The following is a 121,709-nucleotide window of genomic DNA, read 5'->3' on the forward strand; positions in this document are numbered from 1 at the left end:
CAGGATCACCTATATATGGTTCTCTCCTGTTTAATAGCAGTGCGGAAATTATTATTATTTTTATTAAAGAATTTATTAATGTTGATTTTTACATCATATTTTAAATGACAAGTTTAACAAACAAGTGTTCAAGGAGGGAATCTCTATTTACAATCACTGGGACTTAGTATTTAGAACTTAATCACAATTAGGCTAAGGGTTTGTATGTCATAGAAACATATTAATTTAAGAAAAAACATATCTATAGAGTCATAGGTTTTTATGTCTATATAGTTATGTTTGTATTTCCATTACCATGTCCATAGCTTTGGGTATGCAGTTATTGAGTCCTCGCTCTTGTACTCTTTCAATTTAATAGCCACATATTAAGGATACCATGTGCCTTTTGTTCCTTAGGTCTTGACTTGTCTCACTCAGCATGATTCGCTCTAGATTCATCCATTTCCCTGCGAATGCCATTATTTTATCTTGTCTGTTGGCTATGTAGAATTCCATTGTGTACATATGTCACATTTTCTGTATCCATTCATCTGCAGTAGGGCAGCTGGATTGTTTCCATTGCCTGGCTATTGTGAATAGTGCAGAGATGAACATAGCTGAGCAGGTGTCCTTGTAATATCTTGGGTCATGATGTTTAGGATAGATGCCCAGAAGTGGTATGGCGGGATCATAGGGAAGGTCAATTTTCAGTTCTTTAAGGAGCCTCCACACTGCTTTCCAGAGTGGCTGAACTAGTCTGCATTCCCACCAGCAGTAGGGTTCCTTTTTCTCCACAACCCCACCAGCAACTGTCATTGTCTGAGTTCAAAATCTTGTCCATTCTTGTTGGGGTAAGGTGGTATCTTAGGGTTGTTTTTATTTGCATTTCCTTTATGACCATGGATGATGAACATTTTCTCATATGCTTTTCTGCCATTTTAATCTCTTCTTCTGATAAGTCTCTCTTTAGTTCCCTTGCCCATTTAGTGAATGGTTTATTGGGTTTTGGGGGGATTAGTTTCTTGAGTTCCCTGTAGATACTAGATATTAAGCATTTGTCAGATGTATTGTTGGTGAATATCTTTTCTCAGTTGGTTGGCTGTCTCTCTACTTTTGCGACTATGTTTTTATCTGTACAGAAACTTTTTATTTTTAGGTAGTTCCATTTATCGAGTCTCTCTCTAATCTGTTGTGACTCTGGGATTCTGTTCAGGAATCTTTTGCCTGTGCCTGTGAGTTCCAGTGTCTCTCCTACTTTATCATGTAGCAGTTTCACATTTCTGGTCTGACATTGAGGTCTTTGATCCACTTTGAGTTAATGCTTGTGCATGGTGAAAGGCTAGGGTCAATTTTTAGTTTTCTGCATGTGACTGCCCAGTTTTGCCAGCACCAATAATTGAATAGGCTGTGTTTGTTCCACTGCATATCTTTGGCTCCTTTGTCAAATACAAGTTGCCTATAGGTATGTGGTTCTATTTCTGGGTCTTCTATTCTGTTCCACTGATCTTCCGGTCTATTTTTGTGCCAATACCAAGCAGTTTTTGTTACTATGGCTCTATAGTAGAGTTTGAAGTCTGGTATTGTAATACCACCTGCATTGCTCTTTTTGCCTAGAATTGTTTTGGCTATTCTAGGTCTTTTCTTGTTCCATATGAATCTTTGGATTATATCTTCAATTTCCATAAAGAATGTCTTTGGGGCTTTGATGGGGATTGCATTGAATTTGTATATCAATATTGGCAGTATAGCCATTTTCACTATGTTGGTTCTCCCTAGGCCTGAGCATGGGATGTCTTTCCATTTCCTAGTGTCCTCTTTAATTTCTTTTGTTAGGCTTTTATAGTTTTCATTAAATAATTCCTTTACATCTTTGGTTAAGTATATTCCTAAGTATTTTATTCTTTTGGGGGCTATTGCGAATGGGATCATTTTCTTGATTTGGCCTTCTGTTTGTGTATTGTTGGTGTACAAGAAGGCTACTGACTTCTGAAGGTTGATTTTGTATCCTGCCACTTTGCTAAAGTGGTTTATTAATTCTAGGAGTTTGGGAGTGGAGTTTGTTGGGTCACTTAGGTAGAGGATCATGTTGTCTGCGAATAAGGATAGTTTAATTTCTTCTTTCCCTATGTGGATCCCTTTGATGTCCTTTTCTTGCCTTATTGCTCTGGCTAAGGGTTCCAGCAGTATATTGAAGAGAAGTGGAGAGAGTGGGCATCCCTGTCTAGTTCCTGATTTTAAGGTGAATGGTTCCAGTCTTTCACCATTTAGTATAGTACTGGCTGTAGGTTTTTCATATATGGCTGTAACTATTTTGAGGAATGTACCTCTTATTCCTATTTTTTCTATTGCTTTTAACATGAATGGATGTTGTATTTTGTCAAAGGCCTTCTGGATGTTGTATTTTGTCAAATGCCTTCTCCACATCCAGAAATATTATTATATGACTCTTATCCTTAGCTCTATTGATGTGATGTATTACATTGATTGATTTGCGAATGTTAAACCAGCCTTGCGTCTGTGGGATGAAGCCTACTTGATCATAGTGTATGATTTTTTAAAGTTGTTTCTGGATTCTGTTGGCCTATATTTTATTGAGGAGTTTTGCGTCTGTGTTCATTAGAGAGATAGGCCTGTAGTTTTTGTTGGGTCTTTCCCTGGTTTGGGGATGAGAGTAATATTAGCTTCATAAAATGAGTTTGACATTGCTCCTTCTGTTTCTATTTCTTGGAAGAGTTTCAAGACTATAGGTGTTATTTCATCTTGAAATGTCTTGTAGAATTCTGCAGTGAATCCATCTGGACCTGGGCTCTTTTTGTTTGGCATTTCCCTGATTGCTTCCACAATTTCATTGTAAGAGATTGGTTTGTTCAATTTGTTTACCTCATCATTGTTCAGTGTGGGTAGCCTATATTTATTTAAGAAATCATCCATTTCTACTAGATTTTCTTGTTTCTTTGAATTATAGGCCCTGGTAGTACCTATTCATTATGGACTGGATTTCTTGGGAATCAGTTGTGATTGTTCCCGTGGGGTCTCTATTCTTGTTTCCTTTTTTTGATTAACCTTGCCAGGGGTCTGTCTATTTTGTTGACTCTTTCAAAGAACCAACTTTTTGATTTATCAATTTTGTGTATAGTAGATCTTATTTCAATCTCTGATATTTCTGATTTTATTTTTGTTATATCTGTCCTTCTAGTTGTTTTAGAATTAACTTTTTCTTGCTCCTCTAGGTGTTTCAGGTTTTTTTTTTTAGGTTATTTACGTGCTCTTTTTCTGTCTTTTTAATATGCACTCCTAGTGCGATAAATTTGCCTCTTGTAACTGCCTTTGCTGTGTCCCATAAGTTCCTTTGTGATGTTTCTTGATTGTCATTACATTCAAGGAAGTTTTTAATTTCATTTCTGATCTGATCTGTTACCCAGGGGTTATTCAGAAGTGTGTTGTTCAGTTTCTAAGTGATTGAATGTTTTTTGACTTTGACTGCATTGTTCAGAATTAGTTTGACTCCACTGTGGTCTGATAGGATGCATGGGATTATATCAGTCCTCTTGTATCTGCTTCAGTTTTCTGTATGAACTATTATATGATCTATTTTGGAGTGGGTTCCATGTGTCTTTGAGAAAGTTGGATGTGAGCTTTATCTGGATTTCTTTTCCAGTTTGAATCCTTCGCCGTTGCTTCTTGAGTTTGTTGTTGTGGATTTCTTAAGGTAGTTGGCTCGTAGGATTCCCTGGTTCTCTCTTTTTGTGGGAGAGAGCTAGGCAGCGTCCCTATTGTCTCGGCGCCATCTTCTTCTCTATTATTTTTTAAAATAAAATAATGAAACCAACATTAACTTATTTGCATTTATTTTATGCTGAATTTATTCTCATGCCGTTAAGTTTTTGTTTCTTCAGTTTCTTTTGGGATCCCTTTTTCTTTTTCTTTTTTTTTTCTTTTTTTTTTGCCAGTCCTGCTCTCGAACTCAGGGTCTGAGCACTGTCCTTGGACTTTCTCAAGGCTAGAGCTCTACCACTTGAGCCTCAGCACCACTTCTGGCTTTTTTTTTTCTATGTATGTGGTACCGAGGAATTGATCCCGGGTCTTCATGCGTGCTAGGCAAGCACTTTAACCACTAGGCCAAACTCCCGGCCCCAAGGGATCCCTTTTTCTTCTGTGCAACTTTCTCTTCTGGTTTAGGAACAATTTGCTCCTTTTCAGTAAGGATCATCTCAATGTGACAGGGGCAGCTCATGTATGGGTTCATCCTACCATGGGCTCTGTAAGTTTGGCGGTGCATCTTGGGTGCTTTGTTCTCCTGGACGTGTTCAATGACCAGGGAGTCTACATCTAAGCCCTTCAGTTCAGCATTGCTCTCTGCATTCCTAAGCATGTGCAGCAGAAACTCAGCACTCTTTTTGGGCCACCGACCCTGTGTCCAATCCCACTGTCTGGCCTGGGCACACCTGCCAACTCTACCATTGTAACCCCGAAATGGCACACACTGCTTCTTTAAAGTGATGTCTTTCAGATACTTTGTAGCTTTCCGGATATGCGTACCCTTGATGGCCTGGGCTGCTTCTCTGGTGTTCTTAAAATGAACGTGAATATTTGAGCCTCTTGATTTGCATGATTTTGTGGGGTTTTCTGGGTCTAGAGTAGCGAACCATTTTCACAGGTCACCTCAGGCTGTTACAGGAAGAGCGCAGAAATATTTTTAATTTTATTTTTTCTGCCAGTCCTGGGTTTGGTTGTAATTCTTGCATTACTGAAAAATGGTTATTTTGATTCAAAGGTTCTCTAAGAGTTAAACTGGGACTGGAAAAAGTTGCCTATTTTAAAATAGGTGACCCAAGGCAACGGGCTGTTACTAGTGCTTCAAGGTTTCAAATGAAAATAAAAGCTCAAGGAGAAAATGTTAAAGCAATGATTAGCAAAAATAGGCTAAGGGGCCTGAGAGTTGTCCCTGAGCTCTTCAGCTCAAGGCTACCACCCTGCCCTTGAGCCAAGCCCCACTTCCCATTTTTCTGGAGGTTAACTGGAGATAACAGTCTCAAGTCTTTTTTGTGCCTGGGCTGGCTTTGAACCTTGATCCTCAGATCTCAGCCTCCAGAGTAGCTAGGATTACAGGCGTGAACCACCACACCCGGTGAATACTCAAAAGATCTTAAGGCGTGCAAAATTAATATTGGTTGTACAGTTTCCAGAAGTTTTAGTGCCAAGAGAATTTTTTTTCACCAATATTACTCTTGCATGTGATAACCAAGTTTTAAAACAAAACTTTCTAACAAGGCAAGTTAGCTGAAATTTATTATTTGGTGGGAGTCTTCTGGCACCGAATTTAGCCTACCTAGAGCTTGACTCTAGTCATTTTCCCAATTTTAACTAGACCCTCTCACATACCAGTTTACACCAGGGCCAAATTTAAACCTGGGGGAACCAAGACTAATGTCTACATCCTGCCACCAATTGTCTCTAGATTGTCACTTCAGCCAGGTTATTAGGAAAAAGGAAACTAGTTTAGGCCTGAAACTGCCTTGCCTGACCTCTGCTGCCTGAACTGCAGCCAAGTGGGAGGAGCCAGACCAGGCCAGAGACCTACCCCAGGTGGGGCTGAATCTTTTATCCCCAGGAATGTCTAGCATAGTGACAAAGACACAGACAACAAGAATCCATAATTAGGACTGGTACAGATTTCAAAAACAACACAGGACCAGACAAATCACCTCAGGGAAGCATAAACAGGGCAGAGAAACAAGGCCCCATGTCCACTGGAAGTAGCCAGTAATACAACCATCGACCCCTTTCCCTTATTTCCCTTCTTGGTCTGCCCTCTCAGCCCAACCTTTTTATGCATCTAAAGATGGAATATGAAGGATGGAGTCCTGTTTTAGTCCCCAAGGTCAAACAAAGCATCAGGTGCATGCTCACCTGCTTGTCTGTGAACAACTTTGGTCCCCAAGGGACAACGGCCCCCACACCCAAGGTGGACCATTCCACTGTGGGCCTGGCCAAAGACACCCCATTGGGTCCCCATTCATTTTTCATGTTTGCTTCCTTGTTAAGCCATATATAAACCTACCCCCAAATCCAGTCCCTAGCACAACCTCCAACCCGCCAGAAGGTCTGTTCCTCAATAAACAGTCCTCGCCTGTTGAGGACCGAGTCCAGCCTATTTCTTTTCCATTCTCCTCCATTTTCCTTACACTGGTGACTGACTCTGTTGCTAGGAGGTTTGGAAACCCCAACCTTGCTGGGATATTACAATCTGCAGCCATTCTCCCTGCCCCACAGAGCCTGTGTAGGGCACCCACAGCTGTTGGGGGCTGTTTCCTCTTCAGACTGTGGGCCCGATTTCGGGTTTGGAGTGAGCTGCTGGAAGATTCTGTGGAATCCCCTGGGATATCCGTGAGCGTGGCTTCCTTTCTGGATTCCTCTGTGGAGAAGCTTTCCAGTGGTAGTGTGGCTGGTGTGAAGGTACTGTGTTGACTGCTTCTCGGGATCCCTCAGAGAATGGTGGTGACTTTCTGTGCCACCTTTTCTGTTGTTTTCCAAGTCTCCAATCCTCCAGACTTGGGGATGCAGTTTTGTTTCCCTCCTCTGGTATGGTGGTCAGGTGTGTCCAAGGAGCTAAAAAGAAGAAAAGCCCGGCTACAGGATGCCTACAGGATGCAGTGGCAGCTCAGCATTTCTGCCAAGCTGCAGATCCCTTTGTTTGGTTATTGATTGGTACCGAACTCTTGGCTGCTTATAACCCGTCCTCTCGAGCTGGATTCCTCTGCCCAAGCCCCGTGCCTATCAGTGAGGAGGGGAACTCTTTTTCCTGTCTCCACTGAGTTTTTGTAGTACTCTGCCAATTTGAGCCACAGCTCCACTCTGGCTTTTAGGTGGTTAATTGGAGATTAAGAGTCTTACGAACTTTGCTTCACAAACTGGCTTTGAGCCATGATCCTCCATTCTTAGCCTCCTGAGCAATTAGGATTATGGGCTTGAGCCACCAGTGCCTGGTTGCAAGGTCTTTTTAATAACCCATTAGCCAGAGGCTGAGCAAGAGCTAAAAACAGCTGAAGTTAATTATCCCGTGAACAGAAACAGCTCATCAATGCAAAATCCAGTACCAGACTCTTGTGGAGAAGAGGAGACATTCACAGCAGATTGCAGGGGACTCGGAGATGATGGAGGAGGAAGAAACTGCAGTGAGAAGTAAAATGGAAGTAACTAGCCCAGAAGACCACACTGGACAGTTGCCTAGATCACAGGGAGTGTATTGACAGTGGGGCTGACAAGGCCAATTCTCTCACGTGACAAGGAGCAATGGTGCCTGTCTTTGTTCAGGGCATTTTTATACAGTCATGGGACTAGAGGGGGGAAGTACTAATCCATGCATCTGGATGCTGAAGACTGTGCACAGACAGGGCAGAGGTGGAAGACTGGCAAGATGACTTGTCTTGGAGAAGCCAGCAGGAGGCCTCTTTTCTTTGTGACAGGCAGGGTGGAGTTCAGGTGGGGTGGAGGGCATTGCCCTGATGCAGCTGGGGGATAGAGATATAGGCTGAGGGCCTCTGATGGAAGGGGCTGGGAGAATGGACGGAGGGCATTTCTTCTGCAGCCACTTCCTGCTGTAAAGGAGTCGCAGAGTTGACTGGGCACCCTCCTGGCAGAATTTGGTTGACAGTCTGATTGGTGACGAGTCTCATGTTTCCTATTAAGAATGTTTAGCAGACACCTGAGTAGGCAATGCACAATTACTAAAAGGCAAAAAATTGCTGCTAGCTTGGCAGTTCCTCAAAAGACTAAACGGAGAGCTCCCCTGTGACTCAACAGTTCCACTACTCGGCATTTACCCAATGGTCCAGAAACAAGGACATACTAAATCCACCAGCACAACGATGTTCATTGCAGCACTATTCACCATAGCAAAGATATGGCACCAACCCAGATGCCCCTCAGTTGATGAGTGGATCAACAAGTTGTGGTATTTATACACAATGGAATTCTATGCTGCTGTCAGCATTGCCCCATTTGTAAGGAAATGGAAAGACTTAGAAAAAATCATATTAAATAAGTAAGCCAGACTCAAAGGAACATAGGCTCAATGGTTTCCCTCATTTGTCATAACCAGTAGAAACCGTGGGCTCTACTAGCAGAGATTTACAATAGAACAAATCCTAGATACATAAGGCCATATAGTATGATGCTAAATGAAAGGACCTCCAGGATATAGAAACAAAAGCCATATAATGAGTGATTGTTGTCCTTAATGTACTATGTTATCTCTCATCTCTTTTGCTGTCCCTTGGTTATTTCATATTGTTACAGTATTTCACCTGGTTATCTGATATATTGGATATATTTGTATTTGGTTATTTCCAATAGGGAAAGGGGGAAAACAAGATGAGGGGCGGGAGTGGGAGGAGGGAAATGGGGACCAAAACATGAGAAAGGGGATCAATGTTTGTGAAGTAATGCACCTTCTATGTGGGGAATATAATGTAACCCTTCTATTAATTACAATAAAAAATATATGAAAACAATTGCTTCTAGTGGGCCCAGGGGAGGTACAGCCAGGGAGTAATCCATCCATCCAAGTAGACTCCATCCTCCTTATCTTGTTGGATCTTTTCTGCAAACTCTCTATGGTGTTTATTTTTTTCCTCTCTTGGATGGTATAGCTGCTAGGGGTCAGATTAACAGCCCGTTACTTGCTAGCATCCGATGGTGGAGTAAATAATTGCTGGCAGTGTGATTGCCCAGAATGGCTAATCGACACTCCTGCTGTTCTGTTTAACAGCATGACGGCAGAAGACGTACAAGGAATACCTTTGCCACTGTAGACGCCAGGAGCATGGCAGCTTGACAGGCTCCAACCGCCAATCCTGGTACCCTAACCAGAGAAAAAGTGAGGACATTTTATTTTGCCTTGGATAACAAGTATAGTTCAACAATGTAGGATTCCTCTAATGCCAGACCTCTTGTCTCCAGAGTATAATGAGGCTCAGAAATTCCCCTGTGGGATAGTACAATGGCTATGTGAGTTAAACAGCAGTGGGAATTATGGGGCAGATTGGTGGGAATGTAATTAAACCTTTCACAAGTGAAGAACCAGCTGGTAAGGGGATGTGGCTTATTGTGCATAAAAATGGGATCATAATTAGCACAAGTATAGTCGCCCCTTTTTAGTCACTTTTATAAGTGCAACTTCGAGCACAGGTGATGTTTTGGGGGTTTACAACTCAGGGGGCATTTAGCATCAGTGCATCAGGGCCTTTTTTATGAGGGTGTTCCCCCACTGTAAGAATCAGCATAAGTAATAGGTTTATTTGGCTGGAGGAGGAAATAGTTGAATTTTGTAAATCTTTTTTTTTGGGGGGGGATCTGTCATGGGATTTGAACTCTGGGCCTGTGCATAACTCCTGAGGTCTTCAGCTAAAGCCTGGTGCTCTACCACTTTGAGCCACAGTGCTCTTTCTGGTTTTCTGGTAGTTAATTGGAGGTTAAGCATCTCAAGGACTTTTGTGCCTGGGCTGGCTTTGAACTGCAATCCTCAGTCTCAGCCTTCTGGGTAGCTAGGACTGCAAGAGTGAACCACCAGTGCCTGGTAAATTTTGTCTATCTATGGTGGGTATTGTTTTAGACAAAAGTTGGAGCTGTTAGTGACTTGGCTAAGTGCAGCCAGATAATGTAATGCACTGTAGTCCTGTAAGGATCCCGGGGAAGATTCTTCATGTTATACTACACAAGTGCTTAGGGGAAGCACACAAAAAAGTACAGCCCGGTATGGTAAAGAATGTATAGCCATTGTAGGAAACTCCCTTGTAGAAAGCACAAGAAGAGGTAGAAGGAGATATAGAAGATATGGCACCCTAGGTATATCAATATCCATCGAGACTGGTGGGCTGCCATTCCTAGAGCCACACCCAGGGAAAACGGACTATTCCTGTACCAGAGTTAACCAGGGTGTGACTGTTCTGAAGATGCTGCTTGTCCAGAGTGGGGTCCTCCAGTTCCCCAGTGACTCGGGGAAGATTGGGTCCAATCGATGTTTTATCTGTAGAGACAGGTGTCCAGGTGGCTCAGAGGTATGTGAGGTTGATCAGGCAGGTAGCTTCAAAAAGACATAGTATAAAAAGCTATTTAGGTAAAACCTGCAGACAGAAAAGAGCCAAAGGTAAAAGCTTTAACCAATCTCAATGTAACTCAAGGGACAGTTTGGTCAAAATATGAGGTAGCAATTGTTCTCCTCTCCCTGAGGACTGAGGATGAGAAGGAAAATGAAAGTGCCAAGAAATGTTTAGGGACTTGGCCAAGAGCAGGGTTGCAGAGGAAATGAATTCTGTTTGTCTGGATGGAAGTTGGCAGGCCAAAGCAGGAATTAGTTTCTGTAATAGAAACTGGGACTCAGAGGAGGCTCTCCTATTGGTGGTGGGAAATGCCTCTATCCACCCCGTAGAGGTATCTATGAGAAACAGTAGGTACCTTTCAGACTGTTGGCATGTGAGTAAAATCATTTGCCAGTCCACAGGATACAAAATTAACCATCAAAAGTTGGTAGCCTTCTTGTACACCAACAATACACAAACAGAAGGCCAAATCAAGAAAATGATCCCATTCGCAATAGCCCCCAAAAGAATAAAATACTTAGGAATTAACTTAACCAAAGATGTAAAGGAATTATTTAATGACAACTATAAAAGCCTAACAAAAGAAATTAAAGAGGACACCAGGAAATGGAACGACATCCCATGCTCATGGGTAGGGAGAACCAACATAGTGAAAATGACCATACTGCCAAAATTGATATACAAATTCAATGCAATCCCCATCAAAACCCCAAAGACATTCTTTATGGAAATTGAAGATATAATCCAAAGATTCATATGGAACAAGAAAAGACCTAGAACAGCCAAAACAATTCTAGGCAAAAAGAGCAATGCAGGTGGTATTACAATACCAGACCTCAAACTCTACTATAGAGCCATAATAACAAAAACTGCTTGGTATTGGCACAAAAACAGACCAGAAGATCAGTGGAACAGACTAGAAGACCCAGAAATAGAACCACATACCTATAGGCAACTTGTATTTGACAAAGGAGCCAACGATATACAGTGGAACAAACACAGCCTATTCAATTACTGGTGCTGGCAAAACTGGGCAGCCACATGCAAAAAACTAAAAACTGACCCTAGCCTTTCACCATGCACAAGCATTAACTCAAAATGGATCAAAGACCTCAATGTCAGACCGGAAACCATGAAACTGCTACATGATAAAGTAAGAGGGACACTGGAACTCATAAGATTCCTGAACAGAATCCTAGGCTCACAACAGATTGGAGAAAGACTCGATACATGGGACTACCTAAAAATAAACGTTTCTGTACAGATAAAAACATAGTTGCAAAAGTAGAGAGACAGCCAAGCAAATGGGAAAAGATATTCACCAACAATACATCTGACAAATGCTTAATATCCAGTATATACAGGGAACTCAAGAAACGAATCCCCCCAAAACCCAATAAACCATTCACTAAATGGGCAAGGGAACTAAAGAGAGACTTGTCAAAAGAAGAGATTAAAATGGCAGAAAAGCATATGAGAAAATGTTCATCATCTATGGTCATAAAGGAAATGCAAATAAAAACAATCCTAAGATACCACCTTACCTAACAAGAATGGCCAAGATTTTGAACTCAGGTAATGACAGATGCTGGTGGGGTTATGGAGAAAAAGGAACCTTACTGCACTGCTGGTGGGATTGTAAGCAAGTTCAAAACCAGCCTGGGTAAGAAAGTCCATAAGACGGGATCTGGAGTTTGGCCTAGTAGTGGAGTGCTTACCTAGTACTTACCTAGACCAGGGTTCAATTCCTCAGTACTACATATATAGAAAAAAACCAGAAGTGGTGCTGAGGCCCAAGTGGTAGAGCTCTAGCCCTAAGAAAGTCCAAAGACGGAGCTCAGGCCCTGAGCTCAAGCCCAGGATTCGCAAAAAAAGAAAAAGGAAGAAAGAAAGAAAGAAAGAAAGAAAGAAAGAAAGAAAGAAAGAAAGAAAGAAAGAAAGAAGCAAACTAAAGAGGATATAAGCCACAGAAACAGTGTAAGTAACAGCAATTAATATCCTTCTACATATTAGTACTATAAAGATAAACAGGATTTTTTTTCTGGTCCTGAGGCTTGAACCCAGAGTCTGGGCACTATCCCTGAGCTCTAGTGTACTATCATTTCTGATTTTCTAGTGGTTCTTTGGGGATAGAAATCTCATATATAGCCAGGTGCAGAGGCTCACACCTGTAATCTTGGCTACTCAGGAAGCTGAGATCTGAGGATTAAGGTTCAAAGCCAGCCTGGGCACAAAAGGACCTGAGACTTATCTCCAATTTATCTCTAGAAAATGGGAAGTGGGGCTTGGCTCAAGGGTAGGGTGGTAGCCTTGAGCTGAAGAGCTCAGGGACAGCGCCCAGGCCAAGTTTCAGCCCCATGACCTACCAAAAAAAAAACCCCAAAAAACCAAAACCCTCAGATAGTCCTACGTGGTGTGACTTTGAATTGTGATCTTCAGATCTCAGATTCTTGAGTAGCTAGGATTACAGGCGTGAGCCATCTCACCTTGCCCGGGTTTCTTTTTATATCCTTTCTGTCCCCTCCTGGCTCTTCACCCATGCAGAACCCTGCCTATTCCTTGAGCTTGCTGAGGGAGGACTTTGGTAAACAAAGTCACCCTAAGGGGATCCCTGCCCCACAGGGTCCTCCACCAGGCATGGGGTCCACACAGGAAGGCTGAGAGGAGCCTAGCAGCACGTTCCTCTGAGGTTACCCTTTTCCCACCTCACCTGTCACTGTTTCCTGGGACCACTTCACCAACCACGTTTTTGTGTCTAAGGGAAGATATGACAGCTACCTGCTGTTGCTCCATAAGGCTACAGAGATGAGAAAGGTGGGATGAGAAAGGCATCATTTGGAGGGTGTAAATGAGCACCCCGCCACTGTGATGAGCTCAGCCAGCTGGACACTGGTATTAGGGGCCAGCGGTGTAGCTGACAGGGTTTGAGACTTAGTCACGCCTGCATATCCTGCCTTTCTAATGCCATCTTTAAAGGTGGGGGCATGGGCTAGGAGTTTGGCCTAGTGGTAGAGTGCTTGCGTAGCATGCATGAAGTCCTGGGTTTGATTCCTCCATACCACATACACAGAAAACGCTGGATGTGGTGCTGTGGCTCAAGTGGTAGAGCGCTAGCCTTGACAAGGCCCAAGGACAGTGTTCAGGCCCTGAGTTCAAACCCTAGGCCATGCAAAATAAAAATATTTGCCATTCAATGCCTGGCATTTCTAGGCACATTGGGTGATGCCTGGTTGCCTTTTTTCTTTTCATGTCAGATCTGTTATCCAGTCATGAAGGTTTATGACTGTGTCTCTTCTCATGGTTGTACTTATTACAGGTGGCTGTTACATTGTGACATCAAGTTAAGGTGGTATTATTCTTCTATGAATTCCCCTTAGTTGAACCAGCACCAATTTTGTTGAAAAGATTTTTCTCCTTGTAACTGTTTTGTCACACTCATGGATAATGATAATCAACTGACCCTGCAGGTGTGAGCAATGTTTGATTCTGTCTGGGAAAATGTCCTGTGTGTCCTCTTCTGGCCAGGAGCAAGCCAGCTCAGCGCAGATGGAAACAAGAGTGCCTTCCAGGCCCGCTGCATTTCCAAATGTCTTGTGTAATAACAGAGCGCCTTCGGCTTCTGCCGTGGCTTCTGGCTGGAGCCTATGGCTGGCATATGATTTCTGGATGCAGTGGGAAGCCAGGCTTGGTAAGACAGAGTCTGCATGAGGCTCAGTGCTCCATCCTGTGGCTTAGGTAGTCACAAGGCTGAGATTCAATGGAACAAGATTCCAAGCTGGCCAGGCACCGAAGTTTGAGATTCGATCTTCAATTAGCCAACAAAAAGCTGCACTCCAGCCATAGCTCAAGCGGCTTCATGTCCTATCCAAAAAAATCACCCCCCTCCAAAAAAAAGGAATCTAGGGCTGGGGTGGCAAATGAGTGAGTCTGGCTGCAGCCACCACTGCTAGATCTGACAGTGCTGGTATCACAGGGGCACAGAGCCCCCGCAGCTGGTGCCATTTGAGTCTGGCCTTCCCTTGGGGCAGACTGGGGGTGGGCCATCTACACTGGATGCTGCCACGAATTGTCTCTGCCCAGGCCGCTGCCACAGCACCCACACCACCCACTGCCGTGCTGCCACTCAGATGGCTGAGCAAAAGAAGTCCTTTGATGTTCCTTACTGACCTCACCATCCAGGGCCATTGGAGCAGGCGCTGTTGTCTCCAGGCCACAGCTGCCGCCCTGAGGTCAGGAAGGACTCACTGGCCATCCTGTACCCGCATGTCCACTGGGAGGGGAAGAAACTAGATGGAGTTCATGACGGTGGGAGTGGAGACCACCAGGAAAGAAGAGCTGCCAGGAAAACAGCTGCTCCTCCATGTGGCTGGGATGAGCTGGTCACAGTACAGTGCAGGGCAATCGGTAGTGTCACCTGCACCTGTCACCTGCCACAAACACACCTCCCACCTTGCCCAGCTTGTGTCAGATGGGTGATGCTGGAAACGCAGGAAACCTTGTGGAAAATTCCTTCATTCCAGTGCTCCTCCCTCCCCCCGCCCAGTTATCTTCATGCATGGAGCACCAGTATGAATTCACCCAGACCAGACCACAAAAGGTACCCGTGTGGCCAGCCCAGCATGCACCTGCACCCCCACGCACCCCAGACAGCACCGAGCCGTGGTGGGTTGGGTCACGTGATGGTGTGACTCTGGTCTGCACTCTGCTCTCCATAATGGCAGCATGTCATCAGTGGTTCTGGGGTGCCACCCAGTTGGTTGTAGGTCAGAACAGCCTGGCCCCAGTGAAGACAGCTGTATAAGAGCCAGGTGAATGCCCTGGGCAGTGGCTGCAAGGGCTGTGGCAAGATGGTCTCCTCTGCTAGAAGAAACTCTATTGTGTGTGTGTGTGTGTGTGTGTGTGTGTGTGTGTGTGTGTGTGTGTGTACTGGGCTTTGAACTTGACCCTCTCCTCTCATTTGGCTTTTTCACTCAAGGTTGGTGCTCTACCACTTGAACCACAGCTCCATTTCTGGCTTTTTTTTCTGTTGGTGAATTAGTGACCAGAGTCTCAGCTCTATCTTCTCTAGGCTGGCTTCAAACCGCAGTCCTCAGATCTCAGCTGAGGGTATAGGCATGAGCCCAACTTCCCACATGGTGTGGATGGCTTTTTGAGGGGAGCAGTGGAACTGGGGCATGGAGCCCCAACATGTAGGACAATCCTGTGGATGGAGGTACCGTGTATTTTATCGTGGACAGGCACTGCCCCACCACAGCTTCTCAGTGAGCTTTCACTTCACATTGTACAGCAGGAACCACAAGCAACTGTTAGATGTCTCTTGCCCTTTCCTCTTCATTTTCTGGGCGTAAAGACCGTCCTTTCCCTGGCTGCCAAGTCTGAGGGAAGGGAAAGACACGTTGGGGAGACCATATTTGTGCTCATTACAAGCCACACCCGCCACACCACCAGACTGTAGAAAAGGCCTTACAGGTGCTGTCAGGCTCGGCACAGGAGCAGTCAATCCAGAATAGTATTTGTGCCCGGCTTTGGTTCTGTTTTCACTCTCTGTGCAATGCTGAGAGGGCGGCCTGCCTGGCTATGGTAAACTCTGGTTTGCACTACCTGCGCTGTGCAGAATGGTGGGTCACAAAGAGCTGGCATTGCCATTCTGTGCCTCCCTGGGTGGCTGTGGACCTTTCCACGTTGCCAAAGGATTCCAGAGAACCAAGGGGTCTGGTGCAGAGCTGCTGAACTAACAGACTTGTCAGACCTGGGGAGGGAGCACAGCCCTGTCATCAATGTACCTGTCTCATCTGTTTTTCTAATTGCATTATTTGTTAATTTGTACAAACAAATTAACAGATGGTTCTCATTTCCAGATAAATATTTGATGTTATCATTGGGACTTAAGATCATTTCCCCGCTAGTAGTGAACTGTAATTTTTATTTTGTTTTGCCAGTGCTTGAACTCAGAGCCTAGGCACTGTCCTTGGACTTTCTCAAGGCTAGAGCACTACCACTTGAGCCATACCACCACTTCCAGCTTTTTTCTATGTATGTGATACCAAAGAATAAGACCCAGGTCTATGTGCATGCTAGGAAAGCACTCTACTAGGCCAGACTCCCAGCTCACTGTAATGTTTATTAAAACTAGAGTTTACTTGAGCCAGGTGCCATGGCTCATGCCTGTAATCCTAGCTACTCAGGTGGCTGAGATCTGAGGGCTGTGGTTCAAAGGTAGCTCAGGCAGGAAAGTCTGCAAGATTCCAGTTACCAAAAAAGCTAGTAAAGGTGTGGCTCAAGTGGTAAAGTACCAGCCTTAAGCAAAAACAGCTAAGAGCCTATGCCCTAAGTTCAAGCCCTAGTACAAGTGTGTGTACATGTGTGGAAGTACCACAGTGATTGCCCCCAATGTTACATGTTAACTCAAAAGATCCTTTTGAAAGTAGAGGCACTCTATGATGCAGCCACACCACCACTGGATATTTTCTAAAAGAAATTCTATAGTCTATAAGGAAGACATGTTTATTTACAGCACTCATAATGCTTGAGCCTTCAGCGGGCAAGTGGGCCAGGACAAGGGTATGTACATAAGGGAGTATTTTTCAGCCATGAAGAAAGTGACATCCTGCCACTTCCGGCTAAACGCATTAAACTGGATGGCATTATTTTTAGAGAAATATAACAGATAACTACCACAGATGATCTCTTTCATATGCATAATTAAAAAAAAAACCAAGATGCATTTGACCTAAAAGATTTGTAGGGTTGGAGAAGGTCACTGGGAGGAGGAAAGGAGAAAACCTGGTGTGTGTGTAGGGGGAATAAAGGGACAGGAGGTTTGATCAAAGCATGACACGTAAAAGCGAATGCAGAGAAACTCAATACGTACAGTAAAACACAGTGAGAATGGTGATTCGAATGGTTTTCCAGACTGCGTCTTGAAGTCTGGGCAGTTGGTGGGAAAGGCATTAGCACAACCCAGGTAGGAACACAGAGAGGAGCCATCTGCACACGTGTCTGGCTGGGAGGCGGGGTCAGAGGCGGGGCTCGGGGGCGTGGCCGGCGTCAGGGGCGTGACCGAGGGCGGTGTCGGGGGCGTGGCCGGGGCGGTGTCGGGGGCGTGTCGGAGGCGGCCTCTGGACTGATCACAAATGGACTCCTGACAACTTCCCAGGTCCCGCTACTTAAGGAGAAAGAGAAAACAAACACCTGGAGGATGAAGCGGAATTCTGCCTTCCTTGGAGATGAAGGCCCAAAGTTTAGGAAAGACAATTGGCCGCAACCTCTTTATGGAGTTAATGAGTTAGCCGGGTGCCGGTGGCTCACACCTGTCATCCCAGCTACTCAGGAGGCTGAGTTCTGAGGATCGTGGTTCAAAGCCAGCCTGGGCAGGAAAGTCCGTAAGACTGATCTCCAATGAACCACCGGGAAACCAGAAGTGACGCTGTGACTCAAAGTTATAGAGTGCCAGCCTTGATAGAAAGAGCTTGGGGACAGCACCTGGGCCCCAAGTTCAAGCCCTGTGACTTACAAAAAAGAAAAAGTTGTGTGCTTGTATACGGGTGTGAGTACTGGGCTTGAACGTGGGACCTGGATGCTTTTCCCTTCGAGGCGGGTGCTCTAACACTTGAGCCACAGCTCTACTTCTGGCCAACTTCTAGTTAATTGGGGATGAGAGACTCATGGACTTCCTTTCCCAGGCTGACTTCAACCTGTGAGCCTCAGATCTCGGCCTCCTGAGTAGCCAGGATTACAGGTGTGAGCCACTAACACTTGGCAAGGCTCAGGTTTTCTTTTTTCTGCCAGTCCTGGGCTTGAACTCAGGGCCTGAGCACTGTCCTTGGACTTTCTCAAGGCTAGAGCTCTACCACTTGAGCCACAGCACCACTTCCGGCTTTTTTCTATGTATGTGGTACTGAGGAATCGAACCCGGGTCTTTGTGCATGCTAGGCAAGCCCTCTACCACTAGGCCAAACTCCCGGCCCCAGGCTCAGTTTTAAATAAGGTTCCTTAATAAGCTATCATGAGAGGTCTATTTGGGAAAGACTTGTGGGGTATGTGTGATAAAGCCCTCCCCACCTCCTATCATTACTGGAGGACTCCAGACAGACTTGAAGCCATAGATTCCTGTGCCCAGGGACCTACTCCATAGCTTCTCTTGGAACCAGGTGCTGGTGGCTCACGCCTGTAATCCCAACTACTCAGGAGGCTGAGATCTGAGGATCACAGTTCAAAGCCAGCCCAGGCACGAAAGTCTGTGAGACTCTTATCTCCAATTATCTACCCTAAAACCAGAAGTGGTGCTGTGGCTCAAGGGGTAAGGGCGGTAACCTTGAGCTGAAGAGCTTCAGGGACAGTGCTCAGGCCCAGAGTTCAAGTTCCACGATGGACCAAAAAAAAAAGAAAAAGAAAAAAAATTTCAGTCAGGTGCCAGTGGCTCGTTGGTGTAACCAATGAGTTAATGATTATAATTAACAATAAAGCTGAGCCTCCACCCCAGGGACTCCTGACTTCTTGTGCTTGCTGTATTTTTTCTGTTACACCAATTTCTGGCAGACTGTGAGACTCAGGTATTGTGGCTTCCTACCTGCACATCCACTCAGCCTGGATATGGACTGTGTGAAGAAAGGGTGGCCGATGTGTCCCAAGCTGCTCCCCTACAGCCAGTCAGCACACGCAGAGTGGCTAATGGATGTGTGGTTGTGTAAACGGACAGAGTACGTTTTCTTCTTTTTTGTTGGTCACGGGGCTTGAACTCTGGGCCTGGCTATTGTCCCTAGTTCTTCAGCTCAAAGCTACTACCCTACCCCTTGAGCCACAGCGCCACTTCCAGTTTTCCGGTGGCTAATTGGAGATAAGAGTCTCATGGTCTTTCGTGCCTGGGCTGTCTTTGAGCTGTGATCCTCAGATCTCAGCCTCCTGAGTAGCTAGGATTACAGGTGTGAGCCACCATGCCTGGCTTGAGATACATGATCTTTTAAATGTTTGTGGAAGCAAGAAGAAAGAAAAGCCAGGCCTCTGGGTGGTAGAGCTCTAACCTTGAGAAAGCCCAAGGATGTGCCCAGGCCCTGAGTTCAAGCCCCAGGACTGGCAAAAAAAGAAAGGAAGGAAGGAAAGAAGGAGGGAAGAGGCAAAGGGAAAGAAGAAGCAAGAAGATGTGGAAAGTTGAAGAAACAGGACAGGAAGGAGACAGTATTCTGTGCTTTTGTTTGGAGGTTTTGTCCAGGTCTCTGGAGGGCAGGTGGGGAAGCTCGTGGGCGCATGTGCCAGGGGGCGGGGAGGAGAGCCTGGGTGTGGAGGAGGCGTGGGGGCTGCTCTTACCGTTGGTGTGGATGGTGGAATAGGACATCTCCGAGCTCTCAGCCTCAGCCCCCTTCCGCAGTCCACACATTCTGCTCAACCACTTCCTGTATTCCTTGCGCACCTCAAGTTTGAAGGGAGAAGCTGGGGTTACAGCCTGACCACTCCATGATGTGGTACCCACTAGCATGCTTTGCCACTTCCTCCTGTCCTCTTGGCCAGACTCAAGTGGACTCATTTTGGTGAAACTTACTCTCCATGGTGAAAAGGTGTTTGTGTTGGACACCATAAAGAACTTGATGGGTGGTGGGGCAGAAGGGGAGAACAGTGGTGATGGTGGTGGTGATGGTGATGATGGTGGTAGAGGTGATGGTGGTGTGATGGTGAGGGTGAGGGTGATGATGGTGGTAGTGGTAATGGTGGTGGTGATGATGGTGATGGTGGTGGTGGTGGTAGTGATGTGGTGATAGTGGTGATGGTGATGATGATGGTAATGGTGGTGGTGGTAGTGATGGTGATGATGGTGGTAATGGTGATGGTGGTTGGTGGTGATGGTGATGATGATGGTACTGCTGATGGTGGTGATGGTGGCGGTGGTGATGGTGATGATGATGGTAATGGTGGTGGTGATGGTGGTGGTGGCGGTGGTGATGATGATGGTAATGGTGGTGGTGGTAGTGGTGGTGGTGATGGTGGTGGTGGTAGTGACGATGGTGATGGTGGTGGTGATGATGATGGTAATGATGGTAATGGTGGTGGTGGTGGTGATGGTGGTGGTGGTGGTGGTGGTGGTGGTGGTGGTGGTGATGGTGGTGGTAGTGGTGATGGTGGTGATGGTAATGGTGGTGGTGATGGTGGTGGTGATGATGATGGTAATGATGGTAATGGTGGTGGTGGTGGTGGTGGTGGTGGTGGTGGTGGTGGTGATGGTGGTGGTGGTGGTAGTGGTGATGGTGGTGATGGTAATGGTGGTGGTGATGGTGGTGGTGGTGGTTGTGATGTGATAGTGGTGGTGGTGGTGGTGGCGGTGATGATGATGGTAATGGTGATAGTGGTTGGTGGTGATGGTGATGATGATGGTAATGGTGGTGGTGATGGTGGTGGTGGCAGTGGTGATGGTGATGATGATGGTAATGGTGGTGGTGGTAATGACGATGGTGATGGTGGTGGTGATGATGATGGTAATGATGGTAATGGTGGTGGTGGTGGTGGTGGTGATGGTGGTGGTGGTGATGGTGATGATGATGGTAATGGTGGTGGTGGTGGTGGTGGTAGTGATGGTGGTGGTGATGGTGGTAGTGATGATGGTGATGGTGGTGGTGGTGGTGGTGATGGTGGTGGTGGTGGTGGTGATGGTGGTGGTGGTGGTGGTAGTGATGGTGGTGGTGGTGGTGGTAGTGATGATGGTGGTGGTGATGGTGATGATGATGGTAATGGTGGTGGTGGTGGTGGTGGTAGTGATGGTGGTGGTGATGGTGGTAGTGATGATGGTGATGGTAGTGATGGTGGTGGTGATGGTGGTGGTGGTGGTGGTAGTGATGATGGTGATGGTGGTGGTAGTGACGATGATAATGGTGGTGGTGGTGGTGGTAGTGGTGGTGGTGCTGATGGTGTCATCCCAGCTGCTCAGGAGGCTGACAGCTGAGGATCCTGGTTCAAAGCCAGCCCAGGCAGGAAAATCTATGAGACTCTTCTCTCCAGTGAACCATCAGAATGTTGGAAGTCGAAGTGTGGTGCAAGTGGTAGATCACTAGCCTTGAGTGGAAAAGGCTGAGAGAGCATGATGCCCTGAGTTCAAGCCCCACCATGGGCAGCCAAACAAGACAAAACAAAGCAGCTCCCCATGGTTGATTCATGGGTAAACCCCGGGGACTAGCAGAGCCAGCAGCTCTCCCAAGTGGAAGACAGATCCGCGGGACCCAACCCCGAGGGGGAGTACCTGAGAGTGCCATGGGGCAGGGCTCACCTTGCCGTTCAGCAGGCAGCACACCACAAAGAGCCACACCCCCTGCAGGACGTTGATGGTGGTGAACAAGTAGGCCAGGACCGAGCCAACCACCTCTCCGACTTGCTCCACCATGAACAAGCCAAGTCCCCAGGAGCAGCCCAGGATGAAGAGCTGTGAAATGGCTTTGAACGTCATGGCTCTGGGGGTGGGGGAAGGGCAATGTGAACGATGATCTAGAAGCATAGTTATTTTTGTCAGTTGTAGGACTTGAACTCAGAGCCCTGGGCACTGTCTCTGAGCTCTTTTGCTCAAGGCTAGCATTTTACCACTTTGAGCCACAGCTTCACTTCTAGTAGTTTTTTTTTTCCCAGTAGTTTATTGGAGGTAAGAGTCTCATGGACCTTCTTGCCCAGACTGGCTTTGAACTGTGATCCTCAGATTCCAGGTGTGAGCAACCAGTGCCCAGCAGGTGAGTCACAACCACAGTACTTGAAGATGAGGCTGAGCCCAGCCCAGGCTTTTAATCACCACTGCTGACGATAATGCTTCTGAGCATTCTTTTCTTTCTTTTTTTTTTTTTTGGCCAGTCCTGGTCTTGAACTCAGGGCCTGAGCACTGTCCTTGGGCTTTTCCAAGGCTAGCACTCTACCACTTGAGCCTCAGCACCACTTCCGGCTTTTCTATGTATGTGATACCAAGGAATTAAACCCGGGTCTTCGTGCATGCTAGGCAAGCACTCTACCACTAGGCCAAACTCCCGGCCCCACTTCTGAGCATTCTTGGGGAAAATTTTCCTCTCCTTGGAATCACTGTGAGAATTATAGGCAATGTCTTGTAGGATTTGGGGCTGGGTAAATTTGGATGATTTCCTGACTTTACAATATTGTGTCATATTGGATTTTCTCAAACAAAAGTTGTGTTTGCTGTTTAGCAATCGACTGAGACCTTTGCAGCGTGTGTGTGTGTGTGTGTGTGTGTGTGTGTGTGTGTGCATGCGCGTGTGTCCATCAGAATCTTCAGGGTTGGGAAATTCCCTGAAGGTTGCCATTCTTAAGGAGGAAGGAAACTGAGGACAAGAGATGTTAGGTCATCTTGGTAAGCAGATAAGCAGAGGTCTGACAGAAGTGGAGTAGTATAGTTTTTATCTATGTAAGGAGCCAATTCCAGATACTTATCCACACAGTGTCAGAGCAGCTCTTATGGAAATGGAACTCGGAAATGAGGGGCTGGATGGGGCTGGGAGAGACAAGGCGAGAACCTTGGAAGGGGGCTTTGTACATATAAGTTGAAGAATCCCCTTTCATATAACTTTTTACAAAAGAATGAAAGGGCTGTGAATATGGCTTAGTGGTAGACTGCCTAGCACCCATTGGTTTGATTCCCCAGTACCACATGAACAGAAAAAAAAGTAATAAAAACAGCCAGGGGCTGGTGGCTCACATCTGTCATCTTAATACTCAGGAGGCTGAGATCTGAGGATCATGGTTCGAAGCCAGCCGGAAAGTCTGGGAGACTCTTATCTCCAAAGAACTACCAGGAAGCTGGAAGTAGAGTTGTGGCTCAAGTAGTAGAGTGCTAGCCTTGGGCACAAAAGCTCAGAGATAGTGCCCAGGTCCTGGGTTCAAGCTCTGGGATTGGTACAGAAAACAAAAACAAATTTATTATAAAAAGATGAGCATGTATTTGGTTCATGTTAATAATCGAGAAATAATTGGAATAGTTATATCAATCCCATAATTTGTTGTTAAAAGGATTACATAAAATAAAATTAGCAAATGGCCCATATGTGTGTATATCAGGTTCCAAGTAAATAGTTTTTTATTATTATTTGTCTGAAACTTGAAATTGGCATCTGATGCTTTTGTTCATTGGCTGGTACTCTACCACCCGAGCCCTGCCTCTGACCCCTCACTCATTTAGATGATACCTATGAAAAATAAGTTTCTAGGACCAAAGAGAACGGAGGTAGAAGTGAATATACTTTCGAGGGAGATAAAAAGACAATGTTGATACTCTTGATCTTAGTTTCATATACAGCGTGTGCACCAAGGAGAAAAATCAATTAATATTCCTTGAATAAATAAAGTTCATTATCGTGTGAATTCAGCTTCCCTTCTCCTTTTTATTTTTTCCTGGTTCATTGGAAAGAAGAGCCTCAGACTTTTCTGTCCAACCTGGCTTCAAAGCTCAATCTTCAGATCTCAGCCTCCTGAGTAGCTAGGATTACAGATGTGATCCGTAAATCCCTGGCCCCTACCTTGTATTTAATGGGCTTTTGTCTCCCAGGCAGAATGGTCCTCTAAAGCCAAATCCCTGGGTAGCGCTGATCACGGTCCCTTCTTACCTGGTATCCTGAAGGGTAGAAACTTCTTTATTGAGGGAGGAGACTTTGCTTCTCAGAATCCACAGGATTTGGCCGTAGAACACCGAGTTTATCTGTGGATGGAAGGCAGTATGGAAAAAAATGTGGCTTGAAATATTCTCTGGCAGCCCTTTTCATGCAACCTGACTTGCATAGGATCTGAGAATCTTCACCCCCCACCCCGAGATGAGGACCAGTGTGACGTGTGTGTGTGTGTGTGTGTGTGTGTGTGTGTGTGTGTGTGTGTGGTGTCGTGTGCTGCACTCGGAGGCTGTCTGGGTAGATAGAGCCTCCATCCTTGAACACGGACTGAAAGTGGAATTTTGCTATCATTCATCTGCCCAGCAGGTGTATTTCCCAAGTTCCCGCGTGAGACCAGGCACACCCATGACTAATCACCACGTACCAAGATAATAACTGCCACAGGTCCCAGGAAGCTCCAAACGAATCCTTTATCAAGGCTGAGCCAGCAGCTGTGGATGGAATGAGAGGCATCACTGCCTTTTCCTCGAGGGCAGGAAGAAGAGTTTGAATACAGGCTTCTAGAATAAGACCGAGACAAGTGTCTCGATGCATTTAATTCTGAGTTAATTGTAGCTCGGGTGACAAGAAGGAAGCAGGGCCAGTTTAGTGGAAAGACCAAATGGTTACTGTAGCTATAATAGACTAAATCTTTTTTTGGGGGGAGCGGGAGTTCATGAGACTTGAACTCTGGGCCTGGGCACTGTCCCCGAGCTCTTCAGCTCACCGCTGCTGTCCTACCCCTGGAGCCACAGCCCACTTCCCATTTTCTAGTGATTAATTGGAAATAAGAGTCTCATAGACTTAGTGCCTGGGCTGGCTTTGAACCATGATCCTGAGATCTCAGGCTCCTGAGCAGCTAGGATTACAGGCCTGAGCCATCGCACCCAGCTATAACAGACTAAATCTTTAAAAAGCTTCAGGTTCTTGTCAGCCTCCTGAGATTTTTCTTCCCCTTTAATCTGGGACTCTTCTGCATATGAACTTTAGAAGCATTTTCATTAATGAGCACAACATAATTTTTTCCTTTCTTTTTTGCCAGTCCTGGGACTTGAATCAGTGCCTGAGCACTGTCCTTGAGCTTTCTCAAGGCTAGAGCTCTTCCACTTGAGCCACACAGCACCATTTCTGGCTTTTTCTGGGTATGTGGTACTGAGAAATTGAATCCAGGGAGCCATGTATCCTAGGCCAGCACTCTACCACTAGGCCACATTCCTAGCCCCTTAAACTAGTTTTTGGTTGATGTTGTGGTTGTTGTTGTTTTGCCAGTCCTGGGGTTTGAACTCAGGACCTGGGCACTATTCCTGAGCTTCTTTTGCTCAAGGCTAGAACTATATACACTATACCACTTAAGTCACAGCACCACTTCCGGCTTGTTTTTTTGTTTATGTGGTACTGAGGAATTGAACCTATGGCTTCATGCATGCTAGGCAAGCACTCTACCACTAAGCTACATTCCCAACCTGCACAACATCATTTTCTGGGGAATTTTTTTTTTTAAGTTGGAGATGCATCATCAGTTCTGTTGATCAAGTTGGGATCAAGTTTACAGGATTGAATCTGCCTGAGAATACACATGGACTCTTTCTCCACTTGCTTCCATCTTCTTTGAATGATTTCAGTAGACCTGTGTGACTTTTCTGTTACAGAACTGGTAGGGATGACGCAATGACTGGGTTCGGAAGATGGTTAGATCCTGGCAAAGAGGTCAGACATGCTAAATACACCTATGATTGCAATGCTTGCTAGAATGAGAATGTGAAAACACTGGTTTAAACTGGGTTCTAGTGGCTCATGCCCATAATCCTAGCTACTCAGAATGCTGATATCTGAGGATCACAGTTCAAAGCCAGCCTAGGCAGGAAAGATCATAAAACTCTTATTCCCAGTTAACCATACAGCAAAATGGAGGTGTGGCTCAAGTAGTAGAGCACCAACCCTGAGCAGAAAAAGGTAAGGGACAACACCCAGACTCTGAGTTCAAGCCCCAGGATCAGCAGAAACAAAAGAAAACCAACAAGAAGAACAAAAGTCATTTTGGTGTGGTGGCAGGTCAGGGCTATTGAACCCATTTCCACTCCCTCTGCACACCAGGCTTACTGAGTAAAGGTTCCATAATTCTTGGGTCTGATTGCTGCAGACACCGTGACAATGGCAGCTGGGACTCCATAGCCCACAGGGTACATGAACCTCTTCTTGAATCTGCCTGTGGTGGTATAGTTGGCCACCTTAAGGTTTCTGATGGTGAGGAAGAGGTAGAGGCCTTCTAGAAGCATCCACATGAAGGCGGCCAAGTAGAGGTAGTGTAACACCCCTGCTATGATGGCACACAGCATCTAGAATAGGGAGAGAAGAGCTGAGGTGGGGGGGGCATGTGTGGGCTGGACCTGACTATCTTTTTGTTGGTGGTGGTCACGAGGCTTGAACTCAGGGCCTGGGCACTGTCCTTAAGGTCTTCAGCTCAAGGCTAGTGCTCTACCACTTTGAGCCACAGTGCCACTTTCTGGTGGTTAGTTGGAGATAAGAGTCTCATAGACTTCCTTGCCTGGGCTGGCTTTGAACCCTGATCCCCAGATCTCAGCCTCCTGAGTAGCTAGGATGATAAGCGTGAACCACCAGCACCTGGCTCTCAGAATCTTCTTGGCATCGTGCTTAGAGGCCAAGCTTGGACTTGAGCTGGCAGTTTCTAACCTCTGGCAGTATTTGTTGGCCATCAGAATTCACTTTGCTCGTGAACACAGTAGGCCAGAAATGACACGGAACAAATGTTACTGGAGAAATTCACAAATATGAGACAGACAACACGACAGAGAAATAAGAGTCCTTTATCCTATTTCAGAAGTCATTGTAAGGCAGGTGGCCCGTGGCTCATGCCTGTTTTCCTAGCTACTCAGGAGGCAGACATGTGAGGATCCTGATTCGAAGCTAGCTTAGGCAGGAAAACCTGTGAGATTCTTATCTCAAAAGGCCAGAAATTGGCCTGTGGCTCAAGAGGTAGAGCATCAACTTTGATCGAAAAAAGCTAAGGGACAGAACCGGGGCCCTGAGTTCAAGTCTCTGTACTGGCAAAAACAACATACACACACACACGTTGAAATGATATGTGCATCCCATATAAACCTAAGCCTTTCTAACAGCACTCTGTGATGCTCTTTTTGTCCATCATATTGTTTAAAACAGAAAAGGATTTTCCTTACAGGATAACCTTGGGAGAGTCTCCTTCAGGCTGGAAGTAGAGGGTCAATTTGTTTGCCCACCCTTGACTCATCTCCAGGAAATGAAGATTGTGCTAGGCCCTGGATATGCTGGGGGATTGCTTGTTACAACAGCTAATGTTAACCCGAAGTAATTCCACCAGTTGGACACTGAGAAAATGAGGTCTCCTTTTGACAATATCACTGGATCACACCACTCACCTCGGGCTCAGTTCTGTTGATGGCTGTGAGGAAAAGCAGGTGGGCCAGGAAGAGGCAGAGCGAGAGCTGCAGGTGGAGTGTGGTGCCGGTGTTGTGGATGGGCCGGCACAGGACGAAGGTGAGGGCGGCCAGGAAAAGGCACAGCAAGGACAGGCTCAGCCCCACGTAGGTAATGACAGACAGGGCCGCATCCTCCTGCAAACCACCGGAGGAGAGATGGGCACAAAATCCCCCTGCAGCATGGACTCTTCTCTTTCTTTTTTGTGGGTCATGGGGCTTGACTAGGCCTGGGCGCTGTCCCTGAGCTCTTCAGCTCAAGGCTACCGCCTTACCCTTGAGCCAAGTCCCACTTCTCATTTTCTAGAGGTTAATTGGAGGTAAGAGTCTCATGTCCTTTTGTGCCCAGGCTGGCTTTGAACCTTGATCCTCAGATCTCAGCCTCCTGAGTAGCTAGGCGTGAGTCACTGCGCCCCAGCTTGGATTCTTCTCTCAGGGACTGGGCTTCTCTCAGTCCCTGAGCTTTGCTCAAGGTTAGTGCTCTACCACTTGAGCCACAGAGCCACTTCCAGTTTTCCAGAGATTAATGGCAGACAAGAGTCTCACAGACTTTATTGCCAAGGGTGGCTTTGAACCATACTCTCAACCTCCTGAGCTCCCAGTACCCAGCCAAAAAGCACCTTGAATCCTTCATCCTACAGTGCTAGGTGAGCACTCTACCACAGCTATGCTCCCAGCCTGCCTTTTAATTCTTTGATGGGAATGTATCCAGCTTTCGAGGGCATCACTGCGGGAGAGGAGGCGAGGCTCCAGCTTCTGTCCTCAGTAGCTGTCTGGATCACATTCTCCCCCTCACCCCCATCTCTCCTCCCCCCACCCACCACCTCATGTCCCTCATCTTCCAGAGTCTTTTTCTAATCTGGGCATTGGTGGCTATGCCTGTAAGCCACTCAGGAAGGTGAAGAACTGAGGATCACGGTTCAAAGCCAGCCCAGGCAGAAAAGTCTGTGACACTCTTATCTTCACTGAACCAACCCAAAGCTGGAAGTGGAGCTGTGGCTCAAGTGGTAGAGTACTGGCCTTGAGCAAAACAAGCTCAGGGACAACACAACACCCCAGGCCCTGAGTTCAAGCCCCAGGACTGCCCCCCGACACACACAGTGTTTTCCTAAAACGATGAGCTCTGAGACCCATGAATCTTGATACCTTGGGGGCCAGCGCCATGAGAACAGCAAAGCTGGACAGATGGGAGCACTTGCAGGTGGTGTAAGAATCGTTGCTCCTCATTCGAGAGCAGCCCTCGGTGGACCAGCTGCCCCCCTCCTCCGACGCTTCCCAGAGCACACACAAGTGCTTGCTCAGGCCGCCATGCTGGAAAGAGAGGGTGTGAAGGTGAGCTCGTCAGTTTGAGTTTGAGTGCCTGCCATCCTAGCTACTCAGGAGGCTGAGATCTGAGGATCTCAGTTCGAAGCCAGCCTGGGCACTAAAGACGGTGAGACTCTTCTCTCCAATGAACCACCAGGAAACCAGAAGTGGGGCTGTGGCTCAAGAAGTAGGGTGATAGCCTTGAGCTGAAGAGTTCAGGGACAGCGCCCAGGCCCAGAGTTCAAGTCCCATAACTGACAAAAAAATGTTTTTCACCTGAGCTACTGAGTTACTGAGTAAGAGACCAGCTTGGGAGATCACTGCTGGGAAGTTTTACCTTGCCAAACCTGCTTTTGTGGGGGGGGTAAGGAGGAAGTTCTTTATTTCTCACGCCCCCCCTTTTTTGCTGGTTGTGGGGCTTGCAGTCAGGGCCTGGGCACGTCCCTGAGCTTTTTCACTCAAGGCTAGTGCTCTACCACTCTGAGCCACCGTTCTACTAATGGTGCTTCACTGGAGATAAGTCTCATGGACTTCCTGTTCAGGCTGGCTTCAAACAACGATCCTCCGATCTCAGCCTCCTGAGCCGCGAGGAAGACAGGGTGCCCCACCAGCGCCTGGTACCTTCTCAATCCTAATAGTTTCCAAGCATTCTCTCTTGTCCTCAGCCTCCCCAGTGCTGAGGTTTCCAGTGTGTGGCTTTCGTCGGTGGGTGTGTCAGCATTTCTTCCCAGCTCCTTCACCTATGGGTGCTCACAGCTGGATTCTGGTGAAAGCTGATGCCACCTGGCGCCTCTCACTCCCGACCGACCGGGACCCCCCCCTCCTGCTCACCTGGATGTGTTGGAAGGTCAGGAGTGCAGGGTCTGCCAGGCGGACTTTGCCTTCTGAGACGGAGCCTGTCACCACCTGCGAGTTCAGCCTGACACCCCGCATCCCTCTTCTGGGGTGGAAGTAAGATTCGTTCAGAAAGTTCCCGAGAGACTGGTAGGTGAGGAGGGCCACAGCCAAGGTACCTGAGAATGGGCACACGGAGAGGGGAGGCAGTTACCCAGTGGCTCCTCCCCGGTCACGAGGAAATGGGGCTGATGGAGAGAGTCACCCTGGGACGTCCTGAAGTGACTCAGGACAGGCGGTGTGCGGCCAGGCTGTGCTGTGTGCACACTGGATGATCACGAGCAGTGAGCGGGAAAGTTGTGCCCATCAGGAGGTCTTACACACACACATGCACGCACACACAGATTCACACATCCATGCACACATTGGATACTCATGTGTCTAGACACAGACCCATACGGGCACATGTACACACGCGTGTATACATTTGTACAAATATATGTAAACACACATGCATAGATATGAGCACATTCACAGGCCTATCCAGACATGCACATACACACACTTACACACATGTACAGATGCACACAGACCCCCCACATACACATGCATGCACACTCGTGTACACCTACCCAGGCACACCCAGGCACACATGCATTTGCACCCACACATTTGTATTGACAGGCGCACATCTTCACGTATGCGCTCACACACACATTATGAAGGGAATCACATGCTCTCTCCCTTCCGGCTGTGGCTCACTTCAGGATTGATTTGAGTGGGAAGTTGAACCTGTCTTTTTTCTCCTTCTTTCTCTCCCTCCTTTGTCCATCTTCCTCTCCTGGTCCCTCCTTTCTGTCTTGTCATCCTCCTTCTCTCTCCCTCCATGTTCTTGTTGTGAAAACACAGGTATTCGATGAAGCATCCTCTGGGGTGGATTCTTTTAGGGGAGTCCCCCACCACACCCTGCCTTCTCCCCAATGTACAGCAGGAGTGAAAAGGAATCAGTAGCCGGGAATTTTGTTAGAACAGGCATGTTCCTCTCTCATGGCAGCTCCACTCAGCCCTGCCTTTTGCCAAACCAGTGCCACTCGTTGTTTATGTGTTACCATCTAGAAGTAAGGCCCGGATGCAGCTTATAGGATGGACTGCCACTGACCATCTGTCTTTGTAAATAAAGTTTTATTAGCACCGGCACACTCCCTCATTAACATACCGCCCCTGGCTGCTTTGCCCTGCCACACAGAGCTGGTATGACGATGGCATCCTGGCTCTATGAGACTTGTACCATTCCTGGGGCTTGAACCCAAGGTTTGGGAATGGACCCTGAGCTTTTTCATTCAGGGCTACTCTTACCACTTGGGCCACAGCTCCACCATTGGGTTTTTGCTAAGCAGTTGGGAATAAGAGCCATACCTTGCCAAACCACTGTGAGGAAGGCCCTTTGCTACCCTCAGTGGGGGCTGAAAAGAACACACTTTCCCCTCCACCCCCCATCAGTTCCTCTCCCACGACGCATGCGCAGGGGTCAGGAGCAATGCCTCATGTCTTCCTCCATGTCTTGAAGAGTCTGTGAGCCCCACCCACAGGCCCAGTGGCCCCGACAGCCCCCAGGGAATGTGTCTCTGTCCTTACCTCCCCTCACAGGTTCAGGGAAGGCGCTGGTGCAGTCGATATTCATCGTGTTGTTCCCAGCTGCCAGAAACGTCTTCTGGCTGCACCTCTTGGTTTCATAGACTGGGGACAACAGGACAGTGAGTGCCAGCCACTCATAAAACTTGTTAGAGAACTGCCTTCTTGCCAGGCGCTGGGGGCGCATGCCTATCATCCAAGCTATTCAGGAGGCTGAGATCTGAGGACTGAGGTTCAAAGCCAGGCCAGGCAGGAAAATCTCCAAGATTCTTTTTCTTCCTTTCCTTTCCTTTCCTTTCTTTTCCTTTCCCTTTCCTTTCCTTTCCTTTCCTTTTCTTTCCTTTTCTTTCTTTCTCTCTCTTTCTTTCTTTCCTTCTTTCTTGTTGCAAGTCCTGGGCTTAAACTCAGGGCCAGAGCACTGGGCTTTCTCAAGGCTAGAGCTCTATCACTTGAGCCATAGCTCCACTTCTGGCTTTTTCTATGTATGTGGTACTGAGGAATCAAACCTGGGTTTTTGTGCCTGCTAGGCAAGCACTCTACCACTAGGCCAAACTCCTGGCCTGCAAGACTCTTATCTCCAATGAACAACCAGAAAACTGGAAGTTGTGCTGTGGCTCTAAGTGGTAGAGCACTAGCCTTGAGCTGAAAAGCTCAAGGACAACACCCAGACCCAGAGTTCAAGTCCCATATCTGATCAAAAAACAACAAGGCCGTAATCCTAGCTATTCAGGAGGCTGAGATCTGAGGATCTTGGTTCAAAGCTAGCCTAGGCACTTAAAGACTGTGAGTCTCTTATCTCCAATGAACCACTAGAAAACAGGAAGTGGCACTGTGGCTCAAGAGGTAGGGAGGCATCTTTGGGCTCAAGAGCTCAGGGACAGTGCCCAGCCCCAGAGTCCAAGCTCCATGACCAGCAACAACAAAAAATAAACAAACAATAGCAAGGGGCCAGGAGTTTGGCCTAGTGGTAGAATGCATGCCTAGCATGCACAAAGACCCGGGTTCGATTCTTTGGTACCACACATAAAAAAAGCCGGAAGTGGTGCTGTGACTCAAGTGGTAGAGCTCTAGCGTTGAGAAAGCACAAGGACAGTGCTCAGGCCCTGAGTTCAAGCCCCAGGACTGGCAACAAACAAACAAACAACCTAACAACAACAAAAAGGACATTCTGCTGTGGGTTGATGTCCCACTCCTGCAATCCCAGCTACTCAGAGGCTGAGACTGGAGAATCCTAATTCAAAGCCAGCTCGGCAGACAAATCTGTGAAACTCTTAATCTCTAACGAACCAGAAAAAAAACCAAAAGTAGATCTATGGCTCAGCACCAGCCTTGAGTGGGGGAAAAAAAAAAAAAGAAGCTCAGGGATAGTCCCCAGGTACTAACAAGGCAAACAAATAAAACTCTTTTGGGAACACATTCTTGCACCCTAACCAAAGTTGGAAATGAGAGGAGCTGGTTTATTCCAATGTCTCCTTACTGTGTGAAGCTTGGGTGTTGATGATATGGCTCTAGCTTGTGGCACTGCTGAAAGGTGATTGGCTGGGGTCCAGGCTCTGACCTCGCCAGTAGAGAAATCCATGGAGGTTCACAATTCCATGGCGATATTGGGAGGTGGTAAAACAGGAAGGTGAATGGCTGCTTGGAGGAAGTAACAGATTTTTACCTCTGATGGCCTATCATGTGACTGTGAGCTCAAAATTCTGTCCCTATGAACCTTACATTGATTTGCTCAGGTGTGTGTGTGTGTGTGTGTGTGTGTGTGTGTGTGTGTGTGTGTGTGTGTGTGTGTGTGTTAGTCCTGGGGCTTGCTCTCAAAGCCTGGGTACTGTCCCTGAACTTTTGTGCTCAAGGCTATCGCACTCTACTACTTGAGCTGCCCAGCTCCCCTTCCAGTTTTCTGGTGGTTCATTGGAAATAGGAGTCTCATGGATTTTCCTCCCTGAGCTGGCTTCAAACCATGATCCTGAGATCTCAGCCTCCTCAGTAGCTAGGATTACATGCGGGAATAACTAATACCCAACTGCTTATGCATTTTGGCATTTTGCAAGACAAATGCCAGTTGCACTGAGTACTGATAGGGACATATTTTTTATTCGGGAACAGAGAGATCTCATCAAGGCCCCAAGGACACCAGGCCCCCAGACCCCCTCATTGTGGCTGGAAGGAATCTGCTTGGCATTTCTTACCCATACCAAGCTCCGGATCTTCTCCTTTGGTTGGAGAATCAGAACTTCGATTCCAGATGCGAAATTCCACACTCTGAAGCAGTTTGGTGACATTTCTCGCAAAGTCTTGTCTGTTTCCGTTTTCACTCATAGCTCTCTTTCAAAGAAACCAGAACAGCTAGCTGAACTCTCATGTAAATGTAGTAAAGACAGAATAAGATTAGGCACAGTGACTCAAACATGTCACTGAGTAACTCAGGAGGATCATGGTTCAAAGCCCAGATAGGGTGGAAAGAAAAGTCCATGAGACTTTTTTTTTTTAAGTTTTGGCTGTTTGTGGAGCTTCAGGGTGGCCTGGGCACTGTTCTTGAGCTCTTTTGTTCAAGGCTAGCACTCTAGCATAGCTCTACTTCCAATTTTCAGGTGGTTCTTTGGCGATGAGTTTCACAGACTTTGCTGCCTAGGCTGGCTTTGAACTATGATCCTCAGATCTCAGCTTCTTGGGTAGCTAGGATTCCAGGCATAAGCCACCAGCACCAGGCTCCAAGAAAAAGTCAGGCTGGAAGCATGAATCAAGTGGTAGAGCACCAGACTTGAGTAACTAAGTCAAGCAAGAATGTGGGATCCTGACACACAAAAATAAAAATAACAAAGAAAGAAGAAATGCATATCTGTCCGGTTAGGTGAGCCCAAAATGGCTGCAAGATTTATTGATGTGTTAAACCAGACATCAGCTGAAGCATGGTAAACCCACCCGAGTTACCCAGCGTGTCTGGACACTTGGATTATGTAACACTCAGCTGTCCAAGGTCATTAGGGCACAATCAGGGTCAGGCAGTGTCCCTAATTACCAGTAGCTCATTCTCCCTGCTCTCTTATTTGTGCCAGTACTGGGGCATGAACCTAAGGTCCAGAGCAACTACCCTTCACTATTTCTTTTTGTCTATCATGGGGCTTGAATTCTGGGCCTAAGTGCTGTCCCTGAACTCTTCAACTCAAAGCTACCACCCTACCCCTTGAGCCACAGCTACACTTTACCGTTTTCTGGTGGTCAACTGGAGATAAGAGTCTCACAGACTTTCCTGTCCAGGCTGGCTTTGAACCATGCTCCTCAGATCTCAGCCTCCTGAGTAGTTAGGATGACAGGTGTGAGCCCCCAGTGCCCAGCTGCCACCTCCCAGTTTAGACAATAAAACGTAAATATTGCCCACTGCCTGCTGGGACAGAGGCCACCATTTCCTGGAGTGCAAACTAGTCCAAGTGTGAAGATAATTGGCGGGCAATGACTGCTTGAACATGAGTGCGGCAAGGTCAGTCTGACCTCGTCTCTCCCGGAACCCGACTTCACTCCACTCACCCAAATATTCACTCGAGGCATTTCTGTTCCTCCTGTCTCTGCGTCCATGTCTTCTGGGGAAGAAAGCAGCCATTACATGTGGGTAAACACATTCATCTTTCTGATCTCTCTCTGGTCAGAATAATCCCTGAGGTTCTTATAGTTCATGCTGATTCCTTCTAAGTCCAAGATTCCGGGCGTGATGGCTCACGCCTGTCATCCTAGCTACTCAGGAGGCTGAGATCTGAGGATTACAGTTCAAAGCCAGGAAAGTCCATGAGACACTTACCTCCAATTAACCACTCAGAAAAAGCTGGGAATGGCACTGTGGTTCAAGTGGTAGAGGGCTAGCCCTGAGTACAGAGAGACTGAAGGACAATGCCCAGGCCCTGAGTTCAAGTCCCAGGACCAGCAAGAAAAACAAAAGTCTGAAATGAGACAGGAGCTGGTAACTTATGCCTATAATCTCCGCTAGTAAGGCAGCAGAGATCTGAGTATCATGGTTCAAAGACAGTTCCCCAGATCGGGAGTGCGTGGACGAGTCGCGGAAGCAGGGATGTGGAATTGCTTCTGAGGAGCCTGGCTCCGGGTTCTTACCTACCCTGTGATGGGACTGCTTCCCTCTCAGTGTGGACTGAGGGAGCAGTGAATCCACAAAAGGGACAGGATATCCTGTCTGAGACCCAGTCACATAAGCCCACAGCTTCTCCTTCAAGCCCTCTAGCCAGTTGCAGCCCTGTGCTGCACTTGAGCAAAGCACAGAAGCTCAGCTTCCTCGGAAATGGAGGCGGCTCTCTGGAACTGTCAGCCGTGAGCCAAGGGCTTCCATGCACTTGCTTTTAAGAAGCTGAATCCTGAGCTGGCTGCTGACGACTCACATGCCTGTCATGCTAGCTGCTCAGGAGGCTGAGAGCTAGAAGATCACTGTTCAAAGCCAGCCCCAGCAGGAAAGTCTGTGGCATGTTTATTGCCAGTGAACTACGAAAAAGCCAGAAATGGCACTGTGGCTCAAGTGGTAAAGCATCAGCCTTAAGCAAAAAAATTCAGGGACAGTGCCCAAGCCTTGAATTCAAATCCCATGACCAACATGCACACACATTAAAAAAAAAAGTGACTTGTGCAGAAGCCATATGTTGGTGAGGTATCTGCATAGAGCTGGGCATTCTGGGCATGCGGGTGGTTAGTTTGGATGTCGTGACTGGGAAAGACTGAGGACTCTATAGCCATGAAGGCTAGAGACTGGGACAGAGCTTTGCTCTCCTACTTTGCCTTGAAGTTGATGTCACAAGCTATGGCCCCCTACTGTGTGTGTGTGTGTGTGTGTGTGTGTGTGTGTGTGTGTGTGTGTTCATCCTGGGGCTTGAACTCTGGGCCTGGGCACTGTCCCTGAGCTCCTTTGCTCAAGGATAATACTCTACCACCAGTTTTCTGGTGGTTTACTGGAGATAAGAGTCTCAAGGACTTTCTTACCCAGGCTGACTTTGAACTGTGAGCCTCAGATCTCAGCTTCCTGAGTAGCTAGGATGACAGATGTAAGCCACCAACTCCCAGCTTTACCCTATTTGTTGTTGTTGTCGTTGGTGGTGGTGGTGGTGGTCATGGGGTTTGAACTCTGGGCCTGGACCCTGTCCCTGAGCTCTTCAGCCCAAGACTACCACCCTACCCCTGGAACCATAGTGCCACTTTTAGTTTTCTAGTGGTTAATTGGAGATCAGAGTCTCACGGTCTTTAATGCCTGGGCTAGCTTTGAACTAAAACCTTTAGATCTCAGCCTCCTGAGTAGCCAGGATTATAGGTGTGAGCCAGGGTTTTTTTTTTTTTTTAAGGTTTATTCTTATTTTTTAGGAGAATTTAAATTTATGACATCAGTAGACCCAAAGGAGTTTCTACACTACTGCAGCGTGTGCCCCTTCCCCTCACCTTTTGATATAATGGTGGGAAGAGAATTTGAAGATTCCTTAGTTTTTGGCCAGTCGTGGGGCTTGAACTCAGGGCCTGAGCACTGTCCTTGGACTTTTCTCCAGGCTAGAGCTCTACCACGTGAGCCACAGCACCACTTCCGGCTTTTTTTTTTCTATGTATGTGGTACCAAGGAATCGAACCCAGGTCTTTGTGCATGCTAGGGAAGCACTCTACCACTAGCCCAAACTCCTGGCCCCGAGGATTTGGAGATTCTTACTGTAACAATCTGGATGTCTGAGGTCAACAATGCCAGCTATCCAGCTGAGCCATGGAAAAGACACCACGCAGCTGCAGAGGTAGGTCCCCAGCTTGTTCTTGCAGTACGCTTTTTTCTTGCACGGTGACTGCTCCATATTGCATTCATCAATGTCTGACAGACAAGAGGAAATCTACATTTAGTCTTAAAGGACTGTACTATTTCCTCCTCTTCACAGAGTTCTGATGGCCCAACATGGTTTATCAGTGTGCCAGTGGCTTTATGCCTGTCCTAGCCACTCAGGAGTCTGAGATTTGAGGATTATGGTTCAAAGCCAGCCCAGGCAGGAAAGTTCATGAGACTCTCCTCTCCGATAAACCACCAAGAAGTAGGAAGTGGAGCTGTGGCTCAAGTGGTAGAGTGCCAGCCCCAAACAAATAGCTCAGGGACAGTATCTTGGTCCTACGTTCAAGCCCTATGACTGGCAAAGAAACAAAACAAAACAAATAAACATGAACCCCACACCCAGTCGTTGGTGGTGGAACAAAGTGAGAAAACATGTCTTGAGACACAGAAGGTCCATAGTCCTGATGGCCTGGCTTACACAATCTGTGCTCCGAGTGTCTCTGGGTTTAGCAGCTCATGGACAAGAGATTCAAGCAAGTAAACCCACAGACAGAAGATGCTCTGGGCCGATGCTGTACACTTCCTCATTCTGTCCAAATAGTCACACAATATACATGGCCAAGCCAGGTGACAGTGGCTCACGCCTGTAATCCTAGCTACTCAGGAGGCTGAGATTTGAGAATCCTGGTTCAAAGCCAGCCCGGACAGGAAAGTCCCTGAGATTCTTATCTGCAATAAATTATTCAGAAAAAGCCGGAAGTGGCACTATGGCCCAATGATGGCATGCTAGCCTTGAGCACAAAGAAGCTCAGGGATAGTGCCCAGTTCAAAACCAACCCGGGCACTAAAGAACTTAAGACTCTTATCTCCAATTAATCACTAGAAAACAGGAAGTGGCACTGTGGCAAAAGAGGTAGGGCCGTAGCCTTGAGTTGAAGAGCTCAGGGAAAACGCCCAGGCCCAGAGTTCAAGTCCCTTGACCAACCCCACCCCCCCAAAAAAAAATCACCTGGCTAATCGCTGTACTTCTTGAAGTGTCTTCAAAGCCTCTCTGGTCCTCTGGGCGCTGCAGGGGAGGGGTGTCACACACACACACACACACACACACACACACACACACACACACACACGCTGTGATGGTGGCTTCTTCCACTGTGTGGCATCCTTACCTTCACATTTCTCGTGGGGCTGGAGGAAGGGGCCCGGTCCGGATGTGGGCTGGAATCCAAGCTTACAGACGCAGTGGGTGGTGTTGTGGCAGACGGCATACATGTGGCAGGGGGGACAGGAAGCTGCACAGAACATGGGTCTACTCACTCATTCATCCAAGAAATGATCCTTTGAGAGCCGGGCACCTGTGGCTGTGCTGCTCAGGAGGCTGAGCCTGAGGATCTGTGGTCCCAGGCAGGAAAATGCAAAGGCTCTTATCCCCAATGAACCACCAAAAAAAGCCAGAAGTGGAGGTGTGCGGTTCAAGTGGTAGAGCACCAGCCTAACCACTTACAAAGACTGGTGTTGGTGCTGCTGATGAAAATGATGGAGTGAGGATGAAGGACTGGGAACACCATCCAAAGAACAGACAAGGAAGTGCCAGGCTCTGTCCTCTCTCACTTAAAAAGACCTTCTCCCGTCCTTCTCCCTCCCTCAGTCTCCAGGCCTGGATTCCCACTTCCTTTCCCAGTGCACTTGACCTTGGGTAGATAGACTCACCTTCAGAACTGGTCACCTCCCATCTGGACACAGCCAGCAGGACACTGAGGGCTGGGAGAAAAGATGATGAAGAGGAAGTGGTCACGTGGGGTTCTGCTGGGACTCCCCCCTGCCCAGGGCCAGCTATGGGCTTCTCTCCACTCTGCCCCCCCCTCCATACCAAGGTAGGAGCTACCGGCACATTTTCCAGCTTCCTCATAGAGTCTCCAGGCAGGCTATAAACACGAGGAATGCGCTATGTTCTCGTGGTGCATGAGCGATGGATCTGACTGTGGTTGGAGGTTCCCATTTCTGAAACTCCTCCTGCTCATGCAATGGGTGCCCCAAAGCCCCCCCCTGCCCCAAGCCAGGCTGGCACTCTCCTCTTGGTATTCTGTGGTGGCTGTCAGTCCAGGTCTGTAACCTCATAATCACCAGTAGAATAGAATGCAAGCCCCTGGCTCATTTAACATTTGCTAGTAGTCACATTGCAAAACAAAAACAAAAACAAACAAACAAACAAAAAGCAAGTAAGAGCTGGTTGCCTGGGGTTCATGGCTATCATCCTAGCTAGACAGGAGACTGAGATCTGAGGATCACAGTTCAAAACCAACACAGGCAGGAAAATATGTGAGACTCTTATCTCCAATTAACGCCCCCCCCCAAAAAAAAGCCATAAGTGGAGCTGTAGCTCAAGTGACAGAGTGTTAGCTTTGAGTATAAAAGCTGAGGCACAGTGCCTAGGTCCTGAGTTCAAGCCCCAGCACACACACACACACACACACACACACACACACACACACACTCCCGCAAAACTCATTTCAACAATGTATTTTATGTGATACAAAGCGCGCAACATGTTTTCAAGTTTCTGCACAGTGAAGGATGACATAGTTACTAAGCTATAAAGACAGCCCTGCAGAAGAGCAGAAGATAGATATTAATATATCTTCTTTATATATATATTTCATATATATATTCATATGTATATACATATATATATTTGCCAGCTACACATCTGACAAGGGCTTAATATCCAGAATATACCAGGAGCTCAGTAAACTAAACCCTTAAAGAATTAATGACTCGGCCAGGAGTGTAACCTAGTGGTAGAGTGCTTGCCTAGCACCCATGAAGCCCTGGGTTCGATTCCTTCGTACCACGTACACAGAAAAAGCCAGAAGTGGTGCTGTGGCTCAAAAGGTAGAGCACCAATCTTGAGAAAGATCAAGGATAGTGCCTAGGCCCTGAGTTTTAGCCCCAGGACTGGCCAAAAAAACCCAATAAGTCTATTAATAAATGGGAAAATGAACTGAATAGAGAATTCTCACTGCAAGTAAAAACAACCCATAGACACATGAAAAAGTATTCAATGAAATCCCATCAATGAAATGTGAGTCAAAACAACACTGAGATTTTCTCTCACTCTAGTAAGGTTGGCAATCAAGAATATGAGCAAAAACAAATGCTGGTGGGGGCGTGGGGTGAGAGACTCTTGCCTCCAATGAACCACCAGAAAACCAGAAGTGACACTGTGGCTCAAAGTGGTAGAGTGCTAGCCTTGAGCTGAAGAGCTCAAGGACAGTTCCCAGCCTCATAATCGAACAAAAATACAACCGAAAATAAATCTAGAACTACTCAAGGATCCAACAATACCAATATATGCCTCTCTCTCTCTCTCTCTCTCTCTCTCTCTCTCTCTCTCTCTCTCTCTCTCTTTCTTCTCTCTGAGTCATGGGGCTTGAACTCAGGGCCTGGGTACTGTCCCTGAGCTGCTGCTGCTGCTGCTTCTTCTTCTTCTTCCTCTTCTTTTTTGTTTTGCTCAAGGCTAGCACTCTGCCACTTGAGCCACAGCACCACTTCCAGCTTTTTCTATGTATGTGGTACCGAGGAATCAAACCCAGGTCTTTGTGCATGCTAGGCAAGCACTCTACCAATAGGCCAAACTCCTCCCTGCTCCCCAACATTCTCAAATGTAAAGAATGGCCGCCATCAAGAAAATAGTGAAGAAGTCACGTGGGTGAGGTTGTGTGTGGTGGGGAGGGATGGATAATCTAGCTCACAATTGGTGGGAACCGAAGTCCGTCTGCCTAGCATGGAAATTATTGGAGAAGTTCCTCAAAAAATTAAAAATATTTTTTCACACGATCTGACCAGACCACTTTATGGTCATATATTAAAAAAGAAGAGTCGGGCCGGGAGTTTGGCCTAATGGTAGAGTGCTTGCCTAGCATGCACAAAGACCTGGGTTCGATTCCTCAGGGCCACATGCATAGAAAAAAGCCAGAAGTGGTGCTGAGGCTCAAGTGGTAGAGCTCTAGCCTTGAGAAAGTCCAAGAAGAGGGCTCAGGCCCTGAGCTCAAGCCCAGGACTGGCAAAAAAAAAAACAAAAAGAAGAAGAAGAATCAAAGTCAGATTCCTGTACACACATGTTTATTGTGCCCTTATCTACACTAGCCCAATCCCAGGAGGAGATGAGATGCCCACGACCAGGTTAATAAATGTGGTTTATAGGCAAAATTGAATATTATTTAGTCATAAAGAAAAATGAACCCATGTCAGTTGCTAGAAAATTACAGAAGTGGAAATCATCATGTTAAATGACATAAGCCAGTCCCCACTGACAAGCATTGGATATTTTTTTCTCATACATGAACTCTAAAGATGGGAGAGGAAAGGAGAAAAGGGGAAGAGCCAAAAAACAAAACCAAAGAAAACAAAACAGGCCTCATGGAGGTAGGAAAAGAATTTCCAATGAGCCACGTGCTGGTGGCTCACATCCATGATCTAGCCACTCAGGAGGCTGAGATCTGAGGATCACGCTTTGAATCTTTCTTTTGTCCCTGTTGTTGGTCATGGGGCTTGAACTCTGGCCTGGGCGCCGTCCCTGAGCTCCTCAGCTCAAGGCTACCTCCCTACTCTTGAGCCAAGCCCCACTTCTCGTTTTCCAGAGGTTACTTGGAGGTAAGAGTCTCATCTCAGGTCCTTTTGTGCCCGGGCTGGCGTTGCATCTTGATCCTCAGATCTCAGCCTGCTGAGTAGCCAGGATGACAGGCGTGAGCTACCACACCCAGCTTGTGGTTTGAGTCTTTGGTTCCACTTACCTGAAAGTGTGGGCAGGTACCAGCCTGCCATAGCTCAGAGACACTAGACCACCAAGGCGACACACAGTTTCTCTTCAGCAGCCCTGGCAAGATGAAACAAAACACAGTGCTGATAGTGACAACATTTAGATGCCACATGTCTAGTGCAAACCCTTTCATCTCTCTCTTCCTTCCTTTTTCCTTCTCTCTTCTTTCTTTTCCTCCCTCCCTCCCTCCCTGCCTTCCTTTCTTTCCTTCCTTCCTTTCCTCCTTCTACTGGAGTTTGAACTCAGGGCCCTCGTGCTCTCACTTGGCTCGTTCACTCAAGACTGGTACTCTTCCTCCTGAGCCATATCTCCACTTCCAAGAAGTACTTTCCACAGACTAGTTAGCCAAAATTTAACATCCTGATCTCCTGTAATTAGCAAAATCCATCCTGCAGGAAATCCACCCAGGCCTTTTTTCCCCCTGCTCTTATTTATTTGTTTTCCACTTTGTCACTGACCATCCTGTCTGTATTTATGAAATCCAGTGAGATGTTTGTGTTTACATGGGAAGTTTATTAAGACAAAGAACATATCCATATTGTAAATGTATTTTTTTCTGATGAGCTTGTTTGGAAGTTCAAAATTCACAGTTTATTATCATCACCATGGTATGCAATAAGTCTTTTTTTTTTCAGTCCTGGGGCTTGAACTCTAGTCCTGGGCACTGTCCCTGAGCTCTTCAGCTCAAGGCTACTTCCCTACCCCTTGAGTCACAGTGCCACTTCCTGTTTTTTAGTGGTTAACTGGAGATAAGCGTCCATAGACTTTTGTGCCAGGGCTTGGCTTTGAACTGTGATCCTCAGATCTCAGCCTGAGGAGCTAAGATTACAGGCATCAGCCGAGCCTGGCCTGTCACGTCTTTTTTTTTTTTTTTTTTTTTGCCAGTCTTGGAGCTTGAACTCAGGGCCTGAGCATTGTCCTTGGGCTTTCTCAAGGCTAGAGCTCTACCACTTGAGCCACAGCATCACTTCAGGCTTTTTCTGCGGTACCGAGGAATCGAACCCAGGTCTTCATGTATGCTAGGCAAGCACTCTACCACGAGGCCAAACTCCTTGTCCTGCAATAAGTCTTCTAAAACATGTTTGTCTTGTCTCTCAGAAGCTAGAGTGTGGCAAAGGTGAGACCAATCTGGGCAAAATTAGCAAGATAGTATCTTAAAAGTAAAACGAAAAACAACATGATTGAAGCTCTTAATCATTTGGTAGAGGGCTTGCCTAGCGCTTGCCAAGACCTGGGCTTAATCCCTGTTACGAAGAAAGACAGACAGAGAGACAGAGACAGAAATACACAGAGAGAGAGCATGCTGAGCTGTTTGATGGGCTCTTCCCTGGCATCTGGCATGCCTCTTCCGTTCCAGGTTACCACCCTATCCTTGAGCCAAGCCCCACTTCCCATTTTCTAGAGGTTAACTGGAGGTAAGAGTCTCAGGTCCTTTTGTGCCCAGGCTGGCTTTGAACCTTGATCCTCAGATCTCAGCCTCCTAAGTAGCTAAAATTACAGGCATGAGCCACTGCACCTGGCATGAGGTCCTTTATATTAAAAAAAAAAAAAAAAGAAGTTCACGGCCATAAGTTTGGCCTAGTGGTAGAGTGCTTGCCTAGCATACATGAAGCCCTGGGTTCAATTGCTTGGTACCACATATACAAAAAAAAAATCTGGAAGTGGTGCTGTGGCTCAAGTGGTAGAATGCTACCCTTAAGAAAGCCTAAGGACACAGTACCCAGGCCTAGAGTTCACGCCCTGGGACTGACAAAAAAATTTCACATCTGAAGGACAAAATAACAAGTATTCCATGCCCCATGTACCTTTCAAAGAATGTTTTGTGTGTGTCCAAAGCCAGAATTCAAACTCAGTGTCTGATGCTTGTGTTCATTGGCTGGTACTCTTACTACCTGAGCTATGCCTCCAACCCCTCAAAGATTTTAAACAACGACGACCACAACAACACTGTGGCAAGTGTTTGCATTATGGGTACACTTTTACCAATTTTCAAGCACTCTCTCTCTTAAGGTAGTGCCAGTGGAAAACTGGCGTTTACGCTCATATTTCTAAGCTGGACTCTTGAACCTCACATCTGTAATCCTAGCTACTCAGAAGGCTGAAATCTGAGGATTGTGGTTCAAATCTAATCTGGATAGGAGAATCCATGAAACTCTTTCTCTCCAGTTAATCGACAAAAAGCTGGGAGTGGAGCTGTAGTTCAAGTGGTAGAGCACCAGCCTTGAACTTTATCTAAGGAATAGCATTTGGGCCCTGAGTTCAAGCCCCAGGACACTTCCACACACACACACGCACACGCACAATAGCAAATTTTCAGGGTGTATTAAATAAAGATAACGTGCTCTGAAAATCTACTGAATCAGTTCAAGAAGGGCCTGCCTGGTGCTGGCTGGGTACCCTCTGTATGTCCCATGAGCACACGCAGGGAGGCCGCCTTTGAACACTTGCATAGTTCAGGAACAGCCTCTCCTGCCTGGCTGATGCTCTGAAAGGAGCCACCAGTTGCCCCCGCTGTGGAGAAGGATGGTGACAGGTGCCCAGAACACATCAGCACCTCAACACCACCCCCTGTCTACATCTAGCCCAGACCTGACAGAAGCTCTCCCCATCCCCTATCAAAGCCCAGGGTCACTTGGCTTCAACCTGGCACAGATCCACAAACTCCAGGACAGACTTTGCCTTGTAACTGCTTCAAGGCCGTCTCAGCTTACTTAGCTACGATTGGTAGATCTGTGACTTTGCCCCTCATCCCTGACCCAGGGCCCAGATGCACGGGCCCCTGGTACCCAGGAAGAAGCAGGCCAGGCAGGCCTGATGACCTAGTCCCCTGGCCCCAGAAAACTCAGAGCAGTTACAGGGATGGAGGAGAAAGATGGAAGAAGAGAGGGAGGGAAAGAGGAGGGAGGGAGGAAAGGAGGGAGGAAGAGAAGAATTATATGATGATACACAGTCCACCACACTGTGTGTTATAGTCCTGCATTTTCTGTGTGTGTGTGTGTGTGTGTGTGTGTGTGTGTGTGTGCACGCACATGCGTGTGTGCACACTGTAATTTGATTTCTGGGCCTGGACTCTGTCCCTGAGCTTTTTCACTCAAGGCCAGTGCTCTACCACTTGAACCACAATATGACTTCCAGTTTTCTGGTGGTTAACTGGAGATGAGTCTCCCAGATTTTCCTGTCCAGGATGGCTTCAAACCATGATCCTCAGATCTCAGCTTCCCGAGGAGCTTAGGATGATAAGAGTGGGCCACAATGCCAGACACCAAAAGAGAAAAAAAAATTTTAAAAGCTTTTTTGTTGTTGGTGGTGGATCACGGGGCTTGAACTCTGGGCCTGGGCGCTGTCCCTGAGCTCTTCAGCTCAAGGCTACCACCATACCCTTGAGCCAAACCCCACTTCCCATTTAATATAGGTTAATTGGAGATAACAGTGTCAGGTCCTTTTATGCCCCGGCTGGCTTTAAACCTAGATCCTTAGATCTCAGCCTCCTGAGTAGCTGAGATTACAGGTGTACACCGCGCCGGGCTAAACAACCTTTACTTCTTAAAGCCTTATTTTTTTTTAGCGCATGCTTAAAGCAGACCACCATATGTTACCCCTCCACCCCATTTCCACTCACACAGAAATGGAAGATCAAACCCGGGCTAGATGCCCATCCAGCAGACTTTCAAACACAAGAAAGCCACAGGAGCAGGAGAAGGAATGTCTTTAACGCCAAGGTATTTTTCTTAACTCAAGGGCCCAAGCAAAATGACACCGAGTCACTTACCCCAAGGTGCCGGAGCCTGAGCCTCTCCTCAGTCTGCTGCCTCCTCAAGTGCTAATGAAGAGGAAGTACATCTCACTTATCTTGAAATCCAGCTTTTCAGGGCATCTTGGGACTGCGTGAGAAAGCTGAGTTGTTTATTAGGGTGTGTGCCAATAATGCAATGTCCACTACTTCTCTATTTTCTTTTTCCTCGTCTTGGGCCTTGAACCCTAGGCCTGAGTACTGTCCCTTCGCTTTTGGGCTCAAGGCTAGAGCTCTACCACTTCAGCCTCAGCTCCACTTCTGATTTTTTATTTTTATTAAATAATTTATTGACCTTGATTTTTACATCATATTTCAAATGACGTGTTTAACAAGAATTTTTTTTAAATTTTTGTCTGTTGTAGAACTTGAACTTTGGGCCTGGGTGTAAGAGTCTTTGGGCTGGCTTTGAACCAAAATCCTCAGATCTCAGCCTCCTGAGTAGCTAGGATTACAGGTGCGAGCCACTGGGCCCGACATTCTTTTGTTTCTTTTGTAGTTTAGTGGCGATGAATCTCATAGACCTTCCTGTCCAGATGGCTTATGTATGATGACCCTCAGATCTCAGTCTCCTGAGTAGAGTGAGCCACTGGTGCTTTTTTGTTAAGAGCTATTTAAATAGTTCAGGACCCCCAATGAGGTGAATCGCATTGAAACATTAATTTGAAGCTGGGAACCGGTGCTTCAGGCCTGTCATCCTAACTACTCAGGAGGCTGAGATGTGAGGACGGAGGTTGGAAGCCAGCTCCAGCAGGAAAATCTGTGAGATGCTTCAGTGAACCATTAAAAAGCTAGACGTGGAGCTGTGACCCAAGTGGTAGGGTGCAAGCCTTGAGGAAAAAGTTCAGGGATGGTGATTAGGCCCTGAGTTCAAACCCAGTGAACAAGACATACACACAGAAAAAAGAAAAGAAAGTGGGGAGGGAGAGAGAAAGGGGGAGGGAAGGATGGACAGAAAGAAGAAGAGGGAAAGAGGGAGGGAAGGAGGGTTTCCATGCTTGAGGCTGGTGCTTGAACACGTGAGCTATAGCTCCACTTCCAGTGTTTGAAAATTTGTTTGAAGTTGTGTCCTTCATTTTCTGAACCACGCTCCTCCTGTTTCCAGCTCTGGACTCTCTGGGACTATAGGTATGTACTCCCACACCTGGCCTTACACCATCCTTCAACATCTGCATCATGAGACCCCACGCTGCTGTTTTTTTAGCACCATTTCTGGCTAATGGCAACTCCAAAAAAAAAAGAGAGAGAGAGAAAAGGTCTGGAGAAAGAATTTAACTGGGTGCCAGTGGCTCACGCCTGTCATCCTAGCTACTCAGGAGGCTGAGATCTGAGGATCACAGTTCAAAGCCAGCCTGAGCAGGAAAGTCTGTGAGACTCTTATCTCCAATGAACCACTAGGAAACTGGAAGTGGAGCTGTGGCTCTCAGTGGTAAAGGGCTAGCCTTGAACTGAAGAGCTCAGGGACAGCACCCAGGCCTTGAGTTCAAGCTCCATGACCAATAAAGAAAGAAAACATTTTCCTTTTCCCTGTCGAAAATATGCTTATGATCAGAGGCAGGCTTCTACCACTGCTGCAGGCTAAAGCCCCTCCTTCCAGACCCCTGTAACCCTCCCTTCCCGCCTCTCTTTAGCCTCAGGTGTGATAAGACCCTCCCCACAACCCACAGAGTCAGACATCATCCCTTACTGATTTCCTGGACTCTAGCACCCACTTAAACACTCCTCTCATCAAAGCCCTCCTCATCTAATACATTCGACTTGACTCAGCTGCTTCTGCTTTGGTGTCGCTAACACAAACAAGCTGTTGCAAGGAGCTGCCTCCAATTCTAACCGCTGGCAGATCTTTATCAGCTCCCACAGAAGATTGAAAAGAAAAAAGAGGAAAAACTATTCTATTTTGGGTGTAAACCCAAAGCACAACACTCAAATACCGCTTCCCTATTGTCAGTCTTTCTAAAGAAATGTTTCTTGCCACATCTGGCGGCGCACGCCTGGCATCCCAGCAACTCAGCAGGCTGAGATCTGAAGATCAAGATTTGAAGGCAGGAAAGCCTGGGAGACTCTCCAATGAAATCAGCATAAAGCTGGAGGTGGAGCTGTGGCTCAAGTAGTAGAGTGATTTCATGTCATCCTGACTCAGGCCTGCATGGAACATTTGTCTTTGTTCACTTCAGAAACAGCATGCTTGGGTCCCTGCAAGACCCTGGAAAACAGGAATGGTTGTAGATTCAGTGCAGGCTGGAGGGGTAGAGAGCCACTGTCTGGCATACACCTCTGTGCTCAATGCTTGCATGCATGCCCAGATGAGTGATAAACGATGGACCAGTGGATGCTGGATAGGTGGGTGGATGGGTGAGTGGATGGATGATGGATGGGCAGATAGTTGGATTGCTGGTTGATGGGCAACACTCTTAAGAAGAGGAGGTTCTAGAGTGTTTTGGGGGAATGACATTCACATTTAAATCAGGCACCCCCTTGTTCCCTCCCTGGCACTCAAGATTGGAAGGAAGGTGGGCTGAGAACTGCTGCCAAGTCACAAGAGTTTCTGGGTATTTCTGGTCTAGAGTGTAAATCCAGACTTGTGATTTCTGGGTTTCTCAGCTGGGTTCATCTCAGTTGACCTATTTGTTGTGTTTTTTGTTTTGTTTTGGTGCTGGTCCTGGGGCCTGAACTCAGGACGTGGGTACTCTATATCACTTCCAGCTTTCTTGATGGCTACATTGGAGAGATTAAAGTCTTACAGACTTTCCTGCCCGTGCTGGCTTTGGACTGTGATCCTCAGATCTCAGCCTCCAGAGTAGCTAGGATGATAGACATGAACCAGGCGTGAGTTGCTTTATAAAGCAGAAAGAGGTTTCTGTCTTAGTTTCAATCACTCAGACACATGGAAAACCATTTATTGCAAGCTATTCTGTCCCCAACCCATGACACAGCACTCAGAGCAGAGGGCACAAAATGGTAGCCTCCCACGTACCCTCTGCTCTGCCACTGGAAATTCAGAGCATCACTAAGCACAGTGGGTACGAATGGGGCCCAGAGCAGTGCCTGGATCCCTGGGAAATGGCCGCCATCCGTGCTCCACGCTGGCATGTTCCTGAGTTCACACACTATGCCAGGGAGAGGCAATCTCCAAGGAAGTCCCCCAGGCACTTAGCACTCTCCAGTGCTGCTTGCTGAGTGCAGGAAGCAAAGTGTTAGTCCTGGAAACAGAAGAGACTTTCTTCCTCATCTGAATCATCACACGGATAAAACTGTCATTTCGAGTGTCTCATTGACAGAAGCAGAAACACACTGAGAGAAATATAGCACCCAAGATCTAAAAAGTGAAGCATGTTTCTCCACCCTACCCATGAGCCACAGCCCCACTTCCCATTTTCAAGTGATTAACTGGAGATAAAATTCTCACGTTCTTTAGTGCCTGGGCTGGCTTTGAACCAAGATCCTCAGATCTCAGCTTCCTAAGTAGATAGGATTATAGGTGTGAGCCACCATACCCAGCTTTGAGCCTTTTTCACTCAAGGTTGGTATTCTACCACCTGAGCCACAGAGCCACTTCTAGCCTTCAGGTGGTTTACTGGAGAGTCTCGTGGACTTTCCTGCCCAGGATGGCTTTGAACTGCAGTCCTCAGATCTCAGCCTCCTGAGTAGCTAGGATCACAGGCATGAGCCACTAGTGAGCATGAACTAAATTAGAAAAGAAATGTTTAAAAGTAACTGTTCTGGGTATGGCAGGCCCTGCTGGCCAAGCCAGAAGCTGCCCCTGCCTACTTTCCCCTGGCAGCTCTCCTTCCAGACCTACAAAGCCAACATGTCTTTTTTTTTTTTGGTGGGTCGTGAGCCTTGAGCTCTGGGCCTGGGCACTGTCCCTGAACTCTTCAGCTCATGGCTACCGCCCTATCCCTGGAGCCACAGCCTCACTTCCCATTTTCTAGGGGTCAACTGGAGATGAGTTTCACATTCTTTAGTGCCCAGGTTGGCTTTGAACTGCAATCCTCAAATCTCAGCCTCCCGAGTAGTAGCTAGGATTACAGGCATGAGCCACGGCCTCCAGTCAACACGTCCTTCTGTTGTAGTTGTTTAGCTTCCTCTGCAGCTAGGTTTGATCCATGCAAGGCACGTGGTCTCTGTTCCCACCTCATCTTTTCTTTCTTTGTCTGGAACCTAGTGGTGACATCTGGAGCTGTGCAGCCATTTTGCCACCATGCAAATAGCACAACAGAAAGCCCACAGGTTGCTGGCTAAGTTTCAGATGAGGGAGAGGCCAGAGCTTTCTCCCAGTGCTGGGGCTGGGGCGGCACGTAGGCAAAGGGCTCCTTGACCCCTGAGGTACACCCCCGAGCCTCACAGCCCACACGCTGTCCCTGACACACTCCCAGCGTCACAGGGCAGCAGGCCTTCCTTCCAATCAGCACCCAGGAACAGATGCCCGGCCGCTCACCATCTTGGCTGTGGAGGGCGTGGAGGACAGCGCTATCCCTGAGGTCCGGGACTGCGAGCTGGGCTCTACCTTCCTGGTGATCCATCTCTGGTACTCCTCTCGCACCTGGAGACAGAGGCCAGGGAAAAGGGTGTGGGGAGGGGAAGGGCCGGGGGGGAGGGGAGGGGCCGGGGAGGTGGGCCAGTGGCAGTCTTGTACCTGGTGGTTGAGGACACAGTGTATGAGGAAGACGAAGGCGCCCTGCAGGCTGTTGGTGATAGTGAAAAGATACGCCATGACCCTGGCTACGGGGCCCAACTGGAAAACGCCCAGAAGCCAAGAGCAGCCCAAGATGAAGATCTGGGCAAAAGCTTTGAAGGTCAGCAACCTGGAAGATTTACAAAACAAAACAAAAAAGCCCTACTGGTGGGAGCTGGCGTGCACCTGCTGGGCCCTGTCCCCCAAAAGGGCCTCGAGTGCAGTGCACACTCGAAGGAGGAAAGTGGAAGTCTCCCAGCCTGGCGTGGGGAGCTGGCGCTGCAGGGGATGGCTGTGGCACGGGGTAGGGGAGATGGGCAGCCAGGATGGGCACTGTGTGAAATTCTGCCCGTGCAGGGCTGGGGAATGGTGGAGTCCTTGGGAGGGAGCAGCGAGAAAGTCTTTTGTCCCTGAGATGAAATTCACCAGACAGAAACCACCACTATCTTAAATTATGCAAGAGCATACTCATCAGCAGTCTGGAAACGCACACATAATACCCTGCACTCACCCACCGGCAGCAATTCCAAGCGCTTTTTATTTTCATTTTTTTTGTCGGTTGTGGGGCTTGAACTCTGGGCCTGGGTATTATCCCTGAGCTTTTATGTGCTCAAGGCTAGTGCTCTACCACTCTGAGCCAAAGCATTACTTTCAGTTTTCTAGTGGTTAATTGGAGATAAGAGTCCCTTGGACTTCCATGCCCAGGCTGGCTTTGAACCTCGATCCTCAGATCTCAGCCTCCTGAATAGCTAGGATTATAGGCAGGTGTGAGCCACTGGCACCTGAGTTCCTTCCTTCCTTTTTCTTTTCTTTTTCCCTTCCTTGCTTTTCCTTCTTTCTTCCTTCCTTTCTTCCTTTCTTTCTTTCTTTTTCCTTCCTTCCTTCCTTCCTTTTGACATGGTCTTACTACATAGCCAAGGCTGACCTCAAGCTTTAGCTCCTCCTACCTCAGCCCCTTGTGTTCTGAGAATTCAGGCACGCACCCTACTTCCTGGCTTTTGGCATATACTGTCTGTACACAGAGGGGCTGGAGGTATGACTCAGGAGGTAGGGTGCCCTTCAATGAGCAAGAGCATCAGATATCAAGTTCAAGGTCTGCTCTTGGATTTTTTAAAAAATTGCACATATAGAAAGGGATTTCATCAGGGTATTTCCAGATGGACATACAGTAGACTGAATTACAGTCTCTTTTCATTTATTTTCCACACAGACCTGCCAACATTGGTTGTTAGCCAATCTCTGTATACTTTTCTTTTTCCTTTTTCTGTCACATGCAGGAGAGGCTTGTTTCGTTTCTTCTACACATGTATACCAGCCACATCACTCTTATCCATCCTGTTCTCCATTTCCTCCTCAATAGTTCCCACTGGCACCCTCTACAATGTTTTTAGGAGATATATGCTGCTGGTGGCTCACTCCTGTCATCCTAGCTACTCAGGAGGCTGAGATCTGAGGATCGTGGTTCAAAGCCAGCCTGGGCAGAGTAACTGTGGCAGCTGCCATGTCTTCTTAGGGCATTCAGAAATCCATTCCAGGTCTTCCTGGCTTCTGCACAGAGATCTGATGCCAATGTGGATGAGTTTGCCTTGATACACTGGTGCTCCCCCCATGTGCTTTCCCCGTGATGCAGTCGGGCCTTTCAATGATAACATAATGTGGAGTGAACCAGGAACTAGTGGTTCACGCCTGCCATCCCAGCTACTCAGGAAGATGAGCTCTGAGGATCCAAATTCAAAGCCAGACTGAGCAGGAAAGTCCACGAGACTCTTATCTCCAGTTAGTCACTAAAAGGCTGGAAGTGGAGCTGTAAGGCTCAAGTGGTAGCGCACCAGGCTTAAGCAAATACATTATGGGAACAGGGTGGGCCTGGAGTTCAAATCCCAATACTGGAGCAAAAAAAAAGAAAGCAAGAAATCAGGAAGGAAGGAAGGAAAGAAGGAAGGGGACGGGAAGGGAAGGGGCAAAGCGCAGGAGAGGACGCTGGCTGCACCTGGTGTCTTTGAGCGTGGAGACTTCTGCGTTAACGCTGGCCAGTTTCTGCTTCAGGATCCACAGAGTCACCGACAGAAGCACCGAGTTGATCTACAAAGTAGAGCACAGGAGTCAGGGGCTGGACACAGAACCACACAATCCTGGTCCCCCTGTGCAGAAGGAACCCTCCCCCTCATCTCTAGAAACCAAGCCATGAAGCCAGATTGTGACCTGGAAAGGCTGCCACTCTGGAGCCAGCACACCCCGCCACTCACACGGGACACCCCACGTCTAGGAGGCTGGCCTGCAGCACCCCTGTGCCAATGAAGGGCTGCCCAGAGCCCCCTCTTGCTTTTGCTGCAAGGTTCTGCACACCCCTGCCTGGCCTCGAAACTCAGCCACATGCACGAGATAGTGGGACGAGTCCCTTGCTGCCAGACTCCACCCAACCCAAGAGAATCGTCTTTAATGGATCCTCTTTATCTTGTTTCTACAAGATGTTTCCCATAATTTAGAATCAAACTAGGGAAACCCCACACATCAGTGGCTCCCACACCTGTCGTCCTAGCTACTCAAAAGGCTGAGATCTGAGGATCACGGTTCAAAGTAAGCCAGGGCAGAAAAGTCCATGAGACTCTTGTCTTCCATGAACCAGCAAAAAGCTGAAGGTTGGTCTAGTGGTAGAGTGCTTGCCTAGCATGCATGAAGACCCGGGTTCGATTCCTCGGTACCACATACATAGAAAAAAGCTGGAAGTGGTGCTGAGGCTCAAGTGGTAGAGCTCTAGCCTTGAGAAAGTCCAAGGACAGTGCTCAGGCCCTGAGCTCAAGCCCAGGACTGGCAAAAAAAAAAAGCTGAAAGTGAAGCTGTGGCTCCAGTGGAAGGTACTAACTAGCCTTGAGAGGAAAAGCTCAAGGGTAGCATCCAGACCCTGAGCTCAAGCCACAGTTTGGTTCGTTTCTCTCTCTCTCTCTCTCTCTCTCTCTCTCTCTCTCTCTCTCTCTCTCTCTCTCTCTCTCTCTCTATCTATCTATCTATCTATCTATCTCGCACGCACTTCTGCAAGAAAGACAGGAAACTGAATGAGATCAGGATAGTGTGTGCTTGATCTGAACCCTGAAGCTACTCTGATACTGTAACAACTTTACGTCGTTCACAGTTGTGAACACCACAAGGCAACTCATATCTCCTCCCAAACTCCAAATCCTCTCCTGGGCCCCCCTGGAGGAGAGCCCCAGGGTTTACATCACTCAGAAATGAACTTGAGAAGGAAAAGAACAAAGGAAGGAAATACAAAGACACAAGGATAAGTCACCATGAGTGACAGTCAGAAAGAACATCACCGGAGGAGATAAAGGGTAGACGGAGAAGCCACAAGGCGAAGGAATGGCGCCCAGCATTCTCAGGCTTCCCTTTGCCTCTGTCTTCAAGTCCTCAGCTCACCCCAAGTCTCAGGACGTCCACCCACCATTGCTCTTTTTATGTTTCTTTTGTTCTCTCTCTCATTCAACATCTCTGCTGAGAGAGGCTGACAGAACCCATTTTTCCCAAAGCACCAAATAGGAAGAACACGTCAGTTCTTCCCAAAGGCTTCTGCATGTCAGCTTGAAAGCAAAGCCACAAGACGGAGCGCTTCTGCTCTAACTGGGATATCTCAAGACTTCAGGGGGGCCACGGGGCCTTCTGCCTGCTGCAGGCTTGTGCCAGTATCCTCAGCTCTCCTTGCTTCTCCTCCAGACAGGATGCTTACCGCAATGATCACACACACCGGTCCTAAGAAGCTCCAGATGAAGCCTGTCTCTGTGTTCAGCCAGCAGCTGTAGAGAGAGATGGGAGGCGTGAGCACGTGTCTCACGGCCTGAGCTCACAGCTGTCCCGTGTGCACTGACGGGCAAGACAGCAAGGGGAGGGCAGATCTAGATGAAATTCTCAGGACGGGGGTACAGGTGGTACCTCTGTGTCTCATCCTTCACAACCTTCTCCCAGAGGCAAATGTTCCTAGAAAATTCCCCTGCACCATGTCATTCAAATCTCAGCACTAGTGTCATATCCAGCAGAAAGTCATTTTTCTTTTGAGAACTGGGGCTTCACTAAGGGTCTATCTTATCTTTTATTTGCTGATGGCTGGCACTCTACCACTTAAGCCACAGCTCAACTTCTGCCTCTTTCAGTGGTTAAGTGGAATAGGGTCTTACAGACTTTTTCTACCCAGGCTGGATTTAATCTGTGGTCTTCAGACCTCAGTCTCCTAAATAGACAGATTACAGAAATCCTTTCATCCTTGGACACTGGTGTAAAAGTTATGGATCATTACAGTGGTGTTAAATGCAATAAAAATCACTGTTAATGTTGAAGTTTCACTGCAAGCACTGTTTGTGTGTGTGTGTATGTTAATGTTTATAGTTTTCCTTTTATTTATTGAAGATGTTGGAGACGAGGTGTTTACTGAATTTCGAATTCACAGCTGTCAGTCCCTTCCCTAGTGCCATGGCTGCTTTGAGCAAAGGAATATCATCCAAGAAGCCAACCTGGACTGCCCGCAGTCCAACCCAGCTGCCTTGAACACCTCACAGATGCCTTCAAACAGCTTCCACAGGATATTGAACTCTAATGACTCTTCAGCCACCTTCACCAGGGTCAAAAGAGAGTACTTTCACTGATGATCAACCAAAAAGCCTGGAAGTGGTGCAAAACACAGACTTTCGTTTGCATAAGAGACTGTGCTGTGATTGGTGCAAAACAGACCTTCATTTGCATGGGAGACTTGTGATTGGTGCAAACAAGATCCTTCATTTGCATGTTTTTCCCATAATTGGCTGAGCAGGTAACACAAGGAGAAGATTAAGTAGCAGCAGTCACCAGACACCAGTGGTTGTTTCCATCTGCCACTGCCACACACTGCTGCTGGAAGCTGGGGATTATTAAAGCTGTTGAGTTCCCCCACCACTGATGGCTAGAGCTTAGCTCAAGAAGCTCCAAACTGGGAACTGGTGGCTCACAACTGTAATCCTAGCTACTCAGGAGGCTGAGATCTGAGGATCATGATTGGAAGCCAGACCAGGCAGGAAAATCTGGGAGACTCTTATCTCCACTAAAGTACCCTAAGAAAGCCAGAAGTAGAGCTGTGGCTCAAGGACTAGTCTTAAACAAAAAAGTACAGGACAATGCCTAGAGCTTGAGTTCAAGCCCCAGGACAGGAGCACATACATGCGTGAGTATGTGTGTGTGAGCACACACACAGACACACACACCTCCAACCCCAGTGTGCAGATTCATAACTCTCTGTCTTCTGAAGCCTGGAGCATCAGGGTTTGGAGCTGAGCCTTGCTTCTAGGCCTTGGACACCTGAAGGCTTGGGGCTGCCTTCCTTGGAGCAGCTTCTCCCCACCACCCACAGGGTGCCATCTGGGCAGAGTAAAGAGTCCAGCCAGCTGGCTGGCATGGTCCTGTCGCTACTCCTTGTTCACCCCCTTTTCACCCTCCACCCTGGCAGCAGATGGAGGGGGGAGCTGCTCACCGATCGTGCATGCCATAACCCTGTGGCTGCACGCTGGCGGAGACGGCAACCACCAGTCCTGGGAACCCATAGCCAAAGGCGCAGAGATGCAGCATCTGGACATCACGGGAGCTGAAGTAATTCACCACCTTCAGGTTCCTGACGGTGAGGAAGAGCATGGCCGCCTCCACCAGCATCCAGGAGAAGGCCGCCAGGAAAAGGTAGTGCAGAAGCCCCGCGATGATGGCGCAGCCCATCTGTGGAGGAGAAGCATGGCAGGACTTTCCCCAGGGAGAGGGCAGGGGAAGGGACGCTGCAGAGGGACGTCAATGACGGCATTTCCCACATACATGCAGCCCATCCGTTCACTCCACGGATAGTTCTAGAAGCACACAATGGTCGGCAATCAGAGGCAAGGCTATTTCGAGATGGTGACAGCTTTTGTGTTTGTCCATCCTGAAGGTCTCCCAGGACACGTGACTTCCAGTGCCACCCATAATGAGTTTCTACCCTATACTTAAGAATGTTTGAAGCCCAGCGCTGATGGCTCCCTCCTGTCATCCTAGCTACTCAGGAGGCTGAGATCTGAGGATCGCAGTTCAAAGCCAGTATGGGCACAAAAGATCGTGAGACTATTTTTTTTGCCAGTCCTGGGCTTGAGCTCAGGGCCTGAGCACTGTCCTTGGATTTTTCTCAAGGCTAGAGCTCTACCACTTGAGCTTCAGCACCACTTTCAGCTTTTTCTATGTATGTGGTACCAAGGAATCGAACCTGGGTCTTCGTGAATGCTAGGCAAGCACTCTACCACTAGGCCAAACTCCCGGCCAATCGTGAGACTCTTATCTTTAGTTAATCACCAGAAAACAAGAAGTGGCACTGTGGCTCAAATGGTAGAGTGCTAACCTTGAGCTGAAGAGCTCAGGGACAGTGCCCAGGCCCAGAGTTCAAGCCCCATGGTGGTGGTGGGGGGGAAAGAATGTTTGATAACCAGGTGTGCTACTCATGCTTGTAATCTCCAATTAACTACCAAAAGGCTGGAAGTGGAGCTGTGGGCTCAAGTGGTAGAGTGCTTGAATGAAAAAGCTAAGGAACAGCACCCCAGGCCCTGAGTTCAAGCCCTAGGATTGGCGCATGAGTGTGCACATACACACACACACACACACACACACACACACACACACACACACACACACACAGGAAAGGAAAAGGCAGAATGGAGTAGAGAATGGAGTAGAGACTCACCTGTGGCAGCCTGGTGGGGAGTGTGACCTCCCACTCACACACAAGAAACCCAAACAGCTCTCTACATAAAGCCATGTGTCTCTTGCAAAGGCTAAATTACTATAATTTAGAAACAGTGTTTTTTTTTTAATCTAGACAGGATTATCATGATTCCTAGCATGACCGGGGAATATCGGTCTCCACAGATACTAACACCTGTCACAAGAAGTCAGCTAGGGGAGACATGAAGCCCAGCACGTGCAAAGGCCCTGTGGGAGGCGGGCAAGAGGGCAAGGACGAGCAGAGGAAAATGGGGAGGTGACAGAGGGCAGGGAACACTGGCCCCGACTAAGGGATGCTGACCTGGTGGTTGGTCTTGTCTATCCCAATCAGGAACAGCGTCTTGGCCAAGAAGAGACACACGCAGAGATGCAGGTGGAGGTAGGTGTTACGGTTGCGAAGCGTACGGCACAGCAGGAAAGTGGCGATGGCCAAGATGAGGCACAGCAGGGAGATGGCAGTGCCCACATGGCTGATGATGTGCAAGGAGAAGTCCCTCTGTCGCAAAAGAGACCCATTGTCGTTCTTCAGAACAGAGCCTCCTGGCAGGAATCGCCAACATCCCCGGATCCGGAAGAGAGGGCCTCCACTCCCCTCTGGCACTCAGAAGGAACTACATACCACCTATTACCACTCTTCAGAACCCATTGGTATACCTCATTCCCAGTTCTCTCTCTCCTTCCCTCCCCCCTCCCCCGCCATACAGGAGTACTGTGGGGTTTGAACTCAGAGCCATGTACTCTCGCTTGGCTTTTTCTGCTCAAGGCTGGTGTTCTACCACCAGAGTCATTGCTCCACTTCTGATGCTTTCTGGTTTAGAGATAAGACTATCATCGATTTTCTTGCCTGGGATGGCTTTGGACCAAGATCCTCAGATCGCTTCCTGTGTACGACCTTGCACTCTCACTTGGCTTTTTCATTCAAGGCTAGCATTTTACTATTTAAGCCACTGCTTCAACTTCAGTTTTTTAGTGGTTAACTGAAGATAAGAATATCATGGCGCTGGTGGCTTGCACCTGTAATCTTAACTACTCAGAAAACTGAGATCTGTAGATCACAGACCAAAGCCAGTCTGGGCAGGAAAGTCCATGGAGACTCTTGTCTCCAATTAACTACCAGAAAATCAGAAGTGGCACTGTAGCTCCAAGAGCTAGAGCACTAGCCTTGTGCAAAAGACCTCAGGATCAGTGCCCAGGCCCTGAGTTCAAGCCCCACAAAAGACAAATAAATAAAATATTATGGACTTTCCTGGCCTTGGCTGGCTTTGAATCACCATCCTCTGATCTCAGCCTCCAGAGTAGCTAGGATTATAGGCATGAATTATCAATGCCCAGCTCTAATTCTGTTACATACAAATCCACCACTGATGGTGCTAGAGATACCTACAAACTACATTTCCCAGAGTCCCTTAGAGATCCTGAGTGTAATTGAGATTCTCCAGTGAGATGCTCCCATGAGCGTTTGAGAAGGCAGGAAAGAGGAAGACAGCAGCTCTCCGCAGGTAAAATGAGCTGGAAGCTGGGTCTTGGCAGTTCACCTGGTAATAACTACTTGAGAGACTAATATCTGAGGATCAAGCCAGCCTGGGCCATTACGTCTGAAAGACTCTTATCTCCAGTTAACTAACCCAAAGCTGCCCTGGAGACATGGTTCAAGTGGTAGAGCACCACCATGAGCAAAAAAAAAAAAAAGCTGAGCAAGAGTATTGGGCCCTGAGTTGAAGCTTTAGTACTAGCTGGAAAAAAAAAATATCTCTAGCTTTTAAATCAGATGCTTGGAGAACTGACCGTGAGGTCCCCAGAAGCCATGATAACAGCCAAGTTGGCCATCTGACGACAGCTACAGACAGTGTGCAGCTCAGATGCTTCTAGAATCACACAACCAGCTGGCATCCACCTCCCTTCCTCCATGTCTGTGCTCCAGGAAACACAGATGGGCCTCTCAGACTTCTGTTTTGGCTGAAAAGACCAAAGAACAAATCACCTGAGAACTCTCCAATGGAATCAACGGGACCAAACACAGAGCCACTTGGGGCTATGCAATGTGCTGTGCGCTCTCTGGGGACACAGAACTATGGTGTGTGCGGATGGGACCTGCCACAAATCCACTCACTTGCTCCATTATTCTCTGTGTCCATGCGTGTGAGTGGGGGGGGGTCATGAGGCTTGAACTCAAGGCCTGGGCACTGTCCTTAAGTTCTTTTGCCCAAGGCTGATGCGCTACCACTTTGCCACTTTGAGCCACAGCTCCACCTCTGGTTTTCTGTGGTTAATTGGAGATAAAAAGCCTTCTTGCCTGGACTGGCCTTGAACTGTGATCCTCAGATCTCAGCCTCCTGGGTAGCTAGGATGACAGGCGTGAGCCAGCTCACTGTGCTTTCACTGGGCACCTATGGCGTGCCTTCAGGAGATGTCTAGAAGAGGAGTGATCCTGTCATGTGCAAGATTGCTGGATAATGGAAGAATGAATATGAACAAATGTGCAGACATTTTTTTTTCTTGGAGGGGCAGGGAAAGTGTATCAAAATAACAATGTGTTGCTAGGTAACAGTGGCTCACACCTGGCATCCTAGCTACCCAGGAAGCTGAGGAGATCACGGTTCAAAGCCAGGCCAGGCAGGAAAGTCCATGTCACTCTTCTCTCCAAATAACACCAAAAAGCCAAAAGCAGAGCTGTGGCTCGGAGTGGTAGAGTGGCTGGCCTTGAGTGGAAACAGCTAAGGGATAGCGTCCCAGCCTTGAGTGCCACCTCCACAACAATCTATCTGAAGGAGCAGTGATGGATTCAGAATGGAGGAGCTGTCTTTGAAGGATTCTATTCCTTTCTCTCTCTCTCTGCTCCCTGCCTCCCCCAGCCAGAAAGCCCAGAGCCCCGGGGTGGGGGGGACGACTGGGTGCTGGCACTAAATTAGGAAATCTTCCCACTCATGAAGCCAGTCTGTCCTAGCCCAGGCCACAAGTGACTACCGCCCCCAGGGGACCATGCTTGTGGGGACTGACACAGGGCCGTCCTGGACGAGTTTCTGCGGGGAGGTATCCGCTACCAACAGATCTCCTCTTTCTCAAGGGCCTCTGTCAAGTTACAGTGGCGCCAGGCCTGGCGCGCCTGTGTGCGCACGCGTGGCGCGCATGCGCGCTGGCGCACGCGGGCCTGCTGGCCGAGGCGCCTGAGGGCGCGTGCACCTACGTGTGCCAGCGTGCGTGGGTGCTGGGTCTTCTCCAGTAGCTAGGGAGAGAATGGCTTCCATTGTCCCCCCCCTCATTCAGGGGGGGCCCGTGATTCCCGGGGGGCCGGGGCGAGGCGCGCGCGGCAAACCTGGACGTTCTCCAGCGTGTAGGCCACGGCGTCCGTGAAGCCCGCCTTCTTCTCCCAGGTCGCCACGGCCCCCACCACGCGGGAGCCCATCCTCAGCGTCCTCCCGGAAGGGTCGTGGAAAAAGCTCGCGTCCAGAACCGACTCCATGTGTGCGAAGGAGACGAACGCTACGCCCGAGGCGCCTGGGCCGGACCAGCCGGGCGCGGGAAGCGCTTGGTCGACAGGCTGCTCAGGGACGCGCGCGCATGCGCACAGGGATGCACGCATGCGCAGAGACTCACGCTTGGGCCATCATGGGCACGTGGATGCACTCCCGCCTGTGCTTGCACTCAAGCACGCACACGCATGCGCAGAGATTCATACATGCGTGCACACAGGCACATGCAGATACTCATGCATGCACATACAGGCACACACAGGTAGGTCCTCATATATGCGTGCACGCACAGGTACTTCTATGCACACACACACACTGGTATCCACGCATGCACACACACAGGAACTCTCACACATGCGCACACAGGTACATGCACAGGTGTCACATATGCACATGCATATGCACAAGCACACACCTGTCGTCGAGGCAAGAACTTGGAAGCCTGAGGTAGGAGGTGGTGGCTCCCGGGCATCTGATTGGGAAGCCAGATCTCAATCCCACACATAACCAGAAAAGGGCAGGGCTGCAGCGTGGTGCTGGCCTAGCAAGTGTGAGACACTGCGTTCCCTGAAGCAGACTCTTGCCAAGTAATTACACCATGGGTGACTTCACTACATAACCCAGACTGGCTTCAGACTCAGGATCCTTCAGCCTCAACTTCCTGAGTGCTGGGATTAGAGACATGCACCACCATGCCTGGCTTAAAAACATTTGGGGGGGGGGGTTACCAAGACTTTGAATGACAGTACATATCACATTCTGACAAACATGCTTGAGTGTGGTTGAATTTCAGTAGGCAAATAGCCAATCAAGGCAAGATCAAGATATGAAGGTGTTGATTTCCTTAGCAGATAGCAAATTCTCAGAGGGCCTTGGCCTCTTCTGCCCACCCCCATCATGAAATCTCAGCCCCCTGGGCACCTAGATGCCACCCAGAGGTTCTTGGGAACAGCCCCTTACCTGATTCCTCAATGTTGGAGCACCCGATCTCAATCCTGTCACCTTTGGCCTTCAGCTGAATGGACACATTAGCCTTGTTACATTCTTCACGGATAACTCTGCTCTCCAAATCTGAAGAGACAAGGCCACATCTACATGAGGTCACCCACAAAATGGGCCCCACTTTTGCTTTCTGTGTGAGAAAGAGTACATGTAAGCCACAGAGGCAAGAGAGGCCAAGAATGTTGAACCTCCTTAATGATGGGTGGGGGAGACTCTGGCACCAGACAGCAAGAAATGGAGGTGGGGTCAGGGAAGGGGCCCATTGTGTCCTGGAGACCCTGTGCGCCATCCCGGGACACTAGAGGGGGATGGTGAGACTTGCAGGAGGTGGGGCCTCATAGGAGGAAGTTAGCCAAAAAGCTAAGCCTAGACCTTCAGTTCAAGCCCAGTGACTGGCACCGTAAAAGGTGAGGAGTGTCAATCATGCAAATGAACCTGTTTTGTGTGAATGTGGGATTTGTTTATTTATTTTAGTTATTTTTTTTTTTGATGCCAGTCCTTTGTTTTATTTTGTGGGTCGTGGAGCTTGAACTCTGGGCCTGGGCACTGACCCTGAGCTCTTCAGCTCAAGGCTACCTCCCTATCCCTTGAGCCACAGCCCCACTTCCTGTTTTCTAGTGGTTAATTGGAGATAAGAATGTCAGGGTTTATACTGCCCTGAGCCGGCTTTGAACAGCGATTCTCACATCTCAGTCTCCTGAGTAGCTAGGATTCCAGGTGTGAGCCACTGCACTCAGCTTTTCCTTGAGTTTTTTTTTTCCCCCCCTCGAGGCTAGTGTTCTACCACTTGAGCCACAGCTCCACTTCCAGCTTTTTGCTAGTTAATTGGAGATGTGAGTCTCACGGATTTTCCTGCCCAGGCTGGACTTGAACCAGGATCCTCAGATCTCAGCCTCCTGTGTAGCCTGGATTCCAAGCATGAGCCACAGCACCGGGCAGAAGAAAGGGGGGTTTGGAGCAGTGGAGTGAGGTGCGGGGTGGGGGCAGCTATGGGTGGGGGCCACGAATGAGACCAGGCTTCAGAATGGGCCTGCAGGCCCAGCCTCGCCCCACGGTCTTTACCCAGGTGCTCTGTCTGGATGGTCTGACTGGCATTGGCAGAGGGCAGTTGGAGGGCAGCCAGGGTGGTGCTCTCCACACTGGACAGTAGTACGCTGGCCAGGGCCGCCGCTTCTGACTGGCTGAGCTTCCTCCACTCTGAGCTTTGCTGGAGCACCAGGCCGAAGCTCTCCACCTGATTCTGCAGGAAAAGGCCAGGAGGCCCAGCGATGCCTCTCAGAGCAGAGCCACCACGGGCCCAGAAAGGAAAGGGGGAAACACACAGGCAACCCTCCTCCAGCCACCACACCAGGGGTACAGCCGGGGGTGACAGCCTCTGTCCTAGGTATTCATTAGATGCGATTTGCATATTCATCACAATGGATGCTCACGGTCAATTAAGCATACTTAGCATGAATTAACATTAGTGCTTGTTAATCATATTTATTTTATCAGTTGGTCATTGTATCAACCGTTATGCTAATTAACTGCATTATATTTATGATCATATCAATATATTATTCTTTATTATATTTACTACTTGGCTGATAAATATTACATATTATGGTGAAAAATATGAAAATTCCCCATAATGTTGAGAAATATGAAATCTCTCCATAATGTAATAGTAACCAATAGTAACCACACAACACAAACATCTTACTTAAGAAATCTAAAGAGAATAGAAGAATGGTCTTTAGAATAGTGCAAGTAGCTGCAGTTTATACAATGGGCTGAAAAACAGCCAACAGGATGTGCAGTTTGAGTTGGTTCGAGTCAGTGAAACTGTATACCTTATGAACCTGAATAAGAGGGGGAAATTCCAGGAATAAAACAATATAATATGGCCAGAAACAAGACATGCAGTCAACTGCCTGCTTAACCAAGTGAAAATTCAATAAACCCCTAGCTGAGTCTTACCTAATGTGATTATAATCAATCATTAATCAATCATTACCCCTGTAAATATGCTTCGGCTTCTGTAACCTGCTTCAGCCACCCATAAATATCCCCCTCTCCCCAGCCCAGGTGCGCAAGTCTCCTAGGAGATCTTGTTGCCCCCGGGTACCCGGGTTCCCAAATAAACCTCTTGCTGATTGCATCCGACTGCGTGGACTCGTTGTTCCTTGGGAAGGGGGCTCCGTCTGGAAGACGCCCCGCTGAGTCGGGAGTCTAACAATGGATTATACCTAACATCCAGCAGTTAATTGTTCGTTCTTAAATTTTTTTATTTGTTGTAAGATTTTTATCGTTCTTATAAAGGTGATGCACAGATGGGTGCAGTTATATAAGTCAAGAGTACATTTCTTTTTCTTTTTCTTTTTCTTTTTTTTTTTTTGCCAGTCCTAGGGCTTGAACTCAGGGCCTTGGCCCTGTCACTCTACCACTTGAGCCACAGCACCACTCCCAGCCTTTCCTGTGTATGTGGTACTGAGGAATAGAGCCCAGGGCTTCATGCATGCTAGGCAAGCACTCTACCACTGAGCCACCTTCCCAGCCCAAGAGTACATTTCTTTTTTGGACAATGTCACCCCTTTCCTCGCTCTCTCCCAATTTTTCCCTCCCATCTCCACCCACAAGTTGTAGAGTTCATTTTCAACATGGTGTCTGGCGAGTACGTTAATACTGGCTAATTAACAATATGGTTTTAATTAATGTGATCATGATGAATTGTTTGCTATTGATCAAGTAAACCATTATTAATCAATATCAGCACAGAAAGAGCTCAAATTACTGAACCCCAAAAGAACGAATAACCCAACAGATAAGTGAGCAAGTGAATTGGATGGATAGTGCCTGCCCGCCCGCCCCACCAAAGAACCACAAACCATCAACACACACAAGGCGACATTCCATCTCACCCCAGTCAGAACGGCCATCATCAAAACCACACACAATGACCAAGCCTGGCCCAGGCGTGGCCTCAACCTCCCCTGTGCTTTGATCATGGGTGTGAACAACCACACTCGCCTTCCAGTGCTGTGACATTCTTGAAATGACACGATCACATGGAGAGGGCTCGGCTTAGGGGTACACTGGAGCAGGAGAGTAAGTTGGGCTTGGTGTGGCTCGGTGACACAGCATGCGCAGAGCAGTGCTAACACCCTGGGGTCTGTTTCATGATTACGTTGCTTACATTGTGATTCTCTTGGGGTTATAAAACTCCCAGAAATGTGCCCCCCCCAAAAAAAAACTCAAGAAGTAATCTCACTGTTGACTTATTTGGAACTGGGGACTAGTACTGGGGCTTGAACTTAGTGCCTCCCACTTGCTAGGCGGGGGCTCTGGCTCCCTCAACCCTTTTGTGTACTAGGTTTGAACTCAGGGCTTCATTCTCCCACTTGGAAATTTCCAGGCTGGTGCTCTACTACTTGGACCACATCTCCAGTTCCAGCTTTTTATTGGAAAATTGGAGATAAGGGTCTTATAGATTTTTCTGCCCGGGTTGGATTTGAGCCTCGATCCTCAGATCTCAGCCTCCCGAAGTAGCTGGGATGACAGGCGTGAGCCTGACCTCATGCTGGTTATTTTGGAGATCGTACCTCACTCCCTGCCTGCTGAATCCTGGACAGGGATCAGCCTATTTACACTTCCCATGAAGCCAGGATGGCAGGTGGGCACCATCCAGCCCAGCTATGTATCCAGAAAGAGTCTCCTGAGTCAGCCTGCTGCCCAGGCTGGCCTCAAAGCAAAATCCTCCTTACTTCAGCCTCCAAGTAGCTGGGGCTACAGGTGTGAGCCACTGCACCTGGCTTTGATCATTTTCATAGATCTTACAACTGCAGTATGTTACATGCAAACTCACCAGCCAGTCATTATCTGATGAAAACTCTCTGCTCCCCCCCCCCCAAAGCGACACTAAGACATCGCCAGCTTGATCACATGACAACAGAGGCTCTGTGGTTACCTTTAGAGACAACATGCTGGTCTTGTTCACCTCACAGGCCTCATCCAGAATGTCGAAGGTGGCGTTCACAAGTGCACAAAAGGAGACCTGAACTCCAGAAGGAAAAAAACACCTGTGAACTCTCCTCATCTGTCCCCCAGCCCTAGTCTGAGTTCCTGAATCTCTAAAGTCTCAGGGAACAAATACTCACCAGATCAACTGAGGTTTTTGGTTAAATTTCTCTCTCTCTCTCTCTCTCTCCCTCCCACCTCTTTTTGGTTGTACTGGGATTTGAGCTCACCTCTTACCACAGAGCCACACCCACACTGTATGAGCCCCGCCCCTACCACTTAGCCACACCCCCATAGCATGAGCCCCGCCCCCAACTGCTTGAGCCACGCCTCCACAGCTTGAGCCACGCCCCTACTACCCGAACCATGTCTTTTTTCCTTAAACACTCTGCAGCCCTAGACCAACATTTTTCACTAGAGAAGATGGGAAGTTATGGGAGGGCAGAGATGGAGGTCGTTTGGCTAACCAATATTAAGAGAATAATTTCATAGCTGGTCCCAAGGGCTCATGTCTGTCATCTTGGTGGAGGCAAATGGTCTGAGCCCAACCCAGGCAAAGAAGTTCTGAAAAGTCCATCTTGACAGAAGAAGCCAGGCGATGGCAGGAAGCATAAGTCAGAGGACCTCCCTGCCTGGGTTGCCCTTGAGCCCTCCAGATCTCAGCTTCCTGTGTAGCTAGGATGATAAAGTATGAGCTACTGAGGCCCAGCTGGGAGCATGTTCTCCGGAAGAAAGATTGTAACTTTCATGTCCCCTTCTCTGCCCACTCTCTGGGATGTAGCTGCAATGTCATGTGCTGGAGCTGCCATCTTGGGCCACAAAGCGAGACTTGCGTGGATGAGAAGCAACAGGATCTGGTTGAGACCATTACTTTCACTCATCTGTAATTGTCGTCTGTGAAGACCGAAGAAAGCAGCGTCCTGAGTGGTGCTGTGGCTCAAAACTCTAGAGCACTAGTCTTGAGGGAAAACACTGGGACAGCAGTACCCAGGCACTGAGTTCAATCCCCATGACCAACAAAGAAAAAAAAAAGCGTGTCTACAGAAAACGTCAAGAACTAAGAATCCTCCAGAATACTTACATTTGGGGGCTTTGCAGCTGTCCTGGCGTGACACCGCTGGACCTGCTCATTGTCAGAAATCATGTCCTCTCTACACTTAAGGGGAATTCCTAAGGAGAAAGCAAGAGTAGTCACGCCAGTCTCCACCCTCAGCAAGACAAGAGTACAGGGAAGCTGGGCCAGACACCCCCGTGGCTCACGTCTGTAGTGCTAGCTACTCAGGAGGCTGAGATCTGAATATTGTGGTTCAAAGCCAGCTCCAGTTCACCGCCAAAAAAAAAAAAAAAGCCAGAGGTGGAGCTATGGCTCAAGTGGTAGAGTACTAGCCTTGAGTGAAAAAGCCGAATGCATGAGGCCATGACTTCAAGCCCTAATATTGTTACCAAAAGGAAAAGACAAGGCAAAATGGAGTTTGTCACCCTACTGCTTAGATGCGGCAGTACAACCACAGCACAGCAGGGTGAAGCAACAGGTTTTCAAGATGTCACTTAGATGCACATACGCAGACCTGGGTGGGTGGAGGTGGGGGTATTTTGTAAAGGACGGAGGATAATAAATATGAATTCCCAAGTCATTTCTTCCTGAGGAGACAGAAGGGTGAGGTGGGGGCTTGAACTCTGGGCCTGAACCTGAATTTCTTTGCTCAAGGTTAGTGCTCTACCACTTGAGCCACAGTGCCACTACCAGCTTTTTCTGAGTAGTTTGTCGGAGATAAGAGCTTCACAGGCTTTCTGGCCTGGGCTGGCTTCCAACCATGATCCTCAGATCTCAGCCTACTGAGTAGCCAGGATTACAGGTATATACGTGGTACGGAGGAATCGAAGGCAGGGCTTCCTGCATGCTAGGGGAACACTCTATGCTCTCAGCCGATTCTTCTTCTTGAAGAAGCAAAAAGTCTCTAAATGTTTTCACCTGGCACCCAAGGCCCTGGAAAAAAATAATCTTAATTTTGCCCACATTATTGGATCCATCTGTGGCTGCTGGCCTCAGGACCTTTGCACATGCTATCGCTAGAAAAAGCATGGTCTCTCACTCTTTATCTGAATAATTTCCACCCTTCTTCTTTCAAGCTTCAACCTAAAAACCAGTTTCTTGGGCCAAGAGTTTTGCCTAGTGGCGGAGTGCTCGCCTAGCATGCATAAAGACCCGGGTTCAATTCCTCACTTACCACATACATAGAGCTCTAGCTCTAGCCTTGAGAAAGTTCAAGGACAATACTCAGGCCCTAAGTTCAAGGCCCAGGACTGGCAAAAAAAGAAAGAAAGAAACAAAGAAACAGTTTCTCCAAGCACATTTCTCAGCCAATTCTTCAGGTCAGAGTTGCTGTGTGTTATAACCGCTGCTTCTGCAGTGGTGATGGTTAGTGAGTAGGTTGTGCTCCGTGGATCCGTCCATACAAGGCCACCATGGGCCTGTCATATTCAGGATTGGAGGACAGATAGCTGGGCGGGGGGGGGGGGGCTATTAAGTTACTTCATACTTGATATATAGACGGCGGAATAAGCAGAGGGAAGGAAGGAAGGAAGGAGAGAGGAAGGGAAGGGGAAAGAAGGGGGAAGGAAGGAAAGGAAGATAGCGAAGGAAGAGAGAGGAGAGGAGGAAAGGAGGGAAAAGTGAGGGAGGGAGGGAGAAGAGGAGGGTCAGCCAGGGAAGAGAAGGGAGAGGAGGGGAGGGGCCGGGCAGGGGAGCCCAGTCCTGGGGTAGATGGGAAGTTTTAAGCCCCACACACAGAACCTTACTTTTGCAGCTGAAGTTGCCTGGGGCCAGGGACCCTCCTGGATGGGCCCGGAAGCCGGCCTGGCAGCTGCAGCGGTAGGAGCCCAGGGTGTTGGCACAGACAGAATTCGGGCCACACAAGGCAGGGTCCTGTGAGCATTCGTCCACGTCTGCAAAGAATTCCCAAAGAAAAAATGCCCAGAGAGTCTGAGAGGCGAGGCAGAGTCTCCCCGGCCCGGCCGGGGTACACACTGGTGGGCTGCGGCTGGAGGAAGGGTCCCCCTTTCTGCCTTTCTGCGGGCTTCCCAGACCCTGGCTCGAGGTGAATTCTACCCCATGTATGGAAGTCCCCAGATGATCAGGGTGCAAAAGATGACTACAGGAAACCAAGACGAACCACAGAGGCCACCAGGGTCTGGCGCTGGTGGCTGCTTATGAGGCTGAGATCTGAGGCCGGCAGTTCAAAGCCAGCCCTGGCATAAAAGTCCAGGAGACTTATCCCCAACTAACCACCGAAAAAAAAAAAGCAGAAATGGAGCTGTGGCTCAAGTGTAGACCCCCAACCTTGAGCAAGCAGCACAGGTACGCCGTTCAGGCCCTGGGTTCAAGCCCCAGGACTAGACCAAAAAAGAAAAAAATAAAATAAAATAAATAAAATGGCTCCAAGCCTTCCCACTGGTGTCTCGTGGCATGGGCTGGTCTCTCAGCTCTACCACAGGTGGCTCCCCGACTTGTGTCACCAAATGACAGTGGTCCCAGCTCCCTCTCCCACTACCCGTGAGACAGTCAAAACTGCCTGCCCCGTGTCAGCTTCCCTTGGAGGAGTCAACCACTCTGAAGACAAGGCCCTCGTGACTCTCAAGGATGTAGTCCCTGAGTTCAAGCCCCGCTCTCTCCCCTCCTCGCCGTGCACCCTGGGAAAAGTCACTTCCCCTCTCTGAGCTCCGGTTGACCTTGCATTGAGGCCCCAGCTTCCTTGCTCAACTAGGTGGGGACTGAGCTGAGCTTTGTTGAGGAAGTGACTAGTACAGGATGAGTTGGGGGACATAGCTGGGTGACAGGGCACCTCCCGTGTGTGTGTGTGTGTGTGTGTGTGTGTGTGTGTGTGTGTGTGTGTGTGTGTGTGTGTGTGTATGCAAGGCCCTGAGCCCTATGCTTGGAGCCATCAAAACTCAGAAACAAGTGACAAGCACCATGCTGTACCTTCCCAAGCAGAGCCACTGGCAATAAAGCCAGCCTGGCAATTCTGTGGCTGCTCATGGCGTTGGCACAATGCGCATGCTTGGGGAAGACCCTGCTGGCCAGGCACACAGTGTCTGGGAAGAGAAGAAGGGAGCGAGCTGAAGAGGGTGTCTCTGCTGACGTGTCTTCCAGGGCCACCTGTCCCCCGGGATCCCATATGAGAGAGCCCTGAAGCATTACCTGCACAGGCAAATGTGCCTGGATTCCCTGGTGTCCAGCCGTTTCCGGTGGGAGACGAGAAGCCGGGATCACAGCTGCAGCGGTATCTCCCCACAAGGTTGGTACACACAGCGTGAGGGCCGCAGTGAGCTGGGTTTTCCACGCACTCATTGATGTCTGCACAGACGGGCAGTCGGAGCGGGGGTGGAGGGGGAAGAGGGGGGCTCCCACATGCCATCCCAGGCTGGAATCTGAGGATCATGGCTCAAAGCCAGCCCAAGCAGGAAATTCCATCAGAGTCTTAGCTCCAATTAACCACCAAAAAGCTGGGGGTGGAGGGGTGGTTCAAGGTGTAGAGCACCAGCCTTCAGTAAAATAAAAAATCCCAGGGACAGTGCCTGGGCCCTGAGTTCAAGCTCCAAAACTGGCATGCATGAACACACACACACACACACACACACACACACACACACACACACACGCCTGGTGGCAGGTGGGATTTCCAGAGATGGTTAAAACAGCCTTCCCCAGCCATGCGCTCCCCACTCATTGTGATTTCCCATCCTGCAAGCAAGGGGTGGCCTGGGTATGTCTCCCCTTGAATGCCAGCAGGCTTGAAACCATGGTAGAAGTGAGGTGAGGAAATTACCACCACCCACATAGTGACCAGGAATTAGAAAAAGGAAGTGGAGGGAAGAAAAGATTGCATGTAGATGGTGGATGATGGATGAATGGATGATTGATGGGTGGATGGATGACAGAGGGTAAATGATGGATGACTGGATGGTGGGTGGATGAGTGGATAGATGGATAGTGGGTGGGTGGGTGGATGAGTGGATAGATGGATAGTGGGTGGGTGGGTGGATGAGTGGATAGATGGATAGTGGGTGGGTGGATGGATGAGTGGATGGATGATGGGTGGGTGGATGGGGGTTGGGTAAATGATGGATGGATGGATGGGTGGTGAGTGGGTAGATGGATGGATAGATGGATGGCTATCTGGAGGGGTGGGTGGATGGATGGTGGTGGGTGGGTAGATCAGTGGATAGATAGATGAAAATGAAGGAAAGGAGGAATGGGCAATCCCTCCATCCACTATCCAGCTGGCATCATCCAGCCCCCCGTCCAGTGCTGGAGAGCTGAGACGCGGCGAGCTCACCTTCGCACCCCACGGTGGGGCTGTTGAAATGGTACTGCCCGTTACTGGGCCGGAAGCCTCCTTTGCAAGTGCAGAAGTAACTGCCCACAGTGTTGGTGCACGTGGCGTAGGCCGGGCACGAGGTGGTTTTAAAACACTCGTTCACATCTAAGTGGCAGCAGAGGGTGCTCAGATTAGAGGGGTGGAAAGACAGAACCCGGGGAATAGCAGAAATGGCGGGGTAGGGGTGGGGAGACGATAGAAGAGAAATGGAAGTCTTATAACCCTGTGTCCTGGAACAAACTGATTTGGCCATAGGGTCTCCGGTAGGTAATGAAATCGCAGGTTCAGATCCGGGCTCCCTCACCAGAGCACGGGATCTGAAGATCATGGTTCAAATCCAGCCTTGGCAGCAAAGTCTGTGAGGCTCTTTTCTGCAAGTAGCCATCAAAAAGGCAGGAGTGGAGCACCAGATTTGAGACAAAATGCTAACTGAGACCATCAATCCATGAGTTCAAGTGCTAGTACCAGCACAAAAGGAAATTCTCTGGGGTGTCAGGGTGCTGGGGCATTTGGTCAAATGTGGGTGTATCTGTAGGGCTTCTTTAGATGAGATGGACATGGAAATGAGTAAACTGAGGAAGGAGAAAGCTGGCTTCAGCCTGGGCTGCCTCTGTCCTAGCAGTTGCAGGCCTGAGTAGGGATGGAGTACCAGCTCCTCCTGGATGTCACCACTGCCAGTCTTCATGCAGGAACAGCATTCTCTGCTCTCCCAGGCTCGAGTTCAAGAGCAATGTGGTCCAGGGCCTCCATCTTGCAGACTTGCCTGGAGGTCTTGGGATTTATCAAACTGTATAATCATTTTTTTTTTGCCAGTCCTGGGCTTGAGCTCAGGGCCTGAGCACTGTCCTTGGACTTTCTCAAGGCTAGAGCTCTACCACTTGAGCCTCAGCACCACTTCTGGCTTTTTTCTATGTATGTGGTACCGAGGAATCGAACCCGGGTCTTCATGCATGCTAGGCAAGCACTTTAACCACTAGGCCAAACTCCCGGCCCGGACTGTATAGTTTTATGGACTCATTTCTTCTTCTTCCTCCTCCTCTTTTCTTTCTCCTTCTCCCCCATCACGGGGGCTTGAACTGAAGACCGGGGAGACACTGTTCCTGGGCTTTTTCCACTCGGGGTTAGCATCCAACTTGCACTTCTACTTTCAGCTCCACTTCCCGTTTTCTGGTGGTTCATTGGAAATACGAGTCTCCTGGACTTTCCTGCCTGGCCTGGCTTTGAACTGTGATCCTCAGAGCTCAGTCTCCTGAGTACCTAAGGTGACAGGCGTGAGTATCTAGCTGAACTCAATCTTCATTATAGTGTGTGTGTGTTCATCTCCATAGAAACCTGACACATCTGAGTAACTGGTGACACCTCAGGAACTTCCTTATGCACTGTAGATCTGACCATGGAATAAAACATACAACACCCCTCCACCCCGCCGCAGAGCGAGAATGCAGAGGCACAGGAATTGGTGACCATTCCAAAAAGAGTCGAGTCCCTGAGAAGGGATTAAATAAGCAAGAAGCAAAAGAAGGTGAGGGGGGAAGTCTTGTGTATATGTAGGGCTGAAATGCTCCAGTCTTACGGTATCATCCGTGCAAAGGGCCTGGGACAGGTGGAGGAACAGCCAGGAGTCTGTGTGGCTGGAGCAGAGGGAGTGAGGGACAGAGAGGGGGAGGGGGGCAGGAGGGTCTAGAGCTAGAGGGAGGAGTTGGGCTCTGACCCTGAGGTAGGACAGAGCCCTGGAGGGCAGAGGGCAGAGGAGGGGGAACACAGCAATCAGAGGACACAAACCGAGCAGCATAACAGCAGGAATCAGAGGAATTATGTATTGGTTTTACTCCCCCCTCCCCACCCCAACACACACTAACTCCTGGAAAGTGGGCATTGTGGCTTAGCCTCCTGTCCCCTCTCCAGGATAAGCAGGCAGACTGTGCTGTCCCCAGCCAGTTTACCATTTGTCCGGGAAGATAATCCGGTCAGTACCCGGATCTGTGCGCTGCTGCACCCTGTGAAGAGAAGAAAGAAAAGCACCAGCTAAGCTGATGTGTGTGTGTGTGTGTGTGTGTGTGTGTGTGTACTCGCATGTGTGCATGTGCATGTGTGCATGCATGCACACATGTGTCCTGGTGTGTGACTCGAACTCAAGGTCTAGGAACTGTCCCTGACCTACTTTTGTTCAAAGTGCTCTACTCCTTGAGCCACAGCTCCACTTCCAGGCTTTTGCTGGTCCATCGAAGAGTCTCACAGACTTTCTTGCCCAGGCTGGTTTTGAACTGTGATCCTCAGATCTCAGCCTCCTGAGCAGATGGGAAGACAGGCATGAGCCACCAGCACCTGGCCTTACTGTCATTTTTTTTTTCCAGTCCTGGGCCTTGAGCTCAGGGCCTGAGCACTGTCCTTGGACTTTCTCAAGGCTAGAGCTCTACCACTTGAGCCTCAGCACCACTTCCGGCTTTTTTTCTATGTATGTGGCACTGAGGAATCGAACCTGGGTACATACAATCTGATTTACTCAGGAGGCTGAGATCCAGAGGATTGCAATTCAGGGCCAGCCCTGGCAGAAATTCTATGAGACACTCCAATTAGCCACCCAGAAAAGCCAGAAGTGGAGCTGTGGCTCAAGTGGTAGAGTGCTAGCCTTGATTATAAGCTCAGGGACAGCACCCAAGCCCGGAGCTAAAGCCTCAGGACCGGTACCAAAAGACAGAGAGAGAGGGGTGGGGGGAGAGAGAGGAGAGAGATTTATCTCTACTGGTTCTGAAGTCGCATCTGACCTCTTCGAGTGACTTTTCAGGACTGTACAATTGTCCTTTCACTTCTAATTGTAGTTTGATTGAACTCTTCCATTTTCTGCTTATCAGAGAAAAAGAAATGCTTATTTCTCCTTCCCTTCTGCGGGGCAATTTGCTGAGTTCCTTGATTGGAACCAGCCAGGTTTTGCTTCTCTGCACTGAGGGTGCGTCCTCTTCCTGGCCCGTGGCTCTGTGAGCTTCCTGCCTGGGTATATTCACCTACCCCTCTCTCTCTCTCCCAAGAATTGACAGATTTGGGGTGTGGCTCAAGTGCTGGGGGCATGTACAGCAAGAGGGAAGTCCTAAGTGCAAATCGCGGTACTGCCAACAAATAGAAAAAGAAACATGAAAAAAAAAGAACAAAACAGAAGTATCAGCGCTGAAGAATCAATAATAACACAAGGGTGCTACTGTTTGGGCCATGCCTTGCTTACAAAGGCAGCTCCAGCAGATTTTTAAAAAACATACATGTCAGAGGTGGAGAAACCTCCCCCTGGGGAATAAAGAGAAGCAATGAACGATAAATGGGCACTTAAGAAAAATCTCTTCTCAGTTCAGAGCTAGCATCCAGGCCTAGAGTTCAAGCCCCACAACTGACAAAAGAAAGAAAAAGAAAGAAAGGAAGAAAGGAAGGAAGGAAGGAAGCTCTTCGCAGGTAAAAATGGCAAAGAAACAAAAGAGAAAAATGCTCAGCACCCATGGTCATAAAGGAAATGCAAGTAAAAACAACCCTAAGATACCACCTTACCCCAACAAGAATGGCCAATATTCTGAACTCAGAAAATGACGGATGCTGGCGGGGTTGTGGAGAACAAGGAACCCCACTGCACTGCTGGTGGGAATGTAAACTAGAACAACCATTCTGGAAGGTAGTTTGGAGTCTCCTCAAAACTTCAAAATAGACCAGCCTACGACCCAGCCATACCACTCCTGGGCATCTACCCTGAGCATCCTAACCCAGGGTATGATAAGGACACCTGCTCAGCCATGTGCATCTCTGCACTATTCACAATCGCCAAGCCATGGAAACAACTCAGATGCCCTACTGCAGATGAATAGATACAGAAAATGTGATAGATATAGATATAGATATATATACACAATGGAACTCTACATAGCCAATAGATAAGATAAAATAATGGCACTTGCTGGGAAGTAGATGAATCTAGAACGAATCATGTTGAGTGAGATAAGCCAAGACCAAAGGAACAAAAGGTACCTGGTCTCCTTGATATGTGGATATTAGAGCCAAACAGTACAAGAGCGAGGACTCAAGATTCAGATACCCACAGTCACTGACCTGATCCTGGAGATATAAATAAAACTACATAGGCATAAAAATCTATGATGGGATATACACTCTATAGATATAGTTATGTAGAGATCAGTATGTAGCTTTGGCATCTAAATTCTCAGCTTAATTTTAATTACGTTCTTAAATGTACGTTTCTTTACCATTTGACCTCTTCCTCTAGTAAGCCTCTCTTCAGTTCCCTTGCCCATTTAGCTGTTGATTTGTTGGGTTGGGGGGGATATTAAGCGTTTGTCTGATACTAAATATCTTTTCCCAGGTGGTTGGCTGTCTTTCTACTTTAGTAGCTATGTCTTCACCCGTGCAGACACGTTTTATGTGTAGGAAGTTCCATTCATCAGTCTCTCTCCAGTCTGTTGTGACCCTGGGCCTCTGTTCAAGAAGTTTTTGCCTGTGCCTGTGAGCTTCAGTGTCTCTCCTACTCTGTCGTGTACACTCCCTCCATTTAAATGAGTTGTTGTGCCAGGGACAGATGGCTCACACCTATCATCCTTGCCACTCAGGGGGCTGAGATCTGAAGACCGAGGTTCAAAGCCAGCTAGCAGGAAAGTCCATCAGGCTCTAATCTCCAGTGGACCACCAGAAAATAAGCCGCAGTGCCACGGCTCAAAGTGGTAGAGCACTAGCCTAGAGTGAAAAAGCAATGCACAGTGCCCAAACCCGGAGTTTAAGCCCCAGGACCAGCAGTACATAAACACACACACACACACACACACACACACACACACACACACACACACACAGAATGGTAGCCTCTGGCTAGGAGCCTCCCTGCCTCCCTTTTGTCTCTGCAACCCGCCAACAGGCCCTAGCTCCAGCGACTGCCACCCTGTGCACCCCCCTTCAGCCACACTCACCCCAGAAGAGGAACAGAATGAAGCCCCACATCATAGCTGTGGCTGGAGGGGAATGGGGAGTCTCGTGGACATGCAAAGCTTTTCTTCTCTGGGAGGGAGAGGGCGGGGCCAGGGTTACACAACCACCCTGTGAGTGCAAACCCCGACTCCACTACATTCCCCTCCAGCCTGGCTGGGGTGCACTTCCCTCCCTTTTCTCTCCTCCTCCTCCTCCTCCTCCTCCTCCTCCCCATCCATGCAGCCCCAGGACCGGGGCCAGTCAGCGAAATCCAATTCTGTCATCCCATCAACCTTGTAAAGTGGGGTTCCCCTCTTCCTCCCCTTCTCCACACACACAGAAAAAGAAACAAAGGGGGTGGAGGGACCTTAGCCAAGCGCCCAGGGCTCACGCCTGTCATTCCAGCTACTCAGGAGGCTGAGATCTGAGGATGGCGGTTCAAAGCCAGGAAAGTCCGTGAGACTGTGATCTGCAATGAACTACCAGAAAACCATAGCGGTGCTGTGGCTCGAGTGGTGGAGTGCTAGCCTTGAGCTGAAGAGCTCAGCCACCAAGCTCAAGCTCCATGACCGAAAGACAAAGAAGAAGAAAAGGAGAAGGAGGAGTCCTAGGGTCCTAGGATCCAGTCCTGGGCTTGAGCTCAGGGCCTGGGCACTGTCCTTGGACTTTCTCAAGGCTGGAGCTCTACCACTTGAGCCTCAGCACCACTTCCGGCTTTTTTCTATGTATGTGGTACCGAGGAATCGAACCCAGGTCTTCATGCATGCTAGGCAGGCACGCTACCACTAGGCCACACTCCCGGCCCCAGGGGGAGGAGGTTCTTAAGCACCCCAGTATAGTCACGCAGGCATGGCTAAGAACTTGGGATGCTAATGCCTAAGGTTGCCCACGGTGGGGTGGGGGGGAGGGGGGCTGCACTCCAACACCCTTGTAAACCTCTCGGTGACCAAATGCAGGCCCCCAGGTGCCACCCTTGAAGGCCACGTGATTCCTCTTTGCTCAGGTAATGGTGGAACAATACAAGATCTGGTCACAATGATACCCAGATTGTCCAGAGACGGGGTGACCAGGACTCCCCAGGGTCAGCCCCGGAGCCTGGCCCACTGGTTCCTAGCTGGGCTGTGGAAATGTTCTAAAGAATCAAGATGTAGCCAGGCACAGAGGTGCACGCCTGTAATCCCAGCTACTCAGGAGGCTGAGATCTGAGGATCGTGACCTGGACAAAGCCAGGCCCCCACAGGAAGTATGAGACTCAGGCTGGGAGTTGGGCCTAGTGGTAGAGTGCTTGCCTAGCATGCACAAAGACCCGGGTTCGATTCCCCGGTACCACATACACAGAAAAAAAGCTAGCAGTGGTGCTGAGGCTCAAGTGTAGAGCTCTAGCCTTGAGAAAACCCAAGGACAGTGCTCAGGACCTGAGCTCAAGCCCAGGAGTGGCAAAAATAAAAACAAAAACTGCTAGGAAGTACGAGACTCTTATCTCCACTTAGCCACCAAAAAGCAGAAATGGAGCTGTGGCTCAACTAGCTGAGTGATAACCTTGAGCAAAATAGCTCAGCGATAACGACTGACACACTCACTTGTGTGTGTGTACACACACACACACACACACACACACACGTCTTCTGCCAAGCTATCCTTTTTTTTTTCTTCTGTTAGTCGTGGGGCTTAAACTCTGGGCCTGGGCGCTGTCCCTGAGCTCTTCAGCTCAAGGCTAGTGCTCTGCTTCTTGAGCCACAGCACCACTTCCACTTTTCTGGTAGATAATTGGAGATAAGAGTCTCATGGACTTTCCTGCCTAGGCTGGCTTTGAACAGCAATCCTCAGCTCTCAGCCTCCTGAGTAACTAGGATTACAGGTGTGAGCCACCATGCCCGGCTCTGTCAAGCTATGCTTGGGCTATTAAGCATTTCACCTATTTTCCTTGTTTAGTTTTCTTTTTGATGGCTGTATAGTACTTTCCTGTACGTGTGGGATACAGGGCCATAACTCAGCATGCATTGAGGTACTGGATGAGGCAGATACACACAGATACACACGCTCATCTCATTGTGAAATGCTGAGCGCATTTGACATTAGAAAACCAAACCACCCTCTCTCTTACTTCCTCGAAAAAAGTAAAGGTAAAAAGTGCACAGCTGCTGTTTGCTACTTGCACTCGACCTGTTCGGAAACACAAGCTGGAACCCCTTCTCCAGGAGCATCACTCTGCCACGCACCCCACGCTGTGCTTGCCCACGATGCAGGCAGTACTTGCCCACCCGGAATCTGCTCTTTTCTCCCTGTGCCAACTTCTGCAAAGATGGTGATGCGAGCCCCAAGCCCGCTCCCCGAATGCTTTTGTAACCAGCCCTCCAGGAACCGCTGCTGCTGCTGCCCTCGGCCACCTCCGGGTGACCCCAAAAGCAAATTGTGAGGAGGATGTAGAACCACAGACATGGGAAGAAAATAATCACTCAGCAACTTTGCTCCCCAATAATGAGGATCCCCCACACACCCCCTGGCACGGAAGAGCCTGCCGTATTTCCAGCAAGAGCTGTTGTGCCAGGATGGCTGTCACCACACACCACAGGCGGGGTCGCTTTATGGAATGGAAAGGTTCTGTGCCCACTGGCACTCAGCTCTGGGCTGGCAGGCGGTGGCTTCTCCCCAGGCTCCCGTGTGCTCATGTCCTGTGCGTGTGTCCCAAAGCCTTCTAACTGATCCATCAGCACACAGACAAGCCACCAATGGTCTAACAGCATGAGGCTTCCTGCAGACATGAGTGGATGCACATCAGACAGCCACGTCTACGCTCCAGCTCCCAATCAGCAATGAAAAGCCAAAGAGCCAGCATGGTGGCTCACGGCTAGAATCCCAGCCATTCAGGAGGCTGAGAGCTGAGGATCACAGTTCAAAGCCAGCCCAGGCAGGTAAGGCTATGAGATTCTTATCTCCACTGAACCACTAGAAAACCAGAAGTGGTGCACTCACCTACGGTGAAAAGAGCTCAGAGATGGCGCCCCAGCTCTGAGCTCCAGCCCTGGTGTACACACACACACACACACACACACACACACACACACACACACACACACACACAAGCTGCAGATTCTGAAGTCCCAAAACTGTGACCAGAACCTGCTATGGATTGGAGATGCCAACCCTGGGGTAGAATCCAACCTGTGGGGGAGCCAGTGTGGAGGCAGAGGCAGAAATGTGGGCTTGGTAGGGGAAATCTTGGGGTCCCCCAGGCTTCTGTGATTTTTTTCGCCCCCTCCCCTCAGTAGATCAATTTGTTCTCACAGTAAACTAAGGAAGAAAAAAACAAACACTCGTGCTTGTGGCAGAGAGCAAACAATGTATCCTAAAGTGTCAAGGAAAATCATGCTTCTGTGTACCAGTCCTGGGGCTTGAACTCAGGACCTGAGCACTGTCCCTGAGCTGCTTTTGCTCAAGGCTGGCACTCTTGGGCCACAGCACCACTTCTGGTTTTTTGAGCAGTTTTTTGGAGAGAAGAGTCTCACAGATTTGGCTTCCCTGGGCTAGGTTCCAGTCTGGATCCTCAGACCTGAGCCTCCTGAGTGGCCGAGATTCCAGGTGTGAACGGCTGTACCTGAGTGAACGTTTTGTCATTGTCGTCTGAGGATGGGAGATGGAAGGGACAACCCTGTCTTTTTGACACCACAGCTGTCATGGTCACTGTAATTCAGAAAGCAGAAGTTTTCAAAGGCTGCTTACTATTTTTCCATCTTGATAACAGGCTAAGAGCAGCAAGGGTCAGAGTCCTAAGATTAAGGAAAGTCTCTAAAACCAGGCTACAGAATTATAAAGAACCTGGCAAGAATCTATGTTGACCCCTCTTTATGATTTCTCGTCAGTATAAAGACCCTGCCCTGATTTTCAAAACTCTTTTCCTGAAAAATTATACCAGACATCTGAGGCTAAATCCAAATCAAACACTCAACACAAATTATATATTTATATATTATATATTTATATTATATATTTTATATATTACATTTATATATTATATTTATATTATATATTATATTTATACATTATATATTTAAATTTATATATTATATATTTATATATAATATATTTTTATATATTATATATTTATATTTATATATGTAAGAGTATATATATTCGTTCGAGGGTTTGTTTGTTTTGTTTTGTTTAACTCAGTGCCTCTGGCTTAACCTTCTTGCTCACGGCTGGTGTTCTACCACTTGAGCCACACCCCTCACCCTGCTTTTTGCTGCTTAATCGGAGAGAAGACTCCCCCAGACTTTGCTACCCCTGGCTATCTTGAATGCCTATCACCCCATCTCAGCCTCCTGAGTAGCTGCAGAAGCCACCACTCCCAGCCACGTGCCAAAACCGGAACCTCAATCTCAAAACCTGAGATGTTCACTGCCACACACCACAGAGACGCCCCCACTGCACCCTGAAACCACATCCCCCAGCATCTCATATCCACCAGGATACACGAGCTCCATCAAAAGAAGGCGTGTGCCCTCCGGTATTGCTACAGGCAGTGTGAAATGGCACGGCAACCCTGGAATATGATACAATGTTAGTTTAACAAGCTGAACATAGACTGCATCGCGGGGGATGGGGGGAGAGCAAGATTTCACTTAGAAATCCATAACCCAGCATGCAAAGCTGCTGCCCCAGACCCAGAGGGACTCATTGCAGGACGCCGAGTGTCTCCAGATCTCCAGACAGGAAGCAGATGGAGGCGCCAGAACTGGGAGAAGGGAAATTAGGGTTGAGTAAGGACAGAACTTCCATGTGGGAGATGCAAGGTTCTGGAGGTGGAGAATGGGGCCCCTTGCACAGCCATGAAACTGGTGAATGCCAGCTTGGCCTGTACCCCCCAAAATGATTTTATTTTTGCCATCCTGGGGCTTGAACTCAGGGCCTGAGCACTGTCCTTGGGCTCTCTCAAGGCCAGTGCTTTAGCACTTGAGCCACAGCACCACTTCCGGCTTTTTTCTATGTATGTGGTACCGAGGAATCGAACCTGGGTCTTTGTGCATGCTAGGCAAGCACTCTACTGCTAGGCCAAACTCCCGATCCTCCAAAATAATGTTTTGGAAAGGTCAAAGGGAGCCCGGTTCTGGAGGCTCCCCCTTGAAATCCTTGCCATCCCGGAGGCAGACAGTTGAGGGCCAGGGTTCAAAGCCAGCCTAGAGAAGGAAGATCCCATAAGACTATCACCAATGAACCACAAAGAGCCAAAGGTAGCGCCATGGCTCAAGTGGCAGAGCACCAGCCTTGAGCATGAAAGCTTAGGGATCAGCGCCCAGGCCTTGAGTTCAAGCCCTCCCAGCCCCCAACAGACACCAAGGTTAAAATCAACCCTAACTTCCCACTGTGTGTGGCTCTTCTCTTACAGTCTCAGGTGTGGTGGGATATTTTAGCTGCACACAATAAGAAAATTAATTTAAAAGAAACAAACATAAAAAAGCACCGGGAAATCTCCCAGGAGCAGCCCATGTGCCGTGCCCCCCTCTCCCCCCCCCCGCTGCCCCCTCTCCCCCGCTGTTCCCCTCTCCCCCCTGCTGCCTCTGGGACCCACACACGAGGAGGTAAAGACCCTGGATGTATGGGGGCTGTAGAGCCACACAGCCCAGGCCATGTGTGGGGACACGAGGACGGTGGCACCACGCTGGGTTCCCTGTTCTAGCCCCAAAGCCAGCTCTGAGGCTACCGCTCTACCCCTTGAGCCACAACGCCACTTCCAGTTTTCTTGTGGTTAATTGGAGATGAGAGTCTCACAGATTTTAGTGCCCGGGCTGGCTTTGAACTGCGATCCTCAGTTGACAGATGACAGGCATGAACCACCAGCCACCAGCAACATTTATCTCTTAAAAAAGAAAAGACAGTGGAGGGCACCAGCGGCTCTCACATGCCACCCCAGCTACTCAGGAGGCTGAGATCTAAGGATCATGGTTAGAAACCAGCCTGGCAAGGAAGCCCGTGAGGCTTATCATGAACCAGTGAAAAGCTAGACTAAAATGGAATTGCGACTCAAATGGTACAGTGCTAGCTTTATGCAAACGAGTTTCAGGACAGCACCCGGGTCCTGAGTTCAAGTCCCAGGGCACGCGCGCGTGCACACACACACACACACACACACACACACACACACACACACGGGCTCTGCTTCCACAAGAGAGGGTCACTACTACGACTGTCCACCAGGGGGCAAGCACAGCCTTCAGTTGAAGTTGATTCACTTGCCAGGGTCAGCTTTGCTTGGTTTATAAACGTGCCCCCTCCCCTGGATCCCAGGAGACAGGCCCATGTCTGTGTTTCAAGTCCGTATCTCCTGACTTCGCGTGTCCTCACGCAGTCGGCTGTAGAAGGGTGAATCTCTCAGGACCTCCAGGGGCCTGCACCTGGCATCCTAGCTGCCAGGAGGCTGAGGTCTGACGAGGGCGGTTTGAAACCAGCCCGGGAAGGAAAGTCCAGGAGACTCTTATCGCCAATCAACTACTCAGAAAAAGCCACAAGTGGTGCTGTGGCTCAAATGGTAGCGGTCCAGCCTTGAACACAAAGAGGCTCAGGGACAGAGCCCAGGCCCCGAGTTCAGTCTCCAAGACTGGCAAAAGAGAGAGACAGAGACAGACAGACAGAGAAAGAAGAAGGAAGGGAGGGAGGGAGGGCGGGAGTCAATACAGGGGCTCATCTGCTGTGCTTGCAGGAGGCACTCTGAGTATGTGTGTGCACGTGTGTGTGTGTGTGTGTGTGTGTGTATTGTCTCTTGTCGGATGTGGTGATCACCTCCTCTGGGCAGGCGGAGGCAGAGGCAGGAGGACCACGAGTTCCAGGCCAGCCTGAGCTGCATAGCAAAACCCTGCCTGACAAAAACCAAGGCAGGTTGGGCATGTAGCGGAGTTTGGGGCTCTGGGCCCCTCTCCTGGCATCCTCAGACACCAGTGCCCCATGTCTCCCCACCAGGCCTCCCTTTACCTAAAACCCAGGCTGTGGCTGGTCCAGGCCCCAGCACCAGGACAGCACTGAGGGTATTTTGGTAACACACAATTGTGCCCACAGTAGCTGGGGTCACTGATGCAAGCAAAAATCAAAAACAAGTGAGCAGGGCACCAGCAATCACCCCTGTCATCCCAGGTTGAGATCCAGAGGATCAGGGTTCCAAGCCAGCCTGGGCAGGAAAAAGTCCATGAGACTCCTATTCCCAATAAACCACCAAAAAGCCACAAGTGGTGCTGTGGCTCAAGCGGTAGAGCACCAATCCAGAGAGAAAGAGAGAGAGAGAGAGAGAGAGAAGCTAAGAAACAGCAGCCAGGCCCTGAGTTCAAGCCCCAGGACTTTGTTACCAACAGCTGTCATTGTTCCCAATTGTTCCTCACCCTGGCTCTCTTGGTCACATGACATCCTTTTAGCCAATGAGATGCCACAAGGGACGGGGCAAGCTGCCCTCCCTCCAGCAGAGGGGTGAAGGGTGAGGGGCTGACCCCTCTCTTTGCCTTCTGCCATAAGCCTGGCTGGCACATGTGTCACAAACAACACTCCTGAGCCCCTTCCTTCTGGAAGCTTCTTCCCTGCAGAGTTGAAGCCGTGCATGGAGTCATGGGTAAGACACTAAGATGAGGACTCCCTTGTTACAGCAGCAAAACCCACCCTCAGGTGGCCGCCCGCACCTTCCCTGCCTGTCACCCTTATGTCACCAGACCCTTCCTCATGCCCCCAAATTCTGGCTGCTCGGATGTGGCAGGCTCCTTGGTGGGGCCTACACCAGGCCAGATGCTGCCCCCACTGAGTGGCCTGGAGCTGGGAAGAGAAGCAGGAAATGGCGGAGTCTCTCCAGCCTCGGCATCGGACCCCCTGTGACTCCATCTTCCTCTTCTCCAGAAGGCGCCATGGCTTCTGAAACTGTGTAGCTCAGTATTTTACAGGGCCGAGGTCTGACCTGCAGCTCTCCCACGAGTCAGGGTTACAAAGCTGGGATTTTTTTTTTCTAAAGAAATATCAAATTAAATAAAGGAACTGACAGTCTGAAACTTCTCACAACAGCTCTTCCTCTCCTCCTCCCCCTCCTCCCCCTCCTCCTCTTCCTCTCCTCTTCTTCTTCCTTCTAGTTTTTGTTCTTTTTGTGCTGGGTAAGCTATATTCTTGCAGCTTGAGACTAAAAAAGTCACTTCTTGGTTTTTTGAATCTCAAAAATTCTATTTAGAGATTCTGACTCTTAACTTTGTGAGCATAAAAAATTTAAAGCCTGAAAGGGGCCACATGAGACTCTGAGAATGGCTGCCAGGAGCAAGAGCAATTGCAGGGGGAGAGGGGTGGCTGGGTGGAGAGAATGTGTTTCATGGGTGAATCTTAGAGTTTCTATGATCAGACACTTCTAGAGTGGGTGGTCCCCAACATGGTCTTAATGCTGCTGCTAAACTGTATGGTAAATACGATTTGTGGATTTTAACCTATATATATGTTTGTTTTTCTTTGTGCCAGTCCTGGTAGTGAATCCAGAGGTTCACACTATGGTTTGGCTTCTTTGCTCAAGGCTGGTGCTGCCCCACCTGAGCCATGTTTCCACATCTGGCTTTTGGTTGGCTCTGTCTCCTAAGGGTTTCTTGTCCAGGCTGGTTTTGAACTGGAATCCTCCAGAAGCAACCAGAGTGACAGGGCAAATGGCTGGCACCCAACTTCACCACAATGGTTAAAATCAAATCTATTCTATTAAAAAAAAAAAGAAGAAGAAGAAGTCTGGGCATAAATAATATATATGGAGGAGAAACTCAATCTGAGTCAGCTTTTCTCACAACAAAACTAAGCTGGGTTCTGCCATGAGAAGGCAGGGGGAGAGGGAACAGAACGATTCTGATGCCAGACGTCGGGTCCACGCACCAACCCACAATCGGGCAGGGCACATTCCCTGCCGTCCCAGCACCCAATGCCTGGAAGGTCCACACAGCTCTGCTACGCTTGGCCTGTGGTCACCCGTGTGCCACGGGGCTGGTTCTGGACTCGAACTCAGGGCCTGGGCACTGTTCCTGAGCTCTTCAGCTCAAGGCTAGCACTCTACCACATTGAGCCACAGTACCACTTTCTGGTGGTTAGTTGGAGACAAGAGTCTCAGAGACTTCTGGTTCACTGGAGATAACTGGGCTGGCTTTGAACCATGCTCCTCAGATCTCAGCCTCCTGAGTAGCTGGGATGACAGGAGCCCCTCTAAGTCTCAGGCCACTGGCTCAGGCCAGCCTACCTAGGGTCCTTGCCCAGGTGAACGTCTGTGCCTTCCCCTCCTGCATCTATTCTGTGGCATCTGCAGTGACAACTGGAGACCAGATGGCAGCCAAGACCCTCGCCCTTCTCCCAGAAAACAAAACAGTGTGTTGTTATCTCAAGGCAGGTAAACAAAAACCAGTGTTAGCTGGGAGCCAGTGGCTCCCGCCTGGCAGACCGGCTACTCAGAAGGCTGATTTCTAGAGGATGGAGGATAGAGGCCGGCTGGGCAGAAAAGTCCTCAAGATTCTTTATTTCCAGGTAACTAACAAAAAGCCAGGCTGGAGGCATGGCTCAAGCAGTGGAGCACCAGCTGTGACCTTTTCTATTCATCGATGGAATGGGGGGGAAAAAAAAGGAAGCTGGAAAGATTCCCTGTTGTTGTAGAAAAATGCCAAGGGGCAAGACACTGTTGGGGCCCTGATGCTGTGAGTGACAACTGCCCTGCAGCAGGGGACCCCCCAGTTCACCCCAGCCCCCACCTTCCAGTCCTGCACCCGGGAAGCTGGGCCACAACTGCGCCCTCCCCAGCCCTGCCCTCCCCAAACCTCCTGGACACACCTGTCCCATACCCATCATTTTATTTACGTGGGAGCCCAGGACCCCCTTTTCCTGGAGGCCCCAGGAGGCAATGAGCATGTGATAAATTAACCGCACCCGGCATGGTGCCCGGAGCCCCTGCCCGCGGGACGGGACACCCCCTCCACAGTTCATGAAGCCTTCTGCCCCCACAGGGGACCTGTCTCAGCCCCCTGGCCCCCCAACATTCTGGGCTCCAAGCCCTAAGTCTCTCCAGTTGCTGAAACAGCCAGGCTCAGCAGTATTCGGAATAATCTTCCTCCACGTAATTAGAAGGAAACCAACCCACCTGGAAGAGAAGATAGATTCATCAGGGCCATGCCTCCCCCCCTGCCCCAGGACCTTTGCACATGCCATTCTTAATTCTACCCCAGAAAATACACTGTCTGAACATCCACAAGAAACACACACATACTCACACTGAACTCCTGCTTCTTCTGTTTTTAGACAGAATCAATTTGCAGTGCTTGGAAACAATCTCAGGGTCTTTTATCTTTCTCACCCCTGAATCCCACAGCCCAGAACAATGCCTGTACTTTATAACCATGTGCAGGATGGATAGGGAAAACCACGACTGGACAGTGATGGGAGTCATGCATGCATAGACTAGAGAGGGTGCATGCATGGTGGGCTGTAGACAAATGCAGATGGAGTGGATGGGTGCATGCATGCCAGATACGTAGGTGACAATGAGTAGATGGATGGGTTAATGGGTGAGTGAATGGATAGATGAACGGGTGAGTGAACAGATGGATGGATGGATGGATGGATGGATGGATGGATGGATGGATGGATGGATGGATGGATGGGTAGATGGATGACTGAGCTGGATGATGGATAGATAGTTGATGGATGGGTGAATAATGGGTGGGTGGTGGGATGGAAGAATGATGGATGGATAGATGGATGGTTGAATGGATGGATGAGTAGATGGATGATGGCTGGATGGACAGGTGGATGTAAAAGTGGATGGATGATAGCTGGATGAACAGCCATGGGTAGTCGGATGACGAGTGGATGGATGGGTGGATAGATAGATGATGGATAAGGGATGGATGCATGAAAAGGTGGATGGGTGGGTAGATAGATGATGGATGGGTGGCTGGCTGGATGGGTGGAGAGGTGGATGAATAGATGGATGGATGGATGGACGGATGGATGGATGGATGAATGGATGAGTGGATGGATGGATGGATGGATGGATGATGGATGGGTGTGTGGATGAATTCTGACTAGTGTAGAATCTCCTAATACCTCTACAAGTGTTTTTCAACCCTAATTATCTCCCCTCCTCGAGGACTGGACTTCCCTCCAATGTACTCAGAAAATCTGCTGCTGGGGAAATCCCTCAGACCACTTTTGGTTTCCTCTATGACCCCGGCCCGGTGAGAGTTGCAGGCAGACATTTCTGAGGAGCCATTTACACAAGGAAGGATTCTAGAGGCCGAGAAGTCCTCGGTGGATGCAACTTTTTTTTTTTTTTGGTGGGTCGTGGGGCTTGAACTCTGGGTTAAGCGCTGTCTCTGGGCTCTTCAGCTCAAGGCTACCACCCTACCCCTTGAGCCACAGCACCACTCCCAGTTTTCTAGTGGTTCATTGGAGATAAGAGTCTCAAGGACTTTAGTGCCCAGGCTGGCTTTGAACCACAATCCTCAGATCTCAGCCTCCTGAGTAGCTAGGATTAGAGGCATGAGCCACCACACCCGGCTGGAACTTTTTAAAATGGTTCTCCACAAGTGGATGTGTGGTTCAAATGGTAGAGTGCCAGCCTTGGCCCCGAGTTTCAAGCCCTAGTACCAGCACACACACACACACACACACACACACACACACACACACACACACACACACACACACACACACACAGTTACCCTGATATCCCAGCATGGCAGGGGGGCCCGCCCCCCCCCCCAGTGCCTCACCCGGCCATAGATTTCTCCTCGCCACCAGCCCTGCTGCCCCTTCTTGCTCAGGATCTTTATGACATCACCCTCCTTCAGGGACAGCTCTGACCGGTCCCGGGCACAGAAGTCATAGCGGGCTTTCGCTGTGCCAAAATACTTGGCGCTTCCAGCTGTGGGGGGAGCAGAGAGGGGTCAGAATCAGAAACACACTGAGCACTGTGGCTCACGCCTGTCATCCCAGCTACTCAGGAGGCTGAGATCTGAGGATCACAGTCTGAAGCCAGCCAGGGCAGTAAAACCTGTGAGTCTCTTATCCCCAAAGAACCACCAGGAAACCGGAAGTAGAGCTGTGGCTCGGAGTGATAGAGCATTAGCCTTGAGCAAAAGAGCTCAGGGGCAGCGCGCTGGCTCCAAGTTCAAGTCCCACAACCATCACCCAAAAAGATCTAATAGCAGAGGGACCCCTGCCGCATCTTCCATTCAAGCAAGCACCAAGAGGCAGGCACACCCCCCCCACTCCCACCCCAGAACCTTCTCCGCCCCCCATACCGCCGTGGGGAGGCGCCATGCAGGCAGAGCCCGCCCTAGCCTGGCCCTACCCGGGGTCTTGCTGATGACCCTCCTCTCGGGCTCCTTGTAGGGGAACTGCAAACTGACGTCGAGCGCCTTGAAGCAGTCCTTGAGGGAATTCTGCTGGTAGAATTCCACCAGTTCCTGCAAAGGAGGCCGTGTGACTGACCACAGGGGGGCAGCACTGAGGTGGCCATGCTCCCCCCCCACCCCTGCACCCCCCAACATTCCGAGCAATTCCTTGAATGCTCCTCTAGCTCAGGGACCATGCCCAGGCCCTGAGTTCAAGCCCCATGACTGAACAGACACATGAAAAAAAAAGAATCCCAAGTGGCGAATGTGTTCACAATTTGCCCACTCCAGAGACATTGAGTCACACGGGGGCCATGGTCCCTGCCCCTCAGCTGGACAGGGCTCATGGGGCAGTGCCAGGAGAGATGAAGGACTGGGACATTTGCAAAACGGCCTCCGGGATGACCCCTGAAGTCTGAGTTCAAATCCCACCCTGCCCCCATGGGTATTTCCTTCCAGCAGTGGTCAGGCTGGCTCTAACAACGAGAAAACTGTGGGTGGTTGCATAGAACAAAATATTCTGAGAAGCGGAGGAAGGGGAGGGGGAGGAGAAGGAGGAGAAGGAGGAGTAATGTCATTAGAAAATATAAATAGAAAGCCAGGCACAGTGGCTCATGCCTGTATTCCTAGCTACTCAGGAGGTTGAGATCTGAGGATCATAGTTCAAAGCCAGCCTAGGCACGAAAGTCCTTGAGCCTCTTATCTCCAATTAACCGCCAGAAAACCAGAAGTGGCGCTGTGGCTCAAGGGGTAGAGCGCTAGCCTTGATCTGAAGAGCTCAGGACAACACCTAGGCCCACAGTTCAAGCCCCACAACCAACCAAAAAAGAAAATATAAATAGGGGGAATCAAGATCCAGGCTGCTCCAGGCAAAAAATAAAATGAAATAAAAAGTGAGTCCTTATTTGAAAGAAATAATCAGAGCAAAATGGGCTTGGGGATATGAGCACCTGCCCAACAAGTGTGAGGTCCTAAGTTCAAAGCCAGTACTACTGAAAAAAGAGAGGGAGACAGAGAGAGAGAGAGAGAGAGAGAGAGAGAGAGAGAGAGAGAGAGAGAGAGAGAGAGAGAGAGGAAGCACACAGCTAGCTGCTCAGGCCGTCCCAGGAAGAGCTGCTCTGCTTGTGGACAGTGCCAGCTGGGGTTGGGGGGTGCCTTACCGGAACCCCTCGGAAAGCCTTCTTCTCAGTGATTCTGTAAAGTCCTTCTGACGTCATGATTTTAATATGCTTGACCTCCACATTGTACCTGACCCAGGGGGAGAGGGGGTGTCGCACAGCGTACCCCAAGGCTGGGACCAGCCTCGGCTCGCCCAGGGCCAATTCCCAGCCTTGGAATAGCAAATCCGGGTTCCCTCAGGAAAGGGGTGACCCTCACACCCCTGATCCTGGAACTGTCCCAGAGCCTGCCCTCCCCTGAGGCCTCCCAGACTCCCCTAAACCAGCCTCCTCTCAGCTAGGCTCACCCCCCCCACCCCGCTCCCTGCCTGCCAGCTGGGTGAGAAGTTAGGGAAAGAAGCCATGTCCTCGAAGAGCTGGGTGGAGATGCCACTGCCCCACTCGGATGGCAGGGACCTAAAGGGCAGGGCATTCGGCCAGGTGCCAGAGCTCACGCCTGGCATCCCCACTACTGAGGGGGCTGAGGTCTGAGGATCATGGTTTGAAGCCAGCTCAGGCAGAAAGTCCATGAGACTCTAATCTCCAACGACTTCACACACACACACACACACACACACACACACACACACACACACACAGCCAAAAGTGGAGCTGTGGCTCAAGTGGTAGAGCGCCAAGCCTGAGTGGAAAAGCTCAGAAATGGCGCCTAGGCCCTGCGTTCAAACCCTGGGACTGTCACAATAAGATAAAAGTTAACAAGGAGGGTTAAAGAGCCTGGCCTTGTCTGCCAGCTCATCCCAGGGAGGGGGCAGCTGCTCTGGGCCCCCTTTGCTGGGTGGGGGGGATACAGGGAGGAAGACACGGTGGGAGGGAGCTCACTTGATGCTGATGGCGAACTCGGTTGTGTCCTTTACCCTCTGCCGCACCAGGTAGGTTCCGTCGGAGCGCCTGGCAAGGACGCCCTCGGCGCCTGCGCGCTCCATGGGCCCAGCATACCTGTGAGATAGCCCACCGTGACGGCCAGCGTAGGGGACGAAAGGAGCCCCCCCAAAGAGGGGCCAGGCAGCCCAGGGAGCTAAAAACCCAGCCATCAAGGAAAAGAAAGAAGAAAGAGGAGGCACTCATGTTCACACCTGTAATCCACCTTCTCAGGAGGCTGGGATGTGAGGGTCACGGTTCAAAGCCAGCCAGGGAAGGAGAGTCCACGGGACTCCCAGCACCAGTTAAGCACCAAAATAGCTGGAGGTGGTGCTGTGGCTCAAGTGGTAGAGCATCAGCCTTGAGTGGAAGAGCTCAGGGACAGCGCCCAGGCCTTGATTTCGATCCCCAGGACAAGCACAGAAAGATAGATAGATAGATAGATAGATAGATAGATAGAAAGGGGGGAGGAGGGAGAGAAGAAAGAGAACAAAAGAAAGAACAAAGAGCCAGGCACAGTGGTTCACACCTGTATTCCTAGCTACTCCGGAGGCTGAGATACGAGGATCATGGTTCAAAGCCAGCCTAGGAACTAAAGTCCCTGAGACTCTAGTCTCCAATTAACCACCAGAAAACCGGAAGTGGTGCTGTGGTTCAAGGGGTAGGGTGGTAGCCTTGAGCTGAAGAGCTCAGGGACGGTGCCCAGAGTTCAAACCCAAGAACCAACAAAAAGAAAAAGAAAGAAAAAGAACAAATGGAAGAAAGAAGGAAGGAAGGAAGGGAGGGAGGGAGGGAGGGAGGGAGGAAGGGAGGAAGGAAGGAAGGAAGGAAGGAAAGAAGGAAGGAAGGAAGGAAGGAAGGAAACAAGCAAGGAAGGAAACAAACAAGGAAGGAAGGAAGGCAGGCAGGCAAGCAGACAGGCAGTCCCAAGAAAAAGAAAACTCAGCCATGGAAGGTGTGAGATCACGACCACGCCTGGCATAGAGGGGTCTAGGGGCCTGGCTCAGTGAAGACAGCAGACATGGAAGGCCTATGGTGTGATTCTGGGTGGAGAATAGAGACTGCAGACAAGGAGTGGACTTCAGCTGGGACTGAGGAGAGATGGATGATACGCATGGGAAGAAGGTGGAAGGTGCCCTCTGGTGAGTGTATAGGGAATACTGACAAACAACTGCATTTGTGACGTAAATATTCCTTTATGTGCGAGTCTGTATGTGGTTATATATAAAAGCTGATACGCAGGTGATTATTGCTAACATATACTGTATAATAATCAAGTCAGATGTATTGTACAATATATTAGAATATATTAATATTATAATACAATGTATTAGGTATAAGATATGCTTATATGTAATATACAAATGTATATTTAAATATAGAGAGGAGGGGCTGGGATTGTGGTCTTGTGAGAGAGTGCTTGCCTAGCATGCACGAAGCCCTGGGTTCGATTCCTCGGTACCACATACACAGAAAAAGCCAGAAGTGGTGCTATGGCTCAAGTGGTAGAGTTCTAGCCTTGAGAAAGCCCAAGGACAGTACCTAGTTCAAGCCCTAGAACTGGCAAAAAAAAAATATATATATATATATAGGGGGGGAGAAAAAGGGGGTAGAAAGGGAAGGGGAGGAGGAAAAGGAAAAGAGAATTCGATCTGGAGGCTCCTCCCACATCCAGTGTAGTCCTCCACCCCAGAAACCCTTAGTTGAAAGCAAGGGAAGAAACTGGACATGGCAGGACACGCCTGTAATTCCAGTGCTGGGAAGACAGAGGCAAGAGGACTGAGGGGTTTTGATCAACCTGAGCTGTCCAGAGCCCCTTGAGAGGGGACGAGGGAGAGGAGGAGGGAGGGGAAGAGGGACAAGTTCTACTCACCAGAGATACACTGTCAGGTCCTGAGGAGGCCCCTAGGAACACAAGGGGAGAGGGAGGCCCTGGCTGCAGGGTGGACAGCAGTGGGGGACTGGGGAGGGGGGCGGGAGGGAAGCATGGCTCTGCTCATGGCCCAGGGCTCAGCCTGCCTACCCCCCCCCCGGGGGGCCCCTAGGATAGCCCACTCCCCCACACTCACGTGCACATAGGGTTTGACCCTGTCACAGGGAAACCAGCCCACTTCATTGCTGGCGGTGTTCCTGCCCTGAAGTCCGGAGGAGACAGACTTAGATGAATGTTGCAGGGCCCACCCGCACTTTCCCCTCCCTCTCTGCTCTTTTCCTCCCTGTCTGTCTGTCTGTCTGTCTGTCTGTCTGTCTCTCCCTCCCTCTGTCTCTCTACATCACAGTGGATGGCCCAGAGCCCTGCCAGGCCCCCCGCCCCGCAGGCGCCTCCCCCACCTCCTCCCAGGCACCTCCACTGAAGTCTGGGCCTCCCGCACCCCACCCCTGCCAGTCAGTGGTGCCAGTCGCCCCAGTCCCGCCGCCGCACCTCCCACCAGTTCTGTTCTGCCTCAGCTTTGGTGAGCTCCACGATATCACCAAGGTTAAGCCGTAAAAAAGGCCCAAAGGCCACGGGGGGCGGAGGAAAGCCGTAGTAGTTCTGGAACACTTCCATCTTAGGCAGACCTGTGGGATAAGGAGGGGAGGGGAGGGGAGGGAGGGAGGGAGGGAGGGTGGCCGGAAGTCAAGGACTTGCAAGTCCAGCAGGAGAAGCTAAAACCCCACCGACGATATCAAGTGTTGATGAGGACAAGGAGCAACCGGAACTCTTCTTGGCTGGTTTTTACTAAAGCTCATCACACATTCAGCCAGAGCCCAGAAATTTCACTCCAGTAGAAACGAGCGAGCTCGCTGACAAGTTCCACTGCCATTAGGTTGAGGAAAAGAAACATGGTGTGTATGGTGTGATATCTAGGAAGTTTGATTTACAGCAAGTTAGATGGTGGTCTACTGTGGGAGTCGGAATGAGAGCTACTAGCTGCTAGAACTTTCTGGTGATCAGACTTGCAAATTCGTTCTGTTCAACAGCAGCCACTGGCCAGGGGTGACCGCCAAGCAGCAGAAATGTAGTCCGTGTGAGGCAGTAGAAGATTGATAAAGAACCTTATCAATCCCTACTAAAATATCTCCTCCCTCTGGGAAGCCTGCCCCAAATACTCCGATGTCATCCATCTTCTTCTTGGTTTTATGCTCCAAACATCCTGTACGTCTCCCAAAACTAGCAAGACAATTTGAAAGTAGCGTCTGTCTGTCTGTCTCTCTCAAGGAGTACAAAGCACACCTGTATTGGTCTGATTATTTTTCTTTCTCTCTCTGTCTCTCTCCCCCCCCTCTCTTTCACACACAGGCACATGCATGCACACACACCACACCACATGCCAATCCTGGGGCTTGAACTCAGGGCCTGGACACTGTCCCTGAGCTTTTGTTCTCAAGGCTGGCGCTCTACCACTTGAACCACAGCTCCACTTCTGGGTTTGTTTGTTTGCATGTGTGATTAGAGATAAAGAGTCTCACAGACTTTCTGGCCCACACTGGCTTTGAACCGTGACCCTCTCTAGATCTGCGTTTCCTGAGTATCCAGGATTACAGGTGTGAGTCACTTATTTTTAAAACCCCTTTGGGATCTGGAGCAGTAGGCCAGGAACCCCAGGTCCTCTCCCTGCCAGCACACTCACCCAGCTCACTCTTCTTCTTATCCTGCGCCCTGCGGTGTGGCTTGTCCTGGGGGAGAGGGGGGAGAGGGGCTGAAATGGAGGCAGTGCACATGTGCACTAGACACCCATGCTTTGGGGGGGGGCCTCAACCTGGCACTGACCCTCCCCACCCAGTAAGGCTCACTGCCCCCTGGCTGGCACCTCTGGGGTTCACCCAGCACCTCCCACAGAGCAAAGGAAGCACCCAGGCTCTTACTTTCTTCATTGTTCCAGCAAAATCTGCGGAGAAGGGAAAGGAGAAGATGGCTTAGGTGGGGGTCTTCCCCACCCCCACCCCCTGCCTTGCTCCCTGCGCCTTACCTTGCCCAGCACGGCCACACGGAGGGACCCGCCCCAGACATTCCTTGTGTGCAGGAGCCCTGCACCGGTGACAGCGGTAGCCCTGATAGAAGGTACCCCTGAAATATTAGGGAACACGAAGAACAGTCAGGGGCCTGCATGGCCACACACCCCCACCCACGGGAGGCTGGGACCAGGCTCCTGTCTCTCAGAGTAAAGCATGGGCCAGAGGGGTGTCTCTAGGAAGGAGGCCCCCCTCCCCCCTACAGGATCCCGCTCCACCCCCCACATGCACACACAGACCTCAGTAGCATCTGGCAGGCCTTGCAAGAGGTGGTCTCCTCGAAGGAAAACATCTGGAAATCGTGTCCATTGGCGGTGGCGTTCTCCGGGTAGATGTTAGAGCTGGGGAAGGAAATGCAACGCCGTGATTCTCAGCTCTGTCCCCTCCCATGGCTGCAGAGCATGGCATGGGGTGCTGCCCCCCCACCCCGCCACACACAGGGTCCCCACACACACACCCCAGCCTTGCTGCTGGAGATGGAGCTGCGCTTAGGCAACGTCAGAGAGAGGAAGCTGGGAGAGGGACGGGAAGGAAGGAGCGTGGCCCTGTACTGAATATGGGATCTTCTTTTGGGGGTGACAAGAAGGTTTTGGAGCTGAGAGGTGACGGGTATATCATGTGAATTTATTGTGGTGGAATTGTACATTGTGTAATGTTTTGGGGGAGGGTTGCTGCGTGTGTATAAATTATGCCTGGAGTAGGAGGAAGAACAGGTAGAGGAGGAGTTGGAAGAAGAATAGAAAGAGGAAGAGGAGGAGAAGGAGGAAGAGAAGGAAAAAAATGAAGGAGAAAAAAAAAATAAAGATGGAGGAAGCCAGGCACTTGGTGGCTCACAGCTGCAATCTTAACTACTCCTTTCAGTCAGCCTGGGCAGGAAAGTCTGTGAGAGTCTTATTTCCAACTAATCCCAAGAAAGTCAGAAGTGGAGCTGGGGCTCACGTGGTAGATAGCTAGCCTTAAGCAAAAAAGCTCAGAGACAGTGCTCAGGCCCTGAGTTCAAGCCTCTAGACTGGCACAAAAGAAAAAGAAAGAGAAAAGAAGAGAAGGAACCAGACACCAGCGGAGATCTGAGGATCAGGTTCAAGACCAACCTGGGCAGACAAATCTGAGAGTCTCATCTCCATTGAATCAGAAAAAAAATAGTGGGGGGGGGCAGAAGTGGAGCTGGCTCAAATGGTAGAGCAGAAAAAACAAAGCGACAGTGCTCGTGTCCTGAGTTCAAACCCCGCTAAGGCTGGTAGCTGTCTTATGCACACTCTGAGTGTGCACCTTTGGTATGTAAGACCTAAAATTCTGAGCAAAGCAGAGCAAGAATTAGAAGCCAATGATGGAGAGAGAATGGGAGAAGGGGGAGAGTTGGGGGGGATGGGGTGACGCACATGGCCATCTCAAACTGCTCCAGCCACTTCTTCTTCAGTTCCCGAGTCTTGAAGAATAGCTCGTAGCCCTGAGCACCTTGGTCCTCGATCAGAAAAAACATGTGCGTCCACTGGGGTGGAGGGGGCAGAGGAGGGAAGGCGGGGGAGAGCAGAGCTCAGGCTAAAGTCTCCCATCCCTGTCGAGGTCACGTCTACCACTCTAAAGGCCCTTTTCCCCCTCCTATAGAAATCAAAGGACCAGAACCGTTCCCATGTCTTGCCCCTCACAAGATCAAAGCAGATCTCCACAGAGGAGGCCCTGAGCAGTGGTACCCATCTCAGCATCCCCTCCACCCTCACTGGGTCCCTGTCCACCCTTCCTGTGTACATGGTGTCACTGCTTGGCTCCAGGCCCTCCAAAAACCAATACCACACGAGAAGGGGCCGTTATCTGCCTGGCTGTCGTTTAAACCCAGGGCTCAGAGATCTGTGGAGCACCTTGTATTCAGGAACACAGTTTTTTGTTTTGTTTTGTGTTTGCACACTCACAAGTATCTTCCCAGGCCCTCCCTGCCCTCTCCGCCCCTCCCCATTACAGCTCATGGGGCGCCCCCCCCCCCCACACCTTTTTGTTGTCTCTCTCGGCAGAGGAGTCATCCCGAACCTGGAAGCTGTACAGGTTCAGGGAGGCCTTGAGGTCATAGGAGTCCCCGCGGCGTTTGCAAAGGAGCAGAGCTTTGTCCAGCAGGAAGGCATACCTGCAAACCCCGGGCTCAGGTGTTCCCGCCTGGCTCCTCCCACCGGCTCTGCCCTCCAGCCCACTGCCCACTCCACGGCCCTCCCCCTTCCTCCTCCTCCCCCAACCGGGCCCTGTGCACCTGCCTGTCCTGACCTCACCCACCCAATCCACGTGGGCCTCGATACCCGGATGAGACACTTCCGGGTCCTACGACTTCCCCCCACACACACCCTTTGATCCAGAAATGACTCCCGCCTGCTCGCTACCCACCAGGGATCCTCCGCAAATCCATGAGTACTCAGCACACAAGGCTGAAGAACTTGGCTCCACGCAGGCCCCTCCTCCAATCTGTGCTGGCTCCGCCCAGGCTCCTCCTCCAATCAACGCTGGCTCCACCCATTAGTCTAACAACCAAGCTCCACTCAAGTTCCCACTTTTCTTGGACCCTGGCTCCACCCAGGCTCCTCCTCTAGTCTACCCTGGCTCTGCCCACTTTTCTTAGCCTTACCTCCACCCAGGCTCCTCCTCTAATCTACACTGGCTCCGCCCACTTTCCTTAGCCTTATCTCCAACCAGGCTCCTCCTCTAGTCTACACTGGCCCCGCCCACTTTTCTTGGACCCTGGCTCCACCCAGGCTCCTCCTCTAGTCTACCCTGGCTCCGCCCACTTTTCTTGGACCACCCAGGCTCCTCCTCTAATCTACACTGGCTCCGCCCACTTTCCTTAGCCTTATCTCCAACCAGGCTCCTCCTCTAGTCTACACTGGCCCCGCCCACTTTTCTTGGACCCTGGCTCCACCCAGGCTCCTCCTCTAGTCTACCCTGGCTCCGCCCACTTTTCTTGGACCACCCAGGCTCCTCCTCCTCCAGCCAATGTTGGCTCCGCCCACTTACCCCTGCCTCTGCCCAGGCTCCTCCTGTGATCTACATTAGCCCCGCCCACTTTCCTACAAACCAGGCCCCACCCAGCCTCCATCCCAGACAGAACGCACCTGTCCGTCTTGGAGCGCCTTTCCACCGAGGTGATCTTGAGCTCCCCATCAATCTTGGGCCGGCCGTAGTTAGCCAGGGACTGGTCCTAGGGGGGAGGCCGAGAGGTCTGACCAGGGGCTGCCTGGAAGAGGCCCAGCCATGCCCCCCACACGGTGACCCCGCCCCACAGGCCCCAGCCCTCACCAGGTTCTCAATGGACAGCTGGAAGTTGGTGATCTGCCGCAGGGTCTCATTGTCCCTCTTGACTTCATTCACACACTGTGCCAGGTCCTGAGGGTGGGGACGGGAGGGTGGGGCAGGGTGAACCTGGCACTTGTGAGCGTGCGCATACACAGAACCCAGGAGGCGGCCACAGGTGACCCACTCACCCTCATGGCATCCAGGGCCAGCCGTAGGTTGTCCTTTTCCGTGGGGTCCTGGGTGTGCTTCACCAGCTCCTTGGAGAATCAGAGGTACCAGGCATCACCTGCCCGCCCACCAGGTCCTCCTTCAGCCCTGCCCTCTGAGGAGGCTGGGCCCTCAGTACTGTCCCCAATGCAGAGCCCCAAGCCAACCCCAGGCCACCCTGGTGAGGCCTGACGGCCCCTGTGCCCACACCTGCAGAAGGAGGTGGTATTTGAGCACTCGCTGCATTGGCACCATCAGCAGATCCCGCAGGGTGAAGCGACCATTGTTGGCACGCTGAGAACATTCCTGCAGATAAGAAAGACACCATGGTGCCAGGACTGGGTGCAGGCGGGTGGCCAGGGTGAGGCTGGAGCAGAGGAGAGCAGAGTTTAACCAAAGTGTCCAGGGCTCTTCTCTAGTCATCCTAACTCCCCACAAGGAGACAAGAAAAGAAGGGTGCAGGGGCGGGGGCAAGGAGGTAGTGTAGCATTCATTGGATTTGTACATGGTGTTACATGCCTGTAATCTCAGCACTTGGGAGGTGGAGGTGAAAAGATCATGGGTTCAAGGCTAACCTGGACCACCTGTGGAGAGCAGGTGTAGAAAGAAAAAGAGGGAGGGAGGAAAGGAGGAAGAGAGGAAGGGAGGAAATGACCCTGTCATTTTTCACTGCCTCTGCCTATTTCCACTGGACTCATAGATCCAAGTTGGGGTTCAGTTCGGAGGGGAGGGAACCCAGCCTGGAATCTGAGTTTGTCTAGCCTCAGGGACTCTGTAAACTTGGAGCTCAGCCCAGAGGCTGGGATTCCATCTGGGGTCAGAATTGGGCTCCATGTGGAGATGCTGGCCTGAGGTTAGGGCTCAGCATTCAGTGCTCCGTTCCTGTCCCGTCACTCCACTTGGCTGGTAAGTTACCACCACCACCTCCACCTCACCCGGAAGCAAACCCATCTCCTTCCTGCAGCCTCCAGGGCCCTAGAAGCAGAAAGAAACAGACCCCCTCCCCCCTCCCCTGGAGGCCAGCCCTCACCTCCAGCTTCATCTGCACGTCCTCCCTGGCTGCGGTCACCTGCTCCAGGTGTTTGCTGGCTGACTCCACCTGGCTGCAGTAGCGGCCATAGACAAGGAACCTGTAGAGAGAGGGGAAGGGTCAGGCAGTTCCAGGCATCAGTCCTGGCCTGGTTCTCTCCAGCTTGATGACTTGCTGGGCCTCAGTCTCCCTTGTCAGTAAAATATGGCAGCAGAATCCACTCATTAAATGAGCTCATGCTCAAGAAGCTTTCCAATCAGCAGTTTCCCCCCCTCCAATGTTTACACAGTCAACACTTATTAAGCACCCACTGTGTGTCAGGCTAGACTCCATATGCATCCATTTATTCAACCCTCACTGTGAACACTGAATTCCAGATTGGGAGTAGAAGCACAGAGAGGTTACGTGGTTTCCCAGTGCCACACAGCAGAGGTAGGAATTGAACAAGGATCTCCGACAGTGTGGTCTCCCAAACATCCAGCCCATGCAGGCTACCCCCACCCAGGGACCTGACTGGCTGGCCGGGCCTCACCTCTCCTTATATTTGATGAAAACTTGGTACAAGGTGGGCGCTCCTGAGGTGGCCAGCATCTCGTTCATCTCCTTCAGGAAGTGAGTGTGTACATGAAGCAATTCCTGCTTACAGAGACGGAGGGGGAGACACCGCTGAGCTCCGGGGGTTGGGCCAGGAGCCCCCATGACTCAGCTCTGAGGTGATAAGGACCCCCCACAGTGCTGGGGGGACCAGCTGGCTCACCTCCATGTTCACAAAGATGATCTCCATGTCCTGAGGTTTGAGAAAGCGCTGGAGGGGCTTCATGAAGTGCTGTGCAGAGGGAGAGAGCGGGACAGGAAGATGAGTCCCAGAGACAAAGGGACAGCAGAGACAGGAGGAGACAAGAGAGATGAAACACAGAGAAAGAAGGCAGAATGATTTTATTTTTGTCCAATCCTGGGCTTAAACTCAGGGCCTGAGCACTTTCCTTGGGGTTTTCTCAAGGCTAGAGCTCTACCACTTGAGCCAGAGCATCACTTCTGCCCTTGTTCCATGTATGTGGTACCAAGGAATTGAATCAGGGTCCCTGTGCATTCTAGGCAAGCATCTACCACTAGGCCAATCTCTCACCCTGACAGAATGATTTTTAAAAGAAAAAGATGGAGAAAGCCCAAAATAAAATCTTCTACCCAAATGTTCACAGCAAAATTATGTGTGCAAGCCCCAAGGTGAAGCTAATCTAAATGTATAAATGGATAAGTATGCTTCACATAATGGAATATCATGATGCTATGAACAAGACACGATTCCAGTGTGTCACCGTGTGGGGGAACCCTGAGGCCACCATACTTGCTGAGAGAATGGGACCCACATGATGGAAATGTCTAGGAGAAATCAGTGACAGGAAGTGAACTCCTGGGTTCAGGGCCTAGGAGACGATGCAAGATTGAGATGTAACAGCTAAGACGTGAGAGGTTTCTTTTGAGAAAGACAATAGTGTTCTAAATGTAGACAAGGGTACAGGCTGCACAGCACTGTGGATAGACAGAACCATTGGATTGCCTATTTTAAGAGATTAAATCTCCACAAAGTCCTTTTTATTTTATTTTTGGGTGATGGGGCTTGAATTCAGGATCTAGGTGCTGAACTTTCGCTCTTTTTCTGAAAGTTAATGCTCTACCACAATCCTCAGATCTCAGCCCCCTGAGTAGCTAGGATTACAGGCGTGAGCCAACATGCCCGGCCATAAAGTTATTTCTAAAGAGTTAAAAGGCCAGGCAATGGTGGTTCTCACACCTGTAATTAACCATCACCAAACAATAACCACACAAAGCCAGAAGTGGAGGTGTGACTCATAGAAGATGCCATGCTTGAGCAAAAAAACGCTAAGGGACAGCACCAGGCCTCAAGTTCAAGCCCTTGTACTGTCACACAAAAATAATGAATGAATGAATGAACGAATGAAAAGAAAGCAAATGGGAAAAGACCCAAAGAGACAGGAAGGGGAGGATTCTGGAAAGCCAGAGACAGGGATAAGATGACTTCTAAGGACAGAAAGACGAATGGAGGAAGGCAGATGTCAGCAGAGACTAGAAGACACAGTAGTCACAAAAGACAGACAGCCAGACACAGCAATAGAAAACCAGGGACAGCCTATGGGGGGGGGGGAGTCACAGGCACACACGTTCTGCGCATGCGCATGCCATGTCCCAGCTGGCCAGCCAACTCACCCCGCGCACGCGCACAGCGCCATCTTGAAGGTGGACGCGCATAAACTTCCACGCATGCGCGTAAACCTTCGCGCATGCGCACAACACCAAGGCTAGCCACACCATCCCGCGCACGCGCAGTATGCCGGTCGTGGCCACTCCCCCTCCGCCCCCCCTTCCGCGCTCCGGCGCACACCTGCTGGATGGAGCCCAGCGTGTCGGTGTACTTCTCCTCCGTCTGCTGGATCTCACGCAGGCAGCAGCAGCGCTTGTCGTATTCGCTCATCTTGGGCTACGGGGGGTGTGCAGGACACACTGTTGTCCCCATCCTGTCCCCACCCCTTCCCCTGCCCCACGTCCACGTCCCCGCGCGAACCGGCGTGGGCGTGGGCTCCAAGCGCATCAGGTCCTCGTAGATCTCGTCTCCCTCGGCCTCCTCGTTCTCCACGCAGTCGTACAGGTCCTCGTCCTCCTCCGCCGTGTCGCTGTGCCCCGGGGCCCGGCCAGCACGGTCAGGCCCTGCCAGGGAGGCCTGTGCCCCGTAGGACCCCCCCCCAAGCCAGGGCCGGGCACCCCCACCCCAGACTGGCCTGAGACCTCCCACACCAGGCCCCCAGCGGGCCTGTACTCACTCGATCTGGTCAGAGAGGCCGTTGTAGATGTCTTCATCACCCACAGCATCCTCCTCCGTGGGGAAAGGCCTGGAGGGCAAGGATGGTGTGAGCCACGCAGCCAGGCAGGAGAGAGGTTTGGGGTGGGCAAAGATGGGCTGTGCCCCCCCACCTTACTCACATGATCCCCCTGTTCTGAGCAATCGGGGTCCAGGACAGAGCAGACAGCGTGTAGATTACCTGGAACAGCAGTCGTAACTGTTCAGCGCTCCCCCTTCTACACCCAGATTCTAAACACCTGCAGCCAGGCCTCCCAGGGAAACTCAAGTCCTGATTTTTCTCCACCTTCCCATCCCCCATATCACTGTCCCCCCCCCACCCCCTCTCTCTCCCCTTAATTGAATCCTCAGAGCCATGCAAGCCAGGATAGGATGATGGAGTTTGTGTGATACAGACCAGGAGCATGAGCATTCCAGAGGTTTAAGCAAGAACCGAGGTCACACAGCAAGTAGTAGAACAGAAACTTGAAACAAGCCCTCTGGACAGTTAGAATTCAGTGTCCTTAGGGCTTTAAATACTCGACTTACCTTTCCAAAATCCTGCACATCAAAAAGGTCAAAGGCCTCAAAGAGTTCGCTCCTCTTGAGGCCAAATTTCTCACAGCATGTGGACAGGAAAGTCCGAATGTTCTTAAGGCACAGGAACTGGGGTGGAAGGGGAGAAAAAAAATAGGAGGAAAATAAATACAGGGAAGAAACTGATCCCCAAACCAACCACAGAAGGAAAACTGAAGGTGCGGGTCCTTCCCACAAAGCTGCATACATTTCTGAAGGTCAAGCTGTATCTCACGCCACATGTGCCTCCCCCCATCACTGGTAAAACATTTGCAAACCCTAAAACCCACTGGGTATCAGTGGTTCACACTTGTGATCTTAGCTACTCAGTTCAAAGCCAGCCTGGGCAGGAAAGTCTGCGAGTCTCTTATTTCCAATAAACTACCAAAAAGTCAGAAGTGGCTCAAGAGGTAGAGTGCCAGCCTTGAGCAAAAATGTTCAGGGACCACACTCAGGCCCCTAAGTTCAAGCCCCCGTACAACACAAATAAACAGGCAAACAAATACTCAAATAGAGGAGGATATATGCCTATTTTTAGACTCAGTAAAATGTTTTATCTCTCAACACAATTGAGCTAAGATTTAGTGAATTTTAAACTAAAAAGAAAAAATCCCAAAGCATTGTTTTTGTTTATTTGTTTTTAGTGAACCTAACATGAACCACAAGGTTTACACAGAACACGCAATTATGAATAGCCAAGACAAGCCCACAGACAGTGGAAAACCAAGAGTGGGTAATGGTTCTCCTTCTCTGGTTCCACAGTCATACAATTAGGTGGTAGCGGGGAAGTGAGAGCTCATCCCTGGAATCCCAGCTAACCAAGATGCTGAAATCCGGTAGAACTCAGTTCGTGGCCAGCCAGAGGAAGACAAGTCTGTGAGACTCTATTTCCAAGATGACTAGCAAGAAGCTGAGCTAGGTGCATGGCTCTAGTGGTTGAGCACCATCCAAGCAAGTACAAAGCCCCTAGTTTATGCCCTGAGACCTAAGCCCTCACCCACCCCCTGCCCCCCCCCACACACACACCCTGGCCTGTGTGCCAGGAACTGGGGGCTCACACCTGTAATCTGAGGACTGTGATTCAAAGCCAGCCCAGGCAGAAATTTTGTGAGACTTTGATCTCCAATGAACCACCAGAAAACCAGAAGTGGTGCTGTGGTTCAAGTGGTAGAACACTAGCTTTGAGCCAAAGAACTCAGGGGCAGCACCCAAACCTAGACTCAAGCCCCATGACCACCACCAACAAAGGACCCAGAACAGATGATTCCAGAAGGCCACTGAACACCACGCATCCTGGGGCAGGGAGACTGTGGTCATCAAAGGGCTGACCCTCAGTTCTACTATGATGCCACATCAACCTGCTCTTTCCCTATACCAATCTTTTTTGTTTTGTTTTGTTTTGTTTTTTGGTTGATCGAGGGCCACACCTGTCATCCTAGCTACTCAGAAGGCTGAGATCTGAGGATGGCAGATCAGAGCCAACCAGGCAGGAAGTCCCTGAGACCCTTATTTCCAATTAATCACCACTGGAAGTGGCCCTGTGACTCAAGGGGTAGGGCGACAGCCTGGAGCTGAAGAGCTCAGGGACAATGCCCAAGCCCAGAGTTCAAGCCCCATGACCGACTAGAATTATTTTTTAAAAATGGCATTACTGAGATCTGAACTCACTGCCTGAATTTTCCCAGGCTGGGTTTTTGCCCCCTAAGCCACGTCCCCCTGGGCCACGCCCAATCATGAGTATCGCGTATTCTGAACAATCAGAGCCATTTGCAGCCTGGTGCCTGAAATCCTAGCTACTCATGGAGGCTGCGATCCAGAGATCATGGTTCAAATGCAGCCCAGGCAGGTAAGTCTCCAACTGACCAGCAAAAAACTGGTGGAGCTGTGGCTCAAGTGGTAGAGTACCAGTTTTGAGTTGAAAAAGCCTGGCAAGAGGGGAAACAGAGGAGGCAACTGGGACACATCTGGGGACTGCCCCTGCTCCGGGCCACAGGTTCAAATCCTAGAAGCCAAGCTCTCAGAACCATTCCTAGCCCCCACCCACCCTCTTTGGGCCCCACTGAGTCTCCCCTGGTGTTTCATGGGAAGTGGTTTGGTTGGGGGGGGGGGATTGCAGCACGGGATAGGAGCCATCAGTGCCACCGACATCCCAGCAGGCCAGGGGCTCTCCCTCCCCTCCACCCCCCCATCACAGGGCCAGCAGGTCACCATCGGCCACACAGGGCTGTGTGGCCCAAGAAAGGAAATTCCCTCTGAGCCTCAGGGGATCAGCTGAGCTTTGAGACTGCAACACCCCCCTACTCATGTGACACCCCAAAGGGGGAAACAGTGTATGATTCATCAACCCAGCCAGAGAAAGGGGGTACCCTCAGACAGCAGCAATGACTGCGGTTAGACCACCAAAAGGACTTCCCGGTACCCTGAGGCATGAAAGCCAGCAGGTGCAAAAGACAGGAAGCCCCGTCAGTGTAGGAGGGGCGAATGGAGCTGATCTCTCTGCAATGGAGTGAGCTGGGGGGAAGGAGGCAACCTCTCAGTTCCCCCTCCTGCCTCTGAAGGGGGCCCAGAGGCTTGGGCTGGCCTGTGTGCCCATATGCAAATCGGGCAGCAGGTTCCTTTCTGCCCCTGCCCTGGGGTTTCGAAATGCCCCAGCTGAGGGAAGCAGTGTCCAGGACAGACACAGGCTCCAACATAGGTGCTGGGAATCACTCCCCCCACCCACGTCACCGGCCGCCAGCCTGCATCCGGCTCCTCTCCACTCCCCTCATCAGGAAAGGAAGAGGGCCGGAAACACAAAACGCCTGTCACCAACGATTGGTTGGGAAAGATTTTTTTTTTAGAAAACAGGGGCAGGAGTGGCTTTGCCCTTCTCTCTTGCAGGCTCAGGCTCAGGAGGGACCCACCTGCGGCTCAGAGATGGTGGATGCACTGGGCACTTTTTTTTTTTTTTGGCCAGTCATGGGGCTTGAACTCAGAGCCTGGGCACTGTCCTTGTACTTTTCTCAAGGCTAGAGCTCTACCACTTAAGCCACAGCACCACTTCCAGTTTTCTATGTATGTGGAACTGAGGAATTGAACCTGGGTCTTCATGCATGCTAGGCAAGCACTCTACCACCAGGCCAAACTCCTGGCCCCACTGGGCAACTTTTTGAGTTCTCTGAGTTTCCATGGCTCTGTGGTCCATCTGTCTCTCCTCTCTCACTTGCCGCCCAACTGCTCAATCCCCAGGCTCTGTGACCCCCAAAGATACTTCCCAAGCTCAGAGACGCAAGCATAAGTCTCTCCACCCCCCAGTGCCTCCGTTTACCAAACTGTACATCAACAATCAAAGTACAGACGCACACCAATGGCTCATGCCTGTTATCCTAGCCACTCAGCAGGCTGGGATCCGAGGACTGCCAGAAGTGGAGATGTGATACAAATGGCAGAGAACCAGACTTGACTAATCAAGCCCAGAGAGAGGCTCTGAGTTCAAACTACAGGACAGACCAGCCCATGAGCACACACCCCCCCACCCACAAAACATGTGTACGTCATCAAATGCGATGTCATATCAGGGCTCAAAATCTTCTCACATTTTGAGATGCTTATCTGTGGGATGGACTACTACTCAACAGTGATAAAGGACTGAGTAACCCTGATATGTGTGACAGTATGAATGAGCCTTGGAAAAACCGTGTGTGCGTGTGTGTGTGTGTGTGTGTGTGTGTGTGTGTATGGCGAGGGTGGTGGCAGGAAACAGTCACAAAAGAGTACATAGCAGGGGCTGGGAGTTTGGCCTAGTGGTTAAAGTGCTTGCCTAGCATGCATGAAGACCTGGGTTCGATTCCTTGGTACCACATACATAGAAAAAGCCAGAAGTGGTGCTGAGGCTCAAGTGGTAGAGCTCTAGCCTTGAGAAAGTCCAAGGACAGTGCTCAGGCCCTGAGCTCAAGCCCAGGACTGGCAAAAAAAAAAAAAAAAAAAAAAAGAGTACATAGCCTATTTGATCTGTTTGGATAAAACTCACAAAATGGGAAGGAATCAATAGTAGGTGCTGAGAAATAAATAGCTCGTGTGAATGAAATAATAGTCAATGCTAAGGGTATCAATGTATGTGAATTAATGCACCTTCTATCTGGCAAATATCATGTAACCCTTTTACTAATTACAATAAAAAAAATTTAAAAATAAATAAATAAATAAATAGTCAATGCTAAGTAATCAGTAGTCCAAACAAACGGATCTTATAGCTGCAGGAGGTGAGGTCGAGAGGGGAGGGGGAAGGAGAGGAGGGGGAGGGGAGGGGAGCAACAGTGAGGAGCCGCAGAAACTGGGGTTGATTTTACAGCTGTATAGACAGGTCCAAATTGATCAAACATGGCTGAGCATGAAAGCAGCTGTCTGCTATCGCTCAGGAGGCTGAGGAAGGAGGGGCCATGAGGTCCAGGTCAGCCTGCTGTTACATAATGAAGCTGTCTCAAAAAAATTATGAAACCCTGCCTTGTTTTTTTTTTTTTTAAGCAGGTACAAAACTTGAACTCTGGACCTGGGCACTATCCCTGAGCTCTTTTGCTCAAGGCTCATGCTCTACCACCTTGAGCCACTCAGTTTTTAAGTGGGTAACTGGAGATGAGTCTCACAAGGACTTTGTGCCCAGGCTGGCTTCCAACCCTCATCCTCAGATCTCAGCCTCCTGAGTAGCTAGGATTACAGGCGTGAGCCACCAGTGCCCAGCTCTAAATGTCTTTTAATATTTGTTGTGGTCAGTATCCTTCTGCCCTCTGTAACTGCAGATCCCAAACCCACCAACCTGGGCTTGAATGGAATGCCAGCAAAATGCCAGGCAGGAGGCAAGGTTTCACAAGGTAGGGTGCCAGCTGTGAAGGAAAAGCTGAGGTTGACATTTTCAGGTGTTTGGAATTGAGTGTGTGTGCCGGGGGGACAGCTGTATAGCCAATGTGCTGGTTATCTACTCTTTCATCTTGTTATTGTTCTGTATCATACTGCATCAGTATGGAGCCACCTGGAGGGGCTGGGGACACACAGGATGCTGGTGCTTGGGGGTAAACACCTCACCATGCTGCAAGGAGAATTCCAGAGTCAGTGGATGGGAAGATTCCCATGCTGAGAACCTTACCTAAGATTAAGATATCTAGCAACAACTAAAGCAGACAGGGCCTGTCCTGCTGGGATTGTGCCTAAAATGAGGAGTGTGAGCTGTTCCAGGGCCAGTACTACAGGCGAGCCTCTTCCCCTGTCACTTCGGTTCCAACTCCTGACAACGCAGGAAAAATAAAGAAATAAAATGTTATCCTAGTTATCAGGAGGCCAAGATCTGAGGATCAAGCTGAAAATGGAACTGTGGCTCCAGAGATAGGGGGCCAGCCTCGAGCATAAAAGCTCAGGAGGAAGTGGCCCTGTGGCTCAATGGGTAGGGTGATAGCCTTGAGTTGAAGAGCTCAGGGACAATGCCCAGGCCCAGAGTTCAAGTCCCACAACTGACCAAAAAAAAAAAAAAAAGAGAAAGCTCAGAAGCAGTGTCCAGGCCCTGAGTTGAAGCTCCAGTATTGATGAATAGTGGTAGTTCATGCTCTTAATTCCAGTTACTCCAGAAGACTACAATCCAAAGCATACCCAAAGTAGGGGGGCGGGGGAGGAGAGGAGAAGAGATGCTGGCTCAAAACAAAAGCCAGCTGGATGCCAGTAATCAGGAGGCTGAGATCTGAGAATCTCGGTTTGAAACCAGCCATGGCAGGAAAGTCCATGAAACTTATCTTCAATTAATCACAGAAAAAGCCAGAAATGGTGCAATGGCTCAAGTGGCAGTGCACTAGCCTTGATCAAAAGGAACTTAGGGTCTGAGTTCAAAGCCCAATGCTCCCCCCACCCAACAACAACAACAAAAGCCCAGGAAACCAGGGGTGTGGCTCAGACATAGGGCAGGGCTCAAAAAATGGGGTGTGACTCCTGTGATAGGGGTGCCTTCCTAGCAAGCACAAAACCCTAATTTTCAAACCCTAGTACCTCCAAAAGCCATTGCCTCTGAACTGGAGGTGGGAGGGGGAACAGAAAGGGGAGGAAATGGTTGAAGTATATATGTCTGGGAAAGTTGTCCTGAGGGGCCGGGAGTTTGGCCTAGTGGTAGAGTGCTTGCCTAGCATGCATGAAGTCCTGGAATCAATTCCTGGGTACCACATACATAGGAAAAAAACAAGAAATGGTGCTATGGCTCAAGTGGTAGAGCTGTAGCCTTGAGAAAGCCCAAGGACTGTGCTCAGGTCCTGAGTTCAAGCCCCAGGATTGGCAAAAAAAAAAAAAGTTGCAAGAGATGGGGGACAAATGAATAGAAGGGGTGGATTTCTTTGTGTGTGTGTGCGCCTGTCCTGGGTCTTTGAGCTTTTGTGCTCAAGGATAGAGCTCTACCACTTTGAGCTGTGGCTTTCGGGGCTTAACTAAAGAAATATCCCACGAACTTTCCTATCTGGTCTGACTCTGAACTACGGGATCTTCAGATCGCAAAACTTGTGAGCTAAGATTATAGGCATGGGCCACCGGCACCCAGTGTGTTTTATGCATGTGTGGAAACACACAATGAAATCCCTGCGTGTAACATTAAGATGAGCTAAGTAAAAAACATGTTGTGGAGAGAAAAAAACCACTGCAGAATTCAAAGCCAAAGGATGTGATTGAGGGTGGAATAATAAAAAGCGGAATTATGCTCTTGTTTGGGGGGATCCCTAAGCCCACCCAGTGGAATATCTGCACACGGGTTTTTTTCATGGTGGCAGATGGGGGGGAGGGTCACCAGCGAAGACAGAGGACGTGGAAGGCAGGCCCTTCTCCAACCCCATGCCACTATATATGAGGAATCTGAGCACCATGGACTTGGGGTCCTGAAACGGTGCCTGCAGAGGCACCAGGTGTTTCTGCTGCTTGCTAGAAAGAAAAAAAAAAAGCAAAATAAGCCAGAAAAAAAAAATGAGTGGTTCCTGAGAAAACAGCTTCAGACAGAGAGACCGGGCAGCCAGGCTGGAGAGTAACATTTTGAGTGAACATGGCTTTGGGGGAGAGATTGGGAAAACAGCCAGAGGGAGCAGCCAGTGCGAAGCCTCTGAGCCTCTGTGTGTCCTGGGTGATTGGCTGGAAAGCAAAGAGGCTCAGATGGCTGCGTGTTGAATGGCGGGATCTGCCAACACTGAGGGGTGCAACCAAAATAAAGCGAACAAAATCACACGCACGCATGTACACACACACACACACACACACACACATGCCCACGCACGTGTCCCACCACCACTCTGCTATCTTCCAGATTCCCCAAGAGGGAAGCACAATTAACTGGTGAGTCTCCCAGTTTCCCCCACCCCTCCAGAGAGGCTCAGTGGAAAGGTGACCGCCCCTTCCCCTCCCCTCCCCCCCCAGAGTCAGGCTGCAAGGGCTGTTCTTTGTGTCCCTCCAAAGCCGTGGGCTGCAGTGTGGGGAAAGGTATTCTCTGCAGCTGATAGGAATGTAAATTCTATAGCCACTATGGAAATCAGTACAGCGGATTCTCAAAAGATGGAAAGTAGACGTATTAGAACCTTCTTCCTACACACCCGTCACAGCATAGAAGGGAGAGGATGTGAACTGACACACACAATGCAGACACTGAAGGCCCTGATGCACCACCCCAGGCTGTGGATTGGCCCAGATTACCCCCCCCCCCCACACACACACACACATACAACCCCATGGATAGATAAACCAAGCATGATATCTCAACCCAGTGGAGTAAATCTCAGCCACAACTAAGAGCAAAATCGACGACTTGAAGGAAAACAGATGGACCTGGCAGGTATATCATGCTACCAGCACCAAATCAAGCCAGACTCAGACTCAGGAGAACATTGTATGTATTCTCTCATCTACAGAATCTAGATTTTTCTTTTTACTTAAAAAAAAAAAAAAAGAAAGAAAGAAAAGGGATAGGCCAGGAGTGTGGTCTATTGGTAGAGTATTTTCTCAAAGACTGGGGTTTGATTCCTCCGTACCACATATAGGGAAAAAGTCGGAAGTGGTGCTATAGAGCTCTAGCCTTGAGAAAGCCCAAGGACATTGCTCAGGCCCTGAGTTCAAGCCCCCAGACCAGCGAAGAAGGAGGAGGAGGAGGAGGAGGAGGAGGAGGAGGAGGAGGAGGAGGAGGAGGAGGAGGAGGAGGAAAGAGGAAGGAGGAGGAGGAAGAAGAAGAAAGAAGAAGCAGCAGTGGGAGGACAAGGGGACAACAGAGAAATAAATAGCAGATGAGTTTGGTGGAAGGACACAGGATACAAGTATCCTGTCCATTATTTTATTCAAAGTGTTAGAAAGTTAATCCTCAAGGAAGCAGTGTTTAGAGAAAAGACCTATATATTGATTAGTCTGTGAAGTCTCTGCCCCTCTCTAGGCCCCGCCCTCCAGGGTGGCCCCTCCTTCTGGAGCTGCCACACCCACCTGAGTGGGTCTGGCCTTCCTGAGCCTTGCAGCCCTCTGGAGCGGCCACACCCTCACGAGTAGGCCACACCTCCGGGTGATCTCCACCCTCCTTGATGAATTCTGTCAAAAGAAGAAGTGCCTACAGCAGAGCCTGGCAACTGATGAATGAACCATTGTTTGACAAATTCATTTTACAAGGTGTAGGGACATGAGAGCTCTTGGGATGAGAGAAGAATCCTGGGTAATTTGGGTGGACCTTAAGTTCAATGACAAATGGCCCTGTAAGAGACATGGAGAGACTCTGAGGAAGACTGAGGAGATGGAGCCACAAGGAGGGTCTAGGAAAGAATGTCACCTGCAGCCTTCATGGGGCCCTGGTCCCACAGATGCCTGGATGGCAGGTTTGGGGCCTCTATAACTGTGAGCACATAAATGGCCATTGCTAGAAGCCATTTCGTTTGTGAAACCTGATTACAAAAGCTGCAAGGAGTAAGGAGATAGCTTTCCCTCCTGTCCCTCCAGCTCTGGGCACAGCATCTGCCTCTAAAGATAAAACAAGCCAGTATATTTACTTAAACAATCCACTGGTCTCTCTGTCCCTCTTTGCAGTCAGTAATCAATCATCCATCTCTTTCCAGACCTCATCAAAACGTGACTCTCACTGGGCACCAGTAACTCAGGCCTGTAATCCTAGCTACTCAGGAGGCTGAGAGCTGAGGTTCAGGGTTTGAAGCCAGCCAGGAAAAAAAGTCTCTGTGAGAGTCTTACCTCCAATTAACTACTCAAAAAAACCCAGAAGTGGTGCTGTGGCTCAAAGTGGTAGAGTGCTAGCCTTGAACAAAAGATCTCAGGGACAACACCTATGCCCCGAGTTCAGACACCCCTCATACACATAGATACACACACACAGACAGAAAAGATATGATTCTCATTCCCTTCAGAGCAGTAATTGTCACAGGGAGCCATTCTGCTCATTAGGGGACATTTGCTGACGTCCTGAGTGATTCTGTGGGGACAATTGTCCTGGTATCCAGTAGGCACCAAGCCAGAATTACTACACACCCTACAACACCTGGTCAAGCAACTGTTTGGCCCCAAGTAGTACCCAGGCTGAGAAATTCTGCCCTAAGATTAGAACCTCATGCTCACATAAATGCGGATTGCCTCTTGGTATCTTAGTCTTCCTTTTGATAGCCTTCCCTCAGTTTCCCCTGTGGCACCACCCTCCACTCTCCATCTATTGCTCTACTCCGAAGTCAAAGGAAAAGGCATGGGACTCCAGCCAGCAGAGCATGCTATTCTGCTGGGAATAGTTATTGGTTCTGGAATGGACATGTGACCCTGGTCTAGCCAATCAGAACCTGGTGTTGTCCTGGGGACAGCAATTAGGTCTAAGTTTTATCTCTGGAACTGGAGGATAACAGGTCTAATGAAAGAGAATTCGAAGATTTGAGGGTCGAATAGGCTGAAAATCAATCCTCTTTATATGCTGGTGAACTCAGACCTTTATAGGAATAATTTATTTACTTCCTAGAGGAGAATTCATGGCTAAGAATGGAAGAAAATACCCCCCCCCCCAAATAGACTCAGAGGGTGAAGAGAGCAAAGGTCTGAGACTGTAGATCCAGCCATACCTGAAGGCACTTTCTCATTGTTATTTTTGCTATAGGGTATAATAAACTCTGTTTTTGACTGAGCCAGTTGTGTTTTGCTTTCTTTCTTTTTTCTTTTCTGTCACATGATCTAAGATTCTTTACTGAAACTTTTGCAACTAAAGCTTGGCATTTTTTTTTTTGTCAAACCTTAAGTATCTCCAAGTGAATACCCCTTAATCCTTCTGCAGTCACTCTAGAAAAACAACCCCTATGATCCCCCCCTAAAGCCAAGATTTCAGAACAGGGTCCCTGATGTCAAAGGAAGACAGCCCGTCTCTGCAAAAGGGTAAGATCTCTGGAAGCCGAGCTGCAACCCAGCCAAAGTACTTTTGTTTCCTGCCCACTTCCTGGTGCCATTCATGATAACAAGAGATACAAAGGAGCTCCTTTCAACCCGTCCACTATGTCTCAACCTCCTCCATTCAAATGGCATAGCACTTCCTCCAGAAAACCCACCTCATTTGCTCCTGGTGGCTAGGAGGGAAAAAAAAATCCAACCTCTGCTCTCAAAATGTCCAATAAATGAGCTCCACCAACCCATCGCTGAATGTGATCTGCTATCTATGTTATAAATGCTTGTTTCATAGTCTAGCCTATCAGCCACATGAGGGTTTGTGTCTCATTCAGTATGACACTGTCATGGTTCAATACATAGAAAGGTCTTGGGGGGCGGGGAATGCGCTGTACCTGATATCATTATCATCATCATCATCATCATCATCATCATCATCATCATCATCATCCAAACTCAGGAGGCTGAGAGCTAAGGATCAAGGTTGGAAGAAGCCAGCCTGGGCAGACAAATCTAAGAGACTCTTATCTCCAACTAAGCAGCAAAAAGCCAGACATGGAGCTATGGTTCAAGTGGTAAAGCGCCAGCCTTGAGCACAAAAAACGAAACAACAAAAACTAAGGGACAGCACCCAGGCCCTGAGTTCAAGCCTTAGTACCAACACACACACACACACACACACACACACACACACACACACACACACACACACATACACACAGAAAGGGGACCTAGGTACATGGAAATTATTGGCTGTGTAGATGGATGGATGATAAAGGGAGGGAAGAAAGAAGGGATGGGTAAAGGGTGAGTAAATGGTGGATGACAGAGATGGGTGGATAGGTAGATGGATGAATGGGTGGAAGGATTGGTGAATGGTATATGGACGGATGAATGGATAGTGACTAGATGTGAGTGGATGGTAAATGGATGAACTGATGGTGGATGTTGGTGGTGGGTGGATGTTGGATGAAGGTTGGTGATTGGTGGATGGATGTTGGATGAAGGTTGGTGATTGGTGGGTGGATGTTGGATGAAGGTTGGTGATTGGTGGATGGATGTTGGATGAAGGTTGGTGGATGGATGTTGGATGAAGGTTGGTGATTGGTGGATGGATGTTGGATGAAGGTTGGTGATTGGTGGGTGGATGTTGGATGAAGGTTGGTGGATGGTGGATGGATGTTGGATGGTTGGTGGTGGTGGATGGATGTTGGATAAAGGTTGGTGATTGGTGGATGGATGTTGGATGAAGGTTGGTGATTGGTGGGTGGATGTTGGATGGTTGTTGGTGGTGGATGGATGTTGGATGAAGGTTGGTGGTGGTGGATGGATGTTGGATAAAGGTTGGTGATTGGTGGGTGGATGTTGGATGGTTGTTGGTGGTGGATGGATGTTGGATAAAGGTTGGTGATTGGTGGATGGATGTTGGATGAAGGTTGGTGGATGGATGTTGGATGAAGGTTGGTGATTGGTGGATGGATGTTGGATGAAGGTTGGTGGATGGATGTTGGATGAAGGTTGGTGATTGGTGGGTGGATGTTGGATGGTTGGTGGTGGTGGATGGATGTTGGATGAAGGTTGGTGGATGGATGTTGGATGAAGGTTGGTGATTGGTGGGTGGATGTTGGATGGTTGGTGGTGGTGGATGGATGTTGGATGAAGGTTGGTGGATGGATGTTGGATGAAGGTTGGTGATTGGTGGGTGGATGTTGGATGGTTGGTGGTGGTGGATGGATGTTGGATGAAGGTTGGTGGATGGATGTTGGATGAAGGTTGGAGATTGGTGGGTGGATGTTGGATGAAGGTTGGTGGATAGATGTTGGATGAAGGTTGGTGATTGGTGGATGGATGTTGGATGGTTGTTGGTGGTAAGTGGATGGATACTGGTGGATGAATGGATGTTGGATGGAGGTTGGTGGATGGATGATGGATGGGTGGATGGTTGCATACGTTATTTCCAGATCCAGCTCCTCTAAGTCACTGAACCACTAACCCATCTCCCTTACAGTTTCTTTTTTCTTTTTCTCTACAGTTATTTCCTTCCTCCTTCTCTCTTCTCCTGTAAGGGAGAAGACTCTGAAGAGGAAATGACAGGGACAAAAGAGTTCTCATTCCCACTGCCAGTCCTATGTCTGTGCTCTGCCCTCCCCCCTCACCCCCCCACCCAGGGATCTCCTTCCTTCCCCCTTTCTTCCTATGAACAAACTCCTATGAATTCTTCAAAACCCAGCATAAGTATCTCCAGAAAGCCTGGCCCTAGACAGTGACCTGCCCATGTCCCAGATCACATGGGGCTGAGTGTGTTTTTCTGTCTCCTTAAATTCTGGCACATTTTGGGGACCAAACTGGGTTCCCAACAGTGCCATGGCCAAGGGAGGGGACTGGAGGCTGTTGTGGAGAACAGACCCCCCCTGGGAGGGATTAGCACCCCCAGTGATTACCCTTCATAAAATCAGCTTTGGCTGCTAAGACACACATGGAGGGGTAGGGAAGTTCATTCCTAAGTCTCACTAGCTACTATAGCAGCAACACGGGGGCATCTTAATGGCAGGGGCCCAGCAAGACCTGTGGCACTTCCTCATGCTTGGAAGCAAATGTAGGCAAATTTCAGATGACCTGTCACCAGAAGAGGGGGGAATGGAGGACGATGTGGGGGAGGGACTCAGGCTTCCCTCTTCCCTTCCGGTCCCTTCAGGGGCTGGGTGAGGAGGCCTTGGCACTGAGGAAGCAGAGGAGAAAGAAAGAACACCCACTTTCCACCATGGGTCCCCCTAGAGGTCCCTAGTCCCCTTTCTACCCCAGCCAACCCGTGGCCCACCTCGCTGGCTCCTGGGGACAAGCGAGCCTGGAGGCCAGATGTTCAATGTCCCTCAGCCCTCCCCCCCCAGACCCCCAGCCCAGCCATATCTGCTGGGGGAGGGGGAGGGACAGTGGGGACAGGGGAAGGTCCCACCACGTCGACGTGTCCTTCTGCCTCCCTCCCTCAACCGCATTCAAACGGGGGATTTGAATTCAACTTCCGGCCCCAGCCAGACCCCCCCTCCCCTCTGGTCCCCAGGGAGGCGACCATGCCTGCACCCTGGCACAAAAACTGCCATCCCTCCAGGTCTCTGAACCACCACAACGACCCCACCGGCAAAGAACCAGACTAGGCCTCAAGATACACCCCAAGGGGTACAGGGAGGAAGGTTGGGGGGTGCGTTCGCAGCCCCCTGAGGGCACTACCCAGTTCAGGCCCCAGCAGGAAGCCAAGGGGAAGGAAGGCAGGCGGGGAAGGAAGGGGCCCAGGGCCCGGAGGAGGGGCCCACATGTGGGGGAGAACTTGTTGGAGGCCCTTTCCCCCACTCCAGAATGTGGGGCTGTCAAATCCCACTGTGAGTACTCAGAACCCTGCAGCCTCCCCCCCAACCCCGATTTCCAGCCTGGGGATGGAGTGGTAACCCCCTAGCTTGCCCAATCCAGAGTTGATGAACCCATCTTTTATTTTATTTGGGGGGGGTAATCCTGTTCCTTTGGGGGGGACATCTGAGGATTTCACCTGGTGACCTCAACCTCTGGGTCAGCCCCAGGCGTGGGGAACAGGCCTCCCCTCGCCCCTGTGTGGTTCTTCTCTGGCTCCGTTCTCCCCCAGGGCCGCCCCCCCTCCCACTGTCCCACCCCCACCCCCTGCCTCTCCCTCGGGGCTCACCTGGGACATCTGGGGGCGCAGGTTGACCTCGCGGAGGTTGATGGCGTGGGGCTGCAGGTTGTTGAGCAGCTGGCACAGCAGGACCCCGTCGCGCAGGGCCTGCGCCAGCTCGCACACCTGAGCCCCCTCCCAGGTTACCCGGTGGCTGGGGGGCAGCACCCGGCACTGGATGAGCCAGTGCGCGCACTGACGCCACAACTCCATGGCTGCGCCCAGGCCCAGGCTGTCCAGCGCCCACCACCCTCCCCCGGGCGCCCCCGCAGCGCCCTGGCTGCGCTCCTTCTTCTTGGCCCTGCGTGCGCCTTGGTGAGGCTGGGCCACCACTTCCTCCTCGGGGCCTGTTAGCTGTCTGTGGCCCGGAGGGGGAGGAGCTGCGGGGTAAAGAGGGAGCACCTGCAGCAGCCCCGCCCCACGCACCCCAACCCAGGCCTGGGCGCCCAGGAGCCTGGGGGTGTGCAAGGCCTACAGGCCGCCTGGATCCTCCTCCAGTTTATCTGCCCACTTGTAGCCTGCTGTTCCATCTCTAGCTCGCATCAGCACGTGGATCTCTGCCTGCTTCCCCTGACTCTGAACTCACACTCAGACTTGTCTGAGCTTTCCGCAGCTCCCCAGAGGGCGCCCCGGAGTAGGGGGGGCTCCTCTCCTTCCCATCCTCCCTTTAGTTAGAGCCTTCTGTGGAGAAAAAAAAAAAGTCCTCTCAGAGGCTCTCACATCCTGCCCCCTTCCCTCTCCTAACACCCCTTCTGCCTTTCTCACCATCATTCATTCAGCTTCAGCCACAGGAATCACACATGCCCAAGTGTGCCTCAGGACCTTTGCACAGGTTGTATCCCATCCACCTTAGGCAGCTTGGTGGCTAGGCAGATTCCTCACCTCTTACATGTCCTAGCTCCAGTGTGACTTTTCCTGAGATCTTCCCAAATCCCTTTTCCATTTTCACTCACATCCTTTTTTCTCAGCCCACAGCGGCATCTTCACTTCCTGAAACTATGTTATCTTACAAACCTGATACATTTTGTGTGTGATGTGTGTGTGTGTGTGTGTGTGTGTGTGTGTGTGTCAGTCTTGGGGCTTGAACCAAGGACCTGGGCACCATTTCTAAGCTTCTTTTTGCTGAACCAAAGTTCTATTTCTGGCTTTTGGAGGAGGGGAGGGGGTCATTTCATTTGGAGATAGGAGACTCACAGACTTCCCTTCCCCAGGGCAGCTTCAAACACTGTGATCCTCAGATCTCAGCCTCCTGAGTAGCTAGGATTACAGGCGTGCGCCACCAGCGCCCAGCTAAGTCCTTGAGACTCTTATCTTGAATGAGCAACCAAATAAACAAACAAACAAACAAATAAATAAACAAACAGAAGTGGTGCTGTGGCTCAAAGTGGTAGAGTGGTAGCCTTGAGAAAAAAGAGCTCAGGGACAGGGCCTGAGTTCAAGCCCCAGGACCAAAACAACAACAAAAAATCTACTGGGAGCTGTGCATAAGATTCTCTGCAACTTGAACACCATTTGACACCTGGGACTTGACCATCAGAGATTTGGGGGTCCTTGGGGGTCCTGGAGCCAATCCTAGTTTAGGGGATGTACTTCCTGTGTGCTTAGGAACTTCTCTTTTGTTTTCTGCAGGGTCATTTCTCCACCCAATGTCTGACACATTCACATGCCACATAAATATTTATTGAACGAATAAATAAATGTCGGAAAGATCCATTGTTTGTCTGGCTGTATCCGAAGTCCTGCCATGGTCACTACCCACACTCAAGCCTGTCCTTCCTTTCCTTCCCAGTACCACAGTGTCATTTGTTCATTCATTCATTCATTCATTCATCAAGTATGCACTGTCTTGTTTTGTTTTGTTTTTTTCCTCCCTTTGCTTAACTACACCTGTCAAAATAACCTTCCGGAGGTCTCTCCACTCCTCCCCCACCCCCAGACTTTCAGATCTGCTGGGATCCAACTTGCCTGTGTTCTTTATTTTGTGGCTACCAGAAGGTAGTAAATCCCTTTACCTGGTTCAAATTGAGAGTGGAGGGAGAGTTTCCATATAAATTTTGATCAAATTTCATGGCTCTCTGCATGGTTTTCCTCACCAGCAAAAATGGGTAACAGTGTGTGTATGTGTGTATGCTGGCCCTGGGACTCATTCAGGGCCTGGGTGCTGTTCCTTTGCTTTCTCGCACAAGGCTAGCAGACTACCATTTGAGCCACAGCTGCACTTCTGGCTTTTGGTCAGTTAACTGGAGATAAGAGTCTGATGGACTTTTCTGATGGAGCTGGCTTTGAACTGTGATCCTCAGATCTCAGCCTCTTGAGCAGCGAGGACTCAGCCACCGGTGGCTGATTGGGTAACAGTTTAATTGGGCCACACACAGAATTGTCGAGCATTTAATGTTCCCGCAAAGCCGAGTACATTTTGACCAATGCCTCCATCTCCCCTTCAGGAAAATGGCAATAATGAAAATAATCCTCCCTCTCTTCCTCCCTCCCTTACAGGATGGCCAGAGGAAAAATTAAACTCTTAGAACCGCGTCAGACAAGCGGAATGGTCCTGGTATGCAGTTAAGGCTAATAAAAGACTTCTCAAAATAAAGAGCTTTTAATAAAGTTTGTCTCTTGGCCCCTTGTCCTCATGTTGGACGCCTCCCCCGCCCATCCTCTCACCTGTGTGCTTTGCCCAACCCAATCTGTCCCAAATGGACCTCAACTCCATTGTGTACCTGGGGGTGAGGTGGGGTGGGGATGGGCTACCATGCTTCCCTCCGCAGGGAGCAAACCCCTGCACACCCCTCTCTGTCACGGCTGCCATCATCCAGGGCTCCCAGCCCCCAGCAGAACCCCCCACGGGGGCGGGGAGATACACCCCGCACTCTACCCGTGGCCTCCTTGGAGAACTTTGAGCCAGCTTTTGAAAGCCGGGCTGCTAGGTTGCAATTTATTCTCATTTCGAAAAGGGTGAGGATGCCGAGTGGGGCGTGGCCACCCTGCGATGGGCGTGGCTGCGACGGAAGGGGCGTGGCCATTACGAGGAAGGAACTACCTCCCGGAGTTCCCAAGGAGGCTGGGTCGACGTTGCGTCAGAGGGGGCGTGGCCAGAGGCTCATACACGTTCCACGGGGCGTGGCTACCAGTAAAGGAACGCTCGGCGGGGGCGGGGCCGAAAGCCTGGGAGGTTCCTATTGGAGGTAGCGTGTGGTGGGCGTGGTCACGGGCGTGGCCGGGTGCCAGGGCTCGAGTTCCCCCTTAGGTGTGGCGTGGGTGGCTGCGGCTGGCCGGGTGGGTCCGCGGGTCACGGATTCTCCAGTTTGCGCCTGGTTCCCGCCTCGTCAGAGCCCCGCAGGTGCGGCTCAGGTGAGTCGGAGGGTCTGGAGGGGATCTAGGACTTGGGGTGTGCAGCCGCCGGAGGGACCTGCGCGTCCACGGAGGTGGGGAGGGGTGCATCCCGCGTGTCGGTGCACCTGGGCACACCTGAGCGCGCTTCTCCGAGGTGTGCTTCCTGGACTACACGGATCACGAACCAGACCGCGCCGCTCCCTGGTTTATAACGCTTGCAGGGCTCCTTCTTCCGTGGCAATGGATTAAAGTTCTGGGCGCGCCAGTTTCTGGGCGGTCCCTGCCCTGCAGTCGTCTGACCTTCACTCTTGCAAGCCCCTGCGTGACCACTGGACCTTTGCACTTGATGTGCCCCCACCCCGAGGCCCCAAATCTTTGCTGCACTCCAGCCTTTCACGTACTGAAATCTCAGCTCACCATCTCCTCGGGACTTTGCTATTTTAAACAATCGACAGCTTCTTATCTTCTTTAAAAAAAAAGAAAATCACATCTTTCCGTGTTGTCACTTGCACTGATGACTGAGAAATTCCGTTCTTTCGAAGCTGTAGGTTAGATCTTGGTAGCACTAGAGGAGGGAGTGGGGTCTGTCTGCACCTCTCAGGACTTTACCTGACAAGTCACGTCCATCTTAATATCCTCTCCGTCTGGGTCCTTGTGCTGTGTGTGTGTAGCTGCCCACCTGCAGCCACTTCTTTTCCCCAAGTTTGGCTGCATCTTCATCCCTTTCCTCATCCCTTTCCCTTTTCTCCTTTACCTAATCATCCCACTGCATGCTGAATGAGGTAGATGAATGGCTTAGTTGGCCTTTGACTTTCCCTGACCTCCAGCTCCCCAGGCTAACCAGAGCTGGCAATGATTCACCACCCCCCACTAACTGGGAACCAGAGACACAGGGATACTGGAAGGCCCCCACCCTGCATGGCAAACAGGAAGTGCGCTGGTTTTCTGAACACACCTGCCTTCAGGTATGCGGTGCCTGGAGCCAGCTCCTCTCCCTACCCAGCTGCCAGCAGACCTGGAAACTTCCTGCCCTTTCTAGCCTGCAGCTTTCTGACTCAGGGGGCTGGAATCCAGGTGGCTGTTTACCCACTGATTCCTCCATAGCTGAATTTTTAAAGACTGCAGTAGGGGAAGGTGTGTGTGTGTGTGTGTGTGTGTGTGTGTGTGTGTGTGTGTGTGTGTGTGTGTGTGTGGAGGTGAGTGGGGAAAGGACAGGGAGCCAGCGCTCTTGCCTTCTCACTGGAGACACACTGTCCCTGAGGCCTAGGTGTGATCAGAGACCCACCCAGGTGTCTGCCACCTAAATTTGACCACAATAAAAGCACATTGGAGCTGAACACCAGTGACTCATGCCTGTAATCCTAGCTACTCAGGAGGCTGAGATCCAATGACTGTGATTTGAAGCCACTTAAGCAGGAAAGCCCATGAGACTCTTTAATCGCCAATTAACGGGGGGGGGGGGGGGGAAGTGACATTATATGCTAAAGCTGAGCACGTTTGGATTTTCACACACCCTGAGGATTTCTGCATGTTCAGGGAGATAGTCACCAAGCTGAGGATTTTTATTGTGTGCCCTTCCTGAGGCTTGAACTCAGGGCATGGGTACTGTCCCTTAGCTTTTTCACTCAAGACGGGTTTCTACCATTTGAGCTATGGTCCCACTTCTAGTTGCCTACTTGCCTAGGGTGGTTTCAAATTTCCATCCTCAGATCTCAGTCTCCTGAGTAGCTGGATTACGGGCATGAGCCACCAGCCCCTGGCTCAAACTAAGGATGTTTGCAGGTTCAATTCCCCCTGCCAGGATTGTTTACAACCTCAGAGACCTGGCTTCCCTCCCCTCCCCCCACCAAAAATCCTTCTCCATCCACCTATGGTAATAAGTCTTCAACCTAAGCTCCATCCCTCACATCCCTGATTTAGCTATGACACAAACATCTTCAGGTCTTCTCACTCATCAGTGTCCCCCTACGCTCTGCTCCCTGCTGAGACCCCTGAGGATGGGTTTCCAGAACTCCTGCACTAACACACCATAGGTCCCCTCATAGATGTGGGGGTGCAGCTCCGTGGCAGTGCACTAGCCTGGAATATACCAGGCCCTGGGTTCGAGCCTCAGTGACTTTGTGAATCTGAGTTGTACACAGCGGGGCGCCAGGAGCGGGGTCAGTTTGTTTTATCAGTGTTGCCAACTGTGCTGCATTTGAGCATGTGGCATCTTTTAGGTAAGAATCGGAGCTGAGGACCATTTTCAGGAAGTTACTGTAGCTCTAAATTAAATCAATTATTCACAGGGAACTTTTTTTTAATAGTATATTACTGTGTGCCTGGGTTAGCCTCAGCCCTAGATTCTTTTTGCTGTGCTGGGATTGGCTGTTGAATAACCATGTCCCATGCATCTTAAGATACAATTTTATTGTTATTATTAAAGTGTCATA

At 49.7% G+C, this 121,709-nt stretch overlaps 3 protein-coding genes across 3 annotated transcripts; all 3 read right to left on the reverse strand.

Moving 5' to 3' along the window:
• Window positions 1-15,348: 15,348 nt before the first annotated feature.
• On the reverse strand, window positions 15,349-41,690 carry LOC150068637 (putative adhesion G protein-coupled receptor E4P). The gene is made up of 17 exons (XM_090329007.1): window positions 41,515-41,690; window positions 38,432-38,482; window positions 37,891-38,013; window positions 36,617-36,769; window positions 34,459-34,511; window positions 33,123-33,258; window positions 30,940-31,041; window positions 29,302-29,483; window positions 28,312-28,476; window positions 27,109-27,303; window positions 25,793-26,028; window positions 24,078-24,144; window positions 23,654-23,745; window positions 21,328-21,508; window positions 19,150-19,485; window positions 16,951-17,241; window positions 15,349-15,528 (listed from the first exon to the last, which is right to left on the reverse strand). The coding sequence occupies exons 1-17, from the start codon at window positions 41,543-41,545 to the stop codon at window positions 15,349-15,351; spliced, it is 2,574 nt and encodes an 857-aa protein (XP_090185133.1). The 5' UTR covers window positions 41,546-41,690.
• A 3,633-nt stretch (window positions 41,691-45,323) lies between these two features.
• Adgre1 (adhesion G protein-coupled receptor E1) lies at window positions 45,324-85,458 on the reverse strand. Its single transcript, XM_090329009.1, is given in 24 exon segments — window positions 45,324-45,421; window positions 49,769-49,873; window positions 49,967-50,135; window positions 51,996-52,087; window positions 53,727-53,793; window positions 55,494-55,729; window positions 57,057-57,251; window positions 58,541-58,711; window positions 60,069-60,250; window positions 61,186-61,296; window positions 62,290-62,467; window positions 65,174-65,260; window positions 66,305-66,393; window positions 68,023-68,169; window positions 69,203-69,247; window positions 69,250-69,315; window positions 69,422-69,577; window positions 70,560-70,706; window positions 72,545-72,598; window positions 75,554-75,641; window positions 77,656-77,714; window positions 77,813-77,938; window positions 78,163-78,303; window positions 85,452-85,458. Coding segments are annotated over 24 exon segments (2,754 nt in total). The 3' UTR covers window positions 45,324-45,385.
• Vav1 (vav guanine nucleotide exchange factor 1) lies at window positions 85,089-116,278 on the reverse strand. The gene is made up of 27 exons (XM_090339907.1): window positions 115,954-116,278; window positions 101,859-101,975; window positions 101,453-101,511; window positions 101,293-101,361; window positions 101,037-101,145; window positions 100,857-100,952; window positions 99,213-99,281; window positions 98,988-99,091; window positions 98,456-98,555; window positions 97,636-97,731; window positions 97,407-97,475; window positions 97,222-97,308; window positions 97,038-97,123; window positions 95,932-96,064; window positions 95,328-95,437; window positions 94,188-94,289; window positions 93,906-94,003; window positions 93,802-93,824; window positions 93,567-93,612; window positions 92,378-92,514; window positions 92,025-92,090; window positions 91,829-91,860; window positions 89,917-90,033; window positions 89,080-89,167; window positions 87,877-87,991; window positions 87,296-87,447; window positions 85,089-85,662 (listed from the first exon to the last, which is right to left on the reverse strand). The coding sequence occupies exons 1-27, from the start codon at window positions 116,155-116,157 to the stop codon at window positions 85,609-85,611; spliced, it is 2,538 nt and encodes an 845-aa protein (XP_090196033.1). The 5' UTR covers window positions 116,158-116,278; the 3' UTR covers window positions 85,089-85,608.
• Between the last annotated feature and the right edge of the window lie 5,431 nt (window positions 116,279-121,709).

Source organism: Megascapheus bottae, chromosome 1 (genome assembly GCF_031878675.1).
Source record: "Megascapheus bottae isolate mThoBot1 chromosome 1, mThoBot2.hap1, whole genome shotgun sequence".
Taxonomy (NCBI): Eukaryota; Metazoa; Chordata; class Mammalia; order Rodentia; family Geomyidae; genus Megascapheus; species Megascapheus bottae.

Excerpts from the sequence above, each read along its gene's own strand:
- Vav1 (XM_090339907.1), bottom strand. The coding sequence starts at position 116,157 with ATGGAGTTGTGGCGTCAGTGCGCGCACTGGCTCATCCAGTGCCGGGTG. Across the intron at positions 101,976-115,953 it reads TGCGCCCCCAGATGTCCCAG|TTCCTGTGCCTTAAGAACAT; the intron begins GTGAGCCCCGAG and ends CTTCCACCCCAG. Across the intron at positions 101,362-101,452 it reads GCTCAGAACAGGGGGATCAT|GCCTTTCCCCACGGAGGAGG; the intron begins GTGAGTAAGGTG and ends CTTGCCCTCCAG.
- LOC150068637 (XM_090329007.1), bottom strand. The coding sequence starts at position 41,545 with ATGGCAGGCTGGTACCTGCCCACACTTTCAG. Across the intron at positions 38,014-38,431 it reads GGAGGTGACCAGTTCTGAAG|CTTCCTGTCCCCCCTGCCAC; the intron begins GTGAGTCTATCT and ends TGTTCTGTGCAG. Across the intron at positions 19,486-21,327 it reads GCTGCCTGCTGAACGGCAAG|GTGCGCAAGGAATACAGGAA; the intron begins GTGAGCCCTGCC and ends TTCAAACTTGAG.